The following is a 144,179-nucleotide window of genomic DNA, read 5'->3' as shown; positions in this document are numbered from 1 at the left end:
ATCAACTATTGAGTTGTGATTGGATGATAAGAACGAAACTAGGATTTCTAGGGTTATTTCCAATGATCGGATAAGTAGAACATTCATGTTGCCTTTTGCACAAAAGAATGATGGAAAGTGTATCTCCTATGTTTTGCATATTTTTATCTGATAAATTTATACTTTTTGCTAACCCAATAACCTTAGCTTAGTTCCAGTTAGTACAACATATCTGTCATGATTTGTCCTGCATAAAAAAGAAAAAACTTGAGGCTATTCAACAAGATTAACCAACAACTAAGAGTAGCAGTGTTTGGGATCCGCATGTAAACAGAATGGAGCCGATAAGATTAGATAGATGTGAAGAGATAATGTTTAGTTGTTATCATATTATCAGTTGTATTCAAGATCCTATGTTTAAGGATCTATAAGCTCTAACTCATATATATATATATATATATATATATATATATATATATATATATATATATATATATATATATATATATATATATATATATATATATATATATATATAACTCCTACGAGATCTCTTAAGCCAAATTATGCCTTTCAACTTAGTATCAGAGCCCGACTCCTAGGGCTGTGAATTTCTCTTCTCGTATTCTTCCCTTTCTCAATCGTTTCCTACAGATCAGGTTCATCATGACCAATGTTTTAAAAACCAGTTTTTTAGTTGAACCGGTATGGCTACCGGTTTTCGGTTCAACCGGTTTGACCGCTGAGTAAACTGTTTTCTATAATTTTCATCTTTTCCGTATTTTCATACACATATATAGATACACAAATCAAGAATATGATGTACACAAGTTCAAATATTAAAATACACATGAAAACAAGTTATAGATCAAATTAAAGAAAATAAAGACCTAGATTAATATAAACGCATCAAAAAACTTCATTACATTTCTCGTGTGTTTTTATTCAGAAAAATTTTAATAAATGTGAAAAAACTACCAAAGTGTATTATGCAAAAGGTTTCAATTCCATGCGTTTTTATTCAATTTAACCGGTTCAATCCGGTTCAGAAATAGATAAAAACAAAACTGGTAATAGTTGAACCGTTTCCTTCCCCGATTCCCGGTCTATCCGGTTCGACCGACCGGTTCAAACCAGTTTTTAAAACATTGATCATGGCTTCCGCATCTGGTACTACCTTCATAAACCCTTCCAAAATTGCTACTGCAGTTTCTTGCAAACTTACCCGTATAAATTTCTTGTTATGGAAAGCCTAAGTCAATCCAATCCTACGTGTAGTAAAAATTTTTGGTTATCTCATTGGAACCATAGCCACCCCAACAGCCAAGATCACTGTTGGAACATGAGAGTCTGCAAAAGAAGAAGACAATCCAACCCATGAAGCGTGGATCACTCAAGACCAAGCAATTCTTGGAGGTTTACTATTTTCCATGATTGAAGATGTGTTATCACAGCTTACATGCTGCATAGATATCACCAACCAGTTATGGACCTCGTTGCACACCATGTTTGTGACTCAAAACATGTTCAGATTCGAACTGAACTCTCAAATACAAGAAAGGGTGATATGAGTGCCTCTAAATACTACTAAAAGATGACCGGGTTGGTTGACACCGTGGCCAATATCGGTCATCCCATGTTTGATGAAGAGGTTATTGGCTATATTCTAGCCGGATTGGGTCCAATCCATGGGGATCTATTCACAACTATTAAAGTCCAGTCCATAGGGATCTATTCACAACTATTAAAGTCTTGTGTAATAGTCAGGAAGTAAAGTTATCTAAATTCTACTCATACCTTATTGCACATGAATCTCAAACAACTACAATAAATGGCCCCAATGATTTTTCTTCTTCCGCAAACACTGTTACAAAACAGGAGACTACCAACCCTCACAAAAATCAAACCAACAATGGTTATAATGGTACAAATAGTGGCAATTCTCTATCAAATTTCTGCAACAATGGAAACTGTGGCAGAGGATGTGGCCGAGGAAGATATGGTGGGGGCCCACACTATTAAGTATGTGGCATTCCAGCTCACATATATAGCTTTGAATTGCAGAAACTGGTTTAATCATGCATACCAGAATGAAGATTATATATCGAAGTGCAAACAATGTTACATGGAAACTATCATAGGAACTACAACAATGATCAAAATTGGTATCTTGATACAGGTGCTACAGATCACCTCACAAATGACTTGGATAGACTGTCTATTCCAGAAAGATATCATTGAAAAGATCAACTGCAAGTTGCTAATGGCATAGGTTTGCATATCTCTCATGTTGGTCATTCTAAAATTCACAGTTTAGGTCGACCTCTTATTCTTAAAGATTTTCTTTGTATCCCTTACATTAACAAACATCTTCTTTCCGCTACTAAACTTGTTAATGATAACAATGTGTTTATTGAAATGTTTCGTAATGTATTCTTTGTTAAGGACACCCACACAAGGAAAACACTTCTAATCGGTAAAAGCAAACGAGGTCTATTCCCAGTGCCAATTCGTCATACTCCTCGGTATGTTGGGTTAAGCACTAAAGTTTCATCTTCTTGGTAGCATCAACGCCTTGGTCATCCTACCTCAGCAACTGTCAAGTCTATTTTAAAATCCAATAAATTAGATTTTTCTTTTAGTGTGTCTTTAGTTTGTGATGCGTCTCAACGTGCTAAGAGTCATCAACTTTCTTATAATAATTATGTTCATGTTACTTCTTCACCACTTGAGCTTATTCATACCAATGTTTGGGGTCCAACTCAAGTGTCTAGTGGTGGTTTTAAATATTATGTTAGTTTTTTGGATGATTATAGTCGTTACACTTGGATTTATCTTATTAAACGTAAACCTGATGTTGAACAAGTATTTTACACCTTTCAAAATCATGTTGAACGCCTTCTTAATGCCAAAATTCGCACCATTCAATCTGATTGGGGTGGTGAGTATCATAAACTTCACCAATATTTTCAAAAATGTGGAATTGCTCATCGTGTATCATGCCCACATACATCGCAACAAAATGGCATGGCTGAACGCAAATATCGCCACATTGTTGAAACAGGCTTGGCTCTTTTAGCTCATTCTTCCATTCCTCTTCGATGTTGGGATGAAGTGTTCTTGACAACGTGTTACTTAAATAATCGAATGCCTAGTCGTACCATTAAAAACTCTACTCCCATTACATGCCTTCTTAACATTGTTCCTAAATATTCATTTTTACGTACTTTTGGTTGTGCATGTTGGCCGAGTCTCCGCAGATATAATGCTCATAAGCTTACTTTTCGATCTACACTATGTATCTTTTTAGGGTACTGGTCAATGCACAAAGGGTACAAGTGTCTAGATAAACGAGCTCATCGTGTTTATATTTCAAGGGATGTGGTCTTTGATGAGTCTAGGTTTCAGTTTGCCACACCCATCATCAAGTCAACACCTTCTTCCACAGCTCAAGGTGTTTCGTATCGCTAAACCGAACCTAGCCTTGTGAATGACCACATGAACAGATATGACTTATCTCTATTATTAGCTAACTCATCTCATGCAGCTACAGGTCCAGTCAACAATACTCCCATCTCAGCCACAGGTATTGTTGTTATCATCACAATTCCAAGGATCTCACCCTTGGATGTGCCACCAGCATCGGTTGTTCAGTTAACTCCAACCATGTTCACAACTCCATCTAATACTCCCGTTACACAGGTTATCAATGATGTACATGACATTCTAGTGTCTCCTCAGCCGTCTCCTCCTCTAGCGTCACCTCCTGCCACTCAGCCCTCTTCACAACCATGGATTGTTACTCGAGCAAAGACAGGCACTGTGTACCAGAAATGTTTTACAGATGGCACCATTGTTTATAATCTGAATCGGCGAGCCTTCTTGGCTATACCAACTTCTTACAAAAACTTCCTTACTCGACCCTCGGTGGAGACAGGCCATGGAGGTCGAGTTTGCTGCACTTCAGAAAAATTCACACATGGGACTTGGTGCCTAAACCTCCTCACGTCAACATAGTGGGAAGTAAATGGATATTCAAAACTAAACAGAATCTTGATGGTTCTCTTGACAAACACAAGGCGCGACTAGTTGCTCGGGGTTTTACACAACAATATGGTATTGAATACCATGATACTTTCAGTCCAGTCGTCAAACCAACCACTGTTCGATTGGTTCTCTCTCTAGCTATTACGAAGAATTAGCATCTGCGTCAAAATGATGTTAATAATGCATTCCTCCATGGCCTCCTACATGAAGTTGTCTACATGAAACAAGCCCCGGGTTTGAAGACCTTCATTATCCTAATTACGTGTGCAAGTTGAGGAAATCGATTTATGGCATAAAACAGTCTCTACGTGCCTGGTTCTCAAGACTTAGTAACAAATTGCACCAACTTAGATTCGTTCATCAACGGATGCCTCTTCTTTTTTTGTTTTTAATCATGGTGATCACACTATTATATGTTGGTGTACGTTGATGACATTGTCATCACCGATTCGTCTGAAGAAATTGTTGATCATCTGGTTCACAATCTCTCCTCAACATTTTCTATCAAGGATCTTGGTCGTTTTAACTATTTCTTAGGAATTGAAGTCACTCACAATTCAGGGGGAATAACTCTTATACAACACAAGTATGCATCTATTCGTAGAGCTCACATGAAGAATTGTAAGAGTGTCTCAACTCCTATGTCTATCACTGATAAGCTTGGACAAAATTTTGGACAGCTACTAAATGAAGATGATGCATTTAAGTACCGCAACATGGTTGGAGGATTACAATACCTCACCTTAACAAGACCATATCATTTGCGGTGAATAAACGTTATCAATATCTATCAAAACCCACAGATATGCACTAGGAAGCGGTTAAACGTATACTCAGATACATAAAAGGTTTGATGAATATTGGGTTACACATCAAGAGGTCCAATTCAAAATTGTTAAGTGTACTTACAGATGCAGATTGGGCAGGTTGCCCAAATTATCGCAGGCCCACGGGATGAGTTGCAGTATTCTTTGGTCCAAACTTGATTTCGTGGAGCTCACGCAAGCAACCTATAGTGTCTCATTCTAGTACAGAAGCAGAGTATAAAGCTTTGGCTAATGGCACAGCTGAAGTAATATGGGTACAATCATTACTTAATGAACTTAGGGTATATTAGCCTAGACCACCGGTGCTGTGATGTGACAACTTGGGAGCTACTTATCTTACAACGAATCCAGTTTTTCATGCTAGAACCAAACACATTGAAGTTGGTTTCCATTTTGTAAGAGAAAAGGTAGTTGGAAGAGCTTTGGATGTACGGTTTATATCCTCTAATGATCAGATTGCGGATGGTTTTACCAAGCAGGTTACACGTACTATACTCGAGCAAATGAAGCACACTCTTAACCTTGTACCAGTCAAGATTGAGGGGGAATATAACAGAATAGAGTCGATAAGATTAGATAGATGTGAAGAGATAAAGTTTAGTTGTTATCATATTATATGTTGTATTCAGGATCCTATGTTTAAGGATCTATAACCTGTAACTCATATATATATATATATATATATATATATATATATATATATATATATATATATATAACTCTTACAATATCTCTTAAGCCAAATTATCCCTTTCAACTCCGCAATACATTGAACTTATCAGAGTTTAATGAACTGATACATTATTTACTATTTGTACATCTCAGTCAAATTTTTTATAGAATGCACTGAACTCTACAGAGTTCAATAGAACATATTTTTAATGATTAAAAGGTTTCATTTTCACATTCAAGAGTTCAATGATCATTAAACTTCATATATATTAACATGACATCTAACAATAATAGAGTTTAATCATTTGTCTACCAGTATGTCGCCTCATTCAACTCGCTTACTAAACTATACATTGTGAATGTTGTTACATCAACCATAATCGAGGATATTGACAAATTATTACTCCAAATCCAAATGCAAAATCCATTAAGTGTAAAAAGGTGCTTCTTGTATGTTATAAACGTGACGAAGTAACCTTACTAGCTTACAGCTTCTCATTCATCGTATCCACATAAACCCCTATGAAAGAAATATAAATTTTATCTCGTGAATTTAACAAATAATGGATCGGCATATACATGCAAACGTTGTTTCCATAGAGAGGAGTTTAGGCGCCTTATCTTTCGTTTTCTTCTAGGTCACTCGATACAAGGCGAGTCTGAGATCGCACAGACATTTTCAATGGCTTGGCTCAACCCGAGTTCGGGTTGTAGCCATCATTTAACTCTTTTGTTGGGTTCAAAGACATACTTGATAATAGAATCTTTTATAGACAACAACTCTGGGAACTCTTTCTTGAGCTTAGAAGCATCCAACTCATTGTTGCTTCTTGGAGCTATTATCACTTTGGCTTGTTCTTCTAAGTTAAAGTTAACCCATTTGAATTTAGGGTCTATGTATTCTTTATACAATTCCAGGATCTCATTGTGGCTCACAATACCTGGGTTTGTGAAGTTCCAAACCCCTTTGCATTTTCTCTTAGCCATCTCTATTGATATCGGTAGGAGCTCGTCTAGTACACTCATACTGTTGGGTATGTTCACCACCTTACTGTAACGCGTGATCTTTGTTATAAAGTTCCGCATGTTGCTTAGATCTGATGATATCGGCATCCTTAATCTTAACGAGCAAACATTGTTGTATTCCCTTAACATCTCCTCCACCTGAACATTCAAGAAAAAACAGAATCGATTATTATATAAATAAAGACCCTTCATGGATTTCTTATATATATAGTCATTTAATTAAAAGTTGTGGTTAATTACCATAGCCTTTGTCTTGGAGTAGAACGACCCTGTGAAATTAGGTTCATCTTCTTCCTTGAATCCGCGCCCTGAACCCTGAGCATGATCTTTATCGTATTGAAATATGCACCCGGTAGCGAAGTTCATCAAATAAATACCTTCTTGGTGGCAAACGTCGGCTAAATTTAGGGTTCCAACGACGTTTGTTCTAATGGTTTCGAGCTTATGCGTTTCGCACCAATCCACATTAGGCGTTCCTGTTACACCAGCCGCGTTGATCACATGCGTAGGTCGTAGACTACGTATATCGTTTAACAACATTTTTCGATCTTCAAGCTTTCCTCGCCCATAAGCATAAGGGATCCCCTTCTCCATGCATATTTTTCCCAAGAGTCCTCCTATCCAACCCGTTCGGCCATAGATCATGAACTTAAGCTCGCTTTTCAAGATGCCCGAAGTTGTATACTGCATCATCAAGAACTCTTCCTCGGTATGTGATGGGACACTCATTGAGATCCGAGGATGAGGGTGAAGCGCATGCCCGACGTTGCCCCACCAATCAGGGTTCTCACGATACCATGCGATGGTCATCCTTAACCCAGCTTCCCATGGAGTCCTTTCCTCCCACCCTAATTTCTTTAGCTTTTGATCATCCAAGAAGTATCGTTTATCGTTGAATGGCCTATCATTTACAAAATGTAATGCTTTTTCGATATCAAACCCGAAAAGATTACCGATATCTCTAGCTACATCCACCACACTCCTCTCCTTCTTGGTCCCGATATTATAAACATGTCCGATCACGCCTTTATGAAGTATCACATCAAACGCCTCCGCGACATCCCCACAAAACAAATAGCTTCTAACATTCGATCCGTTGCCATGAATTGGCAAAGGGTCACCCCTCATCGCGAGCAAAACAAACTTGGGTATGAGCTTCTCAGGGAACTGGTTTGGGCCATAAACGTTGTTTCCTCTTGTTGTGATGATCGGTAGCCCATAAGATCTATGGTACGCCATCACCAACATTTCTGCACCAGCTTTTGTAGCGGAATACGGATTCGTGGGAAGTAATTGCGACGCCTCAGGGTTTCCTATATCTGTCTCTAAATCTGATTCGCCGTAGACCTCATCTGTACTCACATGAATGAACCGATTGATGCGTTTAGTGACCTTGCAAGCTTCTAACAACACATGGGTTCCATAAATGTTGTTTGTAGTGAACTCAAACGAGTTTCCGAACGAATTATCTACATGGGTTTCAGCTGCAAAGTGCATAATCGTGTCGATTTCTTCTGCATCCAATAGGTAGTTGATGAGATCTGAACTTGCGATATCTGCCTTGACAAACTTGAAGTTTGAAGATGTGAAACATGGCTGAAGATTCTTGAGACTCGAGCAATAGTTAAGCTTGTCAAGAGCAACAATCTTGTAATTTGGGTAGTTCGACACAAGACGCTTGGTGACATGGGAAGCTATGAATCCTGCTGCACCAGTAACGAGTATTGTTTTTGGAGCTGATTCAGATGACATTCTTGTTTTACAGAGTCATGCAGGGAGGTGGAGATCTAGTGAGAGAAAGTGAGATCTGGGATTCGTGCATGGAAAGGAGAGAGTTGGAAAGAAAACAGGAGTGAAGGTTAAGAATCATGATGCGATATTGACGATGGGTTCTTGGTGATTTCGAGGCTCCATGTTTGCCTCCATTTATTAAGTGGAAGTCTATGGTACGTGTTGTATATCCCGCCAATGTGTATTTTCATGCTTTAATTTCATGGAATTGGTATTTTAGTTATTGCATCAAAGACTCCAATAATTGGGATTTATTGCAATCCCCCACCTTGCTTTTCCAATATGTTACAAGTAAAACCTTGATTATGTTAATTAGTTTGCATCTTGAGTTGAGATTTAATACGAAAAAAACGTCCACGGTCCTAAGGTTGGAGGGTGTTGTGCCACCAAACCGCACTCCTTTCGTTGCCACGTAAGCGCCACGTTATTTTTACCACAAAAGTGCGGTTCTTTGCTACACCCAAGGAGTGGTGTCACACTTTATTTTATTTTTTTTAAATTAATTTAAATAAAAACTTTAATTTCTCCCCAACCAATCACAAGCTAGTCAATTTATACCTACCCAATCACAAGCTGCGGTCATTTTTTGCCGCACTGCGGTTCGAACCGCACCCTGGGGGCGGTGTTCGCTGCTTATGTGGCAAAACCGTGCTCCCTCTACCGCACCATTCCCTCAAGTCTAAGTAAACACACGAACGGCCTATTGAGGAGAACAATGAACAAATTAAAAAATTATGGTCATATGAGAAGGCGAACAATATTATTCCAAATGAATATGTAAAAACTTAACAAAAACTAATGCTAACGAAACATAGATTTAGGTGTTCTACTCAAGGTTCTAAAAAACGCAAGGCGTGACTTGGCGGTGAGGTCAAAGTTAAGTTATGCTAAGCCTTGGCGAGCCATGACGTTTTTCAAGGCGTGAATATTTTATATACATTAAAAGAGATAAATCATATAATTATTGAATTGTATCAAATATATGAAGTTTTTAGAAGTGTTATATTAATATTTAATATAAAAAAGTTAACAAAAACTCAATTATTTTAGGCCCGACAAAAAAAACAGAAAAAAAAAATCAAAAAAATCCGCACCTTGAAAAAAACTCGCGTCATAACGCGATAAGTCACGCCTTGACACGTTATTTGGGCGTCAAGCTTAACAAACCCGCATTGGACGTTTTCATAACGGCTACACCACGCCTTGAGGCGCGCCATGGCGCGCTTTTTAGAACCATGGTTCTACTACAAGTGGTTAAGTGGTGTGACACACCCATCACAATATTTAAGGGGCAGCACACATAAATTTTAGAAGTACCATGCTGAAAAAATAATATCATACCAAAAAATTTGTACTGTGACTAAAAATTTGAGGGGTAAAAGACCTACCCGTGATACTAAGGTCCGCCCTTGTGACTAATATGGAGGTGATATTGTACATGTAAAAAAGAATAGATCTTATATTCCATTGAGAACCCATAACCGAGCAATTATAAATGCCAAACTAAGATAGAAACATATTGAGATGTTGTAAAACCAACTAAATCGCTTCCTCTACATGATAAGGTACACTTTGTTTTCCGAACCCACAACATCAAATCAATTCGCTTGGATGAGATTTATGAGTGTCAAAACCTTTACATGATATCATATTCTATTAAGTGTCATGTCATTAACCACAGTAAGATTTATGAGTGTCAAAACCTTTAGTAATAATAATAATTTGTTAAAAGAGTGTATGATAGCATCACAAATAATATAAGAAACAAATATAAAGTGAAATTACTATTTCAAACATAAAGTCTAACAATCTTTTAAATGTCCTTAAGCTCCTCGATCTCTATTGGTTACTAACTTAAACACATATCAAAATAGTAGGTTAGATATGAAAAACCTAATGAGTAGTCCTGGTGTAAACAAAACAAATAAACAAATTTTAATAAAAATTCATAACCCCTTACTTTTTAAAAACTCAAAAAGAAAGAGCATCAAAAAATGACCTAGAAAGGTAATAAAGTTTTAACTTTGTCCACATTAGATCCTTAAGGATTTTTGTGCATATTATATCAATATGGTTGTTATAATCATTTTAAAAAAAAGTAATAAAATTTTAATTTTGTCAATATTAGATCCTTAAAATCCTTTTTTATATATATTATACAAATATGGTTGTTATAAACGTTTAAAAAGGACTAATTGGGTTTTAGTTTTGTCCATATTAGGTCTCTATTTTTAATATTTTTATCGTTTCCTTTAACTCTTTTACACTTCATATTAGTATCTAGGTAGATGTTTTCATCAGTTCATCTTCTTATTTTAATCGATCATTCACCACAACCACATTTTCAATTGAAAGGTTACATAACAATTTTTTTGTCATTTTTACAAAAAAACTAATAATAATGAAAGTCTTAATGATTAAGGTTATGTTTGGCGCGCCACAACTAGCTGATAAGCTAGTTTATTTTTCGATCTTTTTTAAGTTGTTATGTTTGACAAACCAAAAAGTAACTTATAAGCTAATGTTTTAAAAAACTATTTAGACTAGTTTTTTAAAATTTTCAAATATACCCCTTAATTAATTAAGAAAACATATTTTTTAAATGTCATTATATAAATTTCAGACAACTTATAAGCAAGTAGCAGAGCCATGGTCAAAGTAAAAAAGTATCCCCGACTAGTAATGTGGTAGACCCGATTAGTAATGGCTTATCATGGATACCCCATTGTCATAGCTATTACTTATCAGAGATACCCCATTACTTTTCGGGGATACCGTATTACTTATAAGTTATCGCCACTGATTTATAAGTTATCTGAAATTTATATAATGACATAAAAGGGCATTTAAAAAATGTGTTTTCTTAATTAATTAACAGGTATATTTGGAAATTAAAAAAAAAAAAAAAAAAAAAAAAAAAAAAAAAAAAAAAAAAAAAAAAAACACTTTTAAAAAAGAAGTCTAAGAAGCTTTTAAAAAACTAGCTTATAAGCTATTTTTTGGCTTGTCAAACATGACAACTAAAAAAGATCAAAAAATAAACTAACTTATCAGGTAGCTGTGGCTTGCCAAATATAGCCTTAATCATTAAGACTTTGATTATTTTATTATTATTATTATTATTATTATTTATTTATTTATTTTTGTAAAAATGACAAAAATTGTTATGCAACCTTTCAATTAAAACATTGGTTGTTGTGAATGGGTGACTAAAATGGAAAGTGAAATGATGAAATCATCTAACAAGATACTAATATAAATTGTAAAATAGTTAGATGAAATGATAAAAATATTAAAATTTGGGACCTAATGTGGACAAAATTAAAACATTATTACCCCTCTTTAAATGGTTATAACAACCATATTGGTGTAATATGTACAAAAAAAGATCTTAGGGACCTAATGTGGACAAAATTAAAACATTATTACCTTTTTCAAACGGTTATAACAACCATGTTGGTGTAATATGTACAAAAAAAACCTTAAGGACCTAATATGAACAAAGTTAAAACTTTATTACCATCCTAGGTTATTAACCCCATCAAAATTTTTTGAATGTATATTGAATTCCATGCATGAGATTTTGGTCTCATTTCATCATTTTGACCTGGTTTGAGTTCTAGACTTACATTAGATATGCATGTCTGTAAAGCTAAGATTTTTATGTTGAAATAGAAGTATGAAAGACTTCTGGAAAGTATGAATGGGTGGATTGAAGGGTTAAGGGCTTAACCCTTTAAGTTGTGAGAGTTCAGTTTTTATGACGTGGCAATTTGCTTGCCACGACGTGGCAACTGGTGTCATTGCGACTGTTTTGCCATGAAGCTACCACGACGTGACAAATGGTGGTCACGACGTGGGTATCGGCTGGGGTTGACTTTATCCATTGATCGTTGACTTTTGACTACTTTGACTTTTGGTCAAACTTTGAGGGGTAATAAGTTATTGTATGAGGTTTAGCTTGTGTTCAGTTTAGGGGGTTCATGTGGTTAATTTTGTCGGACTTTGAGTTGTGGATTTCAACTCTTCATTCAGGTGAGTCTTCTCACTGTATTACCTATGTCATAATGGTGTGCATGCTAGACTAGTCAAGTCTTATTTGTTGATTGTTGTTATATATGTATCTGAGTTGTTGATAACTACAGGACTGTTGATAGTTTGTTGGGTTGCTGATAACCAACATGGTTGTTGTTAACTCGCAGGACCGTCGTAAGCCGTAGAACTGATGATAGTCTCAAAGTTGTCGATAACCCATAACTGTTTATATTGTGGTGTTGTATGTGATATTTAGGACTGCTAATAGTTCTCATGACTATTGATAGTTCCAGGGTTGCTGATAACTCAAAGTTGATTATTATGTTATGTTGTATGTGATATTTTGGGGAACTCACTATTTAAGTTGTGTGCTTACAGTTTTGGATTAAATGTTTTTAATGTGCTTAACGAATTGCGAAGGCGGGACTATAAACACACATCAACAGTTTTATGATTCGAGATTTCGTATTATCTTCCTTATAACTTTGATTTTTAATTATGGTTTATGAACAATTGGTTTGACTTGAATGTAACTTTAATAAAATGAGTTTTTATTCTATTTTAAAAATGAAAATTTTATTCTGAAATTTTTGGACGTTACAAGGGAATAGTCGTAAATAGAGATTTTTTTTACATAACTTCATCATAGTGATCGAATGCCTGGGTGGGCTCTAGTTGACCTTATCGAGCTAACACTAACGGTAAAAAGAGTTTTGTAAATTCGGTTTTCGGCTTCCATATAAAGGATAATCAATCCTAATTAGTAAAGAACAACCCCCTCTATGATTTGTCATCATTTTTTGAGGTCCCAAATCACCTCCAAAGCTCTTCCAAACCCATTTTCTTCCAATATCTTTTGAATCCAAGGCCCTAATCATAAGTCCAACATCTTTCAACCATTAAAGATCATCGTTCCTTTGGATCATCTTCTTCCCCAAGTTCAAGAGTTACATTAATTCATCTTTTCAATGTTCATTCTTTCAAGCTTCCAAGATTATCATGCATCGATCATTAGTTTTTATGTTTTTATGTTGTTAGTTGATTTTACATTGGATATTATGAATTTTATATATTTCATAAGTGAGATGGAGGTTCCAACTCCTTGAAATTACTTTTGGACATGTAGGTTGTTAGGATGACTATTTTGATTAATGTTGTTATTCCAAGCAATTTCAATTATTGTTTTGTTCTTAAAGTAATCATTCATTAACAATAGATGGCGACGAGTTTCAATTATGTATTTGCTACAAGTCCACAACTAAGATATTGTTAATTCACTAGTGGTTTCAAGTTCAATTAGATAAAGAATTAAGATGATTGGTTGAATCAACATACACTATTCTAAACTTGTAGTATCAAGCGTTTAATATTGTAATAGACTAATCGGTAATAATAACTCGTAAGACATAATATTGCCAAACCACTCGTTCCTTATCCAAGTAGATGTATAGAGTAAGACAATTAGCCAGCTCCTACAGCATGCCCCAAAATTATATATTACGTGTTAATTAATTTTAATTATGTCTATGTAATTAAATTGGAATTCAAGGTATATAAATATAGGAATCCAAATCATCCGAACAACTAAACCAGTAGTAATCTTTTTTTAATAATTCATGCAACATAAAATTCTCGGTTTTTTAATCAATTTTTAGTTTAAATCTATTTCGCAATAACAACAATTATTAGTTTTTCACTGATTATTTCAACACAAAGTTTGAACACAAACTCCATACGGATCCAACCTGACTTACCTCAGCTACCTAAGGCATGGTTGGCTATTTTTAATCGTATCGACAATAGTAATCATTTGTTGATGTTGTTTTGTTTAAGGATTTAGGGAAATTGTTGACATAGAGAAGAAATAACCTCTTTTTACACAGAAAAAGTTATTAGAAAGTTATATGGATTCAAGTCGCTAATAGGTTGACTCTTTTATCTTATTTATTTTCGGGATGTTACAAAGATAATAAGCATACAATATATGTTCTCAATAACAAGTGTTCTTAGATTCTACAAAACTGACAACCGATTTCGCGAGTAAACTAGCATTTCATCAATCAAAAGCTAGTGAGCAATTAATTTAATCAATTTAGTAACCACCTACACACAAAAAGAAGCGAAACATCAAAAATCAAGAGCACCAGCCTTTGAAGAGGAGCCACAACTAGCAGAAGTACCATAAGAACTCCCACTTGAGCCATCGACAGGCGCTTGATTTAAACACTCTAAAACCAATGATCTTCGTTTTTGCAGCTTTATGGAGTACGTCGTTGCATCTAGAATTACAGGGACCTTCATACACACAAAACCATACATCATGCAAATGTTCAAATAAAAATAGCAAGCAACTTACTTTTTTGGTCCCTGAAAATAGCTGATATTTGCATTTTTGGTCCTTAAAAGTTTTCTCTTGCAACTTCAGTCCTCTTTTGAGATTCTAGTAACATTTTCGGTCCCTTTTCAACTAAATGACTATTTTTGACCCTTGAATATAGCTGACTTTTGCAATTTTGGTCCTTCAAAGTTTTCTCTTGCAATTTCAGTCCTATTTTGAGATTCTAGTAACATTTTTGTTCCCTTTTCAATTAAAAGACTATTTTTGTCCCTGAAAATAGCTGATTTCTGCAATTTTGGTCCTTAAAAGATTTCTCTTGCAATTTCAGCCCTCTTTTGAGATTCTAGTAACATTTTTGGTCCCTTATAATGACTATTTTTGGCCCCTGACTATAGCTGACTTTTGCAATTTTGGTCCTTACAAGTTTTCTCTTTCAATTTCAGTCCTATTTTGAGATTCTAGTAACATTTTTGTTCCCTTTTTCAATTAAAAGACTATTTTTTATCCCTGAAAATAGCTGATTTTTGCAATTTTGGTCCTCAAAAGTTTTCTCTTGCAATTTCAGTCCTCTTTTGAGATTCTAGTAACATTTTTGGTCCCCTTTTCAATTTAATGACTATTTTTGCCCATGAATATAGCTGATTTTTGCAATTTTGGTCCCAAAAATATAGTCACTTTCTTAAAACAAGGACCCAAAAACCTCAAGGACCAAGATTGCAAGACCCAAAATTGCAACAATCAGCTATACTCAGGGACCAAAAATGCAATTTATTCTATATTAATTAATAAAAGAAACAACCGTGTTATTTTGTACCTGTGTGTTGAAACGTGAAACTTTATGTATACTTAGAAGTCCAAGCATATCCTGGTAACCAGTTAGGAGAGTTGCAAGCTCCTTGTCCTCATCTATTTGAGTTTTATTTGTTAAATTATGCTACAAAAAAGAAATTTATACCAAAAAAAAAACAAAACAATATTTTTTATACCTGGAATTGCTTTAACGGATAATAAAGCATCAGCCAAATGTTGCAATCTTTTTGACATTGATGGTGATAAAAGAGAAGGTGGGAAGGTTAGAAAAGCAACTGTATTTGAGGAGCGAACCATGCTTTTTAATGATCTAATGAAGGAAAGCATATCCCATTCCTACAACATCATTAAGATGATATATAGTCAAAACAAAAGTGCATCATGTCTACATTTAAGCTATTGCAATGTAGTGTTTGATGAGACCATTAAAATAGCTTATAAGTTAGCTTTTTAAAAAGCTATCTGAGATAGCTTATTGACAAAACTTGTGGGTTGTTTCTTATCAGGCAAAAGCTAGCTTTTCAGCTAGTCTGCCAAACACAAACACAGACTTATCCAATATGTGGTTTACTTACCTTGTCATAGTAGTCACATTGTGGAGCACAAAATGATTGGATAGCAATTCTTCCTGCACTTGTGATATTTCCATCATACCTAATTAGAATTATGAAAATTAGGTGTAAGAGTCAATGAAGAAGACCACTTTTAAATTTAATAAATTCAATCCACTACTAATAATAACATCAGTACTTTGGAAATTGAGATATGAACTTTGAACAACTATCACGGAATCCAGCAAGATTTGAACAATCCAAAAGGCTAAAACACTCCACACGGTTTCCCATTATCAAATGCTTCTCTATAGGCTTCCTTAGGTCAAATTCATTGCAATACTCTATTTTCCCATCTGCATCACATTATCACAACACAAAAGATGTTTACTTTTTATACTAAAAATTCCAACAACGAATAAAAAGATACAAATTTACCTCGCTCCTCGTTATGTTGCTTATTTTCCCCAAGGTACTTCTTATATTGCCAAGCAATCCGCAAATCCTTCTACAGGCTCATAAAAAAGGAAAATTTTACATAATACAGTTGTAGTTGTGAAGAGGAAGATGCATGCTCCTAAGGGCAATATGGGAAGTAGTACCTGTTCTGCATCAGTGTTACGAGATTTGTCATCTTTGGGGATTAAAGTAGTTGGCAAGGTTCCAAGAAAGGCTCTAGGGTTTTTGACTGGGCTTGCATAAAGAACAGGTTGGTTGTGTACTAGTCCCTGAGACATGAAAGTCCTTAACAAAAGCATATGATGAGGTGCTTCAGTGTCTTCCATGATCATTACCAGACTTCCTAAATGGAATCCACCACCTAAAATCTCTAGATATTACAGAAACAATTCATCCATTAGGAAATTGTTGTCATATCTGTTTAGATGCTTTAATAAAATATAATAAGGGGGTATTGGGATTTTACTATCAAGATCTGGTATGCCTGATGAAAGAAAGATTGTTCCATTTGGTCCATACTTGAGTCCAGGGACAGAAGAGGTAGGTGCAGCTGAAAAGTTCTTTGAGAAACTACTTGTCCGGACTTTGCCAGTAGCCATAAATGTCAGACAGGTTTTTAATCCTCCTGAGAAATAAGAACAAATGGATCAAACAGGTAAACAGGTCTAGAGAGCATTTGGAGTAAATGATTTTATCAATAATCGTATACAATGTTTGTAGAATACTTGAACAACATCAATTCTGGAAGGAAACTACCAAAGCAGATATGCAATCTATTCCACATCGCTCACTAATGTAAACTAGAAGTTCTCCGAATAGGATTTGAAGAAAATTAATTTAGAACTCTCTGAAACATAGTTCGCGTGAACACAAATTCCTCAATTTTGATCAAAATTTTCGGTTACAAAATCACAATTACATTAAGCATAAGTACCTCATTAACACGATAATTAAGTAATTATACTAAACAATTCAAAAAGTGAGAGTAGTTTCAATACGCTGTTAGAGGCGGAGGAGAACCTGGATTCAAGGGACCAGAAGTTGGAAAGATGCACTGAGTGAATTCCAAAGAAGAAGCTGATGTGAGAATGAAGCAGAACACCTGTTGACGCAAGTGTCTGTGTGCGAGAGTCGAGAGTCGATGACGCGAGAAAAGGAATTTGAGAGTCGAGACTTCGAGATGAGAAGAAGGATAATCGGAGGCTGGAGATGCGGCTGCGGACTGCGGCGGCCGGCGAGGACGAGTTGACGTTTGAGGGAAAGAAAAGAGACAGAGGAGTAACTGCGGTGTGAAGGTAGAAGCAAGTATGAAAAGACACGACGTCGTATTGCAAGTTTTAAAAATAAGCAACCCGGTTTTTTGATTCCTGGTTCCGGTTCGATAATCTGAAGTCCAAAGCTAATTTTAAATTAGGCTAACATTGCAACTTTGAAACTAGATCATTGTAGCCCAAATCCAACTTGATTGGGCTAAGCGTATAAATCATACCTGAATTGGCTAATTAGAAATTGGATTACCGGTCTATTTTTATTTTTAGGGTTTTATATATATAAAAAAAAAAAAAAAAAAAAAGTCCCATCATTCTAGTAAAAATTTTGATAAAATCCTAAAGATTTATTTTAAACACAAAAGTTCTGATTATTTAATATTTTATCCAAATTAACAAAAAGGTCCTTATTTTTATTTTAACATAAAATGACAGACTATTATGTAAAATTAAATAATCCTGATTTTTTTTTTTTTAAATAATTTAAGACTTTATCAAAAAATTTCCCAAAATAGGGAAACTTTCTACATAAAACCCTTATTATTACATAACAATTTCGATGCATACATGAATAAAGTTGATAACAAATTTAAAGTATAATCGCATAAAGTTAGTAGAAGGAAATAACTATATATAATGTTTTTATTTTATTTTATTTTTTACTTTAAAAGCTTAATATATTAAGCATTAAATCTCAACATGTATGAATTTTGTTACATAATGATAAAATGGTCAATTAGTCTCGGTTTATACAATCTAAAAAAGAAATAGACCTTATTGACAACACTTTACATATACATACATCATTACTGGTTTAAATTTTTTACCCATAGATGACTTAATGGTAAAAAAAAACAACCCTTCAAGTGTTTTACACTTAAAGACCAAACCATTTTTTGATTGTTAAACAATGAAACATTGCTCATTCAATTTTCAAGAATTAAGTTGACATTTTGAAGAAAATAGATCAGACAACAGATGCGGATTAAAAATAATAATACATAAATACATGTGATGTGATGTTATAATAAAGAAAAAAATAAAAGTACATTGTTATAATATTATAGACACCACCACATGAACAGTTCATTCAGCTACCCTTGCCATTATAGCACTAATGCTATTTGCTCTTTCCTTAGCTTCATCCACTAGCAAATCCTACAAAACAGATACCAGGGGCAAAACCGGAATTTTAAATACGATCAACACCAGTGTCCTGTGGAAGAATTCTTACTTGTGCATCTATAATACGGTGAATCGCCTTCTTGCTTGACTCCTGAAGTTCACCAGCAATTAAAATCTCATCCAGTATATAATAAGCCTGCAAAGTATCCACAAATTCCACGTCAGCATGGTTGTACTTGTACACATGGCAGATGACATGGATGATGTCATACCTTATGGAAATGGAAGATCAAGTCCAGCTCACAAACCTGACAAACGAATGTTCAAAAACAAAGTTAAACTTCCAAATGACTTTTTAGTCCCTGAATAGAGTACAGCTGCTTTTTGCATTTTTGGTCCCAAAAATGTTACAAAAACCTCAAATAAGGACCAAAAGTGAAAAATACAACAGGACCAAAAATATAATTTAGTATATTTGTTAGGGTTTAAATGGGTTACACTTCCAAAGTAACGATCAAGAGTCTCGACAAAATATTGAATAATTTCAAGGATCTCCAGTTCGTTGTCTTGTTGGTTAATACACATACAAAAGTAGAGGCTGGCATACCTGAGAAAGTGGAATATTGTAATTAATTAGTTACATAGAGAAAAATAAAAATAAAAATAAATAAATAGTACCTCTTGTAAACAACTTTGAATCCCTTCCATTCAACAAAGTTACAAAGCTTGGGTCCTCGTGTTAGAATCATCCCACTAAGCTCTCGTATTACCTTTAAATAACAACGTATTTTCATCTATTAAACTTATTCTTTTGATTCTTATTTACACATGGTAATTCAAAATTTCTAATTTTCAATGTTTTTGTTATTATTTAGAACATACCTTACTTCGTTCTTTCTGGGAATAAGGTGAATACCACTTTGTCAGCCTAACTTTTCCTTGTCGGCTTAATAAGAGAACAAAATGAATCTGCAAGAAAGAAAATAAAATGTTATTATCTGTAGCCATAATTATCTTACTACTTACTAGGTTGTATTACATGGGTTGATTAAAAAATATTAACTAGGAAGTAGTAGACATTAAAGATTTCTAAAAATGAGAGGGTGTTTGTTTCAGCTTTACCTAAATCTGAGACATTTGGGGGATTAGCGGGATTTTATAAATAAAATAGATGACAAATTGACAATGCCACAGTGATGATTAATAAAGAAGTGGAAGGGTAATCTTGATGTATAAATCACCTGATAATGATGTTGTGATACTAGAAATAAGGTGGGCAATTAATGATATTATGGGTATCCTAATCTTTGACATGCGTAATTAGGATCATCATCATTATATATTACTATATATATAACAACTTCTGTTTAGCTAAACATCATATAAAACCAGAATAACATTTGCTCAGCTTGCAAATACCTCTGGTATAACATGATCGATCTAACTCAACCCAAGAATTTGATATATTCAACATTTTAATATATTCAGACAAGTTAATAGATGTATGACATTGATCACTGAAGCCCCAATTCTACAGACTGCTATGTAATGTAACTAGAGATGATAAAAAAAACGGAGCTCTCACCATGCTTAAATACAATTGATAGAAGCTTCACGTCTACTGACCAGATCCGAGCGAATGTACTGAAGGATGTGAAATAAACAACATCATATTATACAAAATCAATCAGGACATGTATACAATCCCTATTCACGGTGATGCTCGATTAGAAATAGGAAAGAGTATTAAAATGTCGCACAATCAGTAAATTTTCCCTTTCAAAATCAGATCAAAATATTCATATGAATGCGAATCGGATTGAAAACAGCAAAGCATGATTACAACTCCAATTTTGATATAATCGACTGATGAGGATCCATATGCAGGGAACACACCTGAAAGTAAAATGAACTGGATCTGCTTTGATCGTCGCCGGTGAAACAAAGAGCACAACTCCGGTCTCCCGGTGAAACCTTTTCGTTTTGTTTGTCACTAGTCCGTTTTTCTATCGCCTACTAGTTTTTTTTTTTTTTTTTTTTTGGATTGGACAGGGTGTTTGGGATTATGTAATTTTTATAAAATTTATTTATGACAAGATAAACGTCTCCCCACAAACTTTAAAAATTAAAAAAACTAAAATAGTGATTGCACTGGGTCACAGCCCAGAAGCCATACAACTTGACTTGAACAACCAACAACCAACTATCCAACCCACGTACGATCTTCTTTCTTTGTGGGGCCCATTTTAGCCTATCAAACAACGTAATAAGTAATAGTAGCACTGCGATTTACAAGAAAATAATGTGTTAATGGAATAGGGTACGAGGTCCAAGAAAGCGTCGTAGGTTCTACTGTTCTTAAACCCTCTCCCTAACTTCTTCCATTGCTCGATTGGTATCAAACAGGTGCATTATATTATTTGTCAACGATGTGTAATTTTAATTCCATCAATTCTAAACGTTAACTCTATATGTATGTGTTTTTATACGTCTATAACTCATGTATCTTATGTCATGTGGAAGTTGTCTTGAATGTTTATCGATCTCTTTTCTGGAAGTGTAGGAATTAAAGGAATGGGGAAGACAAGGAGTATGCTTAGAAAAAAGAAGTATGACGACGCACGTAGGAGGATTATAATTAATGGTGGTGTGGGATCTTGGTCAGATCTTAATCATGATATACTTTTCTTAGTTATGATGAAGCTTGAATTCGTTGATTTCATTGCATAAAGGACTCTCAAGGAAGAAAGATGAAAACCATTGTTCCTCATTCTGCTAAGAGGTCGTGTATTGGAGTAACATTGTTCCTCATTCTGCTAACCATCGCTCACTATATGACGGGAGATATGTTGTTGCAGATAAAAATGGAAAGGGTGGGTGTCTTTATGCAAACATGTGGTATTTCTTCTTTGATTGTTTGAATGTTGATATCATACACGAGTGAAGTGATGAATTGTTAGCATGTTTATCTTTCTTAGTTTCTTTTCATAACAGACACATATCTTAGAACATCATTGTCATGGTTGTTTAAAACCAATATTGTCGTACCAGCATCTTGGAATTTATTCGGGTAGATGCAACTATCAATTATTTTATATCTTATTATATATTCTATCTTATTTTCGTTTATTCCTAATGTATTGAGTGTTGCACATTGGAATGATGTTTAGTTGTGAATGAAGAGCCATTTGTTAGACTTTTGGTTTTCCCACAAAGATAACCATATGAGATATTGTCTTGGAAGAACCCTAGGATTTTGAGGGATATCCGATAGCTTATCAGGAATCAAATCTGGAATGTTAACACATGATTTTGATGACATTATCAAACAAAAGCTTACACCCAAAAAGGAAATTTGGTTCAATCATCCTGCAGAACATAGAACAAGAAGGCAAAAGTGTGAGAACCAATGATCCCTACGTTTTTCTGCCCAATAGTTGCGTCAAGCTGGCTTCTAAGCCTAATGGGTGTGGTGACATCCCATGCCTCCAACTTTTTCTGTTTTTTACTGAGAACTTTGTTTATGAGGTTGGCTGTTAATCAATAGTTCTTATCTTAACAAAGTTCACACATTAATTTGCCCTTTAAATCTTTAATGGAATCTTCAGCGTTTTATTCTTTTGTTTTCCAACAATTCAATGTTTCTATTCTGATTGCAACTCTTGGGGATGACAACTGGATCCAATAAGGTGATCCTTAATCCTTATATTCTTCTAAGCAAATGTATTTGATGATTGATTCTCCAGAAATGTAATTTATCAAACACTATGTAGCAAAGTTTGGTTCAATGGGTTGGGGAAGCATCTATATTAGACGCATGGAAGTTTTCTCATTGACACTTCTTATCTACTTAGAGTCTTAGACTATAAGGTAGTAAGTACTAACTATATCATTGATTGTTAAATGTTAATGCTTCTTCACATAGAACCATTGGCAAAAATGTTATGAGTGGTAGTGTTGGAAGCATTTTGGTTGGTTTAAGAGTTGTTTGAAGCCATTTTGAGAGAATTTGAGAGAGAGGTGTGAGAAATGATAGTAATATTTAAGGTGCTTAAATGGGTAGAAGGCATAAAATTACATGATTGGTCATGTGGTTTGCCAAATCAAGCTACAATTATAAAGAAATCTATGCACTTGGTCTATATGGTTTCATTTTTTGTGTGATTGGTTCTTTAACCGGTAAGTTGTCCATACTACCTTGTTTAATTTAATTTAGACTTTTTTTTTATATTTAAAGTAATAAAAGCAATTTAAAAATTAAACTTAAACCCCACCCCACCCCTCCATACCCTAACCCTCACCCCTGTCCTACCCAAATCCTGTTTCCTTAGGATGAGCAAAACCGACCCAATGGTTTTAAAACCGAAATAAGCCGACCGTGTATACATATTATTAATCATTTAATATATTTTTAATGAATGTTATATGTTTTATTAAAACAATAAATATGGAAAAGTTTCAAACCCCTGACCCCGTTGTTCACTAATGCTCCTATCATCACTCTTTCGAAGCAAAGCAAAGCACGACTGCATCCGGAGGAAAAGGAAGATAAAGGCTCTCTTCTCTCGTTTACATACTCTTGAGTCTCGAAGCAAAGAAGACAATAATGCACTGAATTTGCTTCATTTTACTTAGAATTGTTGGAAAATAGCTTAAAACCCAAAACCATCAACCCATGGGTTGAACCTGAAAAACGAACCACGAAACCGAAAACCGAACCCAGTGAGTTTTAAAACCCAAAACTTGTCGGTTTGGGTTCGGTTTTACCCCATAACCGACCTATGTTTAGTCCTACTACTTTCATTCCTTGCATCCCATTTTGCATCAAGTGAAGACTATTATATGGCCCCCTTCCATCATCATCAATGTTGAAGACAAAAACCACCATCTACCCCTCACTACCGACTTGAAGGCGTTGAAGGCAAACACCACCAACCATTGCTCACCTTCGCCTTCTCCCCTCAACAGGCACCACTAGATGATCGTCGGTAAAACATCAAGGATGAAATATGGAAAACAACGTCAGAATGGTCTGCCACTTAAAACCCCACATCTTTCTCTCCCTCCTTCTCTCTTCTCTAACCTAACTAACGGACATCGTTAACAAAGATCATTTTATGTATGGGTGTTCATCCTTAGAAACCGAACTCTAAAACCCTTATCTTTCTTAGGATGGGTTAATTGAACTCTAAAACCCTTCAAATCATTCATCGAAGGTGGTAGTGGCTAGTGGTTGGATATTTGTAGGGTCTTCATTTGGATGGATCGTTTTGATTCGATCCAATTAGGTAAATCCAAATTAATTTCGGTTTTCATAATATTGATACAAATAGTTCAAACTAAATTTAAATCCGATCCAATCAAATTCAATTATAATTCAGTTAGATCGGTTTTATAATTCGGTTTTCAAAATCTAGAACATTTTAAAATGATATATAATTATGATATTATCTGATTTTTACAGAAGAAGCAAAAAAATTATTTAGTTGTGATTTAAAATTTATAAACAACTACTAAGAATGTATATTATAGTTTAATATTTAATAGATAAAAAAAACTTTTGAGAGAAAATACATATTAATGTTTTTATTAGATGAAACTTTTTGAATTTATTTGTAAAAATGAATTATAAAACTAATAAATAATTATAGATATATGAAAATAAATAAATAATAAATTGTTATTCGGTTTTTTGGACTATTTCGTTCTTATTTTATAAATTAAAACCAATTCGAAATCCAAATTAATAATTCGGTTTTGGTGAAAATCAATCCAAATATTCAAACCAAATAGTCCAATCCAAATTGTCTAATTGGACATTTAGGTTTTATCCAAATAGTGAACAACCCTAGTTATTTGAGCAACAAATCCACGTAGTGGTCGTGGTAGCTGGAGATGGTGGGGGCGGTAGGGTGGAGATGGTGGCAACACGGTGGCTAAAGAGATGAATGAGTTTTAGGGTTAGATCAGCCAAGGATAAATATTATGGTTAATTTGTTCTATTATAATTTTTATGTACTTATTTTAGGAATAACATTTAGGTTTCATAACACCTTTAGTCCAACTATTTGCATTGTTGCAACATTGATCCCTATTTCAAACTATAGCAATGTTAGTCCCTTTGACTAACGCTCATTAGTTTGATCAACATGTCCTCCTTCATAGACAACAATATTGTGGCATTTGTCAGCATCTTTCACAACCTATACTCTTTATACTCCTTCAAAGGCCACAAAGGCAAAGAAATTGTCAACCTTTTCATCAATATGTACTTAATCTTCATCCAATAGGCCATCATTAAGGTAGTTTTCAGTCTAGTACTTTGTACTCATAGGAAATGTCATGTTTTGTGTAAGCTTTAATTTCCTTGTATGTAACATAGTGAAACATAAAAATGATTTATTCATCGTCCCCTAGGGTTATTAGGCCATTGCCCGTATCAATTATGGGCATCAAGAAATGGTGACAAATGATGACAACTTCATCATACTTTAGTTTCCTTATCATGGTATAAACATCTAACAAGGTAAAATCATACATGTCAATCACATCGAAGCAGTCAACTTCACTATTAATGAACATTCTTCTAAGGGTGAAGAACCCACATAATGCATCTTTATCATGAAGATGTTGGCATAACCTGGTTTAGGGAATAATAGAAATCCATACCTAATAAATGACAATCAAAGTAAACAACATACAATGAAAAGTTAAGAACTATGAATCAAAAGGAAACAACATAGAATCAATGTTTAGAACCGAAACCTTATAAAATCATAGCCTAAGAACTAACAAGCAAATGAGAAGAACATAATACATCACATATATTTGACATCAACATGATAGCATTTACTTCTTATACTCTGACATTTTGCATACATTGTCTACTTGATTTAACTCAATTATCGTTTAGGGTTCAATGGTGACAAATGATCGAGTGTTGATGTACTCACGACGGTAGAAGAAATAGAGACCATTGGCGAAAGTACCAAAATACTATCATGTGCATGGCACATGAGGGTTCTTGATGAAAGAAATGTAACACCGTAAATTTCAAGACAAATTTTTCATTTAAAATAATCATTTTACTTTTAGAAACACTTGTTTAAAATCTTATTCATAATCGATTTACAAAACATAACTCCATTTTCACTTGCATAGAAACCAGGATCCTCCAAAATATGACTCTTTCTCTGGTGTGTACAATCAAGCCGGTGCCGTCCCGTGATACTGAAAGAAACCTGAAAAACATCAAACAAAACACTGTAAGCACGAAGCTTAGTGAGTTCCCCAAAATACCACACATAACACATATTAGCCACTCGAAGCTATAACTCTGTGGGTCCGTGCACCCAAACTCTGTGAACCCTCAGGTTCTAACTCTGGGAACCTTCCGGTTCCAACTCCATAAACATGCACAGCATAAATCACATAGATATAATGCAGTACAACACATCACGTACATATAGCATACAAATACTCTAATCACATAACTCTGGTTACCTACTCAAGGTAAAGTATAGTGAGAAGACTCACCTGGCAAGCAGGAAGCAGATATCCCCACACTTGAATCTCGAACTCGCCACCGCCTAACACGTAAGGCAAATACTCTCATGAATATAACTCTCGAGACTAGAATAAATCCTCTCATAACACCCTCTTATGGTTAAAAGACTATTTTACCTCTCTCTTGGCCCAAAGGCCACATCGCTGACCAAACCCTAAAAGTCAACGGCCAACCCTTGGTCGAAATCAAAGTCCTCAGTCTAAGTCAACCCCTGACTGACCCTACTCGCCGAGTCAACCCTGTGACTCGTCGAGTTCCCATAATCAGAACTTTTTTCAATCTGCGACCTAACTCGCCGAGTCACCCCGAGACTCGCCGAGTCCAACAACTCTGAGTCCACTCGCACTCGACTCACCGAGTCATCCCTCGACTCACCGATTCTCGGCTCAACCAGAGAATATTTGGGACTCTTCGACAAGACTCGTCGAGTCCAAGGCTATCTTCAACCTACTCGCCGAGTTGTTCTTCCAACTCGTCGAGTTCCAGGCCATCTTCAAGCAACTCGTCGAGTCGACCCATGTGACTCGCCGAGTACCACCGTTCTGAATCCATTCAGAAGCACTCCAGGCCATGCAATTGATCCAAAACATAGATCTAGCCTCCTACAACCCATCCATCACGTAAAGTGGAAAACTTTACGTGAATCCAAAGAGATCTAAGCCGTTTACACATTGGGGCTAGGGTTTGGGACATGTAAGCTTCACTAAACACTCCAACACAGGGACTTTCATGCTCTCTGATTCTTCTCCCTTCCAGATCTGAGGTAGCAACCTCAGATCTAACCTCTAGACTTCCCATTTCATCCATAGACAATTTCTCACAAACCCCAAAATGAAGAAACAACATAACAACAGGTCAATAACGAGATATTACCTCTAAGTGATGCCCCAACTGCAATGAAATTCGAATCCAAGCAAATCCCCTTGCTCCAAGCCTTCAATCTTCCCAAAATTCCTTCAACCATTACTTCTCCAAGCTCCAATCCACTCAACAATGGTGCTTCTCCGTGATTTAGGGTTTTCTGGGGCTCAAGGGGTGATAAAGAGGCTGGGAGGAAAACATAGTGATCTTTATATAAGGCTCAACCCCGAGAATTAGGGTTTTCTCCACTCAGCGCCTACTCGCCGAGTCCATTACACTGACTCGCCGAGTCGGCCACTTAACACGCGACCAGGTCGCGACTCTACTCGCCGAGTCCGCACATGGACTCGCCGAGTCACTCTTTCCCAATTTACTCTTTTAGCCCTTCAACTCTACTCTTGATATTTCGGGATGTTACAATTCTCCCCCACTTAAATTAGGCTTCGCCCTCGAAGCCTACAACAACTCAACTCCAGAAATACTCCCACAACGTGCCACCTGGCCTTAATCGGACCCGCTCTTACAAGGCATACCCATCGAAACTCGAACACACTTTCCCTTTCCTTACGGTGTCCTGACCACTGTCTCGAACCGGGCACCGGATGTACCCTCAGATAACCACACTCAACGATCCGAGAATTACCCATGAAGCATCACTGATCCAAATCTCAACAATCACTTGACCCATAAAGGTTAGAAGCCATGAACCATCGGATCCCCGATCCAAATCCCATCCTATCCAATCCGTGACGACAGAAAGGCCCACTCTTCAATCCCAGAGCAAATCTCATGAGTCCTCTTCTTGCACTCAAGCACCCAAGCCGCACCAACCTTCGCACTCTCGGGTTAGGAGAACCCGTCGCACTGATGACATCTCTAACGTCCCCAGGAGACACCACCACTACGCACACGACCCTTGATCAGAATCAAGCTGGGAGTCCCAGACTCCATCCCTACATCCATCCTGAGACTCTTGGCTCTACACCCGCGGAATCCCTTCCGCATCCTCAGCAGACATCCCATCATGATGTCATTCCATACCACTGTCACAGACACAATGTTCGACCATCAGACTCCAAATCATCCATTCTCACTACAACTTCCACTTCCGCGAATCGGCACTTTCCTCAGCAAATGAGGGTCCGACACTTCCTCCCACACAACAGCACAAAGGGTGGCATACCAATGCACTAATGATGGCTATTGAAATAGGATAACTCAACCAAGGATAAATACGTGCCGCAACACCCTCCGAAATCTAATACACATGCCCGAAGCATGTCTTTGAGCGTCTGAATCGTTCACTCCCTCTGAGGTGTCCTCCGACATCATCAGGATAAGCTCTAGCTCATCACATATCCCTCTTCGAGACTGGGCACCAGGTCAGCTTTTGACTCCACAGCTGAGCCTCCAAAGGTCACCCAAATCATGATCCAAATATCCCACTAACTTCCTCCCCGTGACCACTATCCCGGCCTCGTGACACGCAAGTCACGAAATTCTCTTTTCCTTATGCAAGAAAGTACAATCCAACCGAGGATCGTCTCCACTCTGATCTCTGGTTTCTGCTGCGCATATCCCTTGCCATCTCACCACATTCCCCGACAGAGACGGGGACCCCAGTCTCACCCCCGGTCCAACATCCAGGCTCCAAAAACTCAATACTAGGGCTACTCAAGCCCAAAACTCTTCCACATCATACACTGATCGGAGAACATTCCATCATCACACTCTCTTGCCATCTAGTGAGCACTACAGCTCCCCGCGGTATCACAACACCCTCTGACTAGTGAGTACTACGGCTCCCCGCAGTATCACAACACCCTCTGACTAGTGAGTACTACGGCTCCCCGCAGTATCACAACACCCTCTGACTAGTGAGTACTACGGCTCTCCGCAGTATCACAACACCCTCTGACTAGTGAGTACTACGGCTCCCCGCAGTATCACAACAACCTCTGACTCCACTAGCTCGTGCTCCACAGACTATCATAGGCGGCTACCCATACTCGTCTCGAATATTCATCACAGACTCTGGAGGCAATCGTCATAATAGATGCCCACCCTTGCGAAGATCCACTCTCCCAAGTAATCTCCCTGGATGCCCATACTCGAAGGGCTATCACTAGTTCCATAGATACCTGATATACCACAAGTCGTCTCAACTCAAGATTCACGAATAACTTCGAAATAAAGATATCAATACCCGGATACCTCGGAACACCCCCACCGAACATCACAAGATCCTGCCACAACCACAGATCTCCTGCCCCAAGCACCATATAGATGCAATAATACATTCCCTCTGAACCCCATAACTAGATCTTCATTTTTCCCAAGTTGCAACTTCGGTGTATTCAATTTCTCAATTGCAATACGAAGAAACGCTAACGCTACGAAATACGCTGATAATTCTCCGAAACCCTTTTTCCCGCCGCTCAAAATCCAAACAAGGATACGCATACCGACCCGGGAGTTGGCTGCCCAATCATTCTTTATCTACTTGCCCCAACACCGACCAATACCAGATTCCTGACTAATAAACACCTGTCGTGGAGACATTCATCCTTTTCAAACAAGTACTTCCCGCATTAACTCACTCTGACCCCTTTCCTCGATCACCGACATCTCTGGTCTCATGATTTCTTACCGCATATCTATATACTCCACTTATACTTGCTCTTGACAAATCTCTGCTTTCTTACATACGGCACCCGGTTCTCCCCCACTTAGGGTTCGAACCATTACCAAATAGCACGCAACTAACCCATAACTATATTCTCCAGCAAAATCGCACCTGCCCCCGGAAAGTGCTACACAACGCCCGATAATCCCCCCTTAAGAAAATGAATCGACCTCATATACTCTGAACCTCTGGTGAACTCCTCAAGAACTTCTCGTCACGTCTGCCTCTAGCCGTTCCAAATCTCGTACCAATTTAGTACCAAACAACTCAACTGCTCGATAACATCCCTGGCTCATAGACTGAACCATAAAACCATCATACCCCTCACCTCAACTCATTAACCAACGCTCCAACACCGGGATCATCCCAAGAACAGGAACCCACTCCCAAATTCAACACCCCATGGATAGAAAACTCTCGGCACCGCTGAACTCGACTGAACTCCACGCTGATACCACTACCGTACACCCGACTAAACTCAATTAGGTATAGCGTGGCCCTCGACTATCTTAGTCCCAACTGACTATCTGCTCATGATAGATCACTGCCTCGCGGCAAACATGCTACCTGATACTCTGGTGGGAAATCATCGTCAATGACGACCTGCGGGGTTTACCCCTAAACCCAAAACTAAAACATCATGCTCCTTATTTTTTTTTCACACGTACATAATCAGTACCTCCCCGATCATAGGAGGTGACATCTCCTTTATCGACTGATTGCCCAAATCAGATCGAAATTCTCCCTTCTCACTGACTCCTTACTAAAATACTCTGAGGGGCTCTTGATCTCCCTCTCAAGGGACGCCTCATCGAACTTACTCATAACCGAATAACCAGAGAACCGCAAACATCCTTCACTACGACCCATGGTACTCATTCCATGACATCTCTTCTCAATATGCCCCGGTGTATGGTACCCTAACCATAACATCACTCCCCAATCCGCTCCGATGTATGGTACTCGGACCATAACATCACTCCTCAATCTGCTCCGATGTATGGTACTCGAACCATAACATCACTCCTCAATCTGCTCTGATGTATGGTACCCGAACCATAACATCACTCCTCAATCTACTCTGATGTATGGTACTCGAACCATAACATTACTTCCTCAATCTGCTCTGATGTATGGTACCCGAACCATAACATCACTCCTCAATCTGCTCTGATGTATGGTACTCGAACCATAACATCACTTCCTCAATATGCTCTGATGTATGGTACCCGAACCATAACATCACTCCTCAATCCGCTCCTTAGAACCTTCAGAATACTCCCTGTATCAAGTATGGGTCCTCTGCTTTCAGTAGTACGGGCCCATACTACCTGCCACATCTACCCATACTTTCCACACGGACCATCCCAGAGCTTCTAAGTAGCTGCTCGACCTGCCCTTTCACTAATCCCATCGTGCATGCTCGCTCCCCAGCGAAATTCTCTACTCTGCAAGCGCACTCATCTGGCTAGGGTTACTCCCTAGGCTCTTCCATTGTCCTCCCCTTCTTTGCTATCAGCTGCTGAAGAGCTCCTAATGATGCCAGCCATCTACCTCCTGAATATCGTCATATTCACTTGGTAGCTGACTCCCATCATCGAGAGTTCCACAGCACAAAGCAAGCAGCATTCGAGCATCGAAGAATACATAGGACTCCCTCTCTGTGATAACTCCACCTTCTCGGCTCATCCTCGAAAGTACCACCAAACTCTGTAACTCTACCCCTCATGGGTTCTAACTGGATACTCTCACTCATCACATACTCAAAAGCATAACACATATAACAACGAGTCCAAGGCTAAGGCATCACAAATCAGGCCACTCTAGTCCTAACATATGAAATACCTAGCCTGTCTCTAGCATGCAATAATATCTCATAAAGTGCATCATAAATATCTCATAACACAAAATAAGGGTATCTTGGGAAATCACCGTTCGGGCTCTGGCTGATTGTACACACTGCTCTTTCTTGCTTCCTCTTTGAACCCTTATTCGTTTTTAGAAAATTATTTCCTTAAAACTTTTCTTACTTCCTCAGTTTAAGTCCAGATTTACCCGAAGGCGCATCCGAATCCCTCAAACCAAGGCTCTGATACCAACTTGTAACACCGTAAATTTCAAGACAAATTTTTCATTTAAAATAATCATTTTACTTTTAGAAACACTTGTTTAAAATCTTATTCATAATCGATTTACAAAACATAACTCCATTTTCACTTGCATAGAAACCAGGATCCTCCAAAATATGACTCTTTCTCTGGTGTGTACAATCAAGCCGGTGCCGTCCCGTGATACTGAAAGAAACCTGAAAAACATCAAACAAAACACTGTAAGCACGAAGCTTAGTGAGTTCCCCAAAATACCACACATAACACATATTAGCCACTCGAAGCTATAACTCTGTGGGTCCGTGCACCCAAACTCTGTGAACCCTCAGGTTCTAACTCTGGGAACCTTCCGGTTCCAACTCCATAAACATGCACAGCATAAATCACATAGATATAATGCAGTACAACACATCACGTACATATAGCATACAAATACTCTAATCACATAACTCTGGTTACCTACTCAAGGTAAAGTATAGTGAGAAGACTCACCTGGCAAGCAGGAAGCAGATATCCCCACACTTGAATCTCGAACTCGCCACCGCCTAACACGTAAGGCAAATACTCTCATGAATATAACTCTCGAGACTAGAATAAATCCTCTCATAACACCCTCTTATGGTTAAAAGACTATTTTACCTCTCTCTTGGCCCAAAGGCCACATCGCTGACCAAACCCTAAAAGTCAACGGCCAACCCTTGGTCGAAATCAAAGTCCTCAGTCTAAGTCAACCCCTGACTGACCCTACTCGCCGAGTCAACCCTGTGACTCGTCGAGTTCCCATAATCAGAACTTTTTTCAATCTGCGACCTAACTCGCCGAGTCACCCCGAGACTCGCCGAGTCCAACAACTCTGAGTCCACTCGCACTCGACTCACCGAGTCATCCCTCGACTCACCGATTCTCGGCTCAACCAGAGAATATTTGGGACTCTTCGACAAGACTCGTCGAGTCCAAGGCTATCTTCAACCTACTCGCCGAGTTGTTCTTCCAACTCGTCGAGTTCCAGGCCATCTTCAAGCAACTCGTCGAGTCGACCCATGTGACTCGCCGAGTACCACCTGTAACAGCTCAAATTTTCAAATAAATTTTTCATTTAAAATAAAACATCATTATTCGACAAAAGGATTTATTCCAAGTTTATTGCAAAAATATAAATAACGAATCCCCAAGATCTTCAACAATGGCAGTGTGTACGTGTCACGCCGGCGCCTTCCCACGGTCATCACTAGTACCTGAAAAACATAAACACAACTGGTAAGCATAAATGCTTAGTGAGTTCCCCAGTATACGACTTACCCACATACGCCTTCCGGCCCGGACCTTTCGGTCCACATAACATTGCCTTCCGGCCCGTGACATAATCGCCTTCCGGCCCATAACATATCGCCTTCCGGCCCATAGTATTTTGCCTTCCGGCCCATATTAGTATAAAACATAACACATAAAACATATCACACATAACACATAAGTCATACATCATACCGTTCTTTCTATCACCTAAAGTCTCGCCTTCCGGCCCGTATAAGCATACATCACATATAAAGCATCTACCTCTCTAGACATAGCATAAATATAACACATACGACCTTCCGGTCACGCAGTCAAACCCTTCCGGGTGAAGTATAGTGGAAGCTTGAAGAGGTTGTTAGGCAAGGAGAGGCAAGGTGGTGATCAAAGGAGGTTCAAGGGGTCGAGCTCTGAAGGTTGGGGACACAGGGAACACGTTTTCCAGGTAATCCTCGGATCATTTTCTGTAGTTTTTGTTGGATTAATGTCTAAGTCAGTAACCATATTTGGTATATACTTGACCCGAGTGTGCATGGTCCTTTTGGGTTGCCTTCACCAAAGCAACTTGACAAGGTAATTTGATATGAGAGAGGAGATATTATGATTTATTAATATATTATAAGAATAATATATTAAAGGAGAAATCATATTTATTTGATTAGTATTAGTCATAAATTAATTAGGAATTAATTTGGTGACTAAAAGAGACAAATTAAATAAAGGGGTATAAACTGTCAATTGTGTGATAGTTGAGTTTTGGGCTAGGAAACCTAATGGACTAAGGGGGAACGAAATTATGATGAAGGATCATCATATTTTCGTCCAAGGCCTCATTCCATAAGGTTTCTTGGGCTGCTTGGTGGCTAAGCCGTCCATTAGGGTTTTGACTGAAACCCTAGCACCCTATAGTATAAATACATACCCTATGCTTCAATTTAAGGCCACTTGATTCCAAGGGAACCCTAGGGCCGAAATTAGCATCATTCCCTTCTCTCTCTTAGTTGCCTTCTTGCTTCAAGGTGTTTGTGAGCCATTAGAGGCACTACAATTGTGGTGCTTGCTTTCAAGAGTTCTAGAGAGTTCAAGAGATCAAGGAAACTAGTTGTTATTGCTATATAACAACAAAGGTATGTTTTTCTACACTTCTATGTAAATTTCGAAAATTATAGAAGCATGCTAGGGTTTATTTTGTGTTCATAAAGTTGTATGTCTTATAGTGAAAACATAGATCCAAACTAGGGTTGCATGCACACACAGGATTGTTTGTATAAAACCTAACAGTGGTATCAGGGCCATTGGTTTTTTGTTTTCAATTGGATTTGATGCATATTATGAACTTGACAAATTAGGGTTTATGGCAAGTAAACCCTAAGGCTTGGTGATTTTCGCAAATTAGGGTTGCCAAACCCTAGTTGGCGGTTTTTGATAGGGTTCTTGAAACCTTTTTGCCTAGCCTCCAAATTTCGAAATTAGGGTTATGAAACCCTAGGGATTTCGAAAATCCCTTGTCCCCAAGATAAGATCCCAAGATTTTAGGGATATGGATAATACTATCTTTGTGATTATCAATTTAATTGTTTAAACCAGATAATTGAAGATCTTGTATTATCCTTTCCATAAATTTAAAAATAAAAAGGATTAAATAAATTAATAGTTTAATTTTATGATAATCCCTAAAGATTTAATATTTCAAATTAATTGTTTGATTTTGATAATTATTAAATCAAAGATTTTTGGTGTTTAAAATTTTAAATTAAATAGCCTTAATTCCGAAAAATTTTAAATACACATTAAGATACTAGTATTTTTGAAATGTTTTAAAATACACCCTTATACAATTATGATATTATAAGATTAATTATTATATATGTATAAGAATAAGCTAGTCTTATCGCTAGTAGGCCTCATTCACGAAGCCGGTCTATAAGGTGGGTATAAGGTTGCTGCCTATAAAATGGCGCTTAATGGATGTACACTCACATCTACCGCTTGCTTGACTGGTGGAGGGTCGTTAGCCGAACGGATAGGATAGGGCACTTAATTCCTCATTAAAAGTATAATGGAAATATTAAAGTAACTACATTGTTTTACAAATTCCCACTCTTAGTTACTTTAGGGTAAAATGTGAAAATGATGCTAATCCATGGAATTACACTTCGTACCCTTGTCAAACGTTGATGGAGCGCGTGTGGTTAACCGGCACATCAATTTGGGGATGACATTGGTAGCGAAGGGTGACTCGAGTTTTGTCATAGATCAATGGAGCGTGTGTGGTTCACCGGCACATTGATTAGGTGATAAAGACATTGAGTGCACCGCGTTGATTCGCATGGTTATTCACAAATTTGTTTGCGATCCTCGGCATACCAGTCGCAAATTTGAAATGCATATCGAGATTTAAACATGCCATTGAAAAGTTCGATGAATCTCAAAGATCTAGGAGTTTTCAATACATTTAAAACCTAAATTGCTTTTTCGTTTTTCATGGTGAGAATTAGTGAATCGTCATTCACTTACCTTCAAATTATTTACTTTTAGAGTACGGCATCCCTTTCTAAGTTGTAAATAATGTTGTTGGATCCTAGCCCTAATTACTCATTTGGGTGTTTAATTAGGGATTCATTTCTAATCAAAATTTGTTCCTTTTCAGATGTCAACAAACAACAACAACAACGCTTCTGGGTCATTCTCGTTGATGAACTTGTGTCAGAAAGTGACATTTGATGGTTCAAACTTCACTGAGTGGATGAGGTATATCCGCATGATCACACGCTACGAGGACAAAGAATATGTCCTCGATGAAAAGCTTGAGAAGATCATCCCAGATGTTGCTACTCCTGAGGAATTGGCCGCCTTTGAGGCCCACGAGCGTGATGCCACGAAAGTTCACTGCATCATGCTGGCCACCATGAATCCCGAACTCCAAAAGTCCTATGAGGACATGTATCCATATGAAATGCATCAGGATTTGCTGGAAAGGTATCACCAGAGCGCGAGGCAAGAGCGCTATGAGATCATTACTAACATGATCACCGCTAAGATGGGGAGTGGAGAATCCCTAACCTCTCATTTGCAGAAAATGCAGAGGTATGTTGATCGTCTTCTCAAACTTAATGTTAAGTTTGATGAGGATTTGGCTATCGACATAATCCTCCACTCCTTGCCCTCCTGCTACAATCAGTTTAGGATGACCTACCATATGAATAAAGAGGAGGTCTCCTTGAGCAAGCTCCAAGGACTCTTGAGGACTGCTGAGAGCAACCTCAAAGACAAATCCGTTGCACCGTCCCCTACTGTGGCCGCTCCTGTGATGGCGATAGGTCAAGGAAAGGGTAAAAAGAGGAAGGCTCCATGTAAGAGCCACCATAAGGGGAAACCCCGTGATGGTTCGTCCTCAAGTGGGACCAAAGTAGGCCCCGCTAGACCCTCTTCCGATCCTAAAGAAGCAGAGTGCTTCTATTGCCACCAAAAGGGCCACTGGAAGCGAAGTTGCCCACAATATCTGCAGGACATAAAAGATGGGAAGATCAAGCCCACATTTGCAGGTATGTATTCTATTAAATCTAATAAATCATCATTTGCTACTTCATGGGTTCTTGATACAGGATGTGGTTACCACATTTGTTCTGATTTGCAGGGCCTAAAAAGAAGTAGGGAAATGGAGCATGGGAAGATGAACCTGATTATGGGAAACAGAAGATCATCGCCTGTGACCAAAGTCGGTGTTTATTCTTTAGTGTTGAGAAATGGGTTAGGAATAGATTTAGAGAATTGCTGTTATTCGCCAGATATGGCAAGAAACATTATTTCTTTTCACGGGTTGTTTAGACAAGGTTTCAGATATTCTTTTGATAATAGTAATGGTTCTATTAATGTTTATTTGAATGGTGTCTTTTATTTCAATGCATTACCTTGTAATGGGATTTATGAATCTGTGATGATTGTTGATAATTTCGGAAATAATGTTTTGAATATTGATTCGTCTACTAGTCTAGACAAAGCATGCTTGTGGCACTGTCGCCTTGGCCATGTCAACAAGAAACGCATAGCCCAACTCCAAAAGGATGGAGTGTTGGATTCATTCGACCTTAGGGACGATGATACGTGTGAATCTTGTTTACTTGGGAAGATGACCAAGTCACCCTTTACTGGCACTTGTGAAAGGGGTGAGGGTTTATTGGATCTCATACACACTGATGTGTGTGGGCCCTTTAGATCCACCACAAGGGATGCTTGCCGCTTCTACGTGACTTTTACAGATGATTATAGCAGATATGGATATATCTACTTGATCAAGCAAAAGTCGGAAACCTTTGAAAAGTTCAAAGAGTTTAAGAGTGAAGTGGAGAATCAGCTGGGCAGGAAAATCAAGATGCTTCGGTCAGACCGAGGAAGAGAGTACCTAAGTCTTGAGTTTCACGACTATCTAAAAGAATGTGGAATCGTTTCGCAATTGACGCCTCCAAGAACGCCACAATTGAACGGTGTGGCTGAGAGACGTAATCGGACCTTGTTGGACATGGTTCGTTCTATGATGAGTCGGACTTCGTTACCAATAGCTTTCTGGGGGTATGCCTTAGAGACTGCCGCCTGTATACTTAACTTAGTTCCCACTAAGAAGGTTTCCAAGACTCCTCACGAGATGTGGACAGGGAAGGCTCCCTCGTTGGCACATATTAAGGTTTGGGGTTGTGAGGCTTTCGTACGACGAGAGACTCACGACAAACTTGAACCTCGTAGTGAGAAGTGTTATTTCATCGGCTATCCACAGAAGTCTTTTGGCTACCTTTTCTATAGACCGAGTGACAATGTTGTCTTCGTTGCTAGAAGAGGAGTTTTCCGAGAAAAGGAATTAATAGGCCAAGAAGACAGTGGGAGGCAAATTGAACTTGAAGAAATTCAAGATCAAAGCGATGAAGGAACCTCTGACACTGGCACTCAACTTGAGGAGGAAACTCCTGTTGAACCTGTTGACGTGTCCTTACCTCTTCGACGTTCCTCTAGGGCTAGTGTTCCACCCCAGTTTTATGGTTTTCATATTACTACTGAAGGGGATATGTTTATTAGTGATAGTACACTAGTAAATTTGGATGAACCTAGCAACTATAAGGAAGCCATGGCAGGCCCAGAGTCTGCAAAATGGAAAGAGGCTATGGACAGCGAGATTCAGTCCATGTACGACAACCAAGTTTGGAATTTGGTTGATAATGTACCAGGTCGTAAGACAGTCGGGTGCAAGTGGATCTTCAAGAAGAAGACGGACATGGATGGGAAAGTGCATACTTATAAAGCGCGATTGGTTGCGAAGGGCTTTACTCAAACTCCCGGAGTTGACTATGATGAGACCTTCTCACCAGTTGCGAAGATAAAGTCTATTAGGGTGATGCTTGCCATAGCTGCGTTTCATGATTATGAAATATGGCAGATGGACGTAAAGACCGCTTTCCTTAATGGAAAGTTGGCTGAGGATGTCTACATGAATCAGCCAGAGGGTTTTGTCGATGTGAAGCATCCGAATAGAGTATGCAAGCTTGAGAGATCTATTTATGGATTGAAACAAGCATCTCGCAGATGGAATCTTTGTTTTGATGAGAAGGTTAAAGAGTTTGGCTTTCTGCGAAGCGAAGATGAATCTTGTGTTTATGTCAAAGCCAGTGGGAGTATAATAAGCTTCCTCGTATTGTATGTCGACGACATATTACTCATAGGAAACGATGTCCCAACCTTGCAGGAGGTCAAGTCCTGGCTTGGGAAATGTTTCGCTATGAAGGACCTCGGAGAAGCTGCTTATATTCTGGGAATAAGAATAGTAAGAAACAGGGAAAAGAGACTGATAGGACTCAGTCAGGATACATACTTGGAAAAGGTGCTAAAGCGTTTTAGTATGGAAAATTCCAAGAAAGGGGAGTTGCCAATCCAAAGCAATACCAAGCTGAGTAAGACTCAGAGCCCGAGTACAGAGACAGAGATAGCTGATATGAGCCGAGTACCTTACGCTTCCGCAGTAGGCTCTATCATGTATGCTATGACTTGTACTCGCCCTGATGTGGCCTTCGCTTTAAGCATGGTCAGCAGATATCAGGGGAATCCTGGTAGAGCACATTGGATTGCAGTTAAGAATATTCTTAAGTACCTTCGGAGGACCAAGGAATGGTTTCTAGTCCTCGGTGGGAGTGATGACTTACGGGTACGAGGGTACAGTGATGCTAGTTTTCAGACGGATCGGGATAACTTCCGATCGCAGTCGGGCTGGGTCTTTACCCTAAATGGAGGAGCAGTGACTTGGAAAAGTTCCAAACAAGAGACCGTAGCTGATTCAACGTGCGAATCAGAGTATATTGCGGCGAGCGAAGCGTCAAAGGAGGCTATATGGTTGAAGAACTTCATTGGAGACCTTGGAGTTGTGCCATCCATAAAGGAGCCCATGGAAATTTTCTGTGATAATGAAGGAGCGGTTGCCTTAACCAAGGAACCAAGGGATCATGGCAGATCTCGACATATCGACAGGAAATACCATTTTATTAGACATCGGGTAGAAGAGGGACTCCTCGTTGTGAAGAGGGTATCGTCAGAAGACAACCCAGCAGATCCCCTTACGAAGGGACTGAGTAGGGTCAAGCATTTTCAGCACGCTAGGAGCGTAGGGCTGAAGGACGATATTAGTTCAGATTAGATAGGTAGGAAACTTGTAATAGATAATGTCATACTCAACAATTGATGATTAAATAAAAGTGTGTTATTTATAAGAAAGTTTCTATCATGTGTTGATTATTTATCTATTTTTCCGATTTTTGCATGTTTTGACTTCCTGAATAATGAGATTATTCGAACAGTCCACAATCGCTCATATGTTGGAAGTAGATATGAAGAAAGATTGTCATAAATTTGTTTGTAGATTGTCTGAAAAGTTTTAGACATAGCAAAGGTTTGCTACAAAGTTTATGAGTGCTTATGAAATTAGTATTGAGCATTGGAACAGACCCACACTTGCTGGTATTACTTCATGAATGTCATCACAAGTGATCGCAAGATGATAATATCATATAATCTTTAAACCTAGAGATATGGTTATTGTTTGCTAGTTGATTATACATTGATAATGCGAAAACGCATCAGTAACTTGATGTCATAAAACGCATTATTGTGTATGGTTTAACTGGTAAATGATAAAGGCATATTAGTCGACGTTTTTCTGTTCCTTTTATTCTAGGAGGATAAAAGCGATATCTCGGCCACTTGATGATTTGGTTTGACTTATGTGCCGGGCCCGGTCAAGATGAAGTTGATGTGTTCAACTGAGTTCTATGTCGAACAAATCAGAGATCAAGAAATAAAAATGCTAGACAATAAGTATTGTTATCATGATATCTAGAACAGAGGATTATACGATCCCTTATCTAAAGGACAAGTTATTGGTCAGAGTTGACAGCGGCTATTGAAAGCTACGATTGCTATCGGGTACGGAAGTAATACGTGAGATATAGTTACTAGACTTATCCAAGTGGGAGACTGTTGGATTAATGTCTAAGTCAGTAACCATATTTGGTATATACTTGACTCGAGTGTGCATGGTCCTTTTGGGTTGCCTTCACCAAAGCAACTTGACAAGGTAATTTGATATGAGAGAGGAGATATTATGATTTATTAATATATTATAAGAATAATATATTAAAGGAGAAATCATATTTATTTGATTAGTATTAGTCATAAATTAATTAGGAATTAATTTGGTGACTAAAAGAGACAAATTAAATAAAGGGGTATAAACTGTCAATTGTGTGATAGTTGAGTTTTGGGCTAGGAAACCTAATGGACTAAGGGGGAACGAAATTATGATGAAGGATCATCATATTTTCGTCCAAGGCCTCATTCCATAAGGTTTCTTGGGCTGCTTGGTGGCTAAGCCGTCCATTAGGGTTTTGACTGAAACCCTAGCACCCTATAGTATAAATACATACCCTATGCTTCAATTTAAGGCCACTTGATTCCAAGGGAACCCTAGGGCCGAAATTAGCATCATTCCCTTCTCTCTCTTAGTTGCCTTCTTGCTTCAAGGTGTTTGTGAGCCATTAGAGGCACTACAATTGTGGTGCTTGCTTTCAAGAGTTCTAGAGAGTTCAAGAGATCAAGGAAACTAGTTGTTATTGCTATATAACAACAAAGGTATGTTTTTCTACACTTCTATGTAAATTTCGAAAATTATAGAAGCATGCTAGGGTTTATTTTGTGTTCATAAAGTTGTATGTCTTATAGTGAAAACATAGATCCAAACTAGGGTTGCATGCACACACAGGATTGTTTGTATAAAACCTAACAGTTTTGGCGTTGTATGCGAATCTAGGGTTTAGGAAACCCATTTAAGGATTTGATAGATTATGGTGTTGTTACAAGTGTTTAAACCCCTGTAATAGTATATGTGAAGGTCCAGGAAGTCCCATATCTATATATTGCGGAATCATGCGAGTTACAGGAGGCAGTTGAATTGACTGCATGGCGAGGACTCGCCGAGTCAAATGATTAGACTCGGCGAGTATCTTGAAGATTCACTAGGACTCGCCGAGTTGTTCTTCAGACTCGGCGAGTAGCTTGAAGATCTACTGGAACTCGTCGAGTCGTTCTTTAGACTCGGCGAGTGGAGTCGGGGTGTCTAGACTCGCCGAGTTGCCTTTGCACTCGACGAGTCCGGTCAAGTTGACCGTTGACCTGTATGTAATTTAGTAGGGTCAGTTGTCTTGTTTGATAAGATCATTAATAAAGGTATGTGGTATTATAGGGAGCCTGCAGATTAGCGGATCGAGTGCGAGTGGCTCGAAGGGTTTATAGCTTGCATACTACGAGGTGAGTCTTCTCACTATACTTCACCCGGAAGGGTTTGACTGCGTGACCGGAAGGTCGTATGTGTTATATTTATGCTATGTCTAGAGAGGTAGATGCTTTATATGTGATGTATGCTTATACGGGCCGGAAGGCGAGACTTTAGGTGATAGAAAGAACGGTATGATGTATGACTTATGTGTTATGTGTGATATGTTTTATGTGTTATGTTTTATACTAATATGGGCCGGAAGGCAAAATACTATGGGCCGGAAGGCGATATGTTATGGGCCGGAAGGCGATTATGTCACGGGCCGGAAGGCAATGTTATGTGGACCGAAAGGTCCGGGCCGGAAGGCGTATGTGGGTAAGTCGTATACTGGGGAACTCACTAAGCATTTATGCTTACCAGTTGTGTTTATGTTTTTCAGGTACTAGTGATGACCGTGGGAAGGCGCCGGCGTGACACGTACACACTGCCATTGTTGAAGATCTTGGGGATTCGTTATTTATATTTTTGCAATAAACTTGGAATAAATCCTTTTGTCGAATAATGATGTTTTATTTTAAATGAAAATTTTATTTGAAAATTTGAGCTGTTACAATTGGTATCAGAGCCTTGGTTTGAGGGATTCGGGTGTACTTTCGGGTGCAACTGAACTCAGACCGGGGATTTGAGGAAAAACCTTTTTAAAATAATAAGGACACAACATTTCATAAATGGTAAGGCGGTAAAACAAGAATGGAGCAGTGTGTACGATCAGCCAGCGCCCGAACGGTAAAGATCCCCAGAATACCTTACAATGTTATGTTATGCACTGAATTATGAATTGTTATGCATGCTAGAAGACTAGGTATACATGATAGGACTAGAATTGCCTGTTTTGTGATGCCTTAGTCTAGGGAGATTGCTTATATGAGATATTTGGTAGCGTGCAAGTAGATAGTGCATACTAGAGGTAGAGTACTCATTATTCGGGATTTGGGGAGGAAGATTTGGGACGAATACTGATACGGTGTGGTCGGTAGTATTGGGCCCGTACTACCGAAGGCACCGGATCAGTGGAAGACCCAAGTAAGAATCCCTGGAAATCGGAGACTGAGTAGGGCGCGTATCGAGTACAATTGTACTTGGTAGGGTCTCTGATGATTTTATGTTGTATTTAAGAGACATCATGGTCATCACACGCAATGGGGCGAGTTCGAGCGGTGCAAGTGACGAAGAGATTCGTCAGATTATTCAAGAAGAGGTAGCTGCGGCGGTTCGGGCTGAGATCCCGGAGATGTTTGGGTCTATTAAGACCACCCTGATGGAGGAGTTTGAGGAGCGGTACGCCGCACTTACTGAAGCTGCAGTCGCTGCCGCTACCGCAGCTGTGGCTGCTGCTAGGCCGCAAGGGGGTGATTCGTTGTTATTCAGGGAATTCAGCAACACGAAACCCCCTGAGTTCGATGGGACGCAGGATCCGATTGCGGCTATGAGGTGGATCGCCGACATTGAGGGGTGCTTCTATACTTGCTCATGCCCGGAGCACTTGAGGGTACGGTTCGCCTTGAACCAACTCCGTCTGGGAGCGAAGGATTGGTGGAAGTTCGTGACGGCGAACTTCACTCAGGCGGAGATTTCAGCGGTAACATGGGAGAGGTTTACGGAGATGTTCAGGGACGAGTATGTTCCCCCGGTGGAGAGGGAGCGATTGATTCAGGAGTTCTTGACCCTTAAGCAGGGTACTGATTCCGTGGCGGTGATCACGCGGAAGTTTCATGAGAGGGCAATGTTCTGCCCTGAGCTGGTATCTACGGAGCAGTCGCGGATGAGCCGGTATTTGGGCGTTTTGAAGAGGGAGATCCGGGAGTTTGTGTCAAACTCCACCTATCGTACTTTCACTGAGCTTCAGGCGAACTCCAGGAAGCGCGAGATCGAGTTGGAGACTCAGGCGAGGGAGGAGGCTGAGTCTCGGCAGGTGGATCGGCGGCCGGCTCAGTCTCAGCCGGCAGTCAAGCGGACTAAGTTCGCTGATTCGAGGATGGGAGGTCCGAAGGGTCGCACTTGCACGAAGTGCGGCAAGAGTCACGAGGGGGTGTGTCGAGCTGGTGGTTGCTACAAGTGTGGCAAGGAGGGACATATTGCCAGGGATTGCCCTAAGGGGTTTATGGTTTGCTTTCACTGCAACCAGACAGGCCATCGGAAGGCCGAGTGTCCGCAGCTTCGTCAGGGAGCTACACCTACTACCAGGACTACTGAGACCCGACCGGCGAAGGTCGAGGCCCCGAGGGCTCGCGGAAGAGCCTTTCAGCTGACTGCGGAGGAGGTTCGCGCTGCACCCGATGTTGTGGCAGGTATGTTATCATTCACGTATTTACTTAAATGTCGAAATGTTATGCTTATGTTAATGTATGTGTAGGTACTTTTCTTGTGAACTCTATGCCTGCTCTAGTGTTATTTGATTCGGGTGCGAGTAGATCGTTTGTATCGTTAGCCTTTAGTCAGCATATCGGCACTGGTCGTGAGCCGTTAAGTCGACCTTTGAGTGTTTCTATTGCGGCCGAGAGGGTCGTTTGTGCTACGGAGGTTCTTCGGGGATGTGTGCTAGAGATCTTCGGGGTCGCGTTCCCGATTGACCTAGTTCCTATTGCGATGGGGGACGTCTGTGTCATCGTAGGCATGGACTGGTTGAGCCGATTCAGCGCTGTCATCGACTGCGAGCGTCAGCTGGTGACTATACGAGACCCTAGTGGGGGAGTTCTTACGGTATACGGCGAGGGTACCCGTTCGGGATCAGCTTTTTGTTCGGCCGCTAGGGCGAGGCAATGCATACAGCGGGGATGTAACGGTTTTGTGGCGTATGTGATGGATACGCGGGAGACTTCCGAGAGGCCGAAGACAGTGGAGGAGGTTCCAGTGGTGCGCGAGTTTCCAGATGTTTTTCCCGAGGATTTGCCGGGAGTACCTCCTGCGAGACAAGTAGAGTTTGGTATCGATCTAGTTCCAGGGGCTGCGCCTATTGCGAAGGTGCCTTATCGTCTTGCACCTCCAGAGATGCAAGAGTTGTCCTCGCAACTTCAGGAGTTGTTGGGAAAGGGATTTATTCGGCCGAGTAGCTCGCCGTGGGGAGCACCGATTCTGTTCGTCAAGAAGAAGGATGGTTCACACCAGATGTGTATCGATTACCGGGAACTGAACAAGGTGACGGTCAAGAACCGCTATCCGTTACCGAGGATCGATGATCTATTCGATCAGTTGCAAGGGGCATCTTGGTTTTCCAAGATTGATTTGAGATCAGGGTACCATCAGGTAAGAGTGCGGGATGAGGACGTCCAGAAGACAGCATTTAGGACGCGGTATGGGCATTACGAGTTCGTGGTGATGCCTTTTGGGCTCACCAATGCCCCGGCAGTGTTCATGGACCTCATGAACAGGGTATGCAGGCCGATGCTGGATCGGTCTGTGATTGTATTTATCGACGACATTCTGGTGTATTCGCGGTCTAGAGAGCAGCATGAGGGACATTTGAGGGAGGTCCTTGAGGTGCTGAGGTCGGAGAAGCTATATGCAAAATTCTCCAAATGTGACTTCTGGTTACGGGAGGTCCAATTTCTGGGGCACGTTGTAAATCAGGCAGGGATATTGGTTGATCCGGCCAAGGTGGAAGCAGTGATGAGTTGGGAGGCACCGAAGTCACCTTCTGAGATCAGGAGTTTCCTTGGGTTGGCGGGGTACTATCGGAGGTTCATTAGGGACTTCTCCAAGATCGCGGTGCCGCTCACCAGATTGACCCGGAAGGGTGTTACATTTTCATGGGGACCCGAGCAGCAGACTTCCTTCGAGACACTTCGTCAGAGACTGTGCGAAGCCCCAGTATTAGCTCTCCCGGAAGGGATGGAGGACTTTGTCGTATATTGCGACGCATCGATTTCGGGACTGGGTGCAGTGTTGATGCAGAGGGGCCATGTGATAGCCTATGCATCGAGGCAGCTGAAGCCTCACGAGGCGAGGTATCCCACGCATGACTTAGAGTTGGGGGCAGTAGTGTTCGCCCTCAAAATTTGGCGCCACTACCTGTACGGAGTTCGTTGTACCATATACACGGACCATAAGAGTTTGAAGTATTTGATGGATCAACCCAACCTAAATATGCGTCAGAGGAGATGGTTAGACGTGGTTAAGGATTATGACTGTGAGATCCTATACCACCCAGGCAAGGCTAATGTGGTAGCCGATGCATTGAGTCGTAGGGCGGAGAGCACTCCATTGCGGGACGTATGTTTGAGATTGACGGTGATGACTCCGGTATTAGATGCTATTCGTGGGGCACAGGCCGAGGTTGTGAAATCTGGGATGCAGAAACAGGAGCGGGTCGTCGGGTTGATTTCAGAGTTCGTTATGGATGGACGGAGACTTCTGACGTTTCAGGGTCGGATCTGGGTACCATTCGTGGGCGGTACGCGTGTTACTTTGATGGAGGAGGCACACAGATCGAAATTCTCGATCCACCCCGGTGCTACGAAAATGTATTTGGATTTGAGAAAGGAGTATTGGTGGCCTTGCATGAAGAGAGACGTCACCTGGTTCGTTGAGAGGTGTTTGACCTGCCGTAGGGTTAAGGCCGAGCACCAGAGACCGCACGGTAAGTTGCAACCCTTGGAGATTCCTGAGTGGAAGTGGGAACAGATCACGATGGATTTCATCACCAAATTGCCGAGAACTGCCAGGGAAGTCGATGCGATTTGGGTGATTGTGGATAGGCTAACAAAGAGTGCACACTTCCTTGCCATTAGCGAAAGTTCATCAGCAGAGAAGTTGGCAGAGTTATACGTGAGAGAGATAGTATCTCGGCATGGAGTGCCGACCTCGATTGTTTCGGACCGCGATGTACATTTCACTTCCAGGTTCTGGAAGAAATTCCATGAGGAGTTGGGTACTAAACTGCATTTTAGTACCGCATACCATCCCCAGAGCGAGCGGACGATTCAAACATTGGAAGACATGCTTAGAGCGTGTGTGTTAGACTTCGGGGGTAGCTGGGATGCGCATCTGCCGTTGGCTGAGTTTTCCTACAACAACAGCCATCATTCGAGCATTGGTATGCCACCTTTTGAGTTGTTGTATGGTAGGAGGCGTCGGACTCCCATTTGCTGGGGAGAAGTGGGACAGAGAGTGATGGGTAGTACAGAGATCGTACTTCAGACGACCGAACAGATTCAACAGGTGAGGCAGAGGTTATTGACCGCCCAGAGCCGACAGAAGAGTTATGCGGACAGACGCCGGTCCGAGCTCGAATTCCAGGTTGGCGACTTCGTTCTCCTAAAGGTTTCTCCTTGGAAAGGAGTGATTCGGTTCAGAAAGAGGGGCAAATTGGGGCCCCGGTTCATAGGTCCATTTCGGGTAATTGCAAGGGTAGGTCGGGTAGCTTATCGGTTGGAGTTGCCAGCGGAGCTGAGTCAGATTCACAATACCTTTCACGTATCACAGTTGAGGAAGTGTATAGCCAATGAAGCGGCAGTGGTTCCGTTAGAGGATATTCAGGTGGATGCAAGCCTGAATTACGCCGAGAGACCAGTAGCTATCAGGGATCGGAAGATCAAGGTTTTGCGGAACAAGGAGATACCTTTGGTGTTGGTTCAGTGGCAACATCGGAAGGGATCGGAGATGACTTGGGAGTCGGAGAGTGAAATGCGAGAGCAACATCCGGAGTTATTCACAGAGTGAGACTTCGAGGGCAAAGTCTAGTTCTAGTGGGGGAGAGTTGTAACAGCCCGGAATTTCAGGTATTTCTTTAAATTATTTTTGGGGCATATTTAGGAGGGGACTCGGCGAGTTGGTGCCTGACTCGCCGAGTAGGACCACGGTCTTGGACACAGATTCGCGACTGGACTCGACGAGTCCATTAGGGACTCGGCGAGTCGACGCTGTTCAGCTGAAACCCTAGCCGTTTTGATTCTGGATCGTATATAATGCCTTTAGGGCCGTCATGTCTCGTCTTTTGGCCGATTGAAGATAACCAAAAAGTCTGTGGGCATCTGGAACAAGGGTGAAGGCTAGTGGAAGCTTGAAGAGGTTGTTAGGCAAGGAGAGGCAAGGTGGTGATCAAAGGAGGTTCAAGGGGTCGAGCTCTGAAGGTTGGGGACACAGGGAACACGTTTTCCAGGTAATCCTCGGATCATTTTCTGTAGTTTTGGCGTTGTATGCGAATCTAGGGTTTAGGAAACCCATTTAAGGATTTGATAGATTATGGTGTTGTTACAAGTGTTTAAACCCCTGTAATAGTATATGTGAAGGTCCAGGAAGTCCCATATCTATATATTGTGGAATCATGCGAGTTACAGGAGGCAGTTGAATTGACTGCATGGCGAGGACTCGCCGAGTCAAATGATCAGACTCGGCGAGTATCTTGAAGATTCACTAGGACTCGCCGAGTTGTTCTTCAGACTCGGCGAGTAGCTTGAAGATCTACTGGAACTCGTCGAGTCGTTCTTTAGACTCGGCGAGTGGAGTCGGGGTGTCTAGACTCGCCGAGTTGCCTTTGCACTCGACGAGTCCGGTCAAGTTGACCGTTGACCTGTATGTAATTTAGTAGGGTCAGTTGTCTTGTTTGATAAGATCATTAATAAAGGTATGTGGTATTATAGGGAGCCTGCAGATTAGCGGATCGAGTGCGAGTGGCTCGAAGGGTTTATAGCTTGCATACTACGAGGTGAGTCTTCTCACTATACTTCACCCGGAAGGGTTTGACTGCGTGACCGGAAGGTCGTATGTGTTATATTTATGCTATGTCTAGAGAGGTAGATGCTTTATATGTGATGTATGCTTATACGGGCCGGAAGGCGAGACTTTAGGTGATAGAAAGAACGGTATGATGTATGACTTATGTGTTATGTGTGATATGTTTTATGTGTTATGTTTTATACTAATATGGGCCGGAAGGCAAAATACTATGGGCCGGAAGGCGATATGTTATGGGCCGGAAGGCGATTATGTCACGGGCCGGAAGGCAATGTTATGTGGACCGAAAGGTCCGGGCCGGAAGGCGTATGTGGGTAAGTCGTATACTGGGGAACTCACTAAGCATTTATGCTTACCAGTTGTGTTTATGTTTTTCAGGTACTAGTGATGACCGTGGGAAGGCGCCGGCGTGACACGTACACACTGCCATTGTTGAAGATCTTGGGGATTCGTTATTTATATTTTTGCAATAAACTTGGAATAAATCCTTTTGTCGAATAATGATGTTTTATTTTAAATGAAAATTTTATTTGAAAATTTGAGCTGTTACACCACCGTTCTGAATCCATTCAGAAGCACTCCAGGCCATGCAATTGATCCAAAACATAGATCTAGCCTCCTACAACCCATCCATCACATAAAGTGGCAAACTTTACGTGAATCCAAAGAGATCTAAGCCGTTTGCACATTGGGGCTAGGGTTTGGGACATGTAAGCTTCACTAAACACTCCAACACAGGGACTTTCATGCTCTCTGATTCTTCTCCCTTCCAGATCTGAGGTAGCAACCTCAGATCTAACCTCTAGACTTCCCATTTCATCCATAGACAATTTCTCACAAACCCCAAAATGAAGAAACAACATAACAACAGGTCAATAACGAGATATTACCTCTAAGTGATGCCCCAACTGCAATGAAATTCGAATCCAAGCAAATCCCCTTGCTCCAAGCCTTCAATCTTCCCAAAATTCCTTCAACCATTACTTCTCCAAGCTCCAATCCACTCAACAATGGTGCTTCTCCGTGATTTAGGGTTTTCTGGGGCTCAAGGGGTGATAAAGAGGCTGGGAGGAAAACATAGTGATCTTTATATAAGGCTCAACCCCGAGAATTAGGGTTTTCTCCACTCAGCGCCTACTAGCCGAGTCCATTACACTGACTCGCCGAGTCGGCCACTTAACACGCGACCAGGTCGCGACTCTACTCGCCGAGTCCGCACATGGACTCGCCGAGTCACTCTTTCCCAATTTACTCTTTTAGCCCTTCAACTCTACTCTTGATATTTCGGGATGTTACAATTCTCCCCCACTTAAATTAGGCTTCGCCCTCGAAGCCTACAACAACTCAACTCCAGAAATACTCCCACAACGTGCCACCTGGCCTTAATCGGACCCGCTCTTACAAGGCATACCCATCGAAACTCGAACACACTTTCCCTTTCCTTACGGTGTCCTGACCACTGTCTCGAACCGGGCACCGGATGTACCCTCAGATAACCACACTCAACGATCCGAGAATTACCCATGAAGCATCACTGATCCAAATCTCAACAATCACTTGACCCATAAAGGTTAGAAGCCATGAACCATCGGATCCCCGATCCAAATCCCATCCTATCCAATCCGTGACGACAGAAAGGCCCACTCTTCAATCCCAGAGCAAATCTCATGAGTCCTCTTCTTGCACTCAAGCACCCAAGCCGCACCAACCTTCGCACTCTCGGGTTAGGAGAACCCGTCGCACTGATGACATCTCTAACGTCCCCAGGAGACACCACCACTACGCACACGACCCTTGATCAGAATCAAGCTGGGAGTCCCAGACTTCATCCCTACATCCATCCTGAGACTCTTGGCTCTACACCCGCGGAATCCCTTCCGCATCCTCAGCAGACATCCCATCATGATGTCATTCCATACCACTGTCACAGACACAATGTTCGACCATCAGACTCCAAATCATCCATTCTCACTACAACTTCCACTTCCGCGAATCGGCACTTTCCTCAGCAAATGAGGGTCCGACACTTCCTCCCACACAACAGCACAAAGGGTGGCATACCAATGCACTAATGATGGCTATTGAAATAGGATAACTCAACCAAGGATAAATACGTGCCGCAACACCCTCCGAAATCTAATACACATGCCCGAAGCATGTCTTTGAGCGTCTGAATCGTTCACTCCCTCTGAGGTGTCCTCCGACATCATCAGGATAAGCTCTAGCTCATCACATATCCCTCTTCGAGACTGGGCACCAGGTCAGCTTTTGACTCCACAGCTGAGCCTCCAAAGGTCACCCAAATCATGATCCAAATATCCCACTAACTTCCTCCCCGTGACCACTATCCCGGCCTCGTGACACGCAAGTCACGAAATTCTCTTTTCCTTATGCAAGAAAGTACAATCCAACCGAGGATCGTCTCCACTCTGATCTCTGGTTTCTGCTGCGCATATCCCTTGCCATCTCACCACATTCCCCGACAGAGACGGGGACCCCAGTCTCACCCTCGGTCCAACATCCAGGCTCCAAAAACTCAATACTAGGGCTACTCAAGCCCAAAACTCTTCCACATCATACACTGATCGGAGAACATTCCATCATCACACTCTCTTGCCATCTAGTGAGCACTACGGCTCCCCGCGGTATCACAACACCCTCTGACTAGTGAGTACTACGGCTCCCCGCAGTATCACAACACCCTCTGACTAGTGAGTACTACGGCTCCCCGCAGTATCACAACACCCTCTGACTAGTGAGTACTACGGCTCCCCGCAGTATCACAACACCCTCTGACTAGTGAGTACTACGGCTCCCCGCAGTATCACAACAACCTCTGACTCCACTAGCTCGTGCTCCACAGACTATCATAGGCGGCTACCCATACTCGTCTCGAATATTCATCACAGACTCTGGAGGCAATCGTCATAACAGATGCCCACCCTTGCGAAGATCCACTCTCCCAAGTAATCTCCCTGGATGCCCATACTCGAAGGGCTATCACTAGTTCCATAGATACCTGATATACCACAAGTCGTCTCAACTCAAGATTCACGAATAACTTCGAAATAAAGATATCAATACCCGGATACCTCGGAACACCCCCACCGAACATCACAAGATCCTGCCACAACCACAGATCTCCTGCCCCAAGCACCATATAGATGCAATAATACATTCCCTCTGAACCCCATAACTAGATCTTCATTTTTCCCAAGTTGCAACTTCGGTGTATTCAATTTCTCAATTGCAATACGAAGAAACGCTAACGCTACGAAATACGCTGATAATTCTCCGAAACCCTTTTTCCCGCCGCTCAAAATCCAAACAAGGATACGCATACCGACCCGGGAGTTGGCTGCCCAATCATTCTTTATCTACTTGCCCCAACACCGACCAATACCAGATTCCTAACTAATAAACACCTGTCGTGGAGACATTCATCCTTTTCAAACAAGTACTTCCCGTATTAACTCACTCTGACCCCTTTCCTCGATCACCGACATCTCTGGTCTCATGATTTCTTACCGCATATCTATATACTCCACTTATACCTGCTCTTGACAAATCTCTGCTTTCTTACATACGGCACCCGGTTCTCCCCCACTTAGGGTTCGGACCATTACCAAATAGCACGCAACTAACCCATAACTATATTCTCCAGCAAAATCGCACCTGCCCCCGGAAAGTGCTACACAACGCCCGATAATCCCCCCTTAAGGAAATGAATCGACCTCATATACTCTGAACCTCTGGTGAACTCCTCAAGAACTTCTCGTCACGTCTGCCTCTAGCCGTTCCAAATCTCGTACCAATTTAGTACCAAACAACTCAACTGCTCGATAACATCCCTGGCTCATAGACTGAACCATAAAACCATCATACCCCTCACCTCAACTCATTAACCAACGCTCCAACACCGGGATCATCCCAAGAACAGGAACCCACTCCCAAATTCAACACCCCATGGATAGAAAACTCTCGGCACCGCTGAACTCGACTGAACTCCCCGCTGATACCACTACCGTACACCCGACTAAACTCAATTAGGTATAGCGTGGCCCTCGACTATCTTAGTCCCAACTGACTATCTATTCATGATAGATCACTGCCTCGCGGCACACATGCTACCTGATACTCTGGTGGGAAATCATCGTCAATGACGACCTGCGGGGTTTACCCCTAAACCCAAAACTAAAACATCATGCTCCTTATTTTTTTTTTTCACACGTACATAATCAGTACCTCCCCGATCATAGGAGGTGACATCTCCTTTATCGACTGATTGCCCAAATCAGATCGAAATTCTCCCTTCTCACTGACTCCTTACTAAAATACTCTGAGGGGCTCTTGATCTCCCTCTCAAGGGACGCCTCATCGAACTTACTCATAACCGAATAACCAGAGAACCGCAAACATCCTTCACTACGACCCATGGTACTCATTCCATGACATCTCTTCTCAATATGCCCCGGTGTATGGTACCCTAACCATAACATCACTCCCCAATCCGCTCCGATGTATGGTACCCGGACCATAACATCACTCCTCAATCTGCTCCGATGTATGGTACTCGAACCATAACATCACTCCTCAATCTGCTCTGATGTATGGTACCCGAACCATAACATCACTCCTCAATCTACTCTGATGTATGGTACTCGAACCATAACATCACTTCCTCAATCTGCTCTGATGTATGGTACCCGAACCATAACATCACTCCTCAATCTGCTCTGATGTATGGTACTCGAACCATAACATCACTTCCTCAATATGCTCTGATGTATGGTACCCGAACCATAACATCACTCCTCAATCCGCTCCTTAGAACCTTCAGAATACTCCCTGTATCAAGTATGGGTCCTCTGCTTTCAGTAGTACGGGCCCATACTACCTGCCACATCTACCCATACTTTCCACACGGACCATCCCAGAGCTTCTAAGTAGCTGCTCGACCTGCCCTTTCACTAATCCCATCGCGCATGCTCGCTCCCCAGCGAAATTCTCTACTCTGCAAGCGCACTCATCTGGCTAGGGTTACTCCCTAGGCTCTTCCATTGTCCTCCCCTTCTTTGCTATCAGCTGCTGAAGAGCTCCTAATGATGCCAGCCATCTACCTCCTGAATATCGTCATATTCACTTGGTAGCTGACTCCCATCATCGAGAGTTCCACAACACAAAGCAAGCAGCATTCGAGCATCGAAGAATACATAGGACTCCCTCTCTGTGATAACTCCACCTTCTCGGCTCATCCTCGAAAGTACCACCAAACTCTGTAACTCTACCCCTCATGGGTTCTAACTGGATACTCTCACTCATCACATACTCAAAAGCATAACACATATAACAACGAGTCCAAGGCTAAGGCATCACAAATCAGGCCACTCTAGTCCTAACATATGAAATACCTAGCCTGTCTCTAGCATGCAATAATATCTCATAAAGTGCATCATAAATATCTCATAACACAAAATAAGGGTATCTTGGGAAATCACCGTTCGGGCTCTGGCTGATTGTACACACTGCTCTTTCTTGCTTCCTCTTTGAACCCTTATTCGTTTTTAGAAAATTATTTCCTTAAAACTTTTCTTACTTCCTCAGTTTAAGTCCAGATTTACCCGAAGGCGCATCCGAATCCCTCAAACCAAGGCTCTGATACCAACTTGTAACACCGTAAATTTCAAGACAAAATTTTCATTTAAAATAATCATTTTACTTTTAGAAACACTTGTTTAAAATCTTATTCATAATCGATTTACAAAACATAACTCCATTTTCACTTGCATAGAAACCAGGATCCTCCAAAATATGACTCTTTCTCTGGTGTGTACAATCAAGCCGGTGCCGTCCCGTGATACTGAAAGAAACCTGAAAAACATCAAACAAAACACTGTAAGCACGAAGCTTAGTGAGTTCCCCAAAATACCACACATAACACATATTAGCCACTCGAAGCTATAACTCTGTGGGTCCGTGCACCCAAACTCTGTGAACCCTCAGGTTCTAACTCTGGGAACCTTCCGGTTCCAACTCCATAAACATGCACAGCATAAATCACATAGAAATAATGCAGTACAACACATCACGTACATATAGCATACAAATACTCTAATCACATAACTCTGGTTACCTACTCAAGGTAAAGTATAGTGAGAAGACTCACCTGGCAAGCAGGAAGCAGATATCCCCACACTTGAATCTCGAACTCGCCACCGCCTAACAAGTAAGGCAAATACTCTCATGAATATAACTCTCGAGACTAGAATAAATCCTCTCATAACACCCTCTTATGGTTAAAAGACTATTTTACCTCTCTCTTGGCCCAAAGGCCACATCGCTGACCAAACCCTAAAAGTCAACGGCCAACCCTTGGTCGAAATCAAAGTCCTCAGTCTAAGTCAACCCCTGACTGACCCTACTCGCCGAGTCAACCCTGTGACTCGTCGAGTTCCCATAATCAGAACTTTTTTCAATCTGCGACCTAACTCGCCGAGTCACCCCGAGACTCGCCGAGTCCAACAACTCTGAGTCCACTCGCACTCGACTCACCGAGTCATCCCTCGACTCACCGATTCTCGGCTCAACCAGAGAATATTTGGGACTCTTCGACAAGACTCGTCGAGTCCAAGGCTATCTTCAACCTACTCGCCGAGTTGTTCTTCCAACTCGTCGAGTTCCAGGCCATCTTCAAGCAACTCGTCGAGTCGACCCATGTGACTCGACGAGTACCACCGTTCTGAATCCATTCGGAAGCACTCCAGGCCATGCAATTGATCCAAAACATAGATCTAGCCTCCTACAACCCATCCATCACGTAAAGTGGCAAACTTTACGTGAATCCAAAGAGATCTAAGCCGTTTGCACATTGGGGCTAGGGTTTGGGACATGTAAGCTTCACTAAACACTCCAACACAGGGACTTTCATGCTCTCTGATTCTTCTCCCTTCCAGATCTGAGGTAGCAACCTCAGATCTAACCTCTAGACTTCCCATTTCATCCATAGACAATTTCTCACAAACCCCAAAATGAAGAAACAACATAACAACAGGTCAATAACGAGATATTACCTCTAAGTGATGCCCCAACTGCAATGAAATTCGAATCCAAGCAAATCCCCTTGCTCCAAGCCTTCAATCTTCCCAAAATTCCTTCAACCATTACTTCTCCAAGCTCCAATCCACTCAACAATGGTGCTTCTCCGTGATTTAGGGTTTTCTGGGGCTCAAGGGGTGATAAAGAGGCTGGGAGGAAAACATAGTGATCTTTATATAAGGCTCAACCCCGAGAATTAGGGTTTTCTCCACTCAGCGCCTACTCGCCGAGTCCATTACACTGACTCACCGAGTCGGCCACTTAACACGCGACCAGGTCGCGACTCTACTCGCCGAGTCCGCACATGGACTCGCCGAGTCACTCTTTCCCAATTTACTCTTTTAACCCTTCAACTCTACTCTTGATATTTCGGGATGTTACAAGAAAACTAACGGCCGTCAATCCAAGGGATTAACCTTGCTAATATAGTTTCACATAAGGACCAATGTTGTAACAATGTAGATAGTTGGACCAAAAGTGTTGTGAACCCTAAACGTTAGAAACCAAACATGTAATTTACTCTTGTAATTAAGAAAATCATCTTTCTGGTTGTTTAGTTTATGTTATATATTATTGAATTTTATAGCATTTGTGATAAAATCTAAAAGAAAAAAGATTTATTCTTGAGTGTATGTTCTTGAATAAGCCTGGAAATGCTCTTACAATAGTTCAAACAGGGAGTTGGTCACTAGACAAACGCAACAACATTAATAATAGCATACAACTTATTTTATTGAAATTCATGTTCAACCACATTTATCCATACAAAGACACAAAGCCAAAAGATAACATTGTCACAAATCCTAAATCCCCGTACATAATACCACTGACAAACACACATACATACATACATACATACTTTAAATTCGCAAATATCCAAATAAACACAACAGAAGTGGAAAGGATCTTAAGTTCTAAGAACTATAAGAACCCTCACCTGATGATGAGCTACTTTCATGTTGAACTCGCTTCATCTCCTCATATGCCCATTCAAGACCAGGACAGTAATGAAGAGGCGGATTAAATCGGGTATCCTCAATGTTATCAGGTAAGAATGCTCCATTTTCAATTAAAAATCTGATAGCTCTTCTGTTCTTCTCTTTTGCAGCAGTGTGAAGTGGAGTCCCTAATGAATGTGTTCAAGAAAATAACAAGAAAAGATATTAATGTTATTTTTGGACAGGACAAAAAGTTGCAATTTTTTACCCATTGACTTGAGTCTTAAATCACAGACCAATGACAAAAGTGGGACTAAAGTTGTGTTGAGAATAAGAAGATTGATACTTACAGCCACAAGCACCTTTGGTTCGAGCATCAATATTGGCACCACGATCAAGCAATTCATCCATGACCTTTATGTGACCACCCTTGGCAGCTAGATGGAGAGGGGTGAGCCCATGAGATTTTGGGCCAAGTGCAGCAACATTTGCATCCATTCCTTCATCAAGGAGCCTTTTTACCTGCAACAAGAAATCCCAAAACTTGAAATAATCACCTACAGACACATGAGTGTTCATTCAAACTAACAGAATAAGCAACTTAATTGTGCTCTCATACTTTCTTCTTAACAGTCTGTTTTCTATTTTAGCATTTGTTGATGTAACAGACAATACCGGACTTGAAACTAGATATTGGAGACAGTATTAATGGCTGCTATTAGTTTAAACAGAAAAACCATGAAGAAGAAGAAGAAAAAGAAAAACTTTTACAGTTTATATCTGTATTCACCTCCTTAAGGTCTCCTTTTCGAGCACCGACGTGAAGATTTGTCCAGCCTCTGTCGTCCCTATCATCACCCCCAGGGCTATTGGAGCGCAAGCTGTTGGAACGTTTGATGTGCCTCCGAATCCGACTACTATTCGAACGCAATAAATGATCTTGGATCATTGTTCCTTCTTTCAATTATCTTTCGAATATACCAGAATTTGAAGAACTTCGTTGCAGCCAAATAAACTAAATTTAATAGTTTCTTGAAACAGGAAACCCTAGCAGTGTCTAGAAACTGAAAAGACACGAATCTCAGATAATCGTCTTTTTTACATGATTTGAAGTAACTAAACCAGCGAAAAGAGAGAGTTAGCGAGAGAAGTGATTAGCCATGTTGTATGGAGCGAAAGGATTCAACCCAGGGCCAAACAAACGGAGATTTCTAAGCTTAATCACGAGCAATGAAAGCGATGATGATGATCGAGTGAGAGAGGTATTAAACATAACTGTTAAATCGCCCAAAGAAAACCCGATTGATGATGAAACGAGAAGTCGTGTATATTAAGCGAGCACAAACCGTGGATAAGGAAAAATCAAGAGAAACACAGCAGGTTTTCGGAAATGTTTGGTGGTTTCATGGATGAATAAAGTATGAAGTTGGATGAGATGGAATCGAAGATGAACACAAACCCTAGATTTTGCAGAGATTGGATGACTTGCAAGAGAGAGAGAGAGAGAGAGAGAGAGAGAGAGAGAGAGGCGTTTGTTTTGCTTGGAATTTGGAAATATACAGTGGTGTAAAGTGTAAACTGTAAAGGTCTTCAACTTGTACTTGACTACTTGAGGAATATGGGAAGCTATAGTTCATCAGACCGGTTTGAAACCGGTTCTTGGGCCTAACGTTGAAGTCATCTTGAACTTGTTAAGAACCGGTCCAATCTTAACCACCCTGGGCCGGGTTCTCCTCATTTTCTTATTATTATATTTTTTTAAACGTAAACAAACACTTTTAGAAAATTAAATCCTCAGTCTAATAATTGTTTGTTTTATTTGATTATGAAATACCGTATATAAAGAAAACCACTTTGTAAAACAGGTAATTTGTCGATAAATGTAAAAAGGTATCATTTTGTGAATAATCCAAAAAATATTGCATCTCTAGAAATTATTTCAATGTACAAAAGTCGTTTAAATTTCCCAAAACCATGATCACCAAATAACCCTGATTTCATTTTATTTTATTTTTTTATCTGGGGGGTTTGCAAACGATCACGTTCATTGCCTGGCTCCAATTTTTCTACTTTCAGGTAATTTCCTGGCTCCAATTTTTCTACTTTCAGGTAATTTCCTTGGATTCTTCTTAACCTTTATGCAAGGATTTCATTGCTTCATTAGATTCAGTTTCGTGATTTATGTGAAGTGAACAATAAATTTACAATAACAAATGATAGAATTGTCAATGTGTATCCAATTCCAATGAATGTATCAATAGTTAACGACAATTCATGTATCTAATTGAGGGAATTTGAATTGCTTTCGGAATGAAACTATCTAATTATTGCGTTTTCTGTTTTCTTTTGAGAACTTTGTTTATGAGGTTGGTTGTTAATCAATAGTTCTTATATGAACAAAGTTGATACATTAATTTGGCCTTTAATGGAATCTTCAGCGTTTTATTCTTTTGTTTTGCAACAGTTCCACTGTTTCTATTCTGATTGCAACTCTTGGGGATGACAATTGGATGCGTTAAGGTGATCCTTAATCCTTATATTCTTCTAAGCAAATGTGTTTGATGATCGATTCTCCAGAAATGTAATTTATCAAACACCTTGTAGCCAAAAGTTTGGTTCAATGGGTTGGGGAAGCATCTACATCAGACGCATGAAAGTTTTCTCATTGGCACTTCTAATCTACTTAGACTATAAGGTACACTAACTATATCGTTTCTTCTTCACATAGATGTATATACATCAATGGTAAACCTTTTTCACTGGAATTATATATGTATTGAAGGCATTAAAGCACAGGGAGAAATGGATAAACAGCTCTGAAAGAGCAGGTTTATGGGAGAAAGCTCATGAGCGAAATGCTAAACGTATTGTTAACTTGATTATAGAGCTGGAAGGTTTGTGGGTAAAAATGGGGCAATATTTCTCCGTGCGTGCGGACGGGCTTCCTGGTGCATACCCACGCCATCTGAAGCAGTTACAGGACTCACTTCCTTCTCGCTGCTTAAAAGAGGTATGCCCAAAGTATATTTATCGAACACACATTAAATATTGTCTCTTTACATGTTAAATACCTCAGTCTTTTTGTGTGTGATTTATTCTCATTTATTCAAGGCACTTCTTTCATTATCAAAATAATTACATTATGTAAAAACCTCATTATTCAGGTTCAGAAAACTATAAAGAAGGAGATGGGGAAATCAATAGATGATATATTTACAACTTTTGTTGAGAAACCCCTTGCAACAGCATCAGTAAGCTCCTTCAAAAACATTTCATTACCTTTATTACCCTTCTCCTGACTACATTATCATCCTAAGAATGATAACCTGATGTTTCATAAATAATTAATTTATATACAGATAGCACAGGTTCATCGCGCAACACTACGTGATGGGAAAGAGGTGGTTGTTAAAGTTCAACATGAAGGCATCAAGACAATAATCTTGGAGGTTGGTTATTCATTCTCTAGCCATGGGCATTTTAGTCTTTTACATAAAAGTACCAAACTTTGAACTTTCTATCACCTATAATTTTTTTTAACAGGATTTGAAAAATGCAAAGTCAGTAGTAGAGTGGATAGTTTGGGCAGAACCAAAGTTTAATTTCAACCCTGTTATAGATGAATGGTGTAAAGAAGCACCCAAGGAACTAGACTTCAACAGGGAAGCTGGTGTGATAATTTATAAAATCAAATATTTACTTATGTTCATAACTTCATACGTGTTTATGTTTTCTTGATGATTGATTTGTTATGTTTCTAGAAAATACTAGAAAAGTCTCCAGTAATCTTTGCTGTAAAAAAGATTGTTTGGACAAAAGACCTGAGCACCGTGTTAAAGTGCTGATGCCTGAAGTTATTCATGTATACTCTTTATTAATATTTCTTGCATTTACCTCATTCTTGTATACCTTTCCCTCGGTTGTTGTTCTTATATAACTTTTGGTGTACTTACTCACAGTCAACTGAGCGAGTCCTCATTCTAGAGTACATGGACGGCGTTCGCCTGAACGATTCCCCTTCACTAGATAAACTTGGTGTTGACAAGAAAAACATTGTTGAAGAAATTACACGTGCGTATGCACATCAAATCTTTATTGATGGATTCTTCAATGCTGATCCGCATCCCGGTAATTTCTTCATCTTTGATATTTTATTAAACATTTTGTTTTTTTCGCATCCAGCATGCAATTTTGGTGGGTTTTTTTTACAGGTAATTTTCTTGTAACCAAGTCAAGTCCACATCATCCGATTTTACTCGATTTTGGATTTACAAAATTGCTTTCTAGCTCCATGAAACATGCTGTAGCAAAAATGTTTCTAGCATCAGCTGAGGTTTGTACATTCCTTTCTTAAATAGGGAGTTGTGATCTTAATGGTTAAGCACTTAATTTGGAAAACTATATATGCTTCTTTCTTTGACTTAATCCAGACAAAATAATTTAATAGGTTAAACTGAAAATATGTGGGTTTAACGTTTAATGTATTTACACACCAACCCTTTACTTATTTTCCCTTCGTTTTCCTCCCACTTGAACATTGTAAAAATCAATGAGTATTGTGAAAACTATTTGTTAGAATGTAAGGCTAAAATGGTCATTTAGTCTCATTCTGACAGTTTATTTATTCTAAAAAATAAACAGATCTTATATCGTTATACATTCAACCACTTTACCCGTATAAAGTATGGGTATTAAGTATTAACAAATACTTGTTTATGTCGGGTTCATTTTCATCTTTGATGATAAATGATTCACATGGTAATTTTAAGGCTTTAGCTATTTTCCATGTCTGTGTATTTTATCCTTTTTGGAGAAACTAATGAAGCTATCTCCAGTTTGATACTTTTACAGGTGAAATTATATTGTTCTTGCGGGTGCTTAATTTGCTTGCAGGTGTCTCACAAATCCTTCAATACTTTACCTTATTATGATACAATAATTAAAAATTGCATTATTTTACATAGCTTTACTTTTCAGGGCTTTCTGCCGCATTGAATGTTAGTGTTAGCTACTATAGAATCATTAGACCCTTTGCTGAATCTGCTCTTGACTGGTTTGTTTTTTACTTTTTTTTTTTAACTATAAGTAATAAATTCAGTTTCTTTTGTCTCATTCTCTTATTGGGCAACTTGTTTTCAGTGACCCAAATGAGAAAAAGGTAGATAAAGCGGAATGGATATGTGACACCCCTGTTAATTCTCAAGTAGAAAAGAAACTTAGGGCTTTATTAGTTAAACTCGGGAACGCGGATAAAATACTTGGAATTCAGGTATATATGTTTGTCTCTTTGTTATATATGTATGTATGTATGTATGCATGCATTGAATATTAATATTTGACTGATACTCTGATTGTTAGTTATTTTCTGTTAGGTTTGTGCCTACAAAGATGGGGAAGTGATAATTGATACAGCTGCTGGGGTACTTGGAAATTATGATCCTTCTCCTGTTCATCCCGATACATTATTCCCTGTTTTCTCTGTAACAAAGGGAGTTACAGCTGGAATGTTACACTGGCTTGTAGATAAAGGGTATATTGTGTTATTTCTTGATTATGTTGATCATGGATTTCTATTTCTTTTTTTGGTATTTCTAATTCTATTATTACATGGAAGCAGTAAAGTGGGACTTGAGGATAATGTTGCAGAGATCTGGCCAGATTTCAGTTCAAACAGAAAAGAATCAATAAAGGTTCATCATGTCCTGAATCATACATCTGGAATGCAAAATGCTCTGGCCAGCCTTGTGCAAGATAATCCAATGGTGTTATGCAATTGGGATGAATGCTTGAAACGCATTGCCATGGCAGAAGCAGAATCAGAACCTGGTCAAGATCAGCAATATCATTACCTATCTTATGGTTGGCTTTGTGGTGGCATCATTGAGGTTGTATCACATATATTCATTCGATTCACCTTCTTCTTCTTCTTCATTGTCTTCATCTTCAGTGATTCAATTCTCTCCCTTGAATCTACAGCATGCATCTAATAAAAAGTTTCAAGATATCCTTCAAGAAGCTTTCATTAATCCGCTCAACATTCAAGGCGAACTTTACATCGGAATCCCTCCAGGCATGAATTCAATCCATTTCCCCACTTTTCTGTAAACCCTAGTTCATATCCTTTCTTATAATGATGGTAAATAATCAGGTGTGGAATCGCGACTTGCGACACTAACCCTAGATACAAACGATCTGAATAGATTTGCAGAAATCGATAGCCCTACCTCGATCTCAAGCCCGACCTCTCTCTCTAGTTCCAGTTCTTCCTCCATATTCCAGCTCGATGTTCTCTCCGGTTTAGTTCCGTTATTCAATACGCTCAATGTCCGCCGTGCGATATTACCTGCCGCCAACGGCCACTGCTCAGCTCGTGCACTCGCCCGCTACTACGCCGCCCTTGTCGATGGCGGTGTTGTCCCACCGCCTCATTCCTCCTCATCGCAACCACCATTAGGAATCCACCCTCAGCTTCCCGGATCTATTTCCATAGCAATCACCGATAAAAAGAAAGGTAGAAAAAAGAAAAAGTCAAAGAAGGAACCAAAGTGTTCCGGTTCCAGTTGTACGATAAATCCTGAAAACCCTAGTTGCAGCGACGATCTTGACGGAGTTCACAAAATTTTCAGCAACCAAAAAGCGAAAATTCATGATTCAATCTTGGGGATTGGAGAGTATGAGAAATTGGTTTTTCCAGATGGTAAATTTGGGCTTGGATTCAAGAGGGAATACACGAGAGATGGGATTCTGATCGGATTTGGGCATGCGGGGTTGGGTGGATCGACGGCGTATTGCGATATAAGCAACAGGTTTGCTATTTCTGTGACTCTAAACAAGTTGTCGTTTGGGTCTGTGACTAAAGACATAATTCAATTGGTGTGCTCGGAGTTGAACATTCCGGTACCGGAGGAATATGCAGAGTGTAGCTTCACGTCCATCAATTGAAGGATAAAATAGGTACTTCACTTCATGTCCATATAACTTGGGCATCGATGGATCCAAAATTTAAAATTTTAGGGGTTCCAATAAAGAGATGACTAGAAGAAGTGTGCGATGTAGTTTTGAAAGAGTTTTGTTTAGTGTGATCACCAAAGGCGAGCCATTCTATCAAATCTAGCAGTATCGGGAACCACAGTAGGCTATATAAGAATTGTTGGTAGTTTGTCTATTTAATTTGTGTGTCGTAGTAAAAGGATGCTTGCTTGGTGGTGCTAAATATGCCCTTGTAGCATGTGGGACTGTGGGGTACAAATTAAATTATTTTCTGAATTTTAACTAATAACAATGTGATAGGACTACATCAATTAAAGTTATATTATCTAAGGCTACGTTTGATGTTAAAAAGTCTCGTGGCGGAATTAATTAGTTGGTAGGGGTAGGACATGCTACCCCTCATTATTTTCCGATATATGTTAAAACTCTGGATTAATATCATAGTTTTATATTCATACAGTGCACTGCTAAATTAAATGGTTCTCCTATCTTAAACTAGATGGGTTTCCCACACGTTGCGTGGGTTAGAAGGGCACGTTATTTTTAATTTGTTGTCATAGTAATTAAGTAAAGTACGTTGGTATTTCATTTATTATACTTAATTGCTTGCAGATATGGTGAAATCAACGACTAAAGATAGAGATCGGAGAAAAAAATCAAATTTGTGTTGTACTTCATGTTAGAAGTCTACAAATGGTACAGGCCTATGCACCAAAAGTAGAGTAAAAAACAAAATTATAAGCCCTAATTATTATAGCCTTCAACGCGATGAATTAAGATATTATTATCGTCCGAACCCAATAAACGGACTTCAAAATTTTGCCATGAACCTCTCCATACAACCACTTTCTGCCATCGAGGGATTGCACCAACTTCATTTTTCTGTTGAACAACCTGGTTAGGGATCAAATACATCCACTGAAATAATCAAAATCCCGAAAAATTTATTTGTTAAAAAATTAGAGAAAATATTACAAAAAATAGAGAATTAATAAGAAAACTATCTGAATCAGCCCCTGGTCCAGATAACTTCAATGGTCATTTTTTCAGTCCTGTTAGTATATGAAAACATTTGTTGATTTTTTTTTTCTATATGTGTATGCATGTTAGATAACTCATTGGTTGTTTTTTTATAAATAACATGATAAATGCTAAATGCAAGAAACAACAATGAACTTCTATTTATTTATCAATCATAAAAAGGAAAAAAAAATCATGTATGCTGCTATAATACTGAAAGATATGAAAGTATATTGCCATTTGGTTGATGTTGTCCTAATATCCAAATCTAATTCACCAGGATACAGGATACAGTGCAGACATGTGCTCTAAAACTCTCTCCAAATTCCCTGACCCAGAAAGATGCCCAAGGGGTGAGCATAAATCATGACAGATGCCCGAATTTAAAAAAAAAAAAAAAAAAAAAAAAAAAAAAAAAAAAAAACAAACAAACAAACAAAAAAGAAAAAACAAACAGGGCTCTAGAATCTTTTTACCAAATTTGGATCAACAATTGTTTAATCGGATTATTGGTCTTTCCAAATAAAGAAAATGGTTATTGACAAAGTTAAGAATGAGACAATTGGCGTTAAATAGTCAAACCTAAGCCTAGATTGTACATAAAGTTGAAACAATTTGGAAAACTATTCCTTACCAAAGAACCCTCCTACCTGTACAAGTAATGGTTTGGCTAGAACTTTATGTATGAATTGTTAATTATACCCCTGACCTCAATTAAATCGCATACTCATCAGCATCAACCATTACACCAACACCCTTGCGGCTTAACTTATTTCCTGCGACATTCAACAATAGGATATTTATCTCTGTAGCAAAAAAAAAGACAAAAATAATCAATTGTCATCTTAGTAAGTAGAATGAGGAAACAACTTTAAAATGTGACATAATTATTCAAGCTTTTTTATATTTTAGTCTGAATCAATCTCTAAATATTATTAAAAGAGAACTCTTAATTCACCAATAAAGCAATCATAGCCATTGATTGTATTTAAATCCTATGTTTTTCACCCTTAGATTGAATTGCTAACATCATCTTCCCCAAATAAAATTACATTTAATTATAAAAATTTTATTAATTATAGAATCTTTAAATTCAACAATTATTTTATCAATTGAAACATATCATTCTATTTATATAAATGATATCGATTTTCCTGATTAATATTGTTCCTAATTTAACTCTCTTATTTATAGCCTTTGGTTTCAAAATTCAAAACTTTTTTTTTTTTTTTTTTTTTTTTTGAAAAAACTCATTAGATAGACATATCAATAATTCTTTTGTTAACCTATAAATTCTATTAAATAGCAAAATATTTAAAAGTCAATATATTATTAATAAATTATCTTCCAGTATATCCCACATAAAATGAATATTTGAGATAATGGTTTAAATTTTAAAACTTATTAAATAAATAAGTCAATTAATTTGAAGTTTTGAACTAATATAACTGATATCTTTCTTTTTTTTCTAGATGTATAGGCGAAAATCTCCAACATGATATCTTAGGATCCTAGTTTTTTTAGAAGATAATGTTTTCCTTATTCAAAAACACTTTATATACATGATTACATTGAAGTTGTTATTCTTATGATTTTGGATTGAATCTTACATTTACATTGTTCTTCTTCAACGACCTTCTTCTCCAATTATTTTTTCCAGTTCTTTCTTTACTTTGTTCTCCTTATTCTTCTCCAATTTCTTGCATTTACTATGTTCTTATTACATGTTATTATTGTGTTCTTGTTGAGAGGTCATGAAAAAGTTAATCAATCTACTTTAAGCATATTAGTTTAATTCATTTAGTTACAGAAACTAAATTATATCATTTATATTGATTTTTTTAATGTGTTGACCTCTGTTTGTCTAGAGAAAATAATCATAAAAATCGTTTTAATGTTTGATGATGGATTTTGTGGAATGGATCAAAAGCAAGATAAAAAACTTTTTTATTGTTACACTTCAATTTGCATGAACAAAGACATATCTTTTGATCCAAGGTTTTCAATAACTTTTTTATATATATTATTATAATCTTCGATTAAATTTTCTAATTTTATATTATTGAATTTATTTATATTAGTTGTTTTAGTTTCAAAATCACCATTAGAGTACTAGACTTTATCAATGTGGTGTCATTTATGTTATTTAATCGTGAAATAAATAAACTTCTAGAAAAAAACGCACAAGAGTTGCTTCAAAAGCTTAATAAGGTTATTGATATTAACTTCATTTACAAAAAAACTAATTTTTACTTTTTCTCTATCTGTTTTTATAACCGTTCATTTTTTTTTGAATTTTTGAATTTTTAGGAGGGTAACATGAAGATTTACTTTGAATTTACTTTCGGATAAAAAGTTGGTGTTCAAAATTCAAATTTCACATTATAATTTGAAGAACAAAGTGGATGGTTATGCAATCTCAAACTACAATGTTGATAATACAATCATTATTGAATTAGAAAAAAAATAACATCGAACAGGTAACATTCTTTTACAAAAAATACTACAAACACTACACTTATTAAATTTTGTTTTTTATATTTTAGTTGATCAACTAATATATTTCTATCTACTACAAATATAGGCGTTAGAATCCGATTCATTTAACGTTTTATCGATAAAATTCAGATCTCAAGACACATTAAATTTAAAGGTTTTAAATATAATATAAATAAATCTATTATTTTAAATATTCTAAAATATTATTAACTTTTAGGTTGACACATGAATTTATTTTCTATATTTAGGATGTTGTTTCATTTATTGGTGATAACATCACACCCGCTTAGAATCTTGATAAACGTACTGCAACAGTCCACTAATTAAATGAACATCCTTTAAAAAAGTGTGTAGACATGAAGAATTAAAATACAACCTAGAAGATGTTTACAATTTTGATAATTTGGCAATAATGTCCTCAACCAAACAATCATCAACATCAATGACAGATCGTACTTCTGGAGAGGGCAATCCAAAATTGTTAATTCCAAAGAAAGAAAAATAATTTATGATTTTCATGATTTTGTTTGAGTATTTGGGTGATTTGAGTTTATTGATTTCATATTATGTTTACATACTATTTGGATTTTAGGTTTGTTTTTTGATAATTTTGTTTCATATTATTCGATTGTGGGTTAGAATTTTGATCATTTGAATACATTTTAAGTTTTATGAAATGTTTAATTATTCATCTATTTTCCTTTTGGGTTTAAACTCAAACAAATTAAGAATTTTAATCGTTTTTTACTCTATTATTCCGTTTGAATGTGAATTTGTCAACATTGTTACAATGTTATTCATTACAACTTTAATATAAATATTAAAAAACTACCATTTTTTATGAAATTATAAACTTTTATAAATCTTTTAATCTTCCTAAAACAATTATTTATAATTCCTTGTGGGTTTGTTGATAAATTTATTAGTAAACATTTACCATTGAAATATTATTATTATTTAGATATTAATGACATCTCAAAATTTTACAAATTTAAATAATAAACCTAATTACAATGACGCTAGAGAGGGTGAAAACTAAGACGTTTACATTTACAAAATAAAAGATTGAATTATATGTCTAAAAGAGGAACTTTATTTCATCATTCAAAGCAATAAAAACTTTTGATTGTGTTTCACTTATATATTTTCAACCCTTAGATCAAATTGCTTACGTCATCTTGACCAATGTTTGGTCAAACACGCTGTCCATCAATGTTTCCGCTCAAACCTTCACCAATTTCCTCTATCCCTAAAATAAAATCCAAAATTCAAAATTCAAATCCTCCCCAAATTTAAATCTATAATTTATGTACTGTCCATCCTATATGTGTGCAAATCAACATGATATATCTTCTTAATTATTTTATTTAATGTTTGCAAATCAACATGATATATCTTTTTAATTATTCTATTTCTTTCTCAATGTACATCGATGGTACCAAAATTCATCAAGGGAAAAACAGTCACCTTGTATTTAATTCTTATTAATATAGTAAATACTTCTAATTTTGAAAGTAATAATCAGTCTCATACATTGGGCGTAAATCTAGGTACGTTGGGCGTACTAAGCCTTACGTTGGGCGTACGCAATGGCATTGCATGCATATGTACTCGAGTGACGTTATCGCATGCGTAGCTGAGGCGGTTCCGGGTACGCTGGCCGTACTCGATTAAGCAGACTTCAAACTTGCCTAAGTTTCGCACATGAGCTTTGTTTTTGACGTTCTTTATATCCACGCGTAGGTGAGATTATACTCTACAACTTTCATTTAGACTCCGTCGGCTGATTTCGACTTTATTTTTATTATATTACTTTTAGTAGGCCGGGACAGTAAACTCTCATAACACAACCTAACTCGCCGAGTCGCACCAAGACTCGCTGAGTCCAACGATCTCTAAGTCCCATCATGTTCGACTCACCGAGTCGCCAACCAACTCACTTAATCCAAGGCTTTAACCAAAAGAGGTTGGGGTTCTGCGACCTGACTCATCGAGTCCAAGAACAGACTCGCCGAGTCCAAGGCAATCTTCAACAGACTTGTCGAGTTGTTCTTCCAACTCGTCGAGTCCATGCTTATGTTCATACAACTCGTCGAGTACACCCATATGACTCACCGAGTCCCTCTAGTTCTCAATCCATTCAGAGGTTTTTCGGGCCATGTAGGGGCTCCAATCCATAGATCCACCCTTCTACAATCTGTTCCTCGCATAAAGTTGCAAACTTTACGTGAAACCAAGGAGATATAGGCAAAAAACGGACAAAGGCTAGGGTTAAGGATTAGGGGGATTCACCAACAACTCTTAGACAGGAGCTTTATGACATTTTGGACCATCACAAGCCAAGATCTAAAGTAGCAATCTCAGATCTAAGCCTCTAACTCGAAATAGCTCTCAATCCTACCAAAATGCCCCAAATCTCAAATGATAATAGATCTAGATACAAAAGAGACCAAGCAACAGATTATTACCTCTAATATATGCTCCAACTGAAGTAGATCTAGGATCTACACCACTCCTTTGCAGCAAGCCTTTAATTCCTCAAGCTCTTTCCACCAAATTCCTCTTCCAAGCTCCAATCTCCTCAATAATGAAGTCTCACATGAAGATTAGGGTTTCTGGAACTCTCAGGGGGATTAGGAGGCTGGGAGAAAGACATAAGGTCCTTTAAATAGGGTGAAAACCCTAAGATTAGGGTTTTCTCATTCCAACACCAACTCGTCGAGTCCAACTTCCGACTCGGCGAGTTGGTCACTTAATTCGCGACCCAAACCCGCTCCGACTCGGCGAGTAAGCATACATACTCGTCGAGTCCCTTCTTCGAAATTACACTTTAAACCCTTAAATCATACTTCTGACATTCGGGATGTTACAAAAAGAAGCTTAATAAGACTCTTAACACTTGCATGGGCCAATATCTCTCATAAAAATTACATTTTTAAGGATAAGGGACCTTAATGGGGCTAAGATCTAACATCTATGACTTCTAGAGTATATCAAAAGCTCAACTTTAGCTCAAAAGACCAAAAAATGCATAAATAACACCCTAAGTTGGATCTAGCACGTAGAATCATTAAGATGGGAGCTTTTTACCTCAAATGACTTACTAAGATGAAGATGGCCTTGGATCTACAAGACCAAGTTAGTCCCAAGCAACCACCAAGTGCTATTCTTCTTCCTTTTTCACTAAAACACCACCAAATCTCACTTTTAAGCTCAAACTCACAAAAGGCACTTAGGGTTTCATTTTTAGGGTATAGGGTGATGGAGGTTGATCAATAGAATGTCCGAAGGTGGTTTAAGTTGCTTAAATAGGGTGTAAACCCCCAAAATTAGGGTTTTTCCCTACACCACATACGTCATGCGTACTCCACGTACCCCCCGCGTACGTGGGTGAATCTCACGTCCAGAAAAGAGCTAGTACGTTAAGCGTACTCATAGAGTACGCCCCGCGTACTAGCTAGGAACCAAAAAGGTAAAGAATTTGCATTAATGTCTAAAAGGGAAACATACCAAATTACGAATGTTACATAACATTATGTAAATCAGTGCTCGACGATCTTGGAACATACTTATCTCACTATATTAGGCTCTTGTAATGATAATCAACACCGTAGAAAACCGCAAAAGGCGTTTCTTTTGGGGCGGGTCAGCGAACAAAAACAAAATGTCATGGATAGCCTCGGAAAAAGTTCTCTCCAAAGTTAAGGATGGCGGCCTCAACATCGGAAGCTTGAAATCTCAAAATCTTGTGCTCTTAGGAAAGTGGTAGTAGCGTTTCAAATCAAATAAAAAAGAGATGTGGAAAGATGTCATAACAAACTTATACGGTAATGATGGGGGTTTCAATGCTCCTTCAAATGCCAATAGAAAAGGTTTTTGTTGGGGTACCATTGAATTTGCATCCCGCATTATCAAACACAACTTAAATCTTCAAAACTCCTTCATCAATCCCCGCTCAAATCAAAATGATAGGAGGTTATGGAAGCTTGAGCCATCGGGAATATTCACAATAACTTCATTGAGAAACCACATTGACGACTAGCTTCTTCCAAAGACAAACATTTGTTTGAAATGGAACTACCCAGTGCCTAGAAAACTAAACATCCTAGCATGGAGAGTACGTCATGGTAGGTTGCCAACAAAAGAAAACCTTAGCAAATTGGGAATTGGTACCAATATGATGTGCACCTTCTGCAACCGATAACCACAATCAGAAGGCCATTTATTCACCTTTTGCCCAATTTCATGTGAAGTTTGGGGAAATATTGGACTATGGTGGCACTCATTTCCATCTGGTTTCTAGTCGTTCTCATAACTACTACATTGCAAGAATAGTTTGACATCTAACATATACCTAGGATTGATTCGAGAAGCTATAACTTTGGTTTTTATCTAGGTCATCTGGAAATTCATGAACAAGTTAGCTCGCTCAATTAAACCCATCTCATCTTCAAGTCTTGCAAATAAAGTCCACATCTTATCCTATCCATGGATCAATTCTAGACAAAAAAAAAAAAAAAAAAAAAAAAAAAAAAAAAAGTAGAAAACTTAGTTGGTTAGAGTGGTGTTGTAACCCGATCCTTGAAAGTAAGTTCATGGGGGTGGTTTTATTTTTCATTCTTCTAAAAATTTTGGTGTCTTTGTGGTATGCATTTTTCGTGTGTTCTTTCCCAGGTGGTTTTCTATAATATATGTGTTTTGCTGTTAAAAAAAAGTATATTGATTTGATCCAAACATGTAACTTGATAAAAGGCCTAAAACAAGAAAAAGTGCAAGGTAGATGCTTCACTTCCCCATTTTCCGTTGCACGATTTTTTTTTTTTTTTTTCTATAATAGTTTTATTCTTCAAAATTTTATTTTTTTTGTTTTGAATCTCAATTTTATACATTATTTCTTTTTTTTTTTTCATCAAATCCCACTGGTTTATGTTTTTTTCTAGCCTGACACAAATTTGTTACCATGGAAACTCTAATAATAATAATAATAATAATAATAATAATAATGAACTCATACAGAGGAGAGTATGCACCAACTGAAAGGCCATAAACCTAAATGGTGTTGTTCATGTACTATCTTTAGCATGGATTAAATTGAATCTGTAAGTCTGTAACTTGTAACTAATATCAATGGGACAAAAAAAATAGATCTTTTAAAATGCTCTCTTCATCATTATCATCAAAAACAACACTAGAAAGTTTGTCCATTCACATCCAAATGTTCAAACATAATCTCACAATCCAATCTTTAATCATAATTAGAAGTTTCAACATGTTAATTGCAAATCTGTGTCACAATCAACACTAAAAAAATGCCAACTCGAACCATGAAAGGCTCGAAAATAATCATCTGAGAGAGTTTTAATCTCAAACTCTTTAGTGAATTCTTGTATTGCAAGTAAATGTTTCCTTGATTCATCCAAAGCTCGGTTCTTAGACACCAATCGATGATGCTCATATTTCTCAAAACTGTTTCCAAGTAATATGATTTTGTTTAACAAATCATGTCTCCAATTGGTTTTCAGTAAATTATCATATAACTCAACTTCACAATGTGGCATGAAAAATAAAATCGGGTCAACCGCTTCTCTCCTACCTTGTTCATTGACCGAAAGAACACGACAACCGAGCTCCTCCATGACCTTTGACTCGGTCAAAGAAATAATCGGATCAAAAACTTCCATGTCACCAATCCAATCAAGTTTTCTTTTCATCAAAATTGCAAGGCTAAGTTGCAATCGAGGTGATTCAAATGATTCGATGCTACCAATTCCATATATCACCATTTTTACTTTGAATTGTGATTGTGTAAGTTTTAGAAAATGTTGAGAAGCTTCGGGGGTGTGGATTTGATCGAGAAAAGCATTGAAGAATTGGGATTTTTCAAGTTTTTCAATTGAGATTTTCATCTTGTTCATCAAGTGGAGTTCTTTTTCTGGAGTTGTTTCGATGTCTGGTGGGGCCCACTGTGTTTGTTGCTCTTCTTGTTGTTGTTTTGAGGGTTTAAGTTTTGGAAATTTTCGTTTGGGATTGGTGCGTTTTCGCAAAACAATTGTCCAGTCATCATCTTCTGCTGTTTTATGATGCTCACATTTCAAGGTTTCTGCAGATGCAGCCATTGTAATGATAATGTAGCCTTTTAATCAAGAAAACCAGAAAAGAATCTGCAACAAGAAGATGAAGATCAGACCTTGGTCAAAGGTGAATACAGTTGCATGTTCCAAGATTTCACTCAAGCATTTTATCAAACACTTGGGTTGCATGGAAAAGTATCAAAGACAAACTTGTTCAGTTGACAAATTACATGAAGCTACTAGATGCGAATATTGAAACCCTAATAGGAAAAAAGGGAAATTTTAGTTGCCTCGCGTCTAGAGGTAATATCGATTTGATTTAATCCGGATGGATAATCGGATACACATTGATGCGTTTGTCAAATCAAACAGAGACTTTGTTTTCAACAATCAAGTAAAAATCATCAATAAAAAGCACAAGTCGATGAAATATATACAACAAATCAAGGGCTTAAATCAATGAAAGACATACCGTACCGTTAGGGGCGACGGATAGCTAAGTCCGCGACACCGCCCACTCCCTATCCCTTGACCCTTGCACAAACACACGCCTAACTTAAAACGTCAAGATCCACATCTGGACGGCTGCACCTGCATACAAGTTACTTGTTTATGTATTATTTAAATTTAAATGTTATTTTTATATATGTTTTTTTTTTTTTTTTTTTATATGGTTTAAAACAAAATAAAAAATACGTATTTATGTTTTTATAAAATGATAAAAAAATTTAACATTCTTAAAAATATTTTTTATGTTTTTAGAAATATAAATATACGTTTACACATTTTTACCTTTTTAGAAGCATAAATACAACATTTAGTATAAATATGTATTTTTAGTTATTTAGAAATATAAATATTTTTTTAAGAAGCAAAAAATATATTTTTACGTCTTTAAAAATATAAATATGACGCATTTATCTTTTCTTTAAAACTTAAAATATGTATTTATATTTCTACAAAGATGTTTGTATTTCTAAAAAATATAAATATATATTTACACTTCTAAAAACATATTTATACTTCTAGGGATATAAAATATGTATTTATATTTCTAAAAACATAATATATATATATATATATATATATATATATATATATATATATATATATATATATATATATATATATATATATATATATATATATATATATATATACTTCTAAAAACGTAAAAAGAGTTCTTAAGAAAGTTAGTTTTCACCAATTTAAAAATACATAAATACATATTTCATGTTTTTTAGAGTTAGGAATATTCTTTTACTTGTTCTTGAAGTATAAAAATGTTTTAAACATGTAAATAGTAAAATACATGTCACAATGATAATAATAGAAAAAATCTAGAAAACTTATGATTTTAACACACATACAAACGATTTAGGATAAAAGCAGACATTCCAAGGTCTAATAGCGGAACCAGAAATTTTAATACGGGGTACAAGCATAATTGAAATTTAAAATAGCATTCGAACCATCAAAGATCAAACCATGAGTGAAAACATGAAGCCTCTTGGAATTTTTATTTTTAACAAAAATTATTGAATTGATGATGAAATATCGATCCACTGTCGTCTCTAGACTCTCGGCAACAACCCCTTTTATTCTTTAAAAAATGGTAAACAATAAGGTTTAATGTTTCGAGATGGGAATGCAAGATAGTTTAGCGTGCTTACATATAGAAAATTAATATGTAATGTTTAATATATATAAATTTTATTTTGGGGATGTAGCTGTACCCCTAACGCCCCATCTAGCTCCGCCACTGCCAAGGTCATCGGTATGTAAGATTAATAGTTACAACACAACATACCATTTTTTGTAACCAAAACACCTAACGTAAAGATGTACAGACCACTTTCTTGTGTTTTCGTAGTTCAACTCTACTTACCTTGTATCACTTCGTAGTGTAGAATAACAATGATTATGGAGTCTATTTTGTACCCATTTATTTGTTGGGTTGACACCCTAACGCCTTGTTCTCGAGTTCTACTTAAGGAGGAAAATTGATGGAAATGAGGGATATCAAGTGTTCTCGAGTTTAATTGATGGAAGAAAAGTGAGGGAAAGGAAAAAAAAAATTAGTTTTATTTTCTTTACCTTCCTAACTCAATAACATAAAAACTTAAAATTTTACTTTCATTTTTTTTCATTTCCTTCGAACTCGGGAACATGGAATAAGGAAAATTTCCCCCTCCTTTATTCCCGTCAATATTTTCTTTCTCTTTCTTTTATTGGATTAGAAAAAATAAAAAATAAACTCGAGCACAATGCGTAACACTATTCAATAAGAGATAGCGTTGTCAAAAACAAAACAAAAACTCAAAGATTGCACGAATTGTTTTTAGAGAAGATGTTGCATTGAACAAAATTTATAATACAAATAAATAAATAAATAAAAACTTCTCAAAAAAAGTACATTACATTAAAAAACTAGATTATAACCCGTGGAAACCACGGTAAGTATGATCAACTCCCTGCAACATGTCAGATACAAGATAAAAACATTGCTCATAGTCGCAATCATGAACAAACTAAAAAAAGAAAACTAATATATTAAATGACATCAATACATACCCTTTTTTCTAATTAAAAAGAGAAAAAGATCAGAAATAACAAACTGTTTTCATTTAATTGTTTATTACGTTTATTTCTTTCTATACGTCACTATACTTTCATTTTTATATTGTTAAGGCAATGTAACTTGATTTTTTTCTACCCAATTTTAGTATTGTAATATTATTTTTTTCTAATTTACACATCATACGTTAAAAAATTCCATCCATTTATATCGGTGATTTTACAAAATATAATTCTTTAATAGGAAGAAATCAAAGTAGATTGCTATTAAAAACAAACAAATAAAAAGTATGTCATAATTTCTAGCATCAATTTAAATAAAAATGATATAGGAAAACGATAAACATACCTTATGTTTTCAATTTCAACCAAGGCAAAACAGAAAAACAAAACTAACATTGGTAAAAAATAAACAATCACATAAACAAATTGCTTTTATGTCGTTCGAATTGACCATGCATCTATTAATTTCCACCCAAAATGTAAACTTCTCAAAGTATAATGTCCTAACAAAATGCATATTGCAAAATTATACTTAGAAAATTCTGAAAAGTTATAGTAATGCACATAGTTGTCAAAATCGCGATCCTGATCGTAGGATCGTACGATCCTACGATCCTAGGTATGAAAAACGATCCGGATCGTAAAAGGATCGTATTTGGGGTAGGATCGCAGGTAAGATCGTAAGATCGTAGATAGGATCGTAGGATCGAGATCCGATCCGATCCTACCTTCCTTTGATTTTTTTTTTTTTTTTTTTTTTGCAAATGAAATTTTTTTTACCACTTTATGCCTTTTATCCTTTACCAATCTACCATTTATCATTTTTTATTGTGATTTATGATTAATATTTTGAAGTTTTTATAACTTTTGAATGAAAAACTAAATGTTTGAAATAGTTTTCATGATTAAATATTATAAATTAAAATTATATTCTATTTTGTGGGATCTTAAGATCTCGATCCCGATCTTACGATCCCGATCTTGCAAACCCAAAATCGATCCTAGGTAGGATCCCAATCTTGACGACCTTGGTAATGCATACAATTGTAAATAAAATTTGATCAGTTCGGTAAACTTCTCAAGGCATAATGTCCAGAAAAAAGAACTTTTGAGCTTCAAAAGTACATGTTTATGTACTTTATATATATAAACTAAAGGTTTACGTTCTAGGAATTACCTGTATCTTTTCCATTTGATTAGGCTATTGAACAAATAGCACTAATCTTGACAAGTTCAAGATGATTATTCCAACGACTGGCAACAACATGCAAGTAAACATTATATACTTCAGACTGCTCGTGATATCGATGTTGATTATTTGAATATTCTATCTTTATTACACAAAATGTCATTCATTATACGAAGTTGATTTAATATTAATGGATGAATTCAGAACGACATTAGTAGTTCTAAAATACAAATATTAGAAGTTTATAATTATTAAAATACTCACTAATTTATCACTCCAACTAAGAACTAACTTTTACAAAATTTCTTCATGGTCCTTATACATCTTGTAAACACCATGGGGTTGTAGCTCCCATATCGCAATCTCATCTAAACAAAATAGACACAAAATTATACATTTTGACTTTTTATAATCAAACAATCAATGTTTCGACATTTTTGGCAAATTGGGAAAATAAATTACTGATAAAAATTGTATTAGAATTTTTTTAAAGAAAAAAAGGGTTTGAAATGTAAGATACCAAGTGTCCTCATGATTGTACATTGTACATCTAATAGTTGACCAACAACACAATGACCTCTTAAATGCAAGCTCTGTTATGGTGAAATAAGAAATTTGAAAAAAACTTATTTAAAAAAAATATGGAAAACAACATAGATAACGTCCAAAAAATCCATTAAGGCATTTCAACCACTACACGGAGTGCAGAATGGATAACAAAACTTACGATAGAGATTGTTGACTTTTTCATAAGTAATTGATACTTCAGAAAAAAGGGTAAACACATACAGACCAGGAGTTGATAAATCGTAAATGTGAAGTGGTTGTTTGGTTTTAGCTTCAAGCTTCATCGCAAAGTGCGTTTAATACCTGAAATTAAAAGGTTTAATAGGTTAGGTTTGCATCAGTTCTATATAATACCTGTAACCAAATCTTCTTCCTGTTTTAATTGAAAAATAGAGAAATGGAATTGTGATGCAGTTTGATGGCGGTGGTTCGGTTTTAATTTCCCTTAATTTTCATTATTTATAGGTTTATTGAGAGCAATAAAAAAGATAAAAAGATGCTACAAATGGAGAGATTATGGATGAAAGCCACTACCAATGGTCTGACTCGTCACCAAAGGTGAAGGCATTGAAAGACGGTGGTAGTGATGACGACGGCTAGGGTTTGTTGAGAGAGAACGGATGACCTGAATATTGAATATGATATTGCAAATAAAACAGGATCGTGAAAGAGTATAAATGGAATTTTGAGTATAAATGGAATTTTGAGTACTTTCTCTGATTTTTTGGATAGAATCAGAATAAAGAGGAGGTATGCTGATTTTAAGGGATATGGTGAATTAAAACGAAGAAGGTGCATTAAAATAGAGTCGAAATAGGGGCGGGAAAACAAATTGTACGATGAACTAAAACAGGACACGTGTAAGTATAAGGTCTATAAAGATGTCATGTGGCAGCTTAAAGAGTCTTTTATTAGAGATAGATTTATGAAACACTTGTCGGATAATATCTCTATTGAACACCCCTATAGTTTTTAATTCAACTATTGTGGATGTGTAACGACCCAAAAATCATAACTAAAAATTTTCTTTCGAAACATTACTAAAATTATATTTATAAAAACATAACACAGTCATAACATAAATTTAGAGTATTAATTTAAGCATATTTGTTTTATCAGAGTAAACAATCTCAGACTAACTGACTATGGTGTGTGCACTGCAATCTCTCCGAGCTCCTTTTTCGAAAACTTGAGTACCTGAAACCAAAAACTGAAACCGTAAGCACGAAGCTTAGTGAGCTCCCCCAAGCTACCACATACCATACAATAGCATATAAAGCACATACTGGGCCTTGCCCACTACATCGGACCGAGGTTCGCACTAACTGGGGCCTTACCCCCTGCATCGGACCGAAGTCCGGAACTGACTGGGACATTGTCCCCTGCATCGGACCGAAGTCCGGACTAACTGGGGCCTTGCCCCCTGCATCAGACCGAAGTCCGAAACTGACTGGGACCTTATCCCCTGCATCGGATCGAAGTCCGAACTAACTGCATCGGACCGAAGTTCAGAACCGACTGAACATAGCATATCATAACATATCAACTAGCATGAACACATATACTGCATATTGCATTGGGCCGTAGCTCGGAACACATAACACATAAATCCTATTTGAGCCACGAAGGCATCGAACATACTAACTACTGCATTGGACTGAAGTCCGTAAACTACTGCTCACTTAAACGGGTCGGCATTGTGGCTTGAGACTCGTTCCTACTGGAAAGAAACTCACCTGAACTGCTGAGCTCTGCTGATAACCCTCTGGCTGCTAACCGACAACCCTCTGAGGCGCTGCTCCTCTAGCTCTCCGAGCTACCAATATCAAAATAACACTTAGTCTGATAGTCCTCCAAAAGTCAACTAAATCAACTCCTGTTAAAGTTAAAGTCCTGGTCAAAGTCAACCTTCCAGGTCAACCCTACTCGCCGAGTTGTCTACCGAATCGCCGAGTTCATACGCTCAGAATCCTTTCATTCGCGACTCGACTCGCCGAGTCAGCCCCTAACTCGTCGAGTCTACCGATTTCCGAGTCCTATCCTGTCCAACTCACTGAGTCCCCACACAACTCGCTGACCCGAGTTTTAACTCGATGGGTTTGGGATTTCGCGACTTGACTCGCCGAGTCCAAGGCAATTTTCAACAGACTCGCCGAGTTATTTTTCCAACTTGTCGAGTTCCCGCCTATCTTCATCCAACTCGTCGAGTCCACCCATGTGACTCGCCGAGTTACTACGCGATTTAAGTCTGGTATCTAGCCCGACTCGCCGAGTCCTCTCCCATACTTGTCGAGTCCTTATGTGTATTCTCATAATCTCGAGTCACAGAGCTACTCCTTTGCTCCAAACAATAGATCTGGGTTCCTAGAGTCCATTAGCAACATAAAGTTTCTACCTTTACGTGCTTCTTGTCTCATAATACCAAAAACCAAGTTGTAAAGGAACTTAACTCATGGGGAATGGCTTTTACATAGCAACTAACAGTGTTTTCTGCATCTTTGGTCCAAATAGAGCTCAAATCTAGAGTTTCAACTCCAGATCTAACTTGTGCACCAATTTCTCATCACATACTCTCAAATAAACCCTAAAACTCCATGAAAGATGGATCTAGAAAGGAGAAAGCCAAGGATAACGATTCATTACCTCCAAATGCTCTAAAAAGTTCCACCAACTCTGGATCCAAGGCCTCCTCTTGCACCACTATGAATCTCTTCTCATCTAAGCTCCAAATTACTTCACCAAGGGTAGATCTTACTCCAAAAACGGTTATGATGCCTAGGGTTTGGGGTTCTGGACTATAGGGGCCGCAAATGAGCCCTAGGGAAGAGAATAAGATGCTTAAATAGGGTACCAAGTCCCGAAATTAGGGTTTCCCAACCCAAACCAGACTCGCCGAGTCCACTTGCTGACTCACCGAGTCGGTCACTTACTTTACACCCGGATCCCGCTCCAACTCGCCGAGTTCCTCCCTGGACTCGACGAGTCGACCCTCTTTAATTTATAACTTTACTTTCCTTTCTTGGCCTTTCTGATTTCGGGTGTTATACGATATCTAGTCCAAGTGATAAAATTTTATAACTATAGTAACAATAATAATAATCTAAATGATAATAAAAGATAACAAAATAAAATTAAAAAATCAATTTAAAATAACAATATATATATATATATATATATATATATATATATATATATATATATATATATATATATATATATATATATATATATATATATATATAACAAACTTTAATTTAAAAAAATATAATCTATTTCAAATTTTTTCTTTCTTTATTCTTGATCTATTTAATGATTAACTATATTATAGCACGTATAAACCATGGTTACAAAAATAATTAAAATTTTATAGAAAAAATTATAATTAGTAATAATTTTTTCAATAAATTATTAATTAAACATGATTTTATATAATTTTCAATATAAAAATACAATTAATTATCATTATCAGTAATCATAACCGAAACTTATTCGAAATAAATTTAAGACAAAACTTCAAAATGGTCCATGTGGTTTTCGAAAATATCAAGTTTAGTCCCTAAGTTAAAAAAACCTCACAGATCATCCCTGTGGTTTCAAAACTTTTAACATTTGGTCCTTCCGGCTCACTCCGTTACCATTTAGCCGTTAAGTCAGGGGCATTTTTGTCATTTCATTACCCAGGGACCATTTATGAGGTTTTCTATTACTTTAAAATAAATAAATAAAATTTAATATGCAAGGGGTCCCATCCCATCTCTCCCTCTCTCTCTCTCTCTCTCTCCAATACATGATCAAGTGCCATATGTAACATCCCGGAATAACAAGAGTAGAGTTGAAGGGCTAAAAGTGTAAGTTTTGGAGGGCAACTCGGCGAGTCCATGGATGGACTCGGCGAGTAGGGTCGCAACTTTGGTCGCGTGTCAAGTGGCCTACTCGGCGAGTCCAAAGATGGACTCGGCGAGTAGGTGCTGAGTGGAGAAAAACCCTAATTCTCGGGGTTGAGCTCTATATAAAGAACATTATGTTTCCTCCCCAACCTCTTTGATTCCCCTTGAGCCCCAGAAATCCTAATTTCGTGGAGGAACAACATTGTTGGGCAAATTGGAGCTTGGAGAAGTGCTAGTTGAAGAAATCTTGAAGAAGAAAAGACTTGGATCAAAGGGTTTTGCTTGGATTCGAGTTTCATTGCTATTGGGGCATTCTTTGAAGGTAATATCTCGTTCTTGAGCTGCTATTGTCTAGATTCTTCACGTTTGGAGGTGTTGAGATCACATCTATTGGTGTTTTGGAGTCTAGAGGTTAGATATGAGGTTGCTACCTCAGATCTGGAATAGAGAAGGGTTGGAATGTCTGAAAGTCCCTGTGATTGAGTATGTAGTGAAGCTATCTTGTCCCAAACCTTAGCCCTAATGTGTATTATGCCTAGATCTTCATGGATTCACGTAAAGTTTGCCACTTTACGTGATGGATGGGTTGTAGGAGGCTAGATCTATGTTTTGGATCAATTGCATGGCCTGGGATGCTTCTGTATGGATTCAGACCGGTGGTACTTGGCGAGTCACAAGGGTGGACTCGACGAGTTGCTTGAAGATGAGCTGGAACTCGGCGAGTTGGATGAACAACTCGGCGAGTAGGTTGAAGATAGCCTTAAACTCGGCGAGTCTTGTCGAAGAGTCCCAATATTTTCTGGTTGAGTCGAGAATCGGTGAGTCAAGGGATGACTCAGTGAGTTGGGTGCGAGTAGACTCAGAGTGGTTGGACTCGGCGAGTCTCGGGGTGACTCGGCGAGTCAGGTCGCGGATTGAGGGAAGTTCTGAACTTGGGGACTCGGTGAGTCATAGGGTTGACTCGGCGAGTAGAGTCAGTCAGGGGTCGACTTTGACCTTGTCCAAGGGTTGACCAGTTGTCTTCCAGGGGTATTTTGGAAAATAAGGGTATATATTGAGTTGAGTGTTTTGGTGTTCAGTGGAGGAGTTCGTGTCGGAGTTCGAAGCAGCGGGATCTTATCCTTTCAGCCGGCAGTTTCGAGGTGAGTTATCCTCACTATATCAACAAGGTCTAAGGCACCAAGGCCGGCCCTTTATTGGATTGAGATTCATATATGATTATTATGTTATTGTTTGATATGTCTGCATCCTGGTAGCTAGGATGGTATATGCTGGAGACCTGGTTAAGGTCAGTTTCCCGATATGTAGAGTGATGCTATGCTAGTGACCGGTTAGGTCGGTAACCTGGTTAGGGTAATGATATGCTATGTGATCTGCTTGCTCGGTTTGTTGACTATGACTGTTATATGAATGTATGTTATGTGCACATGGTTGTTTGGACTGGAGATGGGTTGAGGCGGGTCCTGACCCGCCTGCTTTATGCTGTAGGCCAAGATACCCAAGGCAGACCGGTTATTCCGAAGGCCCAACGAGCGGTCCGAATAGGCTGTAGGCCCCACGAGGGCGGACCAGACGTGTCGAGGCTCGGAGGAGTGGACCAAGCCGACTGAAGGCTCGATGCGGGCGGACCAGTCACACTGTAGACTCAGAGAGTGGACCAGGTGGGTTGAAGGCCCGGTGCGGGCGGACCAACCACACTGTAGACTCGAAGGACATGACTAGACTCGGAGGGTGGATCCGGTGGACTGAAGGCCCGATACGGCGGACCAGTCACACAGTAGACCCGATATGAATGGATGTTCTATGTTCTGTTATGTTATGTATGCTTTTTATGCTATGGGTCGGAAGACAATATGTTATGGACCGGAAGGCAATATGTTTTGGACTGGAAGGTCATAGCCTGGAAGGGCGTATATGTGGTTGGTATTTTGGGGGTATCTCACTAAGCTTTCGGGCTTACAGTTGTGGTTTAATGTTTTTCAGGTTCTTCGGGAGACTGTGGCAAGGCAAAGGCGTGATCGTACCGTCCCTCGCGTTTATGTTTTATGAAATGGACCTGAGAATATTCTGATAAATAATGTATTGAAAACCTTTTTGTAATAATTTAATGAAATATGATTGTTTTTGAAAAATTTAAATTAGTTGGACTTTTCGGTCGTTACACCAGATCATGTTAAGCCCGATAATTACATCCCCATTATTCGGTAATAATCAACATCCCTTGAAGAATGAAAAATAAACACAAAAGAAATCAAGTTCCTTTCTTTATTCACTTGTAGCTAGATGTCTGTATGATGATGTTCTTGTGCTTTTTGGTGCTAGTTTCGATTGATCTGCTGAAATGATGAGAAGTGTATACTCCACAGTGAATAATTCCAATCTCGCCTCCAATTTCCTACTGTAACATGTTGGCTTTCTTCACTCGATTCATAACCCATTTTAATAGCATAAAACCCGACTGCTTTTGAATCTTTCTTCCTGGAATCGATCAGATTCATAACCGATTCTTCAGTGTGTTTCTATAACTAAAAACACCCCCTCCCCCTATAAGACACCTTCTTTATCAGATGTACTTCATTAACTTCATTATCAGATCTACTTTTGATTACCAAATTTCCACCTGTTGTCGATCTCCTTCTTTTTCATCTTTTCCAACTCCTGTAATTTCATTACATTCAAGAAGAAATCAATCATGACAGTTTCATAAGAAGGCAATTTCTCGTAACCAGGGAAGTAATTCATATTAATCACCAGATACCCATCTCCTTCACCATCTCTAATCATATCGAAATTAAACAGGTACAATCCAAGATACTTTCTCAGGCCATTCGCTTCCTCAATGAGGAATTCAAGCGTCAACATCTTTAGCTCCTCACCGGAGTTATTATCACTCCTTCAGTCGTCACCAGCGATTACAACACTTGATATCCGAAAGAAACTTATCGTGTCTGGGAGAAGACGATTTGGAATCGGTTTTCAAGGGTTGGATCGATGAGACTACTAATCCTGGAACTCGTCTTGTTGTTGCTGTCAAAAAGCTTAATCAAGAAAGGGGAGAAGATAGTAGAAGCAAAAGGGGAAGCCGACAGTCACAAAACAGAGGTGGGTTTGATTTGGAGAGAGAGAGAGAGAGAGATAGAGAGAGAGAAAGAGAGAGATGGGGTGGGACCCCTTGCATGTATATATATATATATATATATATATATATATATATTAAAGTAATAGAAAACCTCATAAATGGTCCCCGGGTAATGAAATGACAAAAATGCTCATGACTTAACGGCTAAATGGTAGCAGAGTGAGCCGGAAGGACCAAATGTTAAAAGTTTTGAAACCATATGAATGATTTGTGAGGTTTTTTAAACTTAGAGATTAAAATTGATATTTTCAAAAATCACATGACCATTTTTGAAGTTTTATCTAAATTTAAATTTCTTCTCAGAATTGAAGGATGAAAGATATTGACCATCTTTTAATTAATCCCTTGATGGGTAGTACAAATTACAAAGTTGCAGACTTTAATCGACGAACACGATGTACAATTTATAATGGTGTGCGCCGCACGTGATTTCATTCGTACTTTCTTCTTTCGCGGCGGACAAACGCAACACGTTATACAGCTCTGAAATTACGACTCTCAAATCGCCTCTTACAACTCTCTTCTTCCCACCAGTCTCCATAATCCCTTCAATTCTCTGATTCAGTAAAGGTACGCGTAATGGATTTTTCGATTTCTGTTAAGTTCTTTCGTAATCTAAAAATTCCGATTAGGGTTAAACAAGGAATCAAAGTTATTGGTTCCCGGGTTTAAGAAATGTATAGAATCGATCAATACATTTTAGTGATCTGGTAATCATTTGTTTCGCAATGCGTTAGGGTTTTTGTAGGGTTTTAGGTACTTTTTCTTTGATTACTCCATCAGCTTGTTCTTGACGATTCACAGAAGATTGGTTAATTGATATTGTTTCGTTAGGAAATGAATACGATTTTGATCATGAACATATTATGTATCTACATGATGCGATTGTAACTTGTAACTTGTAAGTAATCTTGATTTGTTCACATATATGTTATGATTCAGGAACTCGTAACCATGAGTGGATTACAGACACAAGACTTCACTTCTACATTAAGATTAACAAAAGCACCAAAAGATGCTACCACAGGACCTGAGTCAAAGCCAAAGAAGAAAATCTGCTGTGCTTGCCCTGACACTAAGAAGCTCAGGGACGAATGTGTTGTGGAGCATGGTGAATCAGCTTGCTCAAAATGGATTGAAGCTCATCGTTTGTGCCTTCGTTCTGAGGGATTTAATGTATGATTTGAAAGCACAGATATCAAATCAGATGAGGATATTCAGGTTTTAGTTTTCATGAACTCGTGCAATCCTGCAACTCCAGAATAAATGAATTTGGTTGATTACAATACATTATTGAGTTACAAAGGTCAATCCTTTTGTTTTTTTATATGTTTGTTGTTTTGTACACTACTGATTGAATCTTAATAATAAACACAGAGTTCTTGATTACACTATTGAGTTACAAAGCTCAAATCTCAATTTGATATGCTTTGTTGTTTCTCGTTTCTTTCTCTCAATTGTGCATAATCGTATTTTTATCTTCTTACCTTTTGATATCACCTTTAGTTTTTAGAAAAAAACGGCATCATGTTTGATACCTGAAAAATCACAACTTTTCATGAGAGTAAAGTGAAAATTGTACAAAAAGGTTAACAATTACATGTTTACCCTTGTTGATTTTGTTTTACCTGTTGTGAGCATTTTGAAGCAGACCCTAAAGTTGCATCACATTGACCACATGAGATTTGAAATATAAATACCCAATTATGTAGAGGTAGATTTTGTCACTTTAGCATTTTACCCAACGCATAATAACATATAAACTTCTAAGCATAATATGGGGTGTAGCAATATAAATACCCAAGAAATCACACCAGGTTATAAAAACTCTACTACTCACCTTTCAAAAGAAACATTTTTTCATTGATATTTCGCGTTTACTTGTTTAGTCATTCTAGTTTAAATATTGCTTTGCTGAATCTTTACTTTTAAAAATAGTTTTTGTCGAAACGAAATCACTTTTACCAATATTTACATAGTTCTTCTACCCTTGGGATAGACTAGTACATGTGGATATGGCTCATGTGGATATGATTGTATCACCATGTGCTTCCTTCAACGACCAACTACCAATATCTCTCACAAATGGGGATCACATTCATTAAAAACAAAAATTTGTAAAATATAAGGCAATACCCACTTTTGAGTGAGGTCCATACACCCCACTTGACGAGAGAGTACCTTCATTTCACCTTTTACTTTTCCTTTGTCAGATCAGCGTCATCTCATTTTTTCTTTACTCTTTAAAACCCAAATGGTCAAATTGAAAAAATAAAAATAAATAGAGAGAGTGCAATGATCGGGAAAGTGCGGGGTAACATTTCACCCTCACCTAACCTAGGTGTGGTGTTCCTAATACGGTTAAATAGGTATGCCATCAGCACCGCACCTTACGGTGCATGTCTATATATAATACCTTGTAATCTTATTCAATACTCGGTCTGGGTATGAGAGCGATTAGTGTTAATCAACGCCTTATTTCAAATTTATTCTCTAGTTAAATTTATTAATATTCTTATCTATTTCTAAATTACATTTCTTGATATTAGGATCGATGTATACAAAAGGAAGATTTATTATATTTTCTTTTTCTTTGTTTAAAATGAATGATCTCAAAGGTTTGTAATGATTACTCTCAAATTTTTTCATTTACATTATAGCAACATTCTTTGTTTCTCTCTTCATCTCTAGATTCCAATCTAGTTATCATGTATCTGAAGTCGTGAATAACATGCTATTATATAGTCAGTTTTCGGTGAACTAGCATCTGATAGAAATGTTTTCTTGTCAAGTTAGTCTTGAGGAAAATCACTTTGTTTTTCTAAAGAAAAAAAAACTATGCTCAAAATGTATAATGGAGTTAAAGATCGGGCTACAAAATATATAAGCTGAGTTTCTTCTTTAAATAGATATACATCCTTTCAAATCTTACTCCTAAACTATACATCTGTCCATCATGAGATTTCAACCCTCAATTTTCTCGGGAGAGAAACTCCTTTTCAAACACCTCTCGTATAAATTGGGTGATTGATAATTTTACATCACATCTAATAACTTAGTTTTGAAAAATATGCATATCTTAATATTGTGCAAAAAATACATTCACTCATTGTAAAAAAATAATACAAATAGGGCAATGTATATAAAAACGACTATAGTTGGCTAGTTTTACGATTGTAAGCTCTTATACATTCATTCCAGCCGTACACCAAATACCTTAAAGAGTTAAAGTCATCATATTTTGAAAAAATTGTATTGCAACGAAAACAACCTTTCATTATCGGTTCAACAAGTTATTACAGTAAAGCGACATTACTTTTACTATAGCACTCTAATTTTAACAATGTTTTATGATTTTATACCACTATAACAACTTTTTGAATTTATTTTATTTTTTTGTTAGAGGCGATTCACTTTTTGTTATAAAAAGTTGTTAGAGACAATATTTGTTGGATTTTATTTTCCATATTTATTTATTTGTTGTATTTTATAGGTAGAAAATTGCCCAACTTATAGGGAGATACGATATCCATAATTGTTTTTTCTTGCAAAATATAATAACTTTAATAAAAGAAATAAAATAATTGTTTAAATCGGAAAGCTATAAAAGATAGTAGTTTTTATGTACTTTGTGCTAAAAAATATTATTTTTTCACCTTAATATAATAAAATATTCTTCCAAACTTTATACTCATTAATTTTTTTTTCTCTTTTAAGTATCATGATGTAGGCTTTCCTTTTGTTTTTTATTATTCTTTAGATCTTATTTCCAACAATAATGTCTATTATTGAACACTTGATACGCTTAAAAGGAGTGAGATTATAGATATTCATATGCTTCATGAAGCATTTTGAGCAAATATATCAATATCTATTTAAAAAAATATCATTAGTGAAACTACTTCACGACCCTCTTTCTCATTTTTAGCAAATATATCAAGATTTATTTAAAAAAATATCATCCGTCAACTTTTTTATAAGACAAAGTACTTTTAGCATAATTTATTATAAAGATATTCACAAAAAATGTTACATAATTTTGAGCCATATGAAAATAATCTAACTTTTATGTATTTATGAAAGTGACCAGTATTTTCGAAAAGAGGTATTTTCGGATTTCAGTAATATATCATGTCTATTTTTCACATTAACAACAAGTATTTTTCCAAAAATATTTATATTCATTTTTGAAATTCTAATATAATCGATTTTCAATTAAAACTCATTTTTTATGTTTTTGTATTGATTTTTCAAAAATATCTTTCCAAATATTTATTTTTTATTTGTTATGTTTCTTTGTATTTATATCGGATCACTATTTTTTTTTTTAAATTCCAGAAATTAAATATACTTATATTTTTTGTTTCTACTATACTCCTATATATTTTAAATGGTGATAAGTGTTATTAAAATTAATTTAAATTTGATTAAGATGTTAAGTTTAGATATTTGTTATCATCTTAAATAGTTACGAAGAAAAATAGAAACAAACGGTATAAGGATATTTAATTTTTATTTATATGAATGTTCTTTTTTTATTTGAAAAATCTACAGAAAAATCTCAAATTTTTGGAAAAAATTTCAATAAAATCATATTTTTTTTCCAAACAGAAAAGTCTCATTCTTTTGAGAAAATCATATAATCTGTATGATTTGTTGGTCAAATATAAAAGATAATTTTTCTGTTAATTTGGACAAAATGTTAAAAGAATGAGGACATTTTGTAATTTTTTTTTTTGACAAAATGTTATTTAATGTTTTCGGATATTATTTTAAAAGGAGAACGCGCAAAGAGAATTCATCGAGCCAAGGGCATCCAAAGAGAACGTAAGGTATATACCGCGAGTATAAATATTAGGGTTGGCCAAATCGTCTGATCCGTTCCTGTGAAAGAGAAGACGCACAAAACAAAACAAACACAATTGAAAACACAGTGGGTGGGGGGTGTCTCATCTCTATCTCTCTCTCATCTAAGAGCCTGAAGTTAGGCCTTTGTCCTCCTGTGGCTACCTTAAGGTTATGCCGTTTGCCCTACACCAGGTACTATTATCATCATATAATCTCCTCTTTCAATTAGATCTCATCGTTTCTATGTTTTTGTTTCTCTTTGATTGATGTGCTGAACGATATGCGATTGATTTTTAGGTTGAATTATTTGTTTGTTGATTTCATAGAATCGGATCTCAGTTATGTTCGATTTTTATTGTTTCACGTGTTGATCAGGTTAATTTGATTTGGTTTGGATTTCTTTAGGTATTAGACTATTAGTTATCGTATCCATATTATATTCTGGGCGAGCCTGCGTGCTGGACTTTGGTCAAAACTATCGAGTAAAACAGAATTCATCCTATTAACTTCCATAGGTTCATTTTTTTTTTCTCGACACAAGACTTAAATGTAACTTTCAACATTTTGCCCTTCTTAAGTTATAAGTTTACATCTTTCCAATTTTGCAAAAGTTAGACCAAAATCGGCCAGTTATGAGTCTTTATCTGTATATAGTATTGTCTGTTGGTGTGTATATAGAGCTCTGTTCATATGACAATGAACTAAGTTGAGCTAATTTATGTTTATTTGATCTTGTCAGCTTGGAAAGGTTTTAATCTCTACTGAAACATGGAGCAAGTGTGCCTTTTGTCAGATTGTTTCCAGAGACAGGTTGTTTCATTCCAGGAAGTGCTCGATTGGCGTTTTCTCATCCTTGGAGGTTTCCATTTTGTTTCCTTCAATTGCACTTAGTGAGCCTACTGTATATGAGCAGTTAAGCAGGCGTAATGCCATTTTAACCTGAGACTGGTGTTTGATATGTCGCTTTACATTTACAAGTAAGCTGATTTACTTTGTTATCTGAGGTGTATGCTATCATTTGTGGTAATACAGAATTGATTGTGTGGTGTATTCTGACATCATTCCGTTTCTGTTTTCATCTTGTAGGGCTGAATCTTGCTTGTAAATGCTGCATTATTGTTGGTCTGATCTTAATTTTAGCAACACTTGTCCTTTATTCCCATGGTTCAGTTAGATTTTACAGTAGATATTGGTCAAAGATTTTGCAACTGAATTTAAGTAGAGTAAACGAGATAGCCATTTCAAGTGTCTTATTGTTGGCTACGAGTATTCTGCTTTTATCTATTCCTGGATCAGTGTCAAGATGCCCTGCATTTCTCATCTGTCTTTGCTTCATTTGCCTTGTCAATGTCTTCACATCATTGATCGGGTGTCTTTTATAAATAAGGCTGTGAGGATTGTCCATCAGAAGCATACATGCCTGCTTATGCATGAAGAATGAAGGTGGATACAGCTACAACAGCCAGGCTGGTGGTTCATATTTTATAGTTTCTTCTGTAGTTTTCTAGGTAAAGCGTGTTATTTCTTCTATGTTTGTGTCTCTTCTTCATAAATAAAGCACTACGTGGAGCTGTAATAGTGAAAATGGAAAGGTGAGATGAATTTTCTTTTTACATTTTTGTCAAACTAGATTGTGAAATCATATTGATCATTCAAGGTTTTTCATTTTTTTAATCCAGGTATAAGATAATCAAGGAAGTTGGTAATGGGACCTTTGGGGTTGTCTGGAGAGCATTGAACAAACATAATGGTGAAGTGGTAGGTTTCCCTTGATTAAAGAATCTTTCAAAACTAAGTAAATGCATTTATCAAAGTCTATGTATAATGGTGCAGGTTGCTATTAAGAAAATGAAAAGAAAATATTATTCATGGGAAGAATGCATAAATTTGAGAGAAGTCAAGGTAACACTGTAACAACATCCTTTAGTCATTCCATTGTCATAACTCCAAGCTCACAAATTGACCTTTTTACCCTTGACAGTCACTGCGAAAGATGAATCATCCAAATATCGTGAAGCTGAAGGAAGTTATTAGGGAAAATGACATTTTGTACTTTGTGTTCGAATACATGGTACACAGCTTTTTCTTATTGTGTGTTAGCTGTCATTTGCTTTCACATTTGTTTAATAAATATCATTAAATTTCTCTTTTAGGAATGTAGTCTTTACCAACTTATGAAAGACAGAGTGAAGCCTTTCTCAGAAACTGAAATTAGAAACTGGTGCTTCAATGTTTTTCAAGGCCTCGTATACATGCATCAACATGGCTACTTCCATCGTGATCTTAAGCCAGGTATTTTCTTGAATGAATAGAGTCGCTTTATCATTTATTTTGTGTTGTAAATATTTTCTGGCTTATAATGAAAAGATTTCATGTTGTCAGAGAACTTGCTTGTTTCAAAGAGTGTGATAAAAATAGCTGATTTTGGTCTTGCTCGTGAGATTACATCCCAACCACCATACACCGAGTATGTTTCAACACGCTGGTGAGTTTATATATTTTCACACTGGAATAAAAACCATTTTATGAAAAAAAGATTCCTTTAGGGATCAAAACCAAAGAAACTTGGAAACCACAGGGACCATTTTGCAATTTACTCATAGAGACGTTGCTTTTCAACTTAATTATTTTAACTGGTTAAACTTAATCTCGAGAACTATACATGACATGACTGTTTCTTTTTTACTTAATCTGGACAAAATAACTTAATGGATAAGCGAAAAAAACCCGACTTAATTTATTAAGACATTAACCTTTTATCTATTTTCCCTTCTTTACCCATTCTTTTACTCTCCTTTTACTAGCTTTCTAAATGTGGATCGTGCAGGTATCGGGCCCCAGAGGTGCTTCTCCAGTCACCAACATATGGTTCTGCTGTTGGTAGGTTGATGGATTTTTATAGTGATATTTCTTGAGATCTTTTACAACATTTGTGGAGTATAATATATTTTTGTTTTTATTTCAATTACAGATTTATGGGCGATGGGTGCAATCATGGCTGAATTATTTACTCTTCGCCCTCTTTTTCCTGGTTCAAGGTATATGGCCCTTTAAACTATATAAATAAAAATCATGCCATATTCTTAAATCTTAATTAATGGTTTTACATACTAATACTATCTTGTTTTCTTTTATGCAGTGAAGCAGATGAAATTTACAAAATCTGCTGTGTGATAGGCAGCCCAACGCAAAGCACATGGCGCGAGGGACTCGAACTAGCAAGTACAATCAATTATCAGTTTCCAGAGGTTAGTTTGTCTTGTTTTAGTTAAAGACTAAATTACATTTTTGGTCCTTACATAATAAGTGCAGCTGATTTTTTTAAATTTGGTCCCAAAAAGTGTTCTTTTGCAATATTGGTCGTTTTTTAAGGCTCTTATAATGTTTTTTTTTGTCCCTGTTCCAAGTAAAATGACTATAATTGAGACAAAAATCAGCTATACTCGGGGATAAAAAATAGTCAATATACGTGGAACATGGACAAAAAACGCTGTAAATAAGGACCAAAATTGCAAAAATCAGCTATACCCGGGTACCAAAATGTAATTTATCCTTTACAACTATTAAGCTTTATATCTTCAAAAAAGTATTTATCATTTTGTTTTTGATTTATAATCTAACCAGAAGTACAAATGATCAAATATTAAAATACACATTAAAAAAAACGAATCCGACACTTCATTTATGGATTCTATTTTCTTTTGTTTTGTTGAGATAAACATGTAGATGCATAATTAAATAATTAAGTTCTTTTACATAATCTATTTTCTTTTGTTTGATTAAGATAAACATGCAAACATGCATTGAATTATTAAGATACATGCAGATGCATAATTAACTGAAGAGCTGATTCTACTTAATCATGCATTAATTTAAAAATGCAATATAAAGTTTTGTCTTGCAATTTTGGTTATTATTTGAAGTTTTTGTAAAGCTTTTGGAGTAAAATGGTTTGCAAAAGTCAACTATAGAAAGTCAAGTTTATTTGTAAATTGGCATTGCAGGTTGGTGGTGTAAATCTCTCTGCATTAATACCATCTGCAAGCAAGGAGGCAGTGAATTTGATTTCTGTAAGTAGTGTAGTGGTTTTAAATTACCATTTTGGCCTTTCAGAACTGCCTGATAATATGCAATCATATTGAACACGTAGGCTCTCTGTTCTTGGGACCCATGCAAGAGGCCGACAGCTGTAGAGGCCCTTCAGCATCCTTTCTTCCAGGTATCCCTGCCTGCCATTTCTGTCAAACTATAAAATATCATAATCATCAATCAATAACAAGAGATGCCTTTTTTTTATTTTTTTAAAAATAAATCTGCAGAGTTGTTACTATATTCCCCCGTCTCTTCGCCATAAGCCTGCTTCTACTGCCAGGATGTCTCCATCTGTTGGAATAAATGGGAGAGGAGGAGGCATGGAGCAGAAATATGGGTATTCTGGTCATTTGTCTAGTGTGAAGCCAGCTGTGCATGTTACTTCTTCTGCAAAAGTGCATGCGGCCTTAAACACAGGTATTTGTTTTTGTTTTTATTTTTATATTTCTTTTTGGAATATTTTAAAATAAAAATTAAAGCTTGATATTTATAAATTTTGGTACAGGGGTGCATCATAAAGTGGAAGTGAATAATAATAATTATGAGGGACCGGGTGGAGTAAAGAAGGAAAAGACCTACAAGAACAGTGCTAGTGCTGCTGCCAGACAACCAAAATATCGACCTCCTCCTGGAAAGTACAATACTACAGGTAAGAATTGTTTCTTTTCTTGAATAAATAAATAAAGTGTCTGAATGACCATTTTACCCTTACATTCCAACCAACGCTTTTCACAATATTCATCAAATGTTATCGTGAGGAGTTGGAGAGCAAATTCCGTCCAGATTAACTTCAAAATAAAGAATCATTGATTCAGTAAAAACGAAACAACTCCTTACTGGAAAAACATTGTGTTTTGTGTAGTAACAGGAGGGGGAGGTGGTGTTTCTGAGACTGGTGACAAGTTGGGACACATGGCTATGGTTGGTTCAACCAGAGTGGGTGTGGGTCCCATTCCTATTCCCAGACAGCATCAGCAACAGCATGCAAAAGTTTGGGTACGTAATGGGAGATCTGACTTGTTTCCTGGGAGATCTTATGATAGAGGTTATTGCGGTAAGGTGGCTGGATGAATAACAATAATAAATAATATCACCTCACTTCAAACTCAAATGCTATTAGTTTGCTTTATTTTTACTTTTAATCATAAAGTATGCGTGTGAATGTTTTCCTTAATTTTATAAATTTGTGTGCTTGTTCTCTACTTTGACATACTATCTATCTTGTTTCTATAAAAATATTATTTGTATTGCTTGCTGTGTTTCTTGCAATCTGAGTTTGTTGACGGATAAAAAATTACAGGTTAGAAGTTAGAGCAAAACATTAAACATTCAACTACCAAATATCAATTGAGATTTTAAAACTTTGATTAATTCATTACTACAACAATCCTTTTAATTAGTAAGCAACTGTGTTGTGAATTGTTGGAGCAAATTTGGGATTTTTCAAGTATGATTATATTATGTTATGGTGGGGTTAGTTGTAATGTCAGCACAAATGTAAGTGAATGGCTGGCAATAGGCATTATAATGTCTAAGATATTCTATAAAATTTTAAAAAGAAATTAAATATCATTCTATTTTTCTTCTTAATTCTCTTCTTATACTAACAATTACAAGTATTTTAAAATATAATTAGTTTTATCAAAATATTACATGAAAGATAAATAGGAAGAAAAGGTTGGAGGATATTTAATTTTTCAATTTTAAATGCTTTGAATTAAACAATTACAAACCAAAGTTAATAAATTTGAACAACTTATCGAGCCACATAGCATCAAAAGAAGAGAATTAGTCAAGCTCTTGAAAGTTTGTTCTTTTAATTTTTTAAATAAATATCTATTTAATTTGAGGGGAAGAATTTGTTTACCAACTTTATTAATCAATAAGTTGTATAATATCAATTTTTTATAAATCAATTAAAAAGTAGTGGGCACTACCGACAACTGTGTCAAGTAATGTATATAATTGAGAATTCCAACAGACTGCTAACTTATGTTTTCCGAGTGTAAATAAATACAACATACCAAATAAAATAACCAAAACATATAGATGGACAAAAAAACGAAATAAAATATGGGTGGCTAAGTATAAAAATGCCCAAAACCAGGGCTATACCAACAACAACAACAACACAAAACAAGTCCGTTTGAAATGGATGACAAAGCAGAAAGAAAAATCTTAGTATATCGTTAGATTGGAGTTTTTTAGTAGTAGTATATCCATCCTCGTTAAAGGTATTGAGATTGTATTCTCTCCCGGTTTTGTTCCCACCATTGCTTTGCATGCACTTCCCCAAACTTCTCACGACTACACACATTAACAACAAAATACAAAAAACAGTCAACTACTCATCAATCAAGATATGAATGGATGGGATGACAACGAGACTGGAGCTGCGATTACCTGAATCTGACACGCCGAAGCTCACGTGTTCCATCCACCAATTGTCTGATTGTAATATAAACACCGGGCTCATCTTCCTCTATCCACTCCGAATCAACATCACTCGCATTACTAATCGAAACCGACCCCGCCTCATCTCGAGACGATGTCGTGGTCCTCGATGCATCCATGGACATTGCCGACGGCCCACCATACACACCCCCACCGGGACCCCCATTATTATACTGATGGCTCCTCATTGGGTTCATCATCGGGCTGTCCTTCACTGATCCAAGCTTCGAATAACACGAATCCCTCTACACAATATATTCATCATATAAAATATACAGATGAAAACAGATAGATAGACAGATAGATAGAGAGACAGATGGATTAGATAGATTACCCCTCCATCCTCCGACCTAGAAGGCGTGTCAAGCGCTTGACAATTGAACCTCTGCACATTGTACAGCTCCATAATTCTATCGTAATTCTCTCCCCACCATCTTTGCGCTTGCCATTTGTCAAACATCTCTCGGCTGTTTTCATTAATTAATAATAAAATTAAAGATTTTCATACGATAGTGAAAAATACAAGGACCATTGTAGTATAATTTGGTCCCCACATTGATTAACGGGACCATATGCATTGCATGTAGACAAGTCACACGGTTTAATTATTGCTAAATCAAAATCAAATAATTGACAACCGACTTACTTGAATCGAATCCGTTTGAGGTCGTTTCCACCATTAGGCAAGGACACAAATGTAATTTGAACACCGGGCTCCACTTGAGCCATCCATTCTATAGGGTCATCATCCTCATCCAAAACCAAATGACCGGATTGTCGAGGGGGTTCATATCCCCCATCCCAAACTGGAGGGACTGAACTTGAACTTTCAGGTGGTTGTATCGTGTAAGGATAATTGATTCCTTTAGATAATGTGGTGTCATAATCTGTGTAGGCTCTGTAGTTGTACCCTTTGTTCCCTGGCCCTGTGGGTGGCTTTCCCTTTGAAGACCCAGAAACTTTCAACGCCATGTCCTTCATCTGTTTGTTTGTTTGTTAATTTCTTCCAATTTATTATTATTCTTAAAAAATAATTTAGGTTTTAATAGTACACATATTATCATGTACAAATGTGGAAAAATAATGAATTAATAGCGAGGGGTATTCAATTATGGGTCTCGTGTCGCTTTTACCAACATGGAATTCGATGTTTGTCTGTCTTTTCCACACATCCACTTGTTTTGTAGGGTATATATCACAGGGAATATAACAAACTTTAAACCATTCTCTATAAAATTTGTTTTTTGAAATCTAAGGGTAAAATAGTCATTTCATTAGAAAAGAAACATATATATCGTGACTTGTATATACAGCATTCTATAATGGTCCTTTTGAACAAACAATCGAGTTTTAGAAGCTTCTCAATTTAATCATTATCTTGTAACGATTAAATACACTTGTCATAAAATAATATTTTCTTCCAAATAAGAAAAATACAAAGCGAAAGATTCAAATCATACAAAATTTTTAAAAGAAAGAATCAAATATATTGGGATCTAGTATGAAAAGTACAAGTCTCTCTTTTTGACAAAATTTAGGTTCAGAATTCATTTATTTTGTCCTACAGCTTAAACAGGGGGAATTGTCAATTATACCCTTGGTTGAATAGGCTGGAGCCAAATCTACCGAATGACTAGAGCAACTGCCAAAAATTTATTTACTGCCATCACACTATTATTTGTGACAGCACTGTAAAAAGTTAACAACACCAACACATGAAATAACATAAAGGAAACACACCCATCCATCAGCTTTCTTGGGCAGTTAAAAGAATTTGGTTCCTTCATTTTGTATTAATAATTACACCTACTTCCGTATCTTTTATCTTCATTACACTCACACTTTCAAATTTACCTTTTTTTTTATATATATATATATATATATAAATATTTATTAATACCATCCCTTTAACTTTAAACTGCGATTTTTTAACAACTCTTTCACGTAACCAGCTTCACAGTTTCAATGCTATTCTATTGATATGCATTGGTTTTCTTTTTATTTTAATATTTGATTATTTGTGGTTCTTGAATTGTTTATCTAGTCAAAGATTTAAGATTATAAATCTTTTTTGAAGATATAAAACATGGTCTTATTTAGACACTCCTAAAGGGAGAAGGTAGAAAGTATGCGGGTGTACATCTAAATATAGACGACATAACAGCTTTTTTTTTCCTACTTGTAACTAACAAAAATTTAGTCCAATTAGAACTACGACTAGAATTCCAACTAGAATTATAACTAGACTTAACTCTTTTTTAAAAAAAGGAAACAGTAGCTATAAAAACTTTTAACAAGAATAGGATCTAAAATAATTTTTTTGAAGCTATCAACAAAACAAACCCACATATTCGTTTATCAAGATTTTACCAACATTAGAATGATAAAAGAAATATTAAATATTAAACTTAATGTGTTAATGTGTATATATACACGACAATGGTATGGTAATGGAATGAAGGAAAAGAAAGAGATGTGTTCGAGAAGATTAAGGTAAGGTATATAGTATTAACCTGCGTGGTGAGGGTTTTGACGGCGTCTTTGGTGGCGGGTGCCCCACGCGCCCCCACTTCCTCACCTCCATCGTCTACCTGCTGCTTTGAGCACGTTATACACGTCAGCATCTTCTCTATTATTCTTCTTCACACTTCACACTGCAACAAAACAAATGCAATGGCAATATGAAGTTATGAACCATTTATGACGTCATCATTCTTTGGGGTCCCTCCCTCTAATCTATTGTATAGTATACGAGGTAAAATGAAAAATTAAGGTTAACGTGAAGGTGAAGGTGAAGAAAGGAATGAAGAGGTTTGAGTATGTGTAGGTGTATGTGTAAGGGATTTCTCGAATAACCATGGAAAAAGTAAAAGAAGATTTTGATTTTTGTTGGAACCAAGGAAAAAAGTGAAAACGAGAGTAGAGTGTCCCCGGGATCCCAAATTCTGCACACAACTTTGCTTTACCCTTCTTTTCAAGCTTTCATTATTGATCGCAAAGTTGTCTCCTGCATCTGTTGCTGATCGTATCAATATCAATATCATTATCATCTCTCCCGATAATAGGACCACAGGACGCAATACCCCAGCTAAGTTTATCAGACGAATTTTGAGGAATTTATGATTTTGATTTTGCTTAGAAGAAATCAGAGACGGGAAACAATGCAATCTTGGAAGAAGGGATGATACTGATGATGAATCACTTTCACAAGTGTGGAAGGGTGCCGAGCACATAAGGTGTTCGATGAATTGACAAAGAGACAAATAAAGTTATACCATTGAAAACGACTCACCTTTGGCTGACCCACACACTCTGTTTCTGTCTCTTCTTCTTCTTCAAAGCCTCACACAACTATCTGTTCTTTTACTTTTGCTCGTATATAATATTCATCACAATCTTTTCCGCTTCTCCTGCAAATCAATGAACAGCAACTCCAAATTAGTAGCAAATCGAGCATAAAAACAGTATCAACTCCGTTCAAAGTGCTTAAAATGTATATAAATTAAGAGTTTTCAGTTCTGAAAACTCACGAAACTTGTTCGTCGGTGTCTGTGCTATGAAATAGGATAGAAAATGGACATGGAATCCGGTGATATATGGGAATTGGTACGGGTGGGTTGATTCTTGACAACACTGGCAGAAGGAAGGTATTGGAATGGCGCTGTCTCCTAGCACGGTTGCAGGTGGTTGTAGCATATATATGTATATACGTTCAAATACGTGCGAAAGAGAGAGACAGAGAGATAGAGAGAGAAAGAAGAAGCCAAAAATGGTGAATAGAGACAAGAAAGCAGGAGCATCTCTGGTATTTATAGAAAAGGAAATTTGTATCAATTTATTATTGCGAAATTCCTCACAAATGGTCAAATGTAATGGCTTATCACTTTTTATCTGTTATGTTATTTTTTTAAAATTGGGTTACGAAATGATTTTATCTGGAAAAAATCAGGTTTGTTGTGGTTTTGTTATTTTCAAAATAAGATCATTAATTTGTTGTTTATATTAAAAAAAATGATTAATTTGTCATTTATTTATACATTGAAATTTTTATTTTTATTTTAAAAAAAATTAAATATATATTTTTTTTAATTTTTACTTGTTATCTATCTTCCTATTCATTATATCAAAACACATATCAAAATTGAGATTAAAACTAATAAATTCAACATGTCATTATATATATATATATATATATATATATATATATATATATATATATATATATATATATATATATATATATATATATCACAGTTTTTTTAATAAATTCGATGAAAGAGAATAAAAAAAATAATTTTTTTTTGGTTTTTTTTTCAAAAAAAATTTCAACGACTTTATTAAAAAGCCTGCGATCGTAACATTCTGTTTATTGGATAAATAAATAGATTAAATTAATCAATGAATAGTAGCTCTAAATCCATAATTTAGCAAGACGTTGGTTTTGAGAGTTAAATGTCATAACTTCTGAATATTGGGGGTTAAGTATGATTTTCGAATTTGTATGTAAAGATTTTCAGAAGTCACGGGGTATTTGGTAAATATTGGATTTAAATTGAAAGAATTTTGGAATGCTGATGGTTGAATGGTAATTTATGGATTTGTTTTGAAAAGATTATGAGTGGGAGGGACCAATTGTGTCAATTTCGAATAAAGTTTGAATGGATCACGAGGTTAAACCCGATGCCTTCATTCCCTCTCGTTGCATCACTAAACCCTAACCCTAAAATATTTCTTCAGCCGCCACCCTTGTTCCTCCACCCCTCCAGCCGCCACTACCTCCTCCGTCGAGATCGTAACCCCGAGTTGATACCACCGCTGTTGTTGTCGGTGTAAGTAGAGACCGACGAGTCGACATCGTGTAGTCGGAAGAGCAGAGCTCATTGTCGTTGTTGTCCCCCTCCGATAAAGGCACCCACCCCTTACACCGTCTTCACCTCTTTTGTCGTCCCCTACATCGCAGTCGCCGCCATGCAGCTATTCCCTCTCACTGTTACTCTCCCTTCACCGCATGTCACCATGAAATAGTGGGTGTGTTCTTAGCTCGTGAAGTGGGTGTGTGTGTGTGTGTGTTGTTGTAACGTGTTCAATCGTATGTGTGTGTAGATGGCCGGAAATCATAAACAACCACCATGGCAGCCAACCATGGTGGCTGCCGCAATGCTGTCTACTTATGCCGCCACCAGCCACCGTAAGGGGGTGGCTGTGTATGTGATATGGTATTGGTGTGTGTTATCGGTATGGAGTTGTATAAGCATTCTCAGCTAGAAAACTTAAAGAAAACTCCCACTACCACCGTGAGGTGGTGGTTGCCACCATATGTCACCGTTCTGCCACCACCAGTCGCCACTTTGGGTGGTTGTGTGTATATATGTATGTGTGTGTTTGGGTGAATGTTTGAAATGATTTTCTCCATTTTAGCCTAAAATCATAACCACTACTACCATGAGGTGGTGGCTGCCGCTGTGAACCGCCATTGAACACCACCACTCGAGGTGGTAGTGGGTGGTGCCCGACTTATTAGACTCCAATTAATAATAATAAAAGACTTAACCATTCGACAAATTGGCTTGTGATTGGGTTGGAAACCCTAATTAGGGATTAGAAAACCCTAATCTGGGAGATTTTAGTTTGGACTTGTCGGGACCCACGTTTTGGACCATTCGATTGAAGTTATGACTTATGCCCGATCACATTATATGATTGGCCGAGTGGGGTGATGGACTTAATGAATTAAGTCATTAATAGGTTCAGTAAGAACACTTAACCCCAATTGTCATTTTATAATATTTGCTTTATAATTTAGGAAAAAATATATAAAAGTCTTTATAATATTTGATTTCGTAATCGCTTTAGTTTTTATATGTTTTTTAATTCAATTAAGTCTCAAAAATTAAAAATTGTATTTATTTTGACCCTTTTACAGGTTAACAGATCATCAAACTTTCCAAAATTATACTTTTAACCTATATTTTAAATTTTATTACAAATTTGGTCCAAAATTTACACTTTTGGTCTAGATTTCAAGATTTTGTCACAAATCCATCATAAATTTAGTTTGTTACATCTTATATATATATATATATATATATATATATATATATATATATATATATATATATATATATATATATAGAATATATTTTGCATGTTATATAAAATAATATTTATACAAAAAAACATATTTTTCACATAAAAATTCTTCTTTTTCTATATAATTTTAAAAAACCATGTTTGTATGCAAAATGTCTATATAAAAACCTTTCTAAAAAACATTTTTATTTATAAAAATATATATATTTTATTTTAAATACATATTTATAAAAAACATAGGGATATGAAATTGCTTGAAATACACTTATGTAAAATGTGTTATTATACATATATATACATTTAAAAACTTTTATAAATTATGTATTTATTAAGTACATAAAAATATTTTATGTGCATATAAATACATAAATATATACAAATCATTTTTTGTAAAAAAATATATACAACGACATATTTTAAAAAATATATATATATATAAACATCTATTTTATAATAAATGCATTTATATACAAACACATTTTTATAAAGAAAATATATACAAACACATATTTTATAAAAATGTATACAAACATACTTTTGTAAAAAAAAAATATGTACAAACATCTATTTCAAAGTAAACGTATTTCTATATATTTACATATAAAAACGTGTATGTATATTTTTTTTTAGGAAAACGTGTTTGTATACATAAATATATAAAAATATGTTTACTATGAAATAAGTCTTTGTATATTTTTTTTATATAAAAACATGTTTGTGTACATTTTTATAAAATATGTGTTTGTATACATTTTTTTTTATAAAAACTTGTTTGTATATACAAATGCATTTATTATAAAATAGGTGTTTATATATATATATATATATATATATATATATATATATATATATATATATATATATATATATATATATATATATATATGTATATATATTATAAAATATGTGTTTACATTTTTTTTATAAAAATATATTTAGATATATTTATGTATTTATATACAAACAAACTATTTTTTGTGTGCTTAATAAATACCAAATTTATGAAAGTTTTTTAAGGTATATATGGTGTAACATTCATAAAATCATAAGTAAAAATTTCACTTTTAATTCAACCCATAACCACCAAATAACCATATCAATCATCCAGAAATATGTCAAAGTAAAAATAGTTATCAAAGTACAATCCAAAAATCATAAAAGTGCGGAAACATTGGTGGATGCGCTACGATGAAGCCGAGCCCCTCCCCTTCGAACCAGAAATACCTGAAACAAAACTTAAACCGTAAGCACAAAGCTTAGTGTGTCCTCAACAAAATACCACATTCCATACATACAATGGGCCTCCCCCGACATCCTTTGGGCCCTGCCCGACATTAGGCTCCACCCGTACAAATTTGATCCTAACATGCCATGGGCCTCGCCCAACATATTCCTCAATCCCCGCCCGATATGCACACAAGCATATATCATACATGAAAGAGTCACACAGACATGTAACAATCTACATAACACATTCCAGTGAGCAGACATTGGTGCCTTCGACCCACAAGTACAGTGAGGAGAGTCACCTCAACTAAAGATAACCAAATCACACGCGCTGCTGCTACCAGGCTCTTTACACCGAACACATACAAATATCCCTTATCAATAAATAAGATAATTCCCCATAATCCATGGTCCACTTCATATCTTCTCACACTAATTGGTAAAAGACTATTTTACCCTTCCTATACTTGGCCCAACAAAGAAAGACCCAAACCCAAAATGTCTCAAGGCTCAAAAATGGCCTAAGAGCCATTCAGGTGCGTACGCCCCGCGTACGATGCTGAAGCCCAAATTCAGCTCCAAACCTCTTAATGCCTTAAGACAACATGCATAACTTCCAGATCTGATTCTTATGCGACGTCTTAAGTCATAAAGTTCCTGAATTTATGACTTTTCATGGCTTAATGGTATCCAAACCTAAGCCCTAAATCTCTAACTTCATCAAATGACCACCAACTCATGCATGGAAGGATTATATTCATAAAGATCCGATTTTCATAGCTTAATGACCTTAAAAATGACTAAAAATGGGGCTCAAAGGTTCTGTGGTAACTTCTATTAACAAGATCCAAATAATGGTTCCAAAACAGGCTCATAACATAACCTAAGGCTAGATCTACATCAGATAGCCATCAATTTTGAAACTTTATACCTCCAAAAGATAGATAAAGGTGAATAAGGCATGGATCTACAAGCTCCAAGAAAACCAAAACTTCTCCAATGAGTTCGTTTTTCTCCAAGGTGCACCAAAACACACAAGAGACTCAAAATCTTCACAATGGGGCTAGGGTTTCGAGATAATTGCTTTAGGGAGATGTATGTTGAATATTGAGAGAGTTCCCAAAAGTTAACTTGCTTAAATCGGGCTCAAACGCTCAGTATTAGGGTTTGATTTTGCACCGCATACGCCCATCACACTCCTGGTACACCCAACGTACCAGGTTTCCCTCTGCGATCACTTGTGCCTAGTATGCCCAACGTACTTGACTTAACCAAAAATCTTCATAACTTCTGACGGTCACAATTTCCGCATCCCCAATCCACTTTCGGTGTTATTTATATGTTCGTAAGGGTAATGAGAAACCCTACAATTTCAGTTAATCTCCTTTAACTTAAAATCATCGAAACTTAAAACCCTAATTCAATAAAAGGCCTGAAGCATCACTTCTACCATTATACCCTTGAAGTCCAAAGCACTAACCGGACTCTTGGATCATATAATCTACATTACACACATCCAAATGGGTCTAAATCCATCTTTCCTCAAATCCCGAAGCCTTGTGATAATTGATCTTTAGGTAAGTGACCTAAATTAAGAAACGACTTGAAATAAGGTGTTACAACTCTCTGTCACTTAAATTAGATTTCATCCTCGAAATTATTCCTTACTACTTCCTCTACCATCCTAATCGATCATGCCCGTACTTCCTGAATTCTGTTTAAGACTGAAGATTCATCCCATATAGACGACCACCTTCCAACCCTACCATCCAAACCCCATTTTAACAGAATTCACTTATCATTCCAAAAGAATTAACCTTAATACTTTTCCCTGAGCCAATGAAAGAAATCCAATTGCTCTGCTTGAGAACTGAAACAACTACCTTACTGATGGGTTTTAGCCATAAGAACATCCTATGTGCTAATACAAACCCTAATGCTTGGATCTAGGTTTCTTTATTGTACATGTTATTCATCCAAGACTTTAAACCCTAAATCTAGCATATGATAATTAATATTAACATAAGAATGGGTTTAAGAATTAACATATTAACTTGATTGTTATGTAGCAATAACAATCACAATTCCTCCTTGTAATGACTTTAGAAAGCTTAGAGTCACAAATATCACTCCTCTAATGATTCACAAACACCAAGAGCAAGAGGATGAAGAATAAGGAGAGAGGAGGCTGCCCAAAATGTGTGGAAACCCTAGAAAACAAGTTCACCACGTTTTTAGGGCTTAAGGGTACTATATATACATGTAGGCTATTAGGGTTTTCAACTAGGAAACCCTAATTTGGATGCTTAGGCACTAAGCAACCCATGGACCCTTCTTTAATAAGCCTTGGACGATTTCTAATGGGTTTCTCCATAGAATTCATCCAACCTTATATTATAAGGTAATCCATAGCGTAATTGCAATTATCTTATAATTACAATTCTAGTCCCTTAAGTTTAATTAATCTTTTTTAGCCACAAACTTAATTCTTATTAATTTTTGACTAATATTAATTAAACAATATGATTTCTACTTTAATATATTATTATCATAATATATTAATAAATCATATTTTTTCCTTTCTCTCCATAATTCATCATATCAAGCTGCTTTGGTGAAGGCAACCCAAAAGGACCATGCACCATCGGGTCAAGTACATACCAAAATAGTTATGGACTTAGACACTAATCCAACACTTACTCCTCCTAACTAGAATACCTTAAATCACAACGATAACCCCTCAAAGCAGTATACTTCTCAAAAACTGGAACACATCAATTTAAACCCTATAAATTATTCCTTAGGACTTTTGATCATCCATTTATCGTACCCTCCCCTAGTTCCTAACTAAGAACACCACTTAACTATGTAGAAGCAATACTCATAATATATCGACCGTGAATTTTACCTAATCCTAATCCAAAGATTGTACCCAATAACCTTAAATACATACTTGACTTCTTGGTAAGTCATCAATAACTCGCTGATCCCACAACTATAATGAAGGCCGACCCAAGAATATCACATTGCATCCAAATCCCTCATCAGTTTAGGTGTACCTCCACCTGAAATGACACTTGTGGTATTACAACTAACTTTCATGACTCAAGATTTCAGAACCGATATCCGCCATTTGTAACCAAGAACCTAACAGACAACCCACAAGAAAATGGGGTTCATAATGAAAACATTCAACAAGAGACTTTGGATGATTATTTAATATTTCCAACAAACTTTTACTGTCCCCATGATCCAAATCGGCTGGTCACTGAGTCACTTGACTCCCAATCAATGCACTAAGACCCAAACATGCCAATAAGACTAACAATATGAGACCTAAGAGTCTTAATAAAATGACTATCGGGTCCCACCCATATGAATCATACAACTACTGGTTTACGATACATTGTGACACCTTCTAACCAGTAAAACGATAGGCTTACGGTTCTACAAAGATCTTGTCACCATTCCATTATTGACCTAAAGACTTACGACTAATATCACAGGGGCTTAAAGATACACAACCATCAACCTACCGACTTGTAGGAACCCCATCAATATCTGTCAACACAAACCAAACACCCCATGAGTTATAACCTTCTATAATGCACAATTCTTTTCACAAAATGGGTTGCAACCAACACAAAATCACATGAAAACATGATCACACCAACTAAACACCCCATGAGTCATACCCTTTATAAAGACTTTTATGGAGTTTTCCCTATAGTTTATATGAATCTTGTTAAATGTGACTTGAACAATTGGAGCATTATCATGAAGTATTTGAGTTCAATGGAGAAGTTGGAAATAAATGGAGCACTTGGGGTTCATGAAGCATGTAACAAAGTAACGGGTCATTTGCAAAGGGAATTGATCATCTAACAAAGGGACAGATCAAGTGCCAAAGGAACGGATCATCTAAAATACGGTATGGAGAATCTGTAAGAGGTTTTGAGCACTAAGGAGTGGAAAGGAGCAACTTGATGCATAGTTACACAATTTGATTAGGTTTTGGGACAACTAGAAAGCATGTTGCACCATTGGCATACATGCTGTGCCACTTTGGATGATGTTGTGCCACTCTAATAGATGTTACGCCAAAGTGGAAGAACTTACACCAACCTCGAAGATCTTATGCCTCCTTGGAAGGAAGTTGCGCCTTCCTTGCATAAGATGTGCAATAATCATGCAAGATGCGCCATCTTGGTGCAAGGTGCGCCATTTTGGTTCCTTGATGAGTCACGGTATCTATAATGAGCCATGTATGCTATGAAGTCCTCTATGATGCTCAAGATTGTTCAAGGATACTCAGAAGTTGGTAATGCTCAAGGAATACACCATGTTGTGCTAGCATGATGGATTTTGGGTCAATAGTGCTCATGATGCACCGCCTGTTAATCATGATGATCCATTCTGGTTCAATGTGCTCGATCATGTGCATTGTTGATGCTCATGTGTTGTATGACATGGATGAAAGCTTTAGAAGATGTTGCATGGAGGATTGTGATTGGTTGACCTATTTCATGGGCCTATGGGCTTGTCCCAGTAGGGTTTTAGGCCTGATCCCTTCAGTATAAATAGGGGTGTATGCTAAGTCATTTGAAGTATCTTTTGTATTCTTAGTAGGTAGGATGAATCTCAACTAGTTGTATTTGTAACCTTTGTTTGAGAACTCTGTGAATAATGAATACTTTGCTCCTACCCGTAGACGTAGGTCACCTTGACCGAACAACGTAAATATTGTGTCTTTGTGTGCCTTTTGGTTTCGTGCGTTATCTGCATTAATTCCTAACAAGGGTCATCAGAACCTGACAAGTGGCATCAGTTTTATTATGAGTCATAACAAGTATCGTCTGAAACCCTAACATTTTTTTTTTCAGAATTTGGGTTTCAATATACTTTCATCAAATAAACCAAACAAGATTACATGAATTAGAATCTACTGAACTTTATATAATTAATCGACTTTTCAAATATATATCATTGTTAGATGAAAAATACCAATGTTTATTTGTATATTTGGCGGATCACCCACTACGCATAAAATATAATAAAAGTTTCTTTAGAACAGTTTACACAAGTATCCACTATTTTATTCATAAATATATACATTCCGTCAACAACGGGAATAAAATGAAGGTATTGATATGTTCGGATCAAATATATAAAAACTATAAGTTATCTTCTAAAATTTCATATTACATGTTCTTCGGTGAGCAAGACTCAATACTTGGTAGAGAAAAGAAATTTTCACCTGATTATTTGCATCATGTAAATAGAAAAATATGTAATTTTAGTTTTGAAATATTTCTTAAAGAAAAAATGATGTTAAAGTTTAAATATGTTATTAGAATGGTGAGTTATCCGAATTTTTGAATGATGCAAAACTTATCATATTTAGGTAATTGTTTCTTACGAATAATAACAATAACAAAACCCCAAATCTAATATATTAGGTAAAGATGTTACTAAATATTTTTCAGTTTGTTTAGATAGGAAAGGAAAGGACATGGTGTGACCATACACCTACATCACTGTTATGATTCTTTTTAAAGACTTCTGTTGGTTTTATGATATGTTGTTCGATACTATGCTTTATGACTTTTGAATAAATGAGTTTTATGTACTTTAGAATTGTGGTTTTCAGCTTTACTTATGTTTTTAAAATGAAAATTTTGGGACATTACAGGAGGGTTGGCTTCGGTGGTGGTGAGACCAATTTCACCTGTGGAGTTTTCTCAACAAGGTTGATGATGTTGATCATGTTGGAGGCTTGGAACACGATATGGGATATGTCTTTATTGGGCAATATCTAGTTGGTGTAGGTTGTGTCGGTGTCATATTCCGACATAAGACCTCTAACTAGTTTCAAGACTAAATGTTGTTCTTTGATGGGGTTGCCAATATTGTTTAGTTGATCTGTAATATCTGATTCAAGGTAATAAACAAGATGATCGTCAGATAATTTCCCATAGACCTACTATAAGACAATGTCATTGATCTCAACCTGTTACTCATAATTGGCATTGGTTTTTGTTGGTGGTCAGGTATCATCAATTTGAGCCAGAACTTTGTACCCACGAGCATGTAACTTGAGGAGTTTTACCTATGATGAATATGTAACCTTGGTTCCATCCATAATGTAAACTTTGTTTTGGATATTGGTTATAGTATAGACTAGGCGAAGGAGGTTATTAGTGGGTTTGGTACGACATCCATCATTGTGGATGGCATCACTAGAGGGTTGCCAGAAACTATGGACACTCTTAGCCATCAAGAAGGAGAAGGATCAGGTTTAGGGTTAGGGCTTTGGCGTTGATGCCATAAAGGGTTCTAAAGAGTCGTTCACTCTTCTCAATAAATACAAATGAAAAGATATAGGAAACATACAATATACAATCTTAACAAAGTTTCATATTTACATTAGTTTTTGAATTAATTCAAATATATGATGTGTATCTAAATATCGTAGACATAAAGACCATATCGAACCGCTGTAATATACATTAACACTTTTTCTTAGAGACACAACCTCGACGAGGTTAGAAAAAGATGTGTTTAGTCATGGGGTACGAACGCTAGCTCCGATATGATGTGAGATATATTTGAATGCTAAGATTGTCTCTTCCAAATAAGCTCTTATAAAAAGAAGGGGACTCCAACACACACACACACACACACACACACACACACATATATATATATATATATATATATATATATATAAGGTATTGTATGTACTGATGTGTGATACATTAACATAAACAAAAACAACCCAAAAAATGTTGGGATCTATAATTTTCAAGGCATACCAACTATCGACACGATGTTTATGTACGGAACCACACATGCCAAGTAGGACCACACATACAATGAGATATAATGAAGGACCTTACGATCCGTTTATGTTGAAGGGGGTGATACCAAGTTTGCCATGATCTACGTAGGCATCACCTATGATTTGCCGCAATGCTTCAAATTTTTTCCATTTACATGGCATAAGTTGCCACACTTGCCATGCTATTTATTAAAAATATTAATTAATTTAAAAAATAATCCTTTCAAACATACTACTTTTTAAAAACTAAAATTTCGTTAAACTAGAAAAGAAAATTACAACACACCACTAGAAATTAAAAACATCGCAAGACCACTACAAAGTTAAAAAGGTCACTTGAAATTAAACTAAAACACAAGACCGTTAGAAATTTAAACACACAATCCACTAGGAATTAGAAGACAACGACTTTAAATTTGACACCATTTCGGTGACTACCGTATAATTTGACAAAACTCAACATGCTGGAAAGAGTTGCTCTGTACTTTAAGGAACATTGAGGATTAATGATTTAAAATTTGAAATTTTGAAAAAAAAAAAGGGTTATATTTTTGAAAAGAGGATATTATTTTTTGAAAATATGGTATTTTTTGAAAATTGAAAATGGATTAAATGGTAAAAAAAGGAAAAATGGTTGATTTTCTTTCTCTCTTTGGTAGATATATATCGAGTTGCCTTGCCGATCCAAACTTGTCGAAGACAATGCACGGTGTTTGCCGAGCTTTGCCGACGCCTAATCCGTCGAGTCTTAGTGAATGACTCTAAAAAAGATTTGTGTAATTTACTTTTGAGATTTTATCTTTGGGACCATAATGGTACCATAAGAAGAGGTTTTGATATGATACGGGTATGGTGCATGAGGAAACCGTGGGGACAAAATGACAGTCTGGCTCTAACATAAATCATAAATGGTCTTTGGTTTTGAAGACACGATGGACCGGGATGTCCCAGATGGACCAATACACATGACACGTGTGACCATATAATTGGATGGAGTATGTTGTTTAAGAATCAACAACAATCATCATTTAAGGACCTTGTAATTAAGGTGGAAACTATGATTATGCAAACAACATTTAGATTTTTATTAACATATACATATTTGCAATATTACATCAAATATTTTATCTAATTCGTACTTAGAATATATATATATATATATATATATATATATATATATATATATATATATATATATATATATATATATATATAATTCACAGAAGTTTAAATAAACTTCAATACATATTAGGTTTGAGTTTAAACCTTATAAAAATTAAGTCACAAGATCTATCTATCTGGTTTGATTCTTATGATTGAAGTATCAGTTCTACAGGATGTGATTCTAAGCTTATCCATTTTATTGTTTTATATAACTTCAGTGGTATTTATAAAGTAGATTTCCCCAAATAAGGGAAGTGGACATGATAACAATTTTGACATAATCAAAGTTGATTTTTTAAACATATGATATTTGATATTTGCAATATGCATAATTTTTTAATTTTTTTAAAGAAAATGGGAAAGAGGATTTATAATGTATTAGGTACGATGGTTATGTTCTATAATTATGTCCGTATGGACCCAATATGGTCTTCTGCCCAATATGTCATGCTAGGAATGAAACCACTAATCATATTCTTAATTTTATGTGTTGTTGTGAAATAACTGCAGAAAATGATTTGCAGATGGTGGAAGTGAGTCAAAGAAATGGATGAACGTTGTGGTGATAAGTGATAACCAACGTTTTGGACCATATGGTGCTGCATGAACAATGTTGCTACCTTCATGGATGACAAGATAAAACAAGATGTTCACTTTGATTATATTATATGTAAAAAATAACTATCATTGTGGTTAGTTATCTGTTAGTTTGTATAATAGAGTTCGGATGATTGTAAAAAAATAGAGAGAAAGATAAAAATAGTCTAATTTTATAAGTTGTAAGATTTAGAAAAAAAATTAAGCAAATTACCAAACCAGTCACTATTTTCTGGGGATCCCTGCGAAAATAGCAAAAAACATGTGAAAACACAACACAACGAATTGTTTTGTTATATTACCACTAGATTTTTAATAGGCTCATGAATTTGTTCCGTATATAACCTTTATTTTTGTATTTTATTTTCATTTAAAAAAATAAACCAAAATATCACTAAAACGATACTACTACCATATTTGTTAGTATTGTGAAAATGTCTGATAGAATTTGAGAAATTGCATTTTAACATGTTTGTGAGCCCCCCCGGAAGGTGGTTTAGTTTACTGTTAGAAAGCAAGAGTAATTGTCTTTAGAGTGCTAGTTCCGTTTCCACCCCGTTCCCGAATTCAATTTAACAAGAGAAAAGAAAGGAAATTGGTGGAAATGAGAAGAAAATATAAGAAATTTGTGTTCCCGAGTTTCATTAAAGGAATGAAGTTGAGGGAAATGGTAAGATCAATTTCCCTCCTAACTTTCCTTCCGATTTGGGAGGATTTGGAAAGAAATAAATAAATTATTAATTTCCTTCCACTTCTCTCCAACTCGGGAACACAAAAGAAAATTTTGTTTCCTTTTCTTTTCTTTTCTTTTCTTTTCTCTCATGACTTTCGTTTCTCTTCTTTTCTTTTCTTTTGTTAAACTCGAGAACTAGACGTTCAAGAGTCCAACTACTCCACTTCAGCTTTACAAGAGTCCAACTCCGATACTCCAAATTTCCAAGAGTCTAACTCTTGGAATCCAGCTTTCCTACACACTCTTTCTCAATGCATAACTTTCAAGACCATGATCCTACCTTTTTATAGACAGTGGCCTTTCAAATTGAAGGTCGAATATCAACATTTAACATGCTGATGATTAATTAGTGAATGACCAAATGTTAATATAAAAACTAGGTACACCACTTGTAACATCCTAAATTTTCAGGTATGAATTTAAAAGCTTAAATATGTATTTTCAGGGCAACTCGACGAGTGTATTTTTAGGGCAACTCAACGAGTTGGAAGGCTCCAACTCATCGTGTAGAATGTTTAATGCCCGCGTATATTTCAAAGTCTACTCGACGAGTTGGAAGGCCCCAACTCGACGAGTTGAAGGCTGGACATTAAAACCCTAATTTTTAGGGTTTTCACCATATTTAAAGGCCTTAACTCTCATTATTGGCCTCCTTCATCGCCTCCTTGTCCAGAGAAAAACCCTAGTTCGTGATTTTGCCCTTTTGTGTGAGTGTGTGTGAGCTTAGAAAGTGATTTTGGTGCTTTTTTGGAAGGAACGAGAAGCTTGAAGAAGTTGGTTGAAGGGAGAGGCTATAGATCCAGTGTTTACTCTGTTGTGGCAACCATTTTGAGGTATAAAGTCAAACCTTGGCCTCTTATTGTTTAGATCTACTTCTATGAAAAGATATTTTTATTCTTGGTCCATATTGGAGTCATTCTTGGAATAATGCATTGTTTGAAGTTGCCACTTCATATTTGGATGTTTTATAGCTCTTTGAGTCTAAAGTTCTAAGCTTTATCAAGTATTGGCCCTCCTTCATGCCATAGACCCCTTACTAAGCTATGAATGAGTGTTTTAGCCCATGATTTCATGCATGGACGTAAAGCTTGCAACTTTACGTGGTATCTCAACCCTAGAGGACCAGATTTATAACTTGGAGGCATTAGACTCACTTGGAAAGCGACTGAATGGATTAAGAATAGGACAACTCGATGATTTACCTAGCCAACTCAACGAGCTGAGTCGGGTTTTCCCGCTTTCTGGATGATGAAGAACTCGACGAGTTACTGTGGTAACTCGGCGAGTTGTATCGAGCTTTTCATGATTTTGCTGAGATAGGAAGGAACTCAATGAGTCAGTAGATGCACTCGAAGAGTTGGGTCAACATGAACTGTTGACCTTGACCACTGACCTTGGTTGTTGACTTTGACTTTGATCATGGTTGACCAAGTTTGACCTTGAGGGTATTTCAGGATTTTGATGAGGTTAGTCACATGGTGGTTGTAGGCAGTCGAGATCGGAGCTGAGAGTTGGGGTTTGATCTTCTTGACTCAACACTACTTGTGAGGTGAGTTTCCTCACTATACTAACAGGGTCTAAGGCACTAAGGCCGACCCTTTTAGATTGTTATCATGGTTATCGTATGCTTGTATGTTGTAGGGATCTGTTAGATTTGTATCCTGATAGATAGGATGATGTCATGCTTAGTGATCTGTAAGATCTGCCTGTTTGTATGTTGGTCGGTTATATGTTTAATTGTTATGTATATATCGACATGGTTTGTGTATGGTGGGGTTGAGGCGGTCCTGCTTGGTGCTGAAGGCCAAATACCCTGGGCGGTCCCGATAAACTGTAGGCCCTGCGAGATGGTCCAGTCAGGTCACAGGCCCGACGAGCGATTCAGATAGGCTGTAGGCCCTGCAAGGTGGTCCAGATAGGCTGAAGGCCCTGGGAGGCGGTCCAGTCAAGCTGAAGGCTCATTATGCATGTTGTTATTGGTTATATTTATGTAGTGGTACTCTGGGAAGAACTCAGTAAGCTTTGGGCTTACTGCTGTGGATTTTGTTTCAGGTACTTTAGTTGATCGCGGAAAGGTGAAGGCTTGATCGTGCACCTCCTCGTTTTTCATGTTGTGTTTTCTGGGAAAACTCTGTTATTAGATTATTTTGAAAACAATTTGTAAAGAATGGATGATTTTGAAATGTTTAAATTTTACCTAAATTTTATGGATGTTACACCACTCGTATGGTCATATTCCTGTTTTTGTTTTATTGTCTTTTATATCTTTACTTTCTCGGAAAAAGAAATTAAATACACAAAAATTCATAAAATCTTATCTGATACAAATAGACATGCATATTAATATATAAACCAGTTTATAACCCACAAGAACCATGATCATAAAATTAATTAAACTTTCATATTAAAAAGTCAAAACTATTAATCAATTATTTTAAATAAATTATTACTTAATAGACATTTTTTAGTTATATAAAATTCTAATCGTTGATTTAAATAAATACGTGAAGTTATATCACCTTATATTCTGTATTAATTTAATTTAATTTTTTAATCTAATGTTATTAATTTAATATAATTAAAGTGAAAAAAAATTAAAATTTAAAATTTAAAATGGATAATCAATTATTGATTTAATGTAATTAGTGTGGAAAATTTAAAATTTAAAATGAATAATTAATAGGTTGACAAGTGACATGATATATTTACAATCTTACATCAACATCGATCTACAATTACCTATTTTTAGTACTGAACACACTAATGAATGATATCTTTTTAATGCCGCTATATTAATCTTTGTATACAACTTAAATTTTTGAAAAAATATATTAATATGACTGTTTATTGAATAGAATAAAACTTATTACCTTAAGTATATATTTTTCGTAAAAATAAAGCTTTAAAAGAACAAAAAGAAAAAGTATATGGTTCATAATTATACCTACTTTGTAATGAAAATTCGTTAACGACTGTTTTCACTAAATTTTCCCATGCCAAAATGGAATACAAATACAAGCACTTTCCCAAATCCTTTTTGTGAACGTTATTCTTGGAAGATCTATCAAAACAAGAAAAGCATCAATTTGTAAAAGTATTCTCAACAACTAGCAAAGCTATATTATATTTAGAGTTCATAGATACACCATATTATATTCATGTTTTGTGAATTTAAAATATAATTAGTTTAAGTTTGAAAAATAATTATAGTGTTTTTATGGGTAGAATTTCATCTTTATTTTATTGTTAATATCTTAAACTTATGGTAACATTCTCAGTAACCTAAAATCTTGAACTAGTATTTTGGGATTATCTTCATATTTATCATGATACCTTATACATGAGCAAAAAATTGAATGGAAAGGGATGGACGAGTCAAAAGACACATGATCAAAGTAAAATAGATATTGAATTAGTGGTACCAGTGTAGAATAGAAAACCACATAATTCATTCATTTTTCTATATAAATTCAAAGATTTTTATTGATAAGGTAGGTCTTAAATATTCTTTAAGATAGGTTCTTAAAATTTTTCTATAGAAATTTTATATAAATTAAAAAAATTATATGGATCCTAGGACCCACCTTCCATACTCTTAGCCTGGCTTATGACAGGAAACTATAAATTTTTTCCAAAATATCAAAAATCCTATGTACTTTCATAGTTTACGTGATCCATAGCATATGTTTAAATAAATACTTAGTTTTATAGTGTTTCAGTAAATTAAAAAATTAATCATGCAATCTTGGTGCTTCTACCAAACATTCCACGGCATACGTACTTTTTATAGTTTTACAGTGATTCATGAGTTTGAGGCTTTGAGTCTTAAGATAGGTGGACATGGAATATGGATACTTCTAGTAGTTTCATGGCTAGTGATACTAAAAAAATTGTCGATGATGCTTTGTTACCAGATAGTCAGATGGCTACTAGGTATAACCGGTTTCTATCTAGGAAAATCAATATTATGTATTGGAGAATTCGTTTGGATAGATTACCAATTTGCATTAACTTGGTAAGTAAAGAGGTACGATGTAGCTTCCATGATTTGTCCAATGTGTTCTTTACTTAGAAAAGGAGAACGGAAATTTGTCTAATCATTCGATGTTCTTAAAGAATTTATCAAAAAAAAATTAATATCTTATAAAGTTTAATAACGCCTCCTTGTTAGCCAAGTGACTTGAGCATAATTAACCTAATAACCGTCATCCTATTTATAATTGCTAAAAGCCCAAGACGTTCGAATGTATAAGAAAACAATTACTCCTATAATGCCTCAAAATTCGTAAAGGGTTTGAAATGGTGGGACGACCCGTTTTGGCAAGGCTTGTGGATCCGTCTGTTGGGGCTTTGGGGTGTTGATCGGATAATTTTTTAGGATTTCGGGTAATTCAGGTTTTTCATGTTAGAAAAAATACCTGTTACCCTACCCAAACTAAAGTCAGGTAATTCAAGTATCGGGTCGGGTTTGGGTAAATCGGGTATTACCCGAAATATAAAATTTTTTATTTAAATTTCACCTAAAAATAAATTTAATGAAATAAATACGTCGTGTTTTATTAGTCTTGTTTATATAAATAAACGAGACATAAACGAAATTATTCAAACTTTGAACATTGAGATTTTTTAGGTTGATAATACCTGAGATATCAAGTATTTTTTTTAACAACTTAATCTAATCAAATAAGATGTTAAAAAACAAATACTTAAAGATCTTAATTTAAAAGTTTAAAATGTTTAAGATAATTGTAGCCATAAATTTTGCAATGTTTCTGAAGTTTGGTCAAGATAATGAGTTTGTTAGTTGCAATAAAAACTATAATATAGAAAACAGTTAAGTTTTAAAGAACATGATGATATATAAACAATTACTTTTAATATTGTTAGTGTCATATTGTCATGATAAATAGATTCATGTTTTACAATAATGATATTTAGTTTAAGATGATCAAATACCTGCTATATAGTACAAGCTCTACAAAAAAAAATTAAAATTAAAATAATTCGAGTATACCCGGAACCTAAAAAATGTACCCTTTACCCTACCCGGAAAAAAAATCGGATTACCCGATTACCCGAAAAAATTTACCCGATACCCGAAAAAATCTGACGGGTAATTCGGGTATTTTTGACAGGGCTTCTGGGGCTCATTGGATTATTCTATCGAATAATAAATAAATGTGAAATATAATTGACAAGCAAAAAACTTATGTGGCTTTTATAGGTGATGTTAGTTGTTAAATATTTGAATTAAATTAAATTTTAAGTAGATTTGTATTTATTTATCCTTATTTCTTTATTTTTATTTTTTAATTTTTTCAAAACATTCTAATTTTATACAGTAGCTTTCCAAAGTCATTTAAGTAGTTTATTGTATTGGTGTAATCAAGACAAAGAAAGATTCATCACAATAACCTATTATAAAGAAAAATTTCAGTGTCTTTTTTACATCATTATGAGATAATAAGCCATTCGGATGGCTTTGGAAAGTCATTGTATAAAATTATGATGTTTTGAAAGAATAAAAGAAGAATAAATACAGAAAAATGAATACAAATCTACATAATAGTTCAATTTAACTCAAATGTTTGTTAACTAGCATCATATATGAAAACCACATCAACTTTTTGCACGGTCAACAAATAAAAACATAAAATGACAAATGCAAAACATGAAATAGTTGAAACAAACCGGTCCATTGGTTAAATTTGTAATAAAAATTAAACTTAATGACTTAACTGGAAAAAAAATACAATATCAAAATCAAATTTTATGTAAGCTTAGTGTTTTTATACAACTTGCCCTTCATCAATTAACAACAATAAGAAATTTAATTTTAATTTTAATCGTAGAATTTCAGAAAATAAACAAGCATAATGTTCTCTAACATTTGCATCTAATTCTTTTGTTATTAACAACTGGTTTATTTATTGATTTCTCATTTTATAAATTTTATTATATTTAGTGTGTTAAAAGAAGAGACGAAGCAAGGTAGCGAAGAAGGCAAGAACTCAAGATTACTTTGGACTTATACTTAGTACCATATGCTTTTGAGTTTGAACAATCAAAAAGCAAATTAAGCGGTCATTTGCGGGAACATGAGTCATCAATCAATGACTTAACTTGGTTGATAACTTGCGACAATCTTTTGGTATATTAAACTTTTACCCCAATTATTTTCATCAACCTTTATGCTCTTCTTTATGAAGCTAGTAATTATTGAATCATTCATTATTTTATAAAATCTAAGGTTTGCAAATTCATTTTAGTGCCTTTTTACCCCCTTATAACTAATAAATCATATCAAATCTTTCATGAAATATTTATTTTATTTCATGTAATTATAGACCTGAAGTAATAAAATAAATAAATTATTTTACCGATCAAGATAAGTATTTTACTCGTACGAGTTAATATCATTCTGCCGGATTGTATAGATGCAAATGTCTATTTAATTTACAGAATTTTGTCAAGGTATTAGATATATGTATAAAAAAACATATATATATATATATATATATATATATATATATATATATATATATATATATATATATATATATATATATATATATATATATATATATATATATATATATATATGGGCTAAGGCCAAAGGCATCAAAAAAAATTGAGGGCAGATATTTAGTTCAGTTATTAATACTATATATGATTTAGGCCCATAAAACTTAGCCCAAATATATCTTGACGTAGGCGTGGGCGCAAAGAAACACGACGATGCTAAGGATTTTTTTTTTTTTTTTTTTTTTTAATATTGCTTTGGGTCATTTTGGCGTTTGAGAGATGTTCATATTTATTGTTTTTACTTAATTAATTTGAAGCATGAGAGAATACATACTTTTATGAGGGTACTGGAGGGATGTTTTTCAATAATTTTCATTATAGTTTCAGGCTAAAATTAGAGTATACTAAGGTAATTGCGTTAGTAACTTACTAAAAAACTAAAATTTGTGATGTGTAGGTGGATTTATTAGCATGGAAATGTATGGATGTTTTTGTTACACTAATACTAGTATTGTTAACGGTTTTTGCACTATGATACTTGATAACCAAGTAGTGCCTTCATATTAGTTTCAAATACCAACTTTGGAATTATGATTAGTCATCCAAATTTTGTTCATGTTTTAAGGTTGTCTAATGTTTTGTTTTCATTTGTATTTATCAATTTATTCCCAACAGGCAGTCCTCAATATTACTGGATGAAGAGATAACTAGACTCGCAAAACCAAAACATGGTGGTGGAACAGAGGTTATGGAATTATAGGCTTGGAAGGGCTTATGCCACACTCTCAAAGATGTTAGTTTGAAGTGATATTACTGATTCATTTCATACCATATGCTTATTCTAGCCATCACATTGCTAATTTTAAATGTTATTTACAAAATATATGGCCAACAGGCACTGTAAAATAATTTGTTGTGCAATAAAACATTCAAGTTTATTGGTGCAGTTGTTGCAAGTTGGAACAACTTCATTATGCTTTGCTATTGTAAATATGTTAGGTGCTACACCGATGCTCCAAACATGAAATCTATAGCTGTAATTTTTCTTCATTTATTCTCTTTATAATGGAAGTCCGTTTTTAGCCGGTGTCTATCTACTATGGCAACACCTTTTATATATATATATATATATATATATATATATATATATATATATATATATATATATATATATATATATATATATATATATATATATATATATATATATATATATATATATATGTATATATATATATATATATATATATATATAGAGAGAGAGAGAGAGAGAGAGAGATGTGTTTATTTAAGACTATGTTAATTTTTTGAGACATGGGGACGCAATCGTAGCCGATTATCATGGAAATCAATATATATATATATATATATATATATATATATATATATTACAAAATAAAAGAAAAAAAATCCAAAAACTTTTTTTTTAAATATTATTTTTGTTATTTAATTTATCCAAAAATAAAAACACATTTTTTTTGTAATGACTAGCATGGAATGACGCACCAGAATCCATGATCCAGGATTCTACTAGGTTTTCAACTGCACAGATAAGAACATCTCCTCCAGAATCTGATGCAATGTTCATCTCATTCTTTCCTTTGTCTGCAAGAGGCTTCATACATTGATTCTTGAAAATGCCCTTTTCTAGCAGTTCTAACAGGTGATGTCCTTCCTGTTTTTCTATACACCTCTCTTTCTCTACTTTGATCTTCCTTTAACCCTACTCCCTCTTTTGAACTTCCTTCCTCTTTCCTCGGTACTAAGAAGACTATTAGAGGATTCTCCAACACTTCGTCTTCGCACATCTTTACCAAGGGTTAGGTCGCATGTGCCTTCGAATGTCAGCTTGGCATCTCCAGTTGAGCTGTTGACTGTTGTCACTGTTCCTGACCAACTTTTGGGTAATGATGATAATAGTAGCAGTTCTTGGACTTCATCTTCAAATTTAATCTCAACCGATTTCAACCTTGATATGACTGAATGAAATTCATTGACATGATCAGTCACTAAGCCGCCTTCCTTCATCTTCAGATTTACCAATTATCGAATCAAGTGAACCTTATTTGTTGCTGAAGGTTTCTCATACATGTTAGATAGCGCTTTGATCAACATATAAGTTGTCTTCTCATTTCCAATGGTGTAAGCAACGTTCTTTTCCAATGATAAACACACCACACCAAGTGTTTGTCAATCTAATGACTCCTAATCCTCCTGCTAAATAAGGAATAACTTATCTTCTGAATGGTCTTTTACCCTTCTGAGGGTGTCTATAGAGGGTTGAGTCTAGTTCTGAGAGTTATATTTATGAGAGTATTACTTTATGTGATTAGGTGGAGGCTAGATCGTATTTCTACCGAGTCAGAGATTTACCGAGACATCTGAGGTGAGTCTTCTCACTATACTTTACCTTGAGTGGTAATTAGAGTTATGTGACAGAGTTATTGTATGCTTTTATGTGATGTGTTGCACTGCATTATTTCTATGTGGTTTATGTCATGTGTATATCAAAGTTAGAACCGGAAGGTTCACAGAGCTAGGACCAGAGGGTCCACAGAGTTAGGGCTCACGGGCCCACAGAGTTATAGCCTCGAGTGGCTAGTATGTGTTATGTATGGTATTTTATGGAACTCACTACGATTTATGCTTACAGTGTTATGTGTTATGTGTTTCAGGTACCAGTGATGATCGCGGGAAGACGCCGACATGATTCGTAAACACGCATGGGTTTTTATGTATTTTGATCTTGGGAAATATTTTGTGAAACAAAGTTATGATGCAATGGGATTTTGTTGATAAATGTGTTTAAAAATGTGAAAAATTTGTTTTAAATTTTACGGTGTTACAAATCAATAATATGCCTCATTCACGAAGCTACACTATAATAGATATATAAGGAAACGACCCATAAAATGACTGTTGAATGGGTGTCCTTTTCACCCATCGCTTTTTTGTGTTGTGGAGGGTCCTTAGCAGAAGGAGTTTTAAATTTGTCTACTCGTTGAGTGATTTACGGGAAACCCTAACCCTACTCGCCGAGTCTGATCTTTGGACTCGACGAGTTCATGCCATGCAAACACTCCATTGACCTCCTGAGGTCAGATCTTTTCCTTAAACTCATAGATCTGACCTTCCCAAGCATGATAATCACGTAAAGTTCAGACCTTGACACTCATATAACATCTAGATGATCCTACTTGGTGATTTAGCCCCAAAAATCAACTCCTAAGTTCATGGCTCCCAAAATAACCCATAAATCTCCAAGGGTTAAGGTCTCTGGACCTCTTTGAGTCTACATCCAAAGCATAAACTCGAGAAGGGACCAATTGCTCCACATATCCATTCTCTAAAGGGGTTAGAAAACCCTAACTCTAAGAATCAACACCAAAATTGAAGAAGGTCTGAATAAATACCTCAAGATGAAGTCTCTGAACTCTAAAATCACCAGATCCGCTCCTCCTTCAGCCTCCACTTGCCTTGGTTACCTCCTCTTTGCAATCACACCAACAAAATGATCAAAAGTGGCCTCTCCTCCCTCACAAACACTCTAGCTCTATTAGGGTCTCTCTCTGGGGTTTGGTAGCCGCAAAGGACGGCCCTAAGGGCCTTTAAATAGGTGCCAAACCTAGGAAATTAGGGTTTCATTAAACAGAGTGGACTCGCCGAGTCCGATCATGAACCCGGATGAGAATCCGCAACCCTACTCAGCGAGTTTAAGCACCAACTCGCCGAGTCCCTCTACAAACCCCAAAATAAATGAATAAAATAATATACCTAGGAATCCGTATGTTACAATTCTCCCCCACTAGAATCATACTTCGCCCTCGAAGTCCCACTCTGCAAACATCTCTGGATGCTGCTCACACATCTCGCACTCTGACTCCCAAGTCAGCTCTGATCCTATCCTATGCTGCCACTGCACCTGCACCAGCGGCACTTCCTTATTCCTCAGAACCTTGATCTTCCAATATCTAATTGCCACCGGTCTCTCAACATAATTCAGGCCCACATCCACCTGAATATCCTCTAATGGTACCACTATCGACTCGTCGGCTATACACTTTCTCAACTGCGACACGTGAAAAATGTCGTGAATCTGACCCAACTCCGCAGATAGCTCCAAACGGTAAGCTACCCTGCCTACTCTCGCGATCACCCTGAAAGGTCCAATATATCGAGGCCCCAACTTGCCCCTCTTCCTGAATCTGATCACTCCTTTCCAAGGAGAGACCTTCAGGAGCACGAAGTCACCGACCTGAAACTCGAGCTCGGACCGACGCCTGTCCGCATAACTCTTCTAACGACTCTGAGCGGTCAACAACCTCTGTCTAACCTGCTGTATCTGCTCAGTCATCTGAAGCACAATCTCTGTACTACCCATCACACGTTGCCCTACCTCTCCCCAGCAAATGGGGGTTTGACACCTCCTCCCATACAACAACTCAAAGGGTGGCATACCAATGCTCGAATGATGGCTATTGTTGTAGGAAAACTCCGCCAAGGGCAAATATGTGTCCCAACTCCTACCAAAATCCAACACACATGCTCAGAGCATGTCCTCGAGCGTCTGAATTGTCCGCTCACTCTGCCCATCAGTCTGTGGGTGATATGTGGTACTAAAATGCAGCCTCGTACCCAACTCCTGATGAAATTTCTTCCAGCATCTGGAAGTGAAACGCAGATCTCAATCTGAGACAATCAAGATCGGTACTCCATGTCGCGATACCACCTCTCTCACATACAACTCTGCCAACCTCTCCGTAGAAGATCTCTCGCTAATAGCAAGGAAGTGAGCGCTCTTCATCAACCTGTCTACAATCACCCAAATTGCATCAACGCCCCTCGCAGTCCTCGACAATTTGGTGATAAAATCCATAGTAATCTGTTCTCACTTCCACTCAGGAACCTCTAACGGCTGCAACTTACCATGCAGTCTCTGGTGCTCGGCCTTAACCCTACAACAGGTTAGGCACCTCTCAACGAACCACGCGACGTCCCTCTTCATACAGGGCCACCAATACTCTTTCTTTAGGTCCAAATACATCTTAGTGGCCCCGGTATGGATCAAGAACTTCAATCGATGTGCCTCTTCCATCAAAATGGTACGTGTCCCACCCACAAACGGTACCCAAATCCGACCCTGAAATGTCATAAGCCCCCGGCTATCGGTAACGAACTCCGATACCTGCCCGATAACTCGCTCCTTCTTTTGGTTTTCTGGTCTCACAGCCTCAGCCTGGGCCCCTCGAATGGTGTCCACCACAAGAGTCATTACTGTCAATCTCATGCAAACGTCCCGCATCGGGGCGCTTTCCTCCCCACGACTCAGGGCATCGACTACCACATTAGCCTTACTCGGGTGGTACAGGATCTCGTTATCATAATCCTTTACCACGTCCAACCATCTCCTCTGCCGCATATTCAAGTTGGGCTGATCCATCAAGTATTTCAGACTCTTATGATCCGTATATATGGTACACCGGACCCCATACAGATAGTGACGCCAGATCGTAAGGTCGAACACCACTGCCCCCAACTCTAAATCGTGGGTGGGATACCTTGCCTCATGAGGCCTCAGCTACCTCGATGCATATGCTATGACATTCCCCCTCTGCATAAGTACCGCTCCCAACCCTGATATCGACGCATCACAATATACCATGAAGTCCTCCATTCCCTCCGGAAGGGATAACACCGGGGCTTCCCATAACGTCCCACGAAGTGTCTCAAAGGAGGCCTGCTGCTCTAGGCCCCATGAAAAAGCAACGCCTTCCGGGTCAACTTGGTGAGTGGCACGATGATCTTGGAGAAATCCCTGATAAATCTTTGATAATAGCCTGCCAATCGTAGGAAACTCCTGATCTCTGTAGGTGACCTCGGCACCAACCAACTCATCACCGCCTCAATCTTGGCTGGATCGACCAATATCCCTTTCTGGTTAACGAGATGCCCTAGGAACTGGACCTCTCATAACCAAAAATCACACTTGGAGAATTTGGTGTAAAGCCTCTCCGATCTTAAAACTCCGAGGATCTCTCTCAGATGTCCCTTATGTTGTTCTTTGGATCTCGAATACACCAATATATCGTCAATGAACACGATCACCGAGCGATCCAACATCGGCCTACATACTCTGTTCAGGAGGTCCATTAACAGTGTCGATGCATTGGTGAACCCGAAAGGCATCACCACAAACTCGTAATGCCCGTAACGAGTCCTGAATGCTGTCTTCTGGATGTCCTCATCTCGCACCCTCACCTGATGATAACCCGACCTCAAATCGATCTTGGAGAACCAAGATGCTCCCTGTAACTGATCGAACAAATCATCGATACTCGGCAACGGGTAACGGTTCTTGACCGTCAGCTTGTTCAATTCCCTGTAATCAATGCACATTCGGTGTGAGCCATCCTTTTTCTTAACAAAAAGGACAGGCGGTCCCCATGGCGAACTACTCTGCCGAATAAACCCCTTCCCCAGCAGCTCCTGAAGCTGTGAGGATAACTCCTACATCTCTGGAGGCGCAAGGCGATAAGGTGCCATGGTGATAGGTGCAACTCCCGGAACCAAATCGATGTTGAACTCAACCTACCTCTCGGGAGGCACACCCGGTAACTCTTCCGGAAATACATCCGGGAACTCACGCACTATCGGAACCTCATCAACTGAACTGGGTCTCTCTGAATCAACCCTTGTATCCATCACATATGCTACAAACCCCTTACAGCCCTGCTGTAGACTTTGTCTTGCTCTAGCGGCTAAACAAAATGCCGAACCAGAACGCATACCCTCGCTGTACACGGTAAGAACTCCCCCACTAGGGTCTCGTATGGTCATCATTTGTCTCTCGCAGTCGATAACCGCTCTAAACTTGCTCAACCAGTCTATGCCCACGATGAAACAAACATCTCACGTCGCAGTAGGAACTAGATCAATCGGGAAATTGACGCCGAAAATCTCGAGTACACATCCTCGAATCACCTCGGTGGCATACATCGCTCTCTCGTCAACTATGGAAACTTTCAGAGGTCGACTCATCACCTCTCGACTAATACTGATGTGCTGACTAAAATCCAAAGATACAAAAGACCGACTCACACCCGAGTCAAGTAACACCAAGGCAGGTACAAAATTCACAAGAAAAGTACCTACGCATATCATAATATAAACACAATATCTCAACATAAAAATAAATATACGAAAGAATACATACCAGCCACGACATCAGGCGCTGCGCGGACCTCCTCTGCAGTCAACTGGAAGGCTCTCCCTCGCGCCTTCGGTACCTCGACCTTCACTAGCCGGCTCTCAGTAGCTGTGATAGCAGCAAGGGTAGATCCCTGAGGTGCTCCCTGGGTAGTCCTTTGTAACTGTGGACACTCTGCCTTGTGGTGTCTGATCTGGTTGCAGTGAAAGCATACTGCAAACCCCTTGGGGAAATCCTTGGCCATATGCCCCTCCTTGCCACTTTTGTAGTAAGACCCCGCTCTGCACACCCCCTCGTGGCTCTTGCCACATATGCGGCCCTTCTGACTCCCAGATCGCGAATCAGCAGGCTTGGCCCGCTTGGCTGCTGGCTGAGACTGTGTCGGTCGCTGATCCCTCGCCTGAGACTCAGCCTCCTCCCTAACCTGGGTCTCCAGCTCTATCTCCCTCTTCCGGGCATTTGCCTGAAGCTCAGCAAATTTCCGATACGTCGAGTTCGCCACGAACTCCTGTATATCCCACCTCAAAATGCTCAGATAGCGGCTCATACGTGCCTTCTCGGAGGACACGTGCTCTAGGCAAAACATCGCCCGCTCATGGAACTTCCTCGTAATCACTGTGACAGAATCAGTACCCTGCTTGAGGGTCAAAAACTCCTGGGCCAAATGCTCCCTCTCCACCTGGGGAACGTACTCATCTCGGAACATAGCAGTGAACCTCTCCCAAGTCACTGCAGCAAGCTCAGCATGTGAATAATGCGCCGTCACAAACTTCCACCAATCCTTCGCTCCCAAGCGAAGCTGGTTCAGCGCGAACCGGACTCTCAAATGCTCAGGAGATGAGAAAGTAAAGAAACATCTCTCCATGTCTGATATCCACCTCATCGCTGCAATCGGGTCCTGGGTCCCATCAAACTCCGGTGGTTTTGTGTTGCTGAATTCCCGGAACAGCAATGCATCACCACCCTGCGGTCTAGCCGCAGCTACAACTGCAGTGGCCACAGCAAAAAGCAGCATCATAAAGAGCAGCGTATATCTCGTTGAATGTATCTATCAGGGTGGTCTTGATAAACTTGAACATCTCTGGAATCTCATCGCGGATGGAAGCAGCCATCTCATCATGAATCATTTGGCAGAGCTCCTCGTCGCTCACACCCCCTCCACTGGTCCCTGGTCTGTGGCGTGTCCCTACCATGATGCCTCTCTAAAATACAACATAAGATATCAGAAATTTGCTCGGATGTACACACACTCGATATCCTAACCCTACTTGATCTCTGGTACCCTAAGGATTCTTACTTGGATTGCGCACTGACCCGATGCCTTCGGTAGTACGGGCCCAATACTACCGACCACACCGACTCAACATTCATACCAAGTCCTCCTCCCAGAGTCCCAAATCCCAAGTACGCTATTCTCTCTAATCTTGTGTTACTCACTAGCAGATCTCTCATAAGCTCCTTGCTGCTATCTAAACACTCTCAAGCATCCCTAGTAGCAAAATCCCTAGACTAAGGCATCATATATCAGGCCACTCTAGTCCTAATAAGAATACCTAGTCTTACTCTAGCATGCATAATATAATTCATCACATAGCATAGCATAACATTTTTTTTTAAACTTATTGTAAGGGTATTTTGGGAAATCACCGTTCGGGCGCTGGCTGATCGTACACACGGCTCTGCTCTGTTTGTCTCAAAACTATTTTTAATATTTTTAAAAATTTACTTTATTATCAATTTTTTCCTCAAATCCTCAGTTTGAGTTTAGATACGCCCGAAGAGGCATCCGAATCCCTCAAACCAAGCTCTGATACCAAGTTGTGACACCGTAAAATTTAAAACAAAATTTTCACATTTTTAAACACAGTTTCCAAACACATTTATCAACAAAATCCCATTGTATCATAACTTTGTTTCACAAAATATTTCCCAAGATCAAAATACATAAAAACGCATGCGTGTGTACGAATCATGCCGACACCTTCCCGCGATCATCACTGGTACCTGAAACACATATCACATAACACTGTAAGCATAAATCTTAGTGAGTTCCCCAAAATACCATACATAACACATACTAGCCACTCGAGGCTATAACTCTTTGGGCCCGTGGGCCCTAACTCTGTGGACCCTCTGGTCCTAGCACTGTGAACCTTCCGGTTCTAACTCTAATATACTCTGATATACACATAACATAAACCACATAGAAATAATGCAGTGCAACACATCACATAATAGCATACAATAACTCTGTCACATAACTCTATTTACCACTCAAGGTAAAGTATAGTGAGAAGACTCACCTCAAATGTCTCGGTAAATCTCTGACTCGGTAGAAATACGATCTAGCCTCCACCTAATCACATAAAGTAATACTCTCATAAATATAACTCTCAGAACTATACTCAACCCTCTCTAGACACCCTCAGAAGGGTAAAAGACCATTTTACCCCTCATTTGGCTCAAAGGCCCTCATTGTTGACCAAACCCTAAAAGTCAACCAAAGTCAATGGTCGAACTTTGACCCGACTCGTCGAGTGCACTTGGGCAACTCGGCAAGTCCACACGTGTCCACTAACTTCTAGTCTCGCTTGGCATGTCGAGTCCCTCCTCTTGCTCGACGAGTCACACCTGGCATGAATCGCGGGGCTACCCCGACTCAACTCGCCGAGTCTCAAGATCAACACGGCGAGTTCCATCGTGAAATCCATTCCTCTAATCCCTCTCTGACTCACTGAGTTATTCCCCCAACTCGGTGAGTCTACTCGCTGAGTGATTTACGGGAAACCCTAACCCTACTCGTCGAGTCTGATCTTTGGACTCGACGAGTTCATGCCATGCAAACACTCCATTGACCTCCTAAGGTCAGATCTATTCCTTAAACTCATAGATATGACCTTCCCAAGCATGATAATCACGTAAAGTTCAGACCTTGACACTCATATAACATCTAGATGATCCTACTTGGTGATTTAGCCCCAAAAATCAACTCCTAAGTTCATGGCTCCCAAAATAACCCATAAAGCTCCAAGGGTTAAGGTCTTTGGACCTCTTTGAGTCCATATCCAAAGCATAAACTCGAGAAGGGACCAATTGCTCCACATATCCATTCTCTAAAGGGGTTAGAAAACCCTAACTCTAAGAATCAACACCAAAACTGAAGAAGGTCTGAATAAATACCTCAAGATGAAGTCTCTGAACTCTGAAATCACTAGATCCGCTCCTCCTTCAGCCTCCTCTTTCCTTGGTTACCTCCTCTTTGCAATCACATCAACAAAATGGTCAACAGTGGCCTCTCCTCCCTCACAAACACTCTAGATCTCTTAGTGTATCTCTCTAGGGTTTGGTAGCCGCAAATGACGGCCTTAAGGGCCTTTAAATAGGTGCCAAACCCATGAAATTAGGGTTTCATTAAACAGCATGGACTCGCCGAGTCCGGTCATGAACCCGGATGAGAATCCGCGACCCTACTCGGCGAGTCTAAGCACCAACTCGCCGAGTCCCTCTACAAACTCCAAAATAAATGAATAAAATAATATACCTGGGAATCCGGAAGTTACATGATTTGACTGACTTTTAATGATACATGTAGTAATAGACATTTATACATGTGTATAGGGTGTATTTTAAAACTTTTGAAAATAGAAGGCTCAAATCATATGAATTCAATTTACATTTAATAATTAATATTTGAACTAAATAGGATTTAAGAATTATCTTTTAATTAGACTTTTGTATAATTTTATTAAATCTTATTATGATAATTATATAATATTATAATAGATAATTATATTATTTAATCTTCCTTTTATATTCAAATTAGGATTCTTAATTACCTAGTTGATACATTTAAATTTTATACATTTAAAATAATATATATTAATTAGTAATTATCTTATCTTTTGAATTAAGGCAAGAAAATCTAAATATCGCATTCAAGACAGATTTCATGTCGTGACACACAAAAAGTTGAATTTTTGTGTATTCTGGTATCATCTATTATATGTCATCAATGTGAAAATCAAGGCTCTTATACCAATGATGGGAATTTATGGTTATAGTAACAATGTACTTAAAACATCCCAAAAATAATACCATAAAAATTTTCATTTTTAGATTAATAAACCATTAAATCATATCATATTCATAAAACTAGGGTAATCAAAGTATTATCAATACATCATCATTATCAGAGTAAATCACAAAATGCTTAATCGAGTGATGTGTGCCCTCCAATCATCCCAATCTCATCCCTTTGAAACCAGAACTACCTGAAACATAAACTGAAAACCGTAATCACAAAGTGTAATATCCCAAAAATTCAAGACCAAAAATTTTGTTTTTGATTAATTAAAACCACTTAGTAACTTTTCTCAAAACATCAAATAGTATTCTAAATAAATCAATTATCAGAGTTTTAATCCCAAAGATCATATAGTACGGAAAGACATAGTGTGATGCGTTGCGATCGCCTCGAGCTCCTTCCTTTGAAAACATAAGTACCTGAAACAAAAGTTGAAAGTCGTAAGCACGAAGCTTAGTAAGTTCCCCAAATACCATATACCATACATATCAACTGGGCCATACATGCCATACATACTATGAGCCATACATATCAATCATATATCAAATAAGGTGCTATGTGCCACACATAGTCTTGTTGATATGTCAGGGCCGCCATGTGGTCTTTCTTGCCAAGCTGGGGGCCACCCCTGGGTCTTACAGACAAGTGCCAAGAGTCGTCTCCTGGTCTTCCATGCAAGTATCACAAAGACATCTAGCATACATACGACTATACTTAGCTAATGAGCATACAGTGTTCCAGCACCTCCTGGTCTTTCAAGCATATTGCCTAGGGCTTACCCCCGGGTCTGCTTGTCATACATAATAGGATACTGTGTGCCAGGAGCCACCCCCTGGTCTTTCATACATAGTGCCAAGGCCTAACCCCCGAGTCTTTTTATCATACATAATAACATATTTTATGCCAGGATCTACCCCCTGGTCTTTCATACATAGTGTGTAGGGATAACCCCCGGCTCTTCCTACCATACATAAACTAAATGGGCCAGCATTGTGGTCGTAGACCCATACAAACAGTGAGGAGACTCACCTCGCACTACAGAAGACTTACAGATAATCCTCTGGTTGCTAACTAGCAATTCCCTAACTGCTAATTCTTTGGCTCCCCGAGCTATCAATACCAAATACCACCTTAGTCCAAAACCAATAATCCTTCTTAGGGTAAAATAACAATTTTACCCTTGCTCTAATTTGGATCATATCAAAGGCCCAATTCCATCTAATCTTTCTAAGTCCACTAATGGCCCTAGTTGCTAAATTGAGCCCAATCCCTCTAATAGGCCTTACCCTAAGCCCAAACATATTCTTGGCCCAAATTATATGACTTCATATGGCCCACTAAATCCCAAATAACTAAAATCCAACGCATGGCCCAATCTGAGGCCCAAAACATGCCAAGCCCATATCTGTTGAGTAAGCGGGGCGTACTCCTCTGTACGCTAAGTGTACTGGGTGAATGGTGTGTACGCTACGCGTACATTTATTTACGCCCAACGTACTCCACTGTTAAGTAATGTTTCCCATTAAGTGCTTAATACTCTAATCCAGAAGCTACAATCACATATCCTTTTCCTTTTCAACGTCTTGATCCATATAGTCACTGACTTGGTGACTTTGCACGTCCCAAACAAGCCCAAACTACAAAAATGGTATTCCACTTCCATGAAAATGGTATTAGCTCTTGCATGAGCCCATTAAGACCACCAAGATGACAACTTTCTGTCTTAATGAGTCAATTAGCACCAAAGGTGGCAACCCTTAGTCTAGGAATCAGATTTGGACCATAAAGCTTCATCATTGGGACCAAAAGATCCAAAACTCCATCATAATAGATCTAAGAATTTAAGGGACAAGTTCAAGACTTTATACCTCAAGAAAGTCTGAAATGAAGCAATAACCCTAGATCTATATCTTCTCCTTTAATCCACCGCCTTGCTTTGCTCTTCACTTTCTTGAAAAATGGATCCAAAACACCAAAATGCTCTCTAATGGCCTTCTAAGCTCCAAGAATACTCAAGGGATGTTTAGGGTTTCGTGGTGGTTGTCTAAGAATGAGATGGAGGCTGACAATTAAGGCATATTATTCTTTTTAAAGTGGTATAGCCCTAAAATTAGGGTTTAGAAACTCTAAGCGTACGTTGGGTGTACTTCTCATACGCTGGGCGTACGCCTCCAAGACCCGCGTCCACTTTACACCCCTATGTTGGGCGTACTCCCGCGCCTAACACCTTGCATGCATGGTACCTTCTTTCCACTTTTCTCCATTAGGGACCAATACTGCCAATAACTTCAAAGTGCTATAACGTCTTGGTCCCAAGTCCGTTTCCGACAAACTTTATATCCACGAAAAGGTGGCGAGTAGCCCTACGCTCCTAGCTACACCCTCAAGCCTAAAAACCTTTCGAATAGAGCTCAAGACCCATAAAATACTGAATCATTAGATTACGCTTATTCCCTTGTCCTCCGAAGCCACAATCGAACATTTTCAAAATTGGGTGTTACACAAAGCTTAGTGAGTTCCCCAAACTATCCCATACCATACATAATAAATCACATACTAGGTCCCCGCTTGGTATCGAGTCCCACTCGGCCTCGGGCTCCGTCCGACATCAAGCCCCCGCTCGGTATACAAATCTGTTACTCTTAGGCCCCGCCTGACATCGGGCCCCACCACGTACACGCATAATCATACAAACACATGCAGTAATGACAAAGACAATAACATACCATACAGTCATCGATCCCCGCCTGCCATTGGGACTTGCCCGGTAAGCATAAGAACACATACTGATAACTAGCATACAATATACTCATCAAGCCCCGTCGGGCATCGGACCTTTCCCAGTAAACATATAGTCCACAAACCTAGGCAAGATTCATGCAAACATCATGCATCCTAATAATAACACTCATGAGTAAACTCACCTTGTACTTCTTAATTCTACAGATAAATATTTGGCTGATGGCTCGCTAAAATCCTGGCACTATAATCACAAAACATAATCCAAATAAATACTTGGATCCCAACTCACACTAAGAGTATGAACTAGGGTAAAATACCTTTTACCCTCTCCATAACTTGGCCCAAGGCCAAGGCCCAATCCTAGTTGTCCACCCAAGGCCCAAATCATGGCCCAATTTTCAAAATAAGGCCCAAATTCCATAATGAGCCTCTTCAATAAATATCAGTCCAAAACATGATGGCCCAATAGGGCCCAAAACAACTAAGCCCAAAAGATGGCCCAAACTAAAGCCCAAAGACCGAATGTCATTCTGTTGAGTACGTGGGGCGTACTCAGCTTGTACGCTAAGTGTACTGGCTTAAGGGCTTGTACACCCAATGTACTCCTCCATTCATGTAACGTCTGATTCATGGTATGCATTTTAAGAGATCAGAAGGCTACTCGACGACTTGGTGCCCCTAACTCATCGCGTAGAAGGCAGAAAAGGTGTGGGTTTTAAGTGAGCTACTCGACGAGTCGAAGTCCCGACTCGACAAGTAGGCTAGGATGGATGAAACCCTAATCTTTGGGGTTTGCACCCTATTGAAACATCATATCTGGCCTCCATCCCAACCTCCATCACCTCCAAACCCTAATATCGAAACCCTAATCAACCTTGAGTGATCTTGAGCTATTTCTTGCCATTTTTGTGATTAAAGCTAGAGGAAGGAAGAAAAAGGCTTGGAGTTGCCGAAGGAAGGTTAAAGATCCAGAGCTAAGGAATCAGTTCTATCTTCATAGAGGTATAAAGATTATACCTTGGCTGTTATTCACTTAGATCCCCTTCTTAGCTTGCATGTTGTTATTTTTAGGTTATTTCCAAGGTCATTCTGAGTTTTGGACCTTAGGGGATGTAAGGACTTCAGATATGGGCACTCTTGAGCTTTGGAAGCTCAAAGTTGCCACCTTTATTCAGCCATGGCTCCATTCTACGACTTAGACCTTCAATTTGGCTTGGATTGGGTGTTTTAGCTTCATACCACCATGCACGCAAGTAAAGTTAGCAACTTTACGTGTAATGCTAGTCTAAGAATCCAAATCTATGAGTTAGAATCATTTGGAATGGATTAGAATCGACTGAATGGATATGTCACATGAAGGAATCGATGAGTTGTTCTTGGACTCATTGATTCGGGTTGTGAACCCTAACTCCTTTTCTGGTTGTGAGTGAAACCGTTGAGTTTTTTGAGATGACTCAGTGAGTTGGACAAGATTAGGACTCGGAAGCTAAAGAACTCGATGAGTCCAAGGAGGGACTCAACAAGTTGAAGTCGATATGTCCCGATATTATGACAGGCTGAACTCGACGAGTCTGGGAAGGGACTCGAAAAGTTGACTTAGTTGACCATGGGTCTGAATTTTTCATGAACTCACCAAGTTAGGAGATGACTCGATGAGTTGGGGTTGACTAGGAGTTGACCATGACTTTGACTTTGACCAAGATGTTGACTTTGACCAGGGGTAAAATGGACATTTTACCCTGAGAATGATTATCAAGTTTAGACTAAGCATTTTTGAGATACTGATAGTCAAGGAGTCGTTGGAGCATCTATAAGATATTCCTCACCGCGAGTTTTTGCAGACAACTTTGCGAGGCGAGTTTTCTCTAGTAGGAACGGGTCTAAGGCACCAAGGCCAGCCCGTTTAGATAGCAGTAGTTCCAGACCACGATAGGATTCCAGCCAGGGCCCAAAGTAGGTTTATATGTTTTCCGGATTCCGATTCGATGTCAGGGCGGTCCCGAGGAATTCTTGTATGCTTGTATGCTTAATGTCTTTGTGATTTTTGCATGTGTTGGTTATGTGTTATGTGTTTCGGGCTTAGGTCCGATACCGGGGAAAGATAGAGGAATGTCCAGTTATTATGTTATGATAGTATGTTTCGGACTCCGGTCCAATGTCGGGGTGGCACCTGAGGAATGTTAGTATGTTTCCGGATCTCAGTCCGATGCCGGCGGGGCCCGAGGACCGTTTTCATGCTAAGGTTATGTGCTTATGTTATATGTCATTGATATGTATATGTATGTCGAGATCTGCTCGATGTCGGGCAGGGCCTGATGCCAAATAGGGTTCGATGCCGGGAAAGCTGATGCTCAGCTGGACTCAATGTAGCAGGGGCGAGGGCCAAGATATGTATGTGATATGTGTATGGTATGTGGTAGTTGGGGAGACTCACTAAGCTTCATGCTTACAGTTTTCAGTTTTGGTTTCAGGTACTTCCACTAGCAAGGGGAAGGGCTCGAGATGATCGCATGGCACACACCACAGTCTTAGTCTGGGATGTTTAGACTCTGATATTTTCCCATATGATTTTGATACAGTATTTTGACACAATGTTTTGAGATACACGATTTATGGTTTTCTTTATGATGATGGATGACTTACGGTTTTATTATAATTGTTGTTAAAAAGAAATTTTTGGTGTGTATTTTTGGGATGTTTATTCTGGTCGATCCGGTCAAGATAGAGGTCGTGATGCAGTGGGAGGTTCCGAGGTCTCCAACTAAGATTCGAAGTTTTCTTGGTCTAGCGGGTTATTATAGGATATTCATCCAGTATTTCTCCAAGATCGCCGTTCTCTTGACCCGACTGACCAAGAAGTCGGTTATATTCCGCTGGGGGCTTGAGTAGCAAGCGGCCTTTGAGACTCTCAGACAGTGGTTGTGCGAGACACCGATTTCGACTCTGCCCGAGGGAGTACATGTAACGCCCGTCTACGGGCGTTATAGTACATGACTTCGTGGTGTATTGTGACGCGTAGATCATGGACATGGGTGCAGTTCTGATGCAGAGGGGTCATGTGATATTCTACACGTCGAGGCAACTGAAGCCTCACGAGGCTAACTATACGACGCATGATTTGGAGTTGGCGGCAATGGTGTTCGCCCTTAATATTTGGCGGCATTACCTATACTGGGTTCGTTGTACCATTTACATGGACCACAAGATTTTGAGGTACCTCATAGATCAGCCGAATCTGAACATGAGGCAGCGCTAGTGGTTAGATATGGTAAAGGATTATGATTGTGACATCTTTTAACCCGGGCAAGGGCAATGTGGTGGCCGAATCCCTGAGCCGCAAGATATTAGCGGCTCTGATTAGAGACATATGTTTGAGGATGACGATGATCACTCCATTGTTGGAGCAGATTAGAGAGGCGTAAGTTGAGGGCCTAAAGGAAGAGCGCCATAAGTGTGAGAGGATTGTAGGCCGGGTGGCCTTGTTCGAATGTGATAGCTGAGGATTGTTGACCCCATATAGGAGGGTCTGGGTTTCGTACTGGGGCGGAGTACGACAGGTTCTTATGGATGAGGCCCATAAGTCGAGGTTCTCCATCCATCCTGGGGGGAGGAAGAGGTATCGAGATATTCGTCGTGGTTATTGGTAGCCCTGTATGAAGCGGGACGTAGTGTGGTATGTGGAGAGGTGCTTGACATGTAGAAAGGTCAAGGCTGAGCACCATAGACCGCACGGAAAGATGCAGTCGTTATACATTCCCGTGTGGAAAATGGGAGTATATCACCATGACTGCACGTGGAGTAGATTCGATATGGGTCATCGTGGATCGGTTGACCAAGAGCGCTCATTTTATCCCGATCCAGGAGAGCATATTGGCCGAGAAGTTGGCCGAAATATATGTGCGTGAGATAGTGGCACGCCTGTCTCGGTGGTGTTAGACCGAGATGTCTGTTTCATTTCCAGATTTTGGAAGCGGTTTCACGAGGAGATGGGTACTCGTCTCCACTTCAGCACCGCTTTCCACCCTCAGACACACGGACAGAGCGAGAGGATGATACATACTCTTGAAGACATGCTACGCACACGTGTGTTAGATTTCGGTGGCAGTTGGGATATGTATCTTCCGTTAGCAGAATTTTCCTATAACAACAGTTACCACGCCAGCATAGATCGACCTCCCTTCGAGATGGTCTATGGGAGGAAGTGTAGGACCCCAATCTGTTGGGGTAAGGTCGGTCAGAGAGTTATGGGGAGTACTGAAGTAGGACTCAAGACTACTGAGAGGATCCAGCAGGTCCGGAGCAAGCTCCAAACTGTTCGGAGTCGGTAAAAGAGCTACGCAACAAGAGGCATTCATACTTAGAGTTACAGATGGACATAATGGTCCTACTGAAGGTGTCACCCTGGAAGGTTGTCATTCGTTTTCGGAAACGGGGAAAGTTGGGCCCTAGGTACATCAGTCTATTTAGAGTTTGGCCCAGGTGGGTCGGGTTGCTTACCAGTTAGACCTTCCAGCAGAGGTCAGCCAGATCTACAACACCTTCCATGTTTCTCAGTTGCGGAAGTGCTTAGTGGATGATTCAGCAGTGGTACCCCTTGAGGATATTTAGGTTGATGACGGCTTGAATTACATTGAGCATCCTCTATCTATCCTTGACATGAAGTCAAAGGAATTGAGGAATAATAGGGTGGAGTCGGTAAAGGTGCAATGGCAGCATCGCAAGGGTTCGGAGTGGACTTGGGAGCCCAAGGAGGAGATGAGGGAGCACTACCCAGAGTTGTTTTCAGAGGCAGCAAACTTCGAGGACGAAGTCTAAGAGAAGTGGGGGAGAATTGTAACGTCTAGTTCCTAGTACGCATTTTAACCTTATTATTTATTTATTTTGGAAGGGCTACTTGACGAGTTGGTGGCCCTAACTCGTCGAGTGGAAGACAGAAAAGGCACGGGTTTTAAGTGAGCTACTCGACGAGTCGAAGTCCTGACTCAATGAGTAGGACAGACTAGATGAAACCCTAATCTTTCGGGCTTTCACCCTATTTAAGCATCATATCTGGCCTCCATCGCAGCCTCCATCACCTCGAAACCCTAATCAACCTTGAGTGATATTGAGTTATTTCTTTCCATTTTTGTGATTAAAGCTAGAAAAAGGAAGCAAAAGGCTTGGAGTTGCAGAAGATCCAGAGCTAAGGACTCATTTCTATCTTCATAGAGGTATGAAGCTTATACCTTGGTTGTTATTCACTTAGATCCCTTTCTAAGCTTGTATGTTGTCATGTTGGGTCATTTCCAAGGTCATTCCAAGTTTTGGACCTTTGGGGATGTAAGGACTTCATATATGGGAACTCTTGAGCTTTGGAAGCTTAAAGTTTCCACCTTTATTCAGCCATGGCTCCATTCTACAACTTAGACATTCATTTTGGCTTGGATTGGGTGTTTTAGATTCATAACACCATGCATGCACGTAAAGTTAGCAACTTTACGTGTAATACTAGTCTAAGGAGTCCAGATCTTTGATTTAGAAGCACTAGAATGGATTAAAATTGACTGAATAGATATCTCACATGGAGGACTCGATGAGTTGTTCTTGGACTCGGCGACTTGGTTCGGGAACCCTAACTCCTTTTCTGGTTGTGAGTGAAACCATTGAGTTTTGGGAGATGACTCAGTGAGTTGGATAAGATTAGGACTCGGAAGCTGAAGAACTCAGCGATTTGTAACACCCATAAAAATCATGTCAAAGTTGAACTTTTAAAAACATTTCAAAACCATTAAATCATTACAACTTGTTTTCAAAATGTTTAATATCAGAATTTTCCCATAAACATAAACAAAACATGAGGAGTTGTACGATCACGCCTTCTCCTTGCCGTGATCCCCTGATGTACCTGAAACAATAAACTGAAACTGTAAGCTCGAAAGCTTAGTGAGTTCCCCCAAAATACTTATACCCACAACAATACACATATAATCATAAACAACACACTACAGTCAACCATCGGGTTGGAATACCCCATGCCCACAACCAACAGGTTGTAATGCCAACATACTATGGGCCCAATCATCCTCAGGATGGAATACCCCAGGCCCACAACCAACAGGTCGGAATACCTACATACAATGAGTCTGATCATCCTCGGGATGGAGTACAAACGGCCCACAACCAACAGGTTGGAATGCTTAGGTCTATTGACCTCCATACAAAGCAGATAAGCCTCAACCGCCAAACAAACATGTGCACATATAACAAATAATCACATAACAATCTATATACAAACAAACCGATATAACTGATCATAGCCACATAACACACAATACCATCCTATCTACCAGGATATCGATCTAACAAATCATACTAGCATAACATAACCAGACAATAATCCAAAGGGCCAGCCTTGGTGCCTTAGACCCTTGAGTCTAGTGAGGATAACTCACCTCGCAATTAGTGTCGAAGTACCGTAAATCTCTAACTGCTGTCTCACCGGGAATCCCAAACTATTACATAATAATTACTAAGTTAATACCCAAAATAACCTTCTTGACTAAGTGTCCACACAGCTCATTAAATCCATTCTCTTTATTGGGCCAAAGCCCAATACCAAGTCCTTAACTTGAAGATCCATATATATAAAGCCCATTATTGGCCCAATTTACTAAATTGGGCCTAATCCCATGATCCATTATCACTACTTGGCCCAAAATATCTTAACCATAAAGTCCAGAAAAAGCCTAAATCCAATTAGTCCATAAACAACTCAAAACCTGAAGCCCATTTGGCTGGAAAACGCATCACCTCTGGTGGTGTTTCTTGGCAGTGAAACGGAGAGAGAGAGAGAGAGAGAGAGAGAGAGAAAGAGAGAGAGAGAGAGAGAGAAAGAAAGAAAAAGAGAGAGTGTGTGTGTGTGGGGGGGGGGAGGGGGTCTCATTCTTGATTTGTTTAACATTTATAATTAAATAAAAGAAAAAGAATATTTAAGTAAATAGAAAAAAACAAATTAAAAGGGCAAAGTAGTCTTCTCAACTTTATCGGGGACCAATTCTGCAATGAAAGTAGCCTAAAAGGACCACGAAACCAAAAAAGTTATGGTTTGGATTAAAACCCCCAAAAAAATCATACCATAGAACTGTTTTTGTAATTTTTTCAATTAAATATAATAATTACAATAAATATAGTAATAAATGAATATCAATTTTTATTAATGAACTTACCTTCTTATTTTAAAATTTTCAAATTAAAAATTATTAGTTTATTTTGTTTATTTATTTATATTTAAAAAGTAAAAAAATCAATTTTAATAATTCATTATTTTTTTTTTTTTTACTTTTTTATAAACTCAAAATTTTTAAACATTTAAACATTCGTATTTAATTTTTTTAAATTAATCTATGTAGTACGCAGTTATTACTAACTAGTACTATACTTGCAACTACTGCTATATTGATAAGATGAAAATTTTTTAATCTTGCCAAATTCCTTAAGAAATATACATAAAAACCAAGAATATTATGAAATGTTGGTGGGACCCATGCGAGAAATTGGTGTCACAACATGCCAAAATGATGAGTTAGCCGTTGAAGCGTAACGTTTACACATGCCTCCACCCCTCCACGCTCTCATAAAGACGATAGTAGAATTAGAATATCCCCAAAACCCCTCGTTCACACTCTAACCTGCACTTAACAATGGCGGATGAATTCTCATTCACAGACAGTGATGACGAAAGGGCAGTTGAAGATGTTCTCTCACAAGCAATGGATCACTCTGTTCTAGAACAAATCGCAGCCATCAATTGCTCTTCTTTCTCCACCTCCGATAACCTCCCTTCCAACCTTGAAACCAGATTCCGAAAACTTAAATCCCTTCCTCCCACTACCACCATCACCGCCTCCGCCACTGCCGGTTCTCGATTTCCTCCCTCTAAGTCTAAATCCCTTGGGCCTCGACCCGGTGACGATTCTAATGTAGAAGAACCAAATCGTGACTTTTGCAGTTTCGTTGATTTAAAGCAAATTCCAGATGCGAAGAAGAGTCCGGAATCGTCTCCTTCTACCGAAAATCAAGAAGAACATTCCGACGGAAACATAGATGAGAAAAAAGGTACGAAATCGAATACGAAATCAAACTCCAAGGCGTGTAAAAAGGAGCGATCGAAATCAAAATCTCGGTCTGATTCGTGGAGTCTATCGTCGCCGGAGTCAGAATCCGAAACTCGGTCTCCTCCACGGCGGAGTATTGGTTGTTTATGGTGTTCTCCCAAAAAGGAGAAGAGTGTTCTGAGGAAACAGGGGAAGGAGAACCGACTTTTCTCATCATCATCATCATCATCGTGGGGGAATGATGCTGATTTTCTGAAGACGTTTTCGGTAGAAGAACAGAAGAAGATCATGAAAAAGGCAATGAAAGAGGAAGAGAAGATCAACAGAGAAGCTGAGAAGATCGTGAAGTGGGCTAAACAAGCATCTGCAAGAATGATGGATGTTTCTGGTCTTGATGATGAGCTCAGTGACTTTGAAATCACTAGTAAGTAACTTGGTTGTAATCAAAGTCATATACACAATTTTACACCAAAATTATATAGTTTTATGTTTTGTTTATGTCTTTGATGCTCGAAACCCGATCTCAATGTAGTAACCGACACTAAGAAAGATTATTACATATTGTCGATAGCTCGATTCAATAATATACACTGAAGGCTTCTTTCCACGCGCCTCTGAAGCTCATGATCTCAACCATTGTTGGATAGGTCCATATGAATGTAATACTTTTGTTTCCGTTCAAGAACAATTCTTAGGTCGTGTCTTAGGAAATTGGTCTCATATTATCAAGAAACTTTTGAAGTGATTCTTCTTTGGAGGTGTTATTGTGTTTGAATTACACTAAGAGATTTATTTTACTTTGACATGTACCCAACTATTGTACAACCAACCTTCAACTTTGAGCTATTTAGGTAGGTTAATACTTTACCAATTGTATCATATACAATTCTTGGATCTTTATTGGACACCTTATGTATAACCTAGTCCTGTGATAACCTTCATAAGGGCATAAGATTGGGATCAATAAACCTACTTGATTGGAAGCACAAACGAATAGAGCTTCGACAGAGAAATATACCTTCAAGAAAGAAGAAACACATGTAGTAATCGGATCCCTGTAGAAAAACCCATTTTGGAAAAGTTAGTAAGCAACCAACGCCAAGATTGCTAGTCGAGGTCCGATTACGTGAAAATGACAAAGCCTCGATAAACTCGAAGAAGATCCGATCAGGCATTGTACGTTCTATTCCAAGTAAACCCTTTGTTATAAATACAAGAGGTATCATTTACAAAGTTGTTCAATACTTTCTTATCTGTGCATTCCATCCTTGAATGATCCTAGTGATGGAAAAACCAGTCACAACGGTAAATAACAATGCGGAAATAAACTTCGTTTGGTTAGACTTTCTCGACTCGAATGAACTTTTGAGGAGGGAACCAAATAGGGCATTTTATATGCGACCAAAACAGCCCAATGAAATTTGTATGACCAATATAATCATCTCAAAACAGTTGTAATCAACCATAAAGAGACATCGAAATTTTAGTATGGAAACCTCTAAAAAATGAGATTAAAACCATAGGACCACTAGAGCCGTTTCAAATCCACGATCACCAATATCAGAGAAATACAATTTATTTTCTTGATGTACTAGAGACATACAATAACATCATATACTCTGAAATAACAACTTCAAATATATGGAATCAAACAACATAAGAGACTAGAAGAGATAGAAATAAAGATTGCTAAAGAGACATCACATATGACTATTTAGATAACTTATGCTAAAAGGTACTACTATCCATATCTTTTTTTTTCTAACTTTACCCCTTCAATCATAACTTATACCCCTTTTTTTTCTAACTTTATCCCTTCAATCATAACTTGTTTGGAAGTTGATTTGTATATAATTTTTTTTTTTCAGCTTTTTCTTATTTTCATATTTTTTATCCAATAAATAGCAACTATTACATAGAAAACATTAAATTCATATTTTGCTATGTATTCAACTTTTCCCTATATATATCGATCATATAAATATATTGAAGACTGTGTTTTATTTTTTAAAAGACTAAATTATCAGATTATGAACAACTACAATTACATTGAACATTGAACACCATTAATCCATTTAAACAACCAATAAACCACAACATTTTATATAAACTGAAAATAAAACATTTAATCAATATATTAATAATAATCATCAAAAAATATGTTCACCACCGAACCAACTTCAATCATCGAACTGCCACCGACAAAAATTAACCGGCGGTAACCAAACCACGCCGGAGATAGAAAGGGAGAGAGAAATCGAAAAAAAAGCATCGGAACCACCTTTACCATTGTTAAACACTCTTTATCATTGTCAGCCTTCATTTACGCTGGAGACATAAAGATAGATTGTCAAAAAGAAAGAATGAGAGAGAGAGATCGTGAGAAACACGACAAAAACGCTGTGAGAAAGACTGCCGACGAAGCTTCAGAAAAAGTAGGAGAAGCTGCATGAAACAACCTACCATTTGATCGGAGTAGAAAGTAAAAGGGGTGCATGAAATAACCTACCATTTGATCGGAATAGAAAG

At 37.6% G+C, this 144,179-nt stretch overlaps 9 protein-coding genes and 1 pseudogene across 14 annotated transcripts; 4 read left to right on the top strand and 6 right to left on the bottom strand.

Moving 5' to 3' along the window:
- Positions 1-6,195: 6,195 nt before the first annotated feature.
- LOC145001683 (trifunctional UDP-glucose 4,6-dehydratase/UDP-4-keto-6-deoxy-D-glucose 3,5-epimerase/UDP-4-keto-L-rhamnose-reductase RHM3-like) lies at positions 6,196-8,355 on the bottom strand. The gene is made up of 2 exons (XM_078961030.1): positions 6,792-8,355; positions 6,196-6,689 (listed from the first exon to the last, which is right to left on the bottom strand). The coding sequence occupies exons 1-2, from the start codon at positions 8,301-8,303 to the stop codon at positions 6,243-6,245; spliced, it is 1,959 nt and encodes a 652-aa protein (XP_078817156.1). The 5' UTR covers positions 8,304-8,355; the 3' UTR covers positions 6,196-6,242.
- A 5,931-nt stretch (positions 8,356-14,286) lies between these two features.
- Positions 14,287-17,843, bottom strand: ELO1 (Paxneb protein-like protein). 2 transcript variants are annotated; one of them, XM_078961423.1, is made up of 9 exons: positions 17,534-17,843; positions 17,002-17,160; positions 16,679-16,905; positions 16,515-16,584; positions 16,276-16,432; positions 16,101-16,179; positions 15,702-15,861; positions 15,530-15,621; positions 14,287-14,672 (listed from the first exon to the last, which is right to left on the bottom strand). In XM_078961423.1, exons 2-9 carry the CDS (start codon positions 17,132-17,134, stop codon positions 14,505-14,507), a joined length of 1,086 nt encoding a protein of 361 aa, XP_078817549.1. In that variant the 5' UTR covers positions 17,135-17,160; positions 17,534-17,843; the 3' UTR covers positions 14,287-14,504. The 2 variants fall into 2 exon arrangements, with proteins under 2 accessions (XP_078817549.1, XP_078817548.1); XM_078961422.1 differs by having other exon boundaries at positions 17,556-17,843.
- Positions 17,844-18,733: 890 nt separating this feature from the next.
- On the bottom strand, positions 18,734-20,965 carry LOC145000911 (AP-1 complex subunit sigma-2-like). The gene is made up of 8 exons (XM_078960214.1): positions 20,825-20,965; positions 20,514-20,572; positions 19,811-19,897; positions 19,607-19,698; positions 19,427-19,535; positions 19,201-19,236; positions 19,038-19,124; positions 18,734-18,961 (listed from the first exon to the last, which is right to left on the bottom strand). Exons 2-8 carry the CDS (start codon positions 20,514-20,516, stop codon positions 18,890-18,892), a joined length of 486 nt encoding a protein of 161 aa, XP_078816340.1. The 5' UTR covers positions 20,517-20,572; positions 20,825-20,965; the 3' UTR covers positions 18,734-18,889.
- A 35,815-nt stretch (positions 20,966-56,780) lies between these two features.
- Positions 56,781-58,596, bottom strand: LOC145002028 (phytochrome-interacting ankyrin-repeat protein 1-like). Its single transcript, XM_078961338.1, has 3 exons — positions 57,802-58,596; positions 57,362-57,533; positions 56,781-57,199 (listed from the first exon to the last, which is right to left on the bottom strand). Exons 1-3 carry the CDS (start codon positions 57,958-57,960, stop codon positions 56,988-56,990), a joined length of 543 nt encoding a protein of 180 aa, XP_078817464.1. The 5' UTR covers positions 57,961-58,596; the 3' UTR covers positions 56,781-56,987.
- Positions 58,597-59,472: 876 nt separating this feature from the next.
- Positions 59,473-64,411, top strand: LOC145002334 (uncharacterized). Its single transcript, XM_078961629.1, has 17 exons — positions 59,473-59,531; positions 59,616-59,706; positions 59,794-60,021; positions 60,176-60,262; positions 60,371-60,460; positions 60,555-60,681; positions 60,773-60,873; positions 60,971-61,139; positions 61,223-61,348; positions 61,653-61,769; positions 61,863-61,904; positions 61,989-62,064; positions 62,151-62,280; positions 62,384-62,541; positions 62,629-62,896; positions 62,988-63,081; positions 63,160-64,411. Exons 2-17 carry the CDS (start codon positions 59,632-59,634, stop codon positions 63,951-63,953), a joined length of 2,682 nt encoding a protein of 893 aa, XP_078817755.1. The 5' UTR covers positions 59,473-59,531; positions 59,616-59,631; the 3' UTR covers positions 63,954-64,411.
- Positions 64,412-72,690: 8,279 nt separating this feature from the next.
- Positions 72,691-74,186, bottom strand: SRR1 (sensitivity to red light reduced protein (SRR1)). Of its 3 annotated transcripts, XM_078958962.1 has the most exons (3): positions 74,064-74,186; positions 73,708-73,851; positions 72,691-73,620 (listed from the first exon to the last, which is right to left on the bottom strand). In XM_078958962.1, exons 2-3 carry the CDS (start codon positions 73,778-73,780, stop codon positions 72,785-72,787), a joined length of 909 nt encoding a protein of 302 aa, XP_078815088.1. In that variant the 5' UTR covers positions 73,781-73,851; positions 74,064-74,186; the 3' UTR covers positions 72,691-72,784. The 3 variants fall into 3 exon arrangements, with proteins under 3 accessions (XP_078815088.1, XP_078815089.1, XP_078815090.1); XM_078958963.1 differs by lacking the exon at positions 73,708-73,851 and having other exon boundaries at positions 72,691-73,681; XM_078958964.1 differs by lacking the exon at positions 73,708-73,851 and having other exon boundaries at positions 72,691-73,681; positions 74,069-74,186.
- Positions 74,187-85,347: 11,161 nt separating this feature from the next.
- On the top strand, positions 85,348-86,342 carry LOC144999855 (cytochrome c oxidase copper chaperone 2 pseudogene; annotated as a pseudogene). Its single transcript, XR_013661023.1, has 2 exons — positions 85,348-85,523; positions 85,896-86,342. The product of XR_013661023.1 is annotated as a cytochrome c oxidase copper chaperone 2 pseudogene (transcript).
- Positions 86,343-89,768: 3,426 nt separating this feature from the next.
- On the top strand, positions 89,769-95,142 carry LOC145000094 (cyclin-dependent kinase F-4-like). Of its 2 annotated transcripts, XM_078959244.1 has the most exons (16): positions 89,769-89,993; positions 90,541-90,778; positions 90,888-91,393; positions 91,481-91,559; positions 91,635-91,703; positions 91,783-91,872; positions 91,955-92,093; positions 92,184-92,286; positions 92,629-92,681; positions 92,773-92,839; positions 92,941-93,049; positions 93,806-93,871; positions 93,952-94,020; positions 94,121-94,310; positions 94,399-94,542; positions 94,756-95,142. In XM_078959244.1, exons 3-16 carry the CDS (start codon positions 91,386-91,388, stop codon positions 94,962-94,964), a joined length of 1,395 nt encoding a protein of 464 aa, XP_078815370.1. In that variant the 5' UTR covers positions 89,769-89,993; positions 90,541-90,778; positions 90,888-91,385; the 3' UTR covers positions 94,965-95,142. The 2 variants fall into 2 exon arrangements, with proteins under 2 accessions (XP_078815370.1, XP_078815368.1); XM_078959242.1 differs by lacking the exons at positions 89,769-89,993; positions 90,541-90,778; positions 90,888-91,393; positions 91,481-91,559; positions 91,635-91,703 and having other exon boundaries at positions 91,764-91,872; positions 94,762-95,142.
- Positions 95,143-95,855: 713 nt separating this feature from the next.
- Positions 95,856-100,134, bottom strand: LOC145000095 (protein Brevis radix-like 1). The gene is made up of 7 exons (XM_078959245.1): positions 99,878-100,134; positions 99,640-99,757; positions 98,861-99,001; positions 96,994-97,328; positions 96,682-96,814; positions 96,297-96,592; positions 95,856-96,200 (listed from the first exon to the last, which is right to left on the bottom strand). Exons 3-7 carry the CDS (start codon positions 98,969-98,971, stop codon positions 96,122-96,124), a joined length of 954 nt encoding a protein of 317 aa, XP_078815371.1. The 5' UTR covers positions 98,972-99,001; positions 99,640-99,757; positions 99,878-100,134; the 3' UTR covers positions 95,856-96,121.
- A 41,016-nt stretch (positions 100,135-141,150) lies between these two features.
- LOC145002252 (uncharacterized) lies at positions 141,151-142,403 on the top strand. Its single transcript, XM_078961556.1, has 2 exons — positions 141,151-142,074; positions 142,183-142,403. The coding sequence occupies exons 1-2, from the start codon at positions 141,237-141,239 to the stop codon at positions 142,242-142,244; spliced, it is 900 nt and encodes a 299-aa protein (XP_078817682.1). The 5' UTR covers positions 141,151-141,236; the 3' UTR covers positions 142,245-142,403.
- The last annotated feature ends 1,776 nt before the right edge of the window (positions 142,404-144,179 follow it).

The sequence above is a fragment of the Lactuca saligna genome, chromosome 6, assembly GCF_052625555.1.
Source record: "Lactuca saligna cultivar CGN05327 chromosome 6, ASM5262555v1, whole genome shotgun sequence".
In the NCBI taxonomy this organism is placed as follows: domain Eukaryota; kingdom Viridiplantae; phylum Streptophyta; class Magnoliopsida; order Asterales; family Asteraceae; genus Lactuca; species Lactuca saligna.
Note: the sequence above shows the minus strand (reverse complement) of the source record. Positions and strands in the feature narration are given on the sequence as shown.

Excerpts from the sequence above, each read along its gene's own strand:
- LOC145001683 (XM_078961030.1), bottom strand. The coding sequence starts at position 8,303 with ATGTCATCTGAATCAGCTCCAAAAACAATACTCGTTACTGGTGCAGCA. Across the intron at positions 6,690-6,791 it reads ACTCCAAGACAAAGGCTATG|GTGGAGGAGATGTTAAGGGA; the intron begins GTAATTAACCAC and ends TTGAATGTTCAG.
- ELO1 (XM_078961423.1), bottom strand. The coding sequence starts at position 17,134 with ATGGCTACTGGCAAAGTCCGGACAAGTAGTTTCTCAAAGAACTTTTCA. Across the intron at positions 15,862-16,100 it reads AATGTGACTACTATGACAAG|GAATGGGATATGCTTTCCTT; the intron begins GTAAGTAAACCA and ends ATGATGTTGTAG. Across the intron at positions 15,622-15,701 it reads ATCCGTTAAAGCAATTCCAG|ATGAGGACAAGGAGCTTGCA; the intron begins GTATAAAAAATA and ends AAACTCAAATAG.
- LOC145000911 (XM_078960214.1), bottom strand. Across the intron at positions 19,536-19,606 it reads TTCAAAGTTGTTTACAAGAG|GTATGCCAGCCTCTACTTTT; the intron begins GTACTATTTATT and ends CCACTTTCTCAG. Across the intron at positions 18,962-19,037 it reads ACCGTATTATAGATGCACAA|GATTTGCTAGTGGATGAAGC; the intron begins GTAAGAATTCTT and ends TCTGTTTTGTAG.
- LOC145002028 (XM_078961338.1), bottom strand. The coding sequence starts at position 57,960 with ATGATCCAAGATCATTTATTGCGTTCGAATAGTAGTCGGATTCGGAGG. Across the intron at positions 57,534-57,801 it reads GAAAAGGAGACCTTAAGGAG|GTAAAAAGGCTCCTTGATGA; the intron begins GTGAATACAGAT and ends TTCTTGTTGCAG. Across the intron at positions 57,200-57,361 it reads AACCAAAGGTGCTTGTGGCT|GGACTCCACTTCACACTGCT; the intron begins GTAAGTATCAAT and ends CACATTCATTAG.
- LOC145002334 (XM_078961629.1), top strand. The coding sequence starts at position 59,632 with ATGGGTTGGGGAAGCATCTACATCAGACGCATGAAAGTTTTCTCATTG. Across the intron at positions 60,874-60,970 it reads TGATGCCTGAAGTTATTCAT|TCAACTGAGCGAGTCCTCAT; the intron begins GTATACTCTTTA and ends ACTTACTCACAG. Across the intron at positions 61,349-61,652 it reads TCTAGCATCAGCTGAGGTTT|ATCTTATATCGTTATACATT; the intron begins GTACATTCCTTT and ends AAAAATAAACAG.
- SRR1 (XM_078958962.1), bottom strand. The coding sequence starts at position 73,780 with ATGCAACCCAAGTGTTTGATAAAATGCTTGAGTGAAATCTTGGAACAT. Across the intron at positions 73,621-73,707 it reads TGTATTCACCTTTGACCAAG|AAACCTTGAAATGTGAGCAT; the intron begins GTCTGATCTTCA and ends CTGCATCTGCAG.
- LOC145000094 (XM_078959244.1), top strand. Across the intron at positions 91,873-91,954 it reads ACTTTGTGTTCGAATACATG|GAATGTAGTCTTTACCAACT; the intron begins GTACACAGCTTT and ends TTTCTCTTTTAG. Across the intron at positions 94,021-94,120 it reads TTCAGCATCCTTTCTTCCAG|AGTTGTTACTATATTCCCCC; the intron begins GTATCCCTGCCT and ends ATAAATCTGCAG.
- LOC145000095 (XM_078959245.1), bottom strand. The coding sequence starts at position 98,971 with ATGCTGACGTGTATAACGTGCTCAAAGCAGCAGGTAGACGATGGAGGT. Across the intron at positions 97,329-98,860 it reads TCAAAACCCTCACCACGCAG|ATGAAGGACATGGCGTTGAA; the intron begins GTTAATACTATA and ends ACAAACAAACAG. Across the intron at positions 96,201-96,296 it reads CTTCGGCGTGTCAGATTCAG|TCGTGAGAAGTTTGGGGAAG; the intron begins GTAATCGCAGCT and ends TAATGTGTGTAG.
- LOC145002252 (XM_078961556.1), top strand. The coding sequence starts at position 141,237 with ATGGCGGATGAATTCTCATTCACAGACAGTGATGACGAAAGGGCAGTT. Across the intron at positions 142,075-142,182 it reads CAGTGACTTTGAAATCACTA|TAACCGACACTAAGAAAGAT; the intron begins GTAAGTAACTTG and ends ATCTCAATGTAG.